Here is a 144,179-nt window from a genome sequence, read left to right as displayed (position 1 = left end):
CAAAGCTTCCTGCGAATTCTCCCATAATTCCCCCTTTTTTATTTTCAATCATCCAAATGCTTTCTATAGATTTTCTATCTATCACTGCAGACACTGCAATAAGCAAGGTACAATAAGCAACAGGGTGAAAATCACATGCAGAACTACGATTGTAAAGTAGCGTGCTTACTAGAATCTACATCAGTCAACAAGCCACTAAGTGCTAGGAATGTTTCTTCGCAGCGATACTGCTTCTTACTCGCACAGCACAGTCACACAGTCACGCAAAGAGGCCTCTTGCACTTCTCATTTATACCACAAGAAAACATCACCTAAAATAATTTGTGTGCGGCTTCAGGAGGTCCTTGTCTGCTCCCGTGGTGAGTGGCTGACAGTGGAGACCCCTCCGAGGAAAAAATGCTCGGGGTGCACCTAGGGGCGTCCGTTCCACAGTCGATCCCACAGCCAAGCAGAGCGGCTCCTGGCGCAAGGAAGGATGCTATTATAATTTGTATAATGACAGCAAAGAGATGCATTGCAATAAGGAGCAAGTGTGGCGTTGACCTTTTTTTTTTTTTTTTTTTTTTTTTGAGCAATTAAACCTTACACATGCTATTACTGTTTCACATCCCAGGATATCTAATTCCTGTGGCTCTAGGGGTGCTTGCGGCAAGTAGACAGTCCAGTCTTTGTTATCCGCCGTGTTCCCCAGCAGGCATGTCGTAGATGGGTCGTTTCATTGGCTCCACCAGATCCAGGAACCTCCTCCCATCTAACCTTTAGTGCACTGCTGTATTAATCAGCTCCAGATTATCACCGAATGGGTCACCCACAGTCTGGGCTGGACTGAGACCCAGGAGGCGCCGAAGCTGCAGAGGTGGACGAGGATGATGGTCCCAACCATGGTCGCACGCCACGAGCTGGCACCCATCGTGGTCCTTGCCCTGTGGAAACACAAGCGTACCCTCGCCCCCAGGTTATTAAGGGATATGGTCCTTCCCACCCCCCAGTATCCAGATTTCTCATCATAACCATCGCTTTTCCTGTTGGAATGGACGTTAGTCCTGATTCCATTGATTTAAAATGCTTAATTATAGGTGGTATTTCTTCGTATTGAAAAGGTAGTGTCAAATGATTCATGACATATACTACTTTGTTCAATCTATTCTGCAGGGTCTCCTGTGTCTCCCCCTTTTTCTGTTTAACCAATAAGTCCTTTAACGCGGTGAACACGTTCTACTATTGCTTGTCCTGGGGGTGAGTGTGGGATGCCTGTCTTGTGAGTGATGCCCCAGGAATGGAAAAAAAGTCGCGTAGAGCGGCTTGCATAAGCTGGGCTATTATCAGTTTTTATTTCTTTAGGGATTCCGAGGGCGGCGAAGGCCGCACGGAAATGCGTCTGTGCGTGACGGCTTGTTTTGCCCGTCATCGCAGAGGCCCAGAGCGTGTGCGAAAAAAAATCTATGGACACGTAAACGTATTTTAGCCTCCCAAACTTGGGAACATGAGTAACGTCGGTTTGCCAAAGCTGAAGAGAAGAGAGGCCCCCAGGATTAACTGTAGTCGGTGGGCCTGGTCGTTGTTGACAATCTGGGCAGGTCTGTACTATGAGCTTAGCATCTCCTATGGGGATGGCAAACTGTTTGGACAATGCCTTTGCAGCCTGGTGGAAGAATTGATGTGATAGACGAGCCTGGGAGAATGTATTTGGCACTGGGATTTGCAATGCAATGTTAGTCAATTGATCGGCCCGGGCATTTCCTTCTGCAAAGAATCCCGGGAGTGTCGTATGACTTCTAATGTGGATCACGCAATAAGGGTGGGTACGGTGCTCTGTAAGAAATACTAACTCTTTAAATTTTAAGAACAGTGCTTCGTTGTGGATGTGTTTGATCTGAGATCTTTCGATTCATTGTGCTATTCCTACTGCATAATGTGAATCAGAGACAATATTTAGTGGAGCCTGGTCCCATTGCTTGAACGCCATTACTACTGCATGTAATTCTACTATCTGAGGGGAGCCCTGTATTGTTTCTATGACATGTTGCCAGTGGCCTCCTTGTTCCCACGTGACTACAGCTTTTCCCGTTCTCCCTGACCCATCTGTAAATACTCTTTGTCCTTGGACTGGGTGCCATCGATATAGCGGCTTGTCCTCAACGTGTACATTATTATAAAAGGTAAGCATTTTATGAGACGGGAGATGTATATCAAGTTGACCATTGAAACCCGAAAGGGCTGATCGTAGCTCTAAGCTATTCTGGAGGCACCAATCAAGATAGTCTTTAACTATCAGAATGATAATGGATTTTGGCTCTTCTCCGGCCATTTCTATAATTCGTTCTCTACCCTTCCTAATCAAATCTGAAAACATTTAAATGCAGGTGGCAAGTGTCTTTGTTGGTTGGTGGGGTAGAAACACCCATTCTAATAGCAACAACGGGTCTGTTGCATTGGAGTCCTATTGCACAATAATAGCTAAAGGTTGTGGATTCTGGTTGCATATGTAGAGCTGAATGGGTAAATTTTCTGCTCGCCGCTGGCATTGTTGGGCAGAGATCTTCTCCTCTATGCGGTGTAGCGCCACCCTGGCTTCATTAGTCAGCCGGCGGGGCGCATTAACATTAATGTCCCCTTTTAACAACTCGAACAGGGGTGCTAGTGTATGGTTGTCAATTCCACATTGCGTCCTTATCCAATTTATATTGCCTATAAGCTTTTGGACATCATTGAGCGTGCGAATTTCCGTCGTAATGGCTACGTTTTGGGGTTGAATACTGTGCTGCAGTATCTTCCAGCCTAAATATTTCCAAGGCGGCTCGATTTGAATTTTCTCCGGTGCGATTTGTAATCCCCATGTCTGGAACTCCTGCCGTAGAACAGGCAGTACTTCTTGCGTTAAGTTTTATGTCGGACTGGAGAGCAATATGTCGTCCATATAATGATAGATGTATACGTGCGGGAATCGTTTGCGTACGGGGCGTAGCGCTTCTGCTACGTATGTTTGGCAAATTGTTGGGGAATTTTTCATCCCTTGAGGCAGCACAATCCAATGATACCTATCCATTGGTTCGGTCTTATTGATTTTTGGGACCGAGAACGCGAATCGAGGAGCATCAGCAGGGTGAAGTGGAATAGTAAAGAAGCAGTCCTTTAAATCGATAATCAAGATGTTCCAATTGCGAGGGAGCATAGCAGGAGAAGGTAATCCGGGCTGGGGAGCTCCCATGTCCTCCATTGCATTGTTTATTTGACGTAAATCGTGAAGTAAGCGCCATTTCCCGCTTTTCTTTTTAATAACAAACATGGGTGAATTCCAGGGGCTGGTTGTGGGGGTAATGTGTCCCAATTGTAACTGTTCTTGGACAAGTTCTTGGAGAGCAGCAACCTTTTCCGCAGGAAACGGTCATTGATTCACCCACACAGGATTATCAGTTCCCCAGGTGAGTCTCATGCGCGGTCGCCCGTCAATGGCCGCTATTGAAAATTTTCCGGAAAGCTCAGGGTGAACTTGCCCTGCCCCATCACATCCCTCCCCAGGAGACTGACAGGTATGAGGGCAGCATACGGCTGGACGTTATACAGCTAGCCTTCATGAGTCTTAATGGTAAGCATATACCGGCTCTGAAAAGTACCAGAGACACCACCGACTCCCACAAGGCCTTTTGTGGTGGGATCTAAAGGCCAACTTTTGGGCCAATCATGAAGAGAAATTACTGTAACATCTGCCCCGGTATCCATTAATATGGTTATTTGTGCGCTGGAGGGGTCAGCGTGCGGGTGATGAAGTGTTAGGGTCAGTGTAGGCCTCCTGATGGTAATGGCCGAGGCCCAAAACGCTGACGGGGGTCCCGTTGATCCAAACTCCGTTCGTGTCAGTCACATGTCTCTGCTTGTGGAACTATGGCTTTAAATAGTATTAACTGTGCAATTGTAGTCCCCTTGGGAATGAGCATCGGTGGGGAGGGAGTCCATGCCATTGCTTGTATTATGCCTTCATAATCAACGTCAATGACTTCAGGCAGTATAAAAAGACCCGTTAGTGTGGTGCTAGACCGCCCTGGCAAGAGGGCGCTGCATCCCTTCCCTATTGGTCCCTGTACATTTAGAGGTATTCTGCGGACTCGAGTGTCCCAAAGGGTGCAGCTCGTTACTGTGGAGACATCCAATCCGGCGCTTCCTCGGGTTCTGGCTGTGAGGGAATCCACGGTGACGTAGTCGGTGGGATCGCTGGAGCAGTGGGCGGCTGTGGTCGCAGCCCGGTAGTCGTCATCGCCCAGGGCGGTGACTTCCGCGAGGACGGCCTGCCCACGAAGGAGGGCCGGGGCACTTGTGTCATCGCGCGGCCCCGCCCCGCGCTCTGCTTCCCGTTTCCCTGCCACGGTTGTAAAGGTCGTCCCTCTGCATCATGCGTCGAATGGCACTGGCTAGCCCAGTGCCATCCCGTGCCGCACCGTGGGCAAACAGTGGGAGGGGCAGAGTTACCGCGTTCCCCCCCCCCCCCGCTCCTCGCTGTGGGCATTCGGTAGCAAAATGCCCCGTGGCTCGACAGCGAAAACACCGTTTTCACCCGGTTTTAAGTGCAGTAGCAAAAGCTCCGGCCAAAGCGGCAGTTTGATGTTCTACGGATCCGACTCGATTGCAAGCCTCTACCATTTGTACCAGTGTAGTATTAGCAGGCAGGGCTTGGAGTATTTTCTTATAGTCTGTGTTTGCATTTTCCACTGCCAGTTTTAGTATAAGGGCCTCTTTGGCCTCGCGGTTGTCAATTTGTTTGTCCAAAGCGTCTCGCAATCTATCAATGAATTGCATATAAGGCTCGGTAATTTGTTGCCTAATGCTGGTAAATGATGGCTCGGCTTTTCCAACTTCAGGCAACTTCAGCATAGCCTGGAAGGCCAGAGACGCGGACTGCCGCAGGATGGCACCGTCGAGCCTAGCCTGCAATCTCGGATCAAATAACGGCTCAGTCCCCACCAACTGTGGGATCCCGGCTCCCAAGAGGGGGTCGCCGGGCTGCCGGTCCAGGTTACGCAGGGCGGCCAATTCGCACCCTTCTTTCCATTTTTGCTCCCACAGTAATTTTTGTGTTGGCGCTAAAATCATCGCGGCTATCTGACGGCAATCGCACGGCACCAGCAAGTGACCAGTCATAACGTTTTCTAACAATGACTGAGTAAATGGTGCGTGTAATCCATATGTAGTCACAGTCTTTCTCAACTCTTTAATTAGGTCCCATTGGAAGGCATTATATTCATTTGGACCGTTGGGTCACACCTGCACCGGGAAAGCCATTCCCACCGGGTCCCCGTCTTTTAGTGCTTCTTGGCGCACCAGCTCCCATCGTTCCCGCGGGTCGAAAGCTCGGGCCCCCAAGGAGGCATTATCGGGGTAGGCAAGGGGGGAGCCAAGGGGTTCAGCGGGGAGGGGTTCTGTGGTGGCAGCGGGGAGGGGCTCTGCGGTGGCGGTCCGCGGCCCTCTTGCTTGTCATCCCCCAGGTCTATCAAATTGCACTGCTCTGGTGACCTTGCAGGCTCTGATCTCAGTTTGGCTGCTTTTATTGCCTGGGCAACGGCATTCTGTACTTCCTTTTCTGCCTGCCACGATCTTAAAGTCTCTGTCACCAGCCGCCACCTCAGCAGCATTAGTATCCCCACGGGACGCTGCTTCCCATATTTTTTCCCCCGCTTGGTCCCAAGTTTTTACATCAAATACTGTAGAAGCCATTGAGGGGAACCCTTGTTTTTGCAAAATTTTCAATAATAGCTTTATCTTAAACGAATCATATTTTACTCCCCTTTCTATTAGGAGTTGCGTTAGCAGTTTCACTATAGCCTCTTCCTCTGCCGAAAGGCTAGCTCCCACGATTAATGCCCAGCCGCTCACCTGTCCTCCAGGTGATGTCCCAGGGCTGAAGCTGCAGTCCAGCTGTGAGCTTGATCCGTTCTGCTGGGTTCCGTTCAGACTCTCGTGCAGCGCTGCTCCTTCCTGATCACGTCGGGGTCACCAACTGAAGGCACACACGACACGGACTCCTGATGGCTCTTGAACAGGAGACCTTTATTGCCATTTTTCACCACTACATATACTTTCCCCATAGCCCCACACGCTGTCCACGCGCCCGAATCCGTCTTACCATTGGTCAGAGACCCTCAGACACACACCTCGAGCCAGCCAGCAATTGGCCACTGCACAAAGCTCATCTTTAACGCTGTAGCCAATTTACTTTATCTCGACCTTGCTCAAGTTTTTGGTTCTACCGCTGTTTTCCTCATTATCTCTAACTCAGGGACGTGTGAAACAGCACGAAGCCAACTGTGAATTCCTTTCCCACAAAATAGCACAAAGCTTCCTGCGAATTCTTCTCCCACAATACTCTTCTTCGGATGTCACGGGGGATGATAGATATACAATGCCATTATTATTACAATGCCAACAAATAGTTGTTTGAGCCAATTCTATTCAGGTAACCATGAAGTTAGTTTCTCCCAAATGTTTCTAAATCCCCAGGAACTGTCATCTTGAGTTAATCTATGTAGGATCTTTTTTTTTTTTCCAAATATTTTTGAGATCAGTCAAATTCATCCCATTTGATCTACATATATATAGCAACTAGTAATAATTATAGTGCACGCTCCTCCTTATGAGCTTATTAATAAATCTAATACTATTCGATTCTAGAGTACTATTTTTGCAAACTTACCTAACTTATTTTCTAGATCTTCAATATATGTACAATATTTTTGTATTTTGAGATATTTACAATAGCTTTTTCTAATTCACTCACCCTTAACCAAGGTAAAAACCACCTTGCAAAACTGTAAAATGCTAGAGAATTTTACTAGAGGATTATCCGAAGTCTGCTTAATTCTACGTGTGGACTCAAGGGGGCTTTGGCTTTGTGGGTCTTCAATAATAGTTACATTTGGAATTATTGCCTCCAGGGTGCAAGCTCCCTTCCATCCTAGGGGCAACACCTTCCTGGCTTTATTGCCACATAGCCAGTACCACCCCTTGCCATTTGGGATAGGCCATCTGGTTACAGGAGTCTCATGTTGTATCTGGTGTGCATTATGTGTATTAGCATTCCCGTGGCTACCATATTCGGTACAGTATGGATTATTCCCTATTTCATGGATATTTCCACACCCCGGGTCAGTAATATTGCCCCCTGAGTTTCTATCAATGTTGTTTAAAAGGCACCTCTGATAACACAGTATGTTGTAGCCAGGATTATGTGTAGGGAGCTCAACTTCAAAATCTATTCCTTCCTGGGACTGAGTATGATCTGTCATTTTTAGAAATCTAGAGAATCCAGACACAGTTGCTGCTGGAAATAGCAATCAGGGGCAAGGCCTTTTCAGTCTTCCTAGGCATCTGGGTGCAAATCCAATAATTATTTTGAGATAGAACTCAGCAGATGTTCTGGATTAACTGGAAATGCTGATTTTTCCCTCCATCCTATCACTAATCCACTGAGAATAGGTATTACTAAGATAAACTTAAAATACATCATTTCTATGTATATATACACCCCCTATAATAATTAAGAAATAATAATTAAGAAAGACAATAAAAATCACAAACTAATAAGGATTCTTCTGGTGGGGATTAAATACAACCCCCTTTCTCCCACTTCCAGGGAGTGTTCCCTGGAAACACTCCAATTCTGTGTAATCCAATACCTTTTACTCATTAATTCATTAAGAATTCTTCTAAGGAGAAGTTAAAGGTTTACCAGAGATAGTTTTAACAGTTTTAATCCTTAAAAGTCTTTGTTAATGCAGTCTCTCAGGTATCAGGGTTAACTGATGCTTTTACCCAGGTATGAGTCCACCCTTTCTCAGCCGTTCTTACTGTCGTCTCAGTAGTCAGGAGCACTTGGAATAGTCCGTCCCACTCAGGTCGCAGTTTCAGTTCTCTCCATGTTCGCATCAGATCCCAATCTCCTGCTCCGAATGGATGGATCAGGGCTTCCAAGGGTGGGGTTTGAGCTATCAGTCCATGGGTCCTGAGAGATGACAAAGAGGACGATAGCCCGAGTATATAGTTCTTGAGAAAAGCATCTTTTGTCTCAAATTGAGGTAATTCATTCCCTTTGTCCATGTACAGCAATCCAAATAATATTTCATATGGTGAAACTCCCACATCTTTTCTTGGTGCAGTTTGAATTCGGAGAAGTGCCAAAGGAAAGCACTTCGTTTGGGGAAGCCGAGTTTCCAGAACTTAATCAATTGCTGCTTATTGTCTGATCCTCTCCACCATTCCAGAAGGGGAAGGATGCCAAGGAGTGTGAAATTTCCACTTGATTCCTAGAGTCCACATTAGCCCTTGCAATATTTCTGACATAAAGTGATATCCTTGATCAGAGTCAATATTTTCAACAATTCCATACCTGGGAATTATTTGTTCTAGAATTACTTTAGTGACTATGTTCGCAGTAGCAGATACTGAAGGGAAAGCTTCCACCCACCCTGACAAGTGATCGACCAAGAATAATAAGTATTTAAATCTACCTTCTCTGAGGAGTTCTGTAAAATCTACCTGTACATTTTGGAAGCGTTGAATTCCTGGTTCTCGCCCCCCCCCCTTTGGGCAGACTGCAGATAATTTTCCTATTTACCTTTTGACATACTACATAACTCCTGCATACTTGTTTAGCCAGAGTATATATATATTCCTACACATACATATTTCCATAGCACAGCATCACACGTTGCTTGAATTCCCCAATGACCCTCTTGATGTGAAACAGTTAATATTTGCCTCATTAGTACTTTATTCAGCATTTCTCTCCCCTCAGGGACTATCTGTTTTCCTTTGGACTTCGTGACTCCTAATTTCTTAAAAATCTCTCTCTCTTAAAACTTTGTACTTCTTTTTAGTTTTGGGTAGGGGTAGCTCAACAATTCCCTGAACCCTCTCTGGATTTATTCTTCGTTCCCCCTCAGACAATAGATGCCCTAAATACCTGACTTCTCTTTCTACGTATTGTAATTTATTTTCCAATACTTTCAAGCCCTGTTTTCCCAGAAAGTCGAGTAGCTTGTTAGTGGCTTCCTTCACAACTGTTTTCTCCTGTCCTGACAGTAAAAGATCATCCACATATTGTAACAGTAACATCTCCTTTGGAGGTTGGAATTACTCCAAAATTTGTTCTAGAACTTGCCCAAATAAATTGGTGGCCCTGTAAACCCCTGAGGTAAAACTGTCCATCTGTACTGCTGCTTCCACCCCATTTCAGGGTCTTTCCACTCAAAGGCAAATATATCTTTGCTCTCAGGGCCTGAGAGCACCCCATTAATAATACCGTTATTCCAGCCTAACAATTTACTATTTGAATGCCCAATTTCATTATCAAATCCCTTCCCAACAAGTTAGTCCCTGCCTCGGGTGCATACAATAATTGCCCAGTGATCATTCTATCCCTAGTCTCAGTCTGGTGTCCCCAGAAAGTGGCACTGTTATCCCAGTCCCTTCTACCCCCATCACATTTAGGGTTTCATTAGTTAATTTAAGCCTTAATACTTTACAGGCCAGCAATGACCTAGCTGCCTCAATGTATTGGGTTCACATGGCAAGGTTCTGGTAGCAGGGTGGGGCTGCAGTGGTAGTCCCTGTGAGAAGAATCCAGCAGCTGCCCCATGTTAGATAAGGGCCAGTTTCAGCCAGCTCCAAAGGGGCCCACCACTGCCCAGGGTCAAGCCATGAGCAATGGAGTTTAAATTTCTATGAGAGCACACACAAGAAAAGGAAAAAAACAAAACAAAACAAAAAAAAAACCTGCTGCACAACAGCAGCTGGGAGAGTGAGGAGTGAGAAGCCTCCCTGCAGACACCAAGGTCAGTGCAGAGGAGGGGGAGTGCAGTGCAGGGGTGCTCCAGGTGCCGGAGCCAAAGCCCCCCCGCGGCCGACAGAGAGGCCCCTGGTGGGGAAGGCAGACCCCCGCAGCCCATGGTGTACCGCAGCGGAGCAGATCTCCACGCTGCAACCCATTTAGGAACAGCCCAGAAGGTCGGCACCCCATGAGAGGTACCCCACACCAGAGCAGCTCCCAAAGAGCCTGTTTTTTGCTGCCCGTGGAGAAACCCACACAGGACCAGCCCAGGAAGGTTGGCACCCCACAACAGAGCAGGGGGGAGAGTGACCGTGAAGGAGCGGTGGAAACGAAGCACCATGGACTGACTGCGGCCCCCACTCCCACCCCCCACCCCCGTGCCACTCAGAGCAGGGAAGAGGTGGAAGAGAATGGATGGGGGAAGGTTCCCCCAGCTTATTTCTTTGTTTCTCACCGCTCCAGCCCATCAGCAATAGGTAATAAATTTTATTAATCTTCCTATGCTAAGTCTGTTTTGCCCGTAACAGTAACTGTAGAGTTATCCCCATTGAGGTACACTTGAGGAACCTTTGAGGTACACTTTTTCATTTATCAGGGACCTAGCTTTCAAAGAAGCCCCGACTCACCTATTCTGAATTTATAACAGCAATCTCGCCTCCTTCTTCCACTCCGGACACTCCTATTTGAAGTGGCCGGCCTGGCCACACTTAAAACATCTTCTCAAAACCTGTCCCTGCTAGGATTTAGGCTGCAACACAGGTAGCTTTCCTTGCCTGCCATTCCTTCGTCTCTCTTCCTCTCCTTTCCATCCTGGGCCCTCTATCTCCCCCTCTGCCTCACTACCTGGTACGCTGTGAATACCATTTGTTTCGCTCTCTACTTTTCCTTCTCATCTCCCCTCCTGGCGTACACCTTCATACTACCCGCACCGTTCACTCCATCCTCCCACCTTCTGGAGCTTTTTCTGCATATCTGGCCAGGCTTTAATCACAAAATGAACTTTCGAGAGCCCTTGGGCTACCGGATCCTCAGGATTCATCCCCGAGTACTTTCTAATTCTGACCCCAAGTCTCTCATAGGATTTCTATGTTGTGGATTGTTATTATCACTGTTAGATAAGCGGATATTTCTGCTCTGTCAGAATTACTCTTGGTCTGGGGGGGGGGTGGGGGTGTTAGTTCTTTCCCGTTCTTGCATAGCTGCCTGCCGAATCATTCCCCTCCTAAACATTCTTCTCCAGTGAATAACATACTCAGGATTGACATTTCCCCCCCCCCCCCCCCCCGAATACAAATTAATCCTTAGAAACAGATTTGACTGTTCTGCTAGGCCCTCATGTCAGACCCACTGAGCTGGAAAGGCTGGAAACAAACGGTTGTACTGGGTCTGGCTGGGATGTTAACTTTCCCTGCAGCAGCCCATACAGTGCTGTGCTCTGCACTTGTAGCTAGAACAGCAGTGGTATCACACCAGTGTTGTGTCTGCTGCTGAGCAGTGCTGGCACAGCATCAGGACTCTCTCTAACCCTCCTAGGGGGTGGGCAAAAACATCACCAGGGCAGCTGACCTAAACCAACCAAAGGGATATTCCATACCATATGATGTCACACTCAGCAATAAAAGGTAGAAAAAGGAAGAAGAGGGGAGGGGTGGGCTCTCGTTGCAAAAACGTCTGTCCTCCCGAACACCACCTATGTGCGTTGAGGCCCTGCTTCAAGGACATGGTCACGCATCGCTCATTTGTGGGAAGTAAAGAGTAATCTCTTTCCTCTGCACTTCCACACAACCTTTACTTTTTTTTTTTCCTTTCCCCCTCCCTTTTCCCCTTTCCCTTTTTTTCCCTTTAGTTAAATTGTTTAATTAATAATAATCTTTCCTTAATAATTATTTTTCCCTTTAATTAAATCATCCTTATCTCAGCCCGTGAGCTGTTCTTTCCTTTTCTTCTTCCCCTCCTCTTCTGAGGAGGGGGAGTGAGAGAGCAGTTGTGGTAGAGTTCAGCTGCTTAGCCCAGTAAAACCACCACACTCACTAATTACTGTCATGGGAAAAAAAGACTCAGCAGAGGGAGATTAAAGAAATTTATTACCTATTACTAACAAGCTAGAGAGTGAGAAACAAAGAAAAACTAAAAACACCTTCCCCTCTATCCACCCTATACCACCTCATCCCCCCGACCGGCGCAGGGGAATGGGGCAATGGGGGCTATGGTCAGTCTACAGCACTTCGTCTCCGCAGCTCATTCACAGCCACTATCTTCTCCTGCTCCAGCATGGGGTCCCTCCCACAGGATGCAGTCCTTCTAGAACTGATCCTACGTGGGATTACCACAGGCAGCAGCTCTTCAAGAACTGCTCCAGATATGGGTCCATACCATGGGGTCCATCCATCAGGAGCAAACTGCTCCAACATGGGTCCCCCACGGGCAGCAGCTCCTGTCAGATCCCCTGCTCCTGCATGAGCTCCTCTCCATGGGCTGGGGGTCTGGCCCTGAGTCTGCTCTGGAGGGGGTTCTCCTCAGGCCACACCTTTCCTTCAGGTCGGATCCACCTGCTCCACCGCGGGCTCCTCCACAGGCTGCAGCATGGAAATCTGCTCCTCTGTGGTACACCATGGGCTGCAGGGGGACAACCTGCTCTACCATGGTCTCCACAGGCCCCAGGGGAACTTCAGCTCTGGCGCCTGGAGCACCTCCTCCCCCTCCTTCTGAACTGACCTTGGTGTCTGCAGGGAGGTTTCTCACTCCTCACTCTCTCAGCTGCTGTTGTGCAGCGTTTTTTTTTTCCCCTTCTTAAGTATGTTCTCACAGAGATGCAAACAACATCGCTTATTGGATCAGCTCTGGCCGGAGGTGGGTCCCTTTGGAGCCAGCTGAAACTGGCCCTTATCTAACATGGGGCAGCTTCTGGATTCTTCTCACAGAAGCCACCCTTGCAGCCTCCCGCTACCAAAACCTTGCCACGTAAACCCACTACACATGGTTCCTTCCCAGCCAATAAATTATTTGGAATAATCTCCTGTTTTCAGCTGCTATACAGTTAATTTTCCTCCTAGTATCTGGTACGGTGCTGTGTTTTGGATTTAGGATGAGAGTAATGTTGATAACATACTGATGTTTTAGTTGTTGCTGAACAGTGCTTACACTAAGACAAGGACTTTTCAGCTTCTGAAAGCTGAACTCTCCACCCTGCCAGCGAGGAGGCTAGGGGTGCAGCAGGAGCTGGGAGGGGACAGAACCAGGACAGCTGACCCAAACTGGCCAAAGGGGTATTCCATACCATCTGACGTCATGCCAAACAGTTACTATGGGGTGGCCAGCTGGGGCGGGGGGGACACACACGACTGCTCAGGGTCTATCTGGGCATCGGTCAGTGGGTGGTGAGCAATTGCACTGTGCATCACTTGCTTTTATGTTCTTGTATTGTTATTATTATCATTATTATTTTTTCCATTCCTTTTCTGTCCTATTAAACTGTCTTTATCTCAAACCACGAACTTTTACCTTTTTTTTTCCCGATTCTCTCCCTCATCCCACCTGGAGGGATGGGGGTGAGCAAATGTCTTCGTGGTGCTTAGCTGCCTGCTGGGTTAAACAAAAAATGTCATTTTGGTATCCAATGTGGGGCCTGAAGGGTTGAGACAGCTACACATCTGACCAGACCATGAGCTAATAGGAACAACAATCTCCAGACAAAGTAGATGGTCTGATCTTACTTCTGATCTTAATGAAGGGACTTCTGATTTGCATTTCCAAGAAGTGAATAATGTATACTCTGACCAGGACTAGAAGGGCCCTGCCTCCAGCAGAAAGGAAAGAGAAAAGGGACAACTGGGTTTATTGGCCTGTGTGGATTCGATGGCCTGGCATGTCAGACCCACTGGAGTATAAGGCTCTAGTGAACAACAGTGCACAGTGTACTGTAATGCCATCAAGCTATAAAGGGGCAGAACCCATTTGTAATTCTAGAGTGACAAGGGGGTCCCAACATTTAACTGTACTGGAAGCTCAAGTGAGTCTGTATTAACTGTATCGGAAGCTGGAAATGAGTGGCAAAAGCACACATTGCGACTGGCCTGGAAGCTCCATACATCCTTGACACAGACTACCTCAGGAGAGGGTACTTCAAGGAGTAAAGAGGGTACTGGTGGGATTTTGCATAACTGCCTTGGAGATGAAGTACATTAAATGGTAGTCTATGTTGTCTGGTCTCTCAGAGGACCCTTTTGTTGGGGGCTTGCTGAGGGTCAAGGAACAACAGGTGGTGACAACTACTCCAATGGTGCATCGGCATTAATATTGCAACAACAGAGACTCCCTGATTCCCATCCATAAGGTGATCCATCAACTGGAGAGCCAAGGAGTGATCAACAAGACTCGCTCACCATTTAATAGTCCCATATGGCCAATGAAAAAGTCTAATTGATAGTGGAGACAATCACAGAGTATAGAGTGGACTATCATGGCCTGAATGAAGTCACACCACCGCTGAGTACTGCCATGCTGGACATTTTAGAACTTCAGTATGAACTGAAGTCAAAGGCAGCCAAGTAGTATGACACAACTGATATTGCTTATTTGTTTTTCACCATCCCTTTGGCAGCAGTGTGCAGGTTACAGTTTGCTTTCACTTGGAGGGATGTCCAGGACACCTGGAATCAACTGCTCCAGGGCTGGAAAAACAGCCCTACCAAATCTGTCCCCTCTAAACATCATACAACTGATGCTACGTGGAGTAAGTGGATCACACTGATTACACAACGGGCTTGAATAGGTGTGGTGGTTTTACTCAGCTGGGCAGCTGAGCTCCACCACAGTCACTCTCTCACTCCCCATCCCAAAAGGGAAAGGGCGAGAAAATACGATGTAAAGGGCTCAAGGGCTGAAACAAGGACGGGGAGATAACTCATGAAAAAAGTGAAAAGTTGACAGTGCTCTATCGCTATACTGACTCATGGATGTCGGCAAATGCCCTATGAGGGTGATTACAGCAATGGAAGCAGAGCACCTGGCAGCACAGAGGCAAACCCATCTGGGCTGCCACACTGTGGAAAGATATTGCTGCCTGGATAGAGAACCTGGTTGTAAAAGTATGCCTATTATCACTGTTAGATAAGCAGATATTTCTGCTCTGTCGGAATTACTCTCAGTCTGGGGGGGGGGGGGGGGGGGGGGGGGGGGGGGGTGTTAGTTCTTTCCCATTCTTGCATAGCTGCCTGCCGAATCATTCCCCTCCTAAACATTCTTCTCCAGTGAATTGAATAACATACTCAGGATTGACATTCCCCCCCCCCCGGAATACAAAATAGTCCTTAGAAACGGATTTGACTGTTCTGCTAGGCCCTCAATTAAAGACTTCATTTCCTTCTTAAAACTCCCAACCTCTCTGCTGGTAAGGGGGGAGTGGCACCGGCCTCGTGTTGGCCCTGCACAGCCCTGAGGTCCCACTGGGACCCCCCCTGCCTCCACTCCCGCTGCTCCGCACTCCCCGGCACGACTTCTCCAGGGACAGCGTCAACTGCAGTCCCTGTCTCCCCTCCTGGAGCACCTGCCGCTGCCTCCGGTGCAATATTAGGATTATAGGGAGCATAACTTGATTCCTCCTCCGAAAATGGAACCTTATTGTTTACATATAAATTTCAAAGCCTGAATTTTCATCAGACCCATATTTTAGCCAAAATACGGAAGTTCCTTTTATTAGCTTTTTAGGCCAGACAATTACACAATATCAAACCATTTTTAATTATATATATATTTTAGTATTTTTCCCTAGTTTTTGGGTTGTTTTTCCAAATCCTTATCATTCTCTCCAAAGGGCTATCTTTAGGTACAATCCCGGGGTCTCCACCCCCACCCTGCTGACTCTTGGAGCCCTTAATCCCCAGCTCTTCCTGACGTGCTGCTGTGGACTTTACCACCCACAGGGTACCACACGCCTTCACCTAGGATTAGGACAGAGGTGGGGTGTACTGCCGAGCACCTCACTGCACCGTGCTCGGGGTACCGTACACCTAAGGGCCCAAACCCCCGAGACTCTCTTTCGCTCGTCTCTCTTTCGCTTCGTCCCTCTCCAGCCGAGGGGACTTCGTTCATCCCCTCGCAGGACTACAGAACCTCGCGGATCGGGACTCCACACTCGCTTCGCACTATAAGTGCATCTCATTCACACTCCACGCAAGAGTCTCGCTAAACCCAACCCGAGGCAAGATACGGTAAAGTTTCCCTTACCTCGGTCCGTGCACGGCTTCCTGGTCCGGATTATCAGCAGTAATCCCCGTGCCTGTTCCCGATCTGGGCTGAACTATATGTGGGCTGTGTCTGTGTATGTCAGTGCTGGCCTCCCTTCTCCCCAGAGCTTCGCAGAGCCTGTCTTCAAATTAACAGTCTCGGTCCTTTGCCAGCCGTACCGAGACAACCCACCACCCCCGATGGGACCGCTGAAATCAACAGGGTGCACCTTCCTGTCTGTGGTGGCAAGAAATCTTTGGCAGGCGACAAGATCCCGGACGAGCCCCCAAATTGTGAGAAACATCTCAAATAATTTTCTTCAGACAGGATCTTCTGTGAAGCTATTTTATTTGGGATTGCAATGGCGGGCGTCCTGTCAATCAGGAGCGCATTATAGTAAACAAATCATAACCTTTTATTCCCTATTACCTGACGCCTGATCACCTCCCCTGTTTCCTCATTGGCTGAGTACTACAGGTTCACAAGCTACTCGACGCTCCTCTATACCATATAGGTACAGTTTTTCTTTTTTTCAACCCTTTAATTTCTCCTTTCTTATGTTTTGAGAACTTGTGATCTTTGTTTTACTGTTCTCACACTGCTCATCCTGTTTTTCTCAAGCTTCCACCTTATTTTGGAACAGCGAGGCCTTCTACTGTCCACTTATCTACTTAGCATTTCTCCTTATTATGACTACACAGCTACCTTGGAATACAGAAAAGTAATTCTCTACTGCAGAAACACAACTTTGTTTCTCACAACGCTACCCACTTACTCCACCTAGCGTCGGTTGCATGGTGTATAGTGGGGAATTTCCCTTTGAACATCCGATGTAACACAGGTAGCTGTGGGGCCAAGAGGAGCTGTGCTTCTATACCAACAATTTCTGAAGCAGCTCGAACACCCTCATATGCTGTTAATAACTCCTCTTCAGTTGGAGTGTAATTGGCTTCTGATCCTCTATAGCCCCGGCTCCAGAAACCCAGAGGTCGACCTTGAGTTTCTCCTGGGTCTTCTGCCAGAGGCTCCAGGTGAGGCCAGCATGCTCCCCGGCTACAGTGTAAAGTATGTTATGCGCAGCTGGTCTGGTAAGGACAGGCCCAAGGGCTACTGCACGAGCTATTTCTTGTTTGATTTGTTCAAAGGCCTATTGTTGCTCGGGGCCCCACTCGAAATAATTTCTCTTTTGAGTCACTCGATATATAGGGTTCACAAGCTGACTATAGCCTGGAACATGCATTCTCCAAAATCCCACAAGGCCTAGGAAAGCTTGCATTTCTTTTTTGCTAGTTGGCGGAGACATAGCCGTTATTTTGTTGATTACATCCATTGGAACGTGGCGATGTCCATCCTACCATTTTACCCCCAAGAACTGGATTTCCTGTGCGGGTCCCTTGACCTTACTCTGTTTAATGGCAAAACCAGCTTTCAGGAGAATTTGGATTATTTTCTTCCCTTTCTCAAAAACGTCTTCTGCTGTGTTACCCCACACGATGATGTCATCGATGTACTGCAGGTGTTCAGGAGCTTCCCCCTGCTCCAGTGTTGTCTGGATCAGTCCACGGAAAATGGTAGGGCTGTGTTTCTACCCCTGGGGCAGTCGATTCCAGGTGTATTGGACTCCCCTCCAAGTGAAAGCAAACTGTGGCCTGCATGCTGCTGCCAGAGGGATGGAGAAAAATGCATTAGCGATATCAATTGTGGCATACCACTTGGCTGCCTTTGATTCCAGTTCATACTGGAGTTCTAGCATGTCCGGCACTGCAGCACTCAGTGGTGGCGTGACTTCGTTCAGGCCCCGATAGTCCACTGTTAGTCTCCACTCACCATTAGACTTTCGCACTGGCCATATGGGACTATTAAAAGGTGAATGAGTCTTGCTGATCACTCCTTGACTCTCCAGCCGATGAACCTATTCATGGATGGGGTTCAGGGAGTCTCGGTTGGTGCGATATTGCTGCCGGTGCACAGTTGTAGTCGCAATTGGCACTTGCTGTTCTTCAATCCTCAGCAATCCTACAGAAGAAGCGTCCTCTGAGAGACCAGGCAGGGTAGACAGCTGCTTAAACTTCTCTGTACTCAAGGCAGCTATGCCAAAAGCCCACCGGTACCCTTTTGGGTCCTTGAAATATACTCTTGAGGTAGTCTATGCCAAGGATGCACGGAACCTCTGGGCCAGTCACAATGGGATGCTTTTGCCACTCCTTCCCAGTTAGACTCACTTCAGCCTCCAATACAGTTAATTGTTGGGATCCCCCTGTCACTCCAGAGATACAGATGAGTTCTGCCCCTTGGTGGCCTGATGGCATTAGGGTACACTGTGCGCCTGTGTCCACTAGAGCTTTATATTTCTGCGGTTCCGTTGTGCCAGGCCATTGGATCCACACAGTCCAGTAAATCTGGTTGACGAGAGAGTGGTTCGGGAGCGTCTGAGTTGGCTCAACACACACAAATCCATGGGTCCCAATGGGATGCATCCACGTGTGCTAAGGGAGTTGGCAGAGGTTATCGCCGAACCGCTCTCTATCATCTTTGAAAGGTCCTGGAGAACAGGAGAGGTGCCTGAAGATTGGAGGATAGCCAATGTCAGTCCGGTCTTCAAGAAGGGCAAGATGGATGATCCAGGAAACTACAGGCCAGTCAGTCTCACCTCTGTCCCTTGAAAGCTGTTGGAACAGCTCGTTCTGGATGTCATCTCCAAGCAATTGGAAGAGAAGAATGTTATGAGGAGTAGTCAGCATGTATTCACCAAGGGGAAGTCGTGCTCGACCAACCTCGTTGCCTTCTATGATGACATCACCAGCTGGGTAGATGGGTGGAGAGCAGTGGATGTCATCTACCTTGACTTTAGCAAGGCTTTTGATACTGTCTCCCATGACATCCTGATAGCAAAGCTGAGAAAGTGTGGGATAGAGGAGTGGACAGTTAGGTGGGTTGAGACCTGGCTGACTGGCCGAGCTCAGAGGGTGGTGATCAGTGGCGCAGAGTCTGGCTGGAGACCTGTGACTAGCGGTGTTCCCCAGGGGTCGGTGCTGGGTCCGGTCTTGTTCAACATCTTCATCAAAGACCTTGATGAGGGAATAGTGTCTGCCCTCAGCAAGTACGCCGATGACACAAAGCTGGGAGGAGTGGCCGACATGCCAGAAGGCTGTGCTGCCATTCAGCGAGACCTGGGCCGGTTAGAGAGATGGGCAGGAAGAAACCAAATGAGGTTTAACAAGAGCAAGTGTAGAGTCCTGCACCTGGGAAGGAACAACCGCATGTATCAGTACAGGCTGGGGGACGACCTGCTGGAGAGGAGCTCTGCGGAGAAGGACCTGGGGGTCCTGGTGGACGACAGGTTGACCATGAGCTAGCAGTGTGCCCTGGTGGCCAAGAGGGCCAATGGGATCCTGGCGTGCGTCCCATCTGGACGCCTACCTGGGCAGCCTGTTCTAAGGAACCTGCTTTTGGCAGGGGGATTGGGCCCGACGATCTTTCGAGGTCCCTTCCAACCCCTTCAATTCTGTGGTTCTGTGATTCTGTGAAATCTGGGGGACTGCCCAGCGGAAAATGGGGCAGCAACCTTCCTAGGGGCCCCTTTTCTTGCTGCTGTATCTTTCCGCAGTTCACGTACCCGAGCAGCTAGGGCCGAGCTTGGTTCACTGTCCCACTTCCTCATATCTTCTCCGTGGTTGCGCAAATAAATCCACAAGGTGCCTCGTGGTGTGCATCCTGTATACTCCCTTGCTTGAGCCGGAGAATGCTGGCACTTAATGGCTGAAAGATTCCTCCATCTAGGTGAGGAGGAAGTTATGTATTCTTCTAACCGTTGGGACAGTCTCTCCACGGCTGAGATGCAGGCCCGTACTGGGGCAGAGAGATTTTCTTCATATTTCTGAAGGTGGTTGGACACAGCATCCACTGTTGGCCCCATCCCCTCATCCCAGTTTATTGCTGCCAGCGTGCTGGCATGTGATAGGGGTGCAGCCAATACAAACTTCTGCCACATGGATGTTGTGTACTGGACTTCATCAGGGTCTTTAGGCGTCTGTTCATGGTTCAAATTACTATAAATCATCTCCAGCACAGCTAATTACCTCAGTTGCTGCAGACCTTTCTCCATGGTGGTCCACTTGCCTACTTGATATACAATATCTTCCTTGTGGGGATACCTTTCTTTCACAGCTGCCAGGAGTCGCCTCCAGAGGCTGAGAACCTGTGTCCCTCTCCCAATTACTTTGTCAATGATCCTTTCTCTATAGAGGGATCCCAGCTGCTTGGCTTCATTGCCTTCTAGTTGTTGGCTGTTGGCCCCAGTGTCCCAGCATCGAAGCAGCCACGTGAGGATGTGCTCACCTGGAGGACGACTGAAATCCTTTCGTATTTCTCGCAACTCACTCAGGGATAGGGATCGAGTGGTTTCTGATTCCGTTATGATTTCCATCTCTTCTCCCTGATGTCGTTGTGATGACGCTGCTTTAGAGCTGCCTGCCTTTTTCTCTTCTCCCTCCTCCTTAGGAGGAGCTTCTTCCCTTACTAAACGAGCAGACTTGCGTTTCCATTGTTATGTCTTGACTATGGGGGCGACTGATACCATGGATGGTTGGTCCTCTGGGATGGTCACGGTGTGTGTTATCTGGTCATCAAATTCAAAGACTTCCCCATCCCCTTGAGGGTGCTGGGCAGTGTTAATTACCATCTGATAGGCGTGAGCCGGACCCCAGCAGAGTGCAGCAAGCTGGTGGAGTTCTCTGGTATTGCCAGGGTCAGGGCATATGTCTTTCAGACATTCTACCAAGTTTTTTTGGATTTCACACTTGTTCAGGGATGAAGTGAAAAACCATTGGCGGAGACAACTGTGACAGGTACCTGCCCATATCCTCACACACACCTTGCCACCCACAACTACTTTGTCTCGGGGCAGGTTCTTGGATGATATTCTTAATGAATTGTTTGACCTTAGGGAGAAAAAGAAACACATTTTGCAGGACTAGTAATAGGAGGATGACAGTTGACCAAGGGTATTCAAGATACTCGAAGGCTGCTGTGATTAGCCCACAGGGAGAGAAGAAGAAGGTACCATTCCCGATATTATTCACAAATTGACTTCTAGAGGAGAAAAAGAAGGCAGTGTATATCTTAATATTTCCAAAAAGATAATCTCCAGGAGACCAGAATGGTAACAGTGCAGGGCCTGAGTACCAGACTAAACTGAAGGCCAGTGTGTTACAGCACAGTGTAATAAAGAAACCAAACACAGATTTTAGCACGTTCTCTGGTTGGATATAGAGGAGAAAAGAGAGTATAATAGAGAATAGAGAACGGATTACATATGATATAGTCACACAGAAAAATATTAACAGCAAGCCGAACATTGTGACTAGCAAGTGTGTTAGTTGTAAATATTTTAATCAATTCTACTTCTATCCCCATCCTTTTGCACTACCCACCAGGTGTACCCTGGTCCTTGGGCGAAGACAATCCCATGAGTGGGTTTGCCTTTTCCCATGGCAGGAGCAACCCACACCGCCTTCCCCATCCACTTCCCTACATGCACTACAGGGATTTAGCTTCTCCCACAGTGTGTAGGGATTTTGTTTCAGCAGGACCAGGACGGCTGTCAGAACCATTGTATGGGCTGCTTCAGGGAAAGTTAACTCCATCCCAGCCAGACCCAGCACACACCCTCAGTAAGTTTGCAGATGATGCCAAGTTGAGGGGAAGTGTCGATCTGCCGGAGGGTGGGAAAGCCCTGCAGAGGGACCTGGACATGTTGGATAGATGGGCAGAGGCCAATGGGATGAGGTTCAACATGGCTAAGTGCCGGGTCCTGCACTTTGGTCACAACAACCCCATGCAACGCTACATGCTTGGGGCAGAGTGGCTGGAAAGCTGTGCAGAGGAAAAGGATCTGGGTGTGTTGGTCAATGCTCGCCTGAACATGAGCCGGCAGTGTGCCCAGGTGGCCAAGAAGGCCAACGGCATCCTGGCTTGTATCAAGAATAGCGTAGCCAACAGGACCAGGGAGGTGATTGTCCCCCTGTATTCTGCTCTGGTGAAGCCCCACTTCGAGTACTGTGTTCACTTTTGGGCCCCTCAGTACATGAAGGACGTCGAGGCCCTGGAACGTATCCAGAGAAGGGCTATGAAGCTGGTGAAGGGTCTGGAACACAAGTCCTATGCGGAGCAGCTGAGGGAACTGGGGTTGTTTAGTCTGGAGGAGAGGAGGCTCAGGGGAGACCTTATTGCTCTCTACAACTACCTGAAAGGAAGTTGTGGGGAGCTGGATTTTGGCCTCTTCTCACAAATAACTAGCGATAAAACAAGAGGGAATTGCCTCAAGTTAAGTGTTCCTTAATATTGATCCATTACCCCTATATTCAATTAGAATCATAGAATCATTAAGGTTGGAAAAGACCTCCAAGATCATCTGGTCCAACCATCACCCTACTACCAATGTCACCCACTGAACCATGTCCCGAAGCACCAGTTCCAACCTGTCTTTAAACACCCCCAGGGACGGTGGCTCCACCACTTCCCTGGGCAACCCATTCCAATGCCTAACCACTCTTTCTGAGAAGAAATTTATCCTTATTTTCAACCTGAACCTCCCCTGGTACAACTTGGATAGGACACTGTCAAACAGATTTTGGCAGAAATTACTTTGTACAATTCAGTGATTTCTTAATGTTTTCCTTCTGATTGCACTTTGGCACAGTCCCCTTCCAAGAGTATGGCAGCTGAAAACACTTTTTTTTTTGTCTGTTAAATCATCTTTGTGGTGAGTGTTCAACAGAAGCAAAATTCCTTTGCAAAAGAACTTAATTTGATATGTTGTCTTAATGCTCTCACTGGTTTTCTGAATGTATTTTTTACAGAAAGCAAAGCCTCTGCATATTGAAAATGTCAGCAGAGTTTGAATTACTAGTCATGTGCTGTTTTGAAAACATTGAAACCTTTTTGAACTGCAGCATCTGAAGGCAAAAGGTGAAACATGCATGCTCTATAAATAGCCTCTGTAGCGAACAAGCACTCTTCTGCTTGCAACTCTTTTGTTGTCTTTAGATAATAATGAACAAACTATTTTCAAGGTGAAATACTAGAGTTCTTGGTGGTTTTTTTTTTGGTTGGTTGGTTTTTGAATGGGTAAATATTTTCAGCAAAGGTTTGTAATTTCAATTAAAAGAGGAATTTTCTTTTTGAAGGGGAATACCTATTTGGAGTGAGGGCTTACAGCCTTTAGCAGAAGAGATTTTCTGCTGCTTTGGATCCATTAATGAACTGTCAGTACCTCCCAATCCCAGCGCAGGTCCAGTCCCTTTGCCTTCATCAAGGAGCACCTAACATCTCTTGGCAGCCTGTAAATTACTGCTGACGAAAGCTTTTTAGCAAAGCACAGTGAGTCAATTTTCTACCTGCTACAAACTTTTGATACTTTGGAGATGATTAGATGGTTATGTTAAAAAAGATGAAGGGGAGGGGAATAGCCCTTCGTGTTCAATCACAACAGTCCTACCAGGGCTTCTGAGTTGAAATTTCCTGAACTGCCTTCTGTGGCATGTTGAAACCTTTTTACAGGTTATATTTACTAACAACAATTTATTTCTTTAAATACACAAACAGAAAAAGAAGAGGAAAATCATGCTTAGTAATTCCCAGGCACTGCAACACAGTTAATGCAGAGCTGCTACATTTTGGGCTGTGAGGGCAGTTGATCTTTGTTTAAATCCTTTGTAATATAAGAAGGGTAGGTTAGGCAACTTGGCTGTGTTAGTGCTGTCATTGTTTAGACCAGGATCTGTGTATATAAATGTGTTGTGGTTTAACCCGGTTGGCAGCTAAACACCACACAGCCGTTTTCTCACCCTCCCCCCCTCCCCCCTCCCTCTCTGGGATGGGGGACAGAAACGGGAAAGTGAAGCCTGTGAGTTGAGATAAAGACAGTTTATTAAGACAGGAAAATAATAATAACAATAATAATAATAGTGATAATGATAATAGTATTAATAATAATAATGTGTAAGAAACAAGTGATGCACAATGCAATTGCTCCCCACCCGCTGACCGATGCCCAGCCTATCCCCGAGCAGCCGGCCCCCCACCCCGGCCAGCCACCCCTATATATTGTTTAGCATGACGTCACATGGTATGGAATACCCCTTTGGCCATTTTGGGTCAGCTGTCCTGGGTCTGTCCCCTCCCAGCTCCTGCTGCACCCCTAGCCTGCTCGTTGGCAGGACAGAGCGAGAAGCTGAAAAGTCCTTGGCCTGGTGTAAGCACTGCTCTGCAACAATTAAAACATCAGCATGTTATCAGCGCTCTTCTCATCCTAATCCAAAACATAGCACCCTACCAGCTACTAGGATGAAAATTAACCCTATCCTAACTGAAACCAGGACAAAATGTTGCTGCTAATAACAAGAATTCTCAAAAAATCTCTTTGTAGGAAGAGCAGGGAGATGAGTTTTCATCTGAATATGAGTAGGGACTTAGAGATAGTTCTTCTGCTAACTCTGTCTGGAGGCATTCATCATTCCAGGAGGATTTTAACCTTTTCAATACTTGAATTACATGCTGAAAAATTACAAGTGATAGTATTGTTGGAGTAGCTGGTTGGGCTTTTTTTTTTTAATTGCTTTCAAAGAAAAGACCCATAGGAGAGATTTTCTGTTGGAATTAATAGTTCAGTTACTTATTAAAAGTAGGAAGAAATGGGATCAAGCCCTTTCAGTGTTGAAGTGTTAGGGTTTTCCTCAGCTCACAGATGAGAAATAGTTTTATGTATGCTTTGTAGGAAACTGATATTAAAAAGAAAAATATCCCATACAATTTCTTTGAGACCAGTAATCCAACTTTCATATGCTGGGAATTAACCTGAAATAAACAAATAAACAGAACTGGCTAAGTTTTAACTTTAACTTATTTTTTTTCCTTCCTTGAGAGGGGGCACTTATAGGAGCATGTCATGAGTACTTAAAAACAAAAGTGAAAGGCAGAGGAAGGAGCTCATGTTATGAGGGGCAACTCCACTCCCCTTCTCTGTGCAAGTGTTGAGTGGAGCCAAGAGCAACAACACCAAATGCTTGATCTTGTTCAACCTCCCTCCCCTTCCTCTTTGTGGACTTTACAGCTTACTGGCTCTTCGGTTTAAACTTTAACCGCTTTAACTGGTAAACATCTTCATGCAAAGTCTAGGTTAGTGTGTGCAGATTGACCTTCTTCAGGGTAGAGTATCAGAGTACTGCAACTGAATGTAATCCAAACAGTGATGCTCACTGCACAATCTGCTCTGAAACGTACAGCGTAAACTGATGGAAAAAATAAAGATTTTCTTTTTCGTTTCCTGTAACTTGAAGAGCTTTTTAGAAACAGTTGGAGATTTGGACTAGAGCAATGTATATATTTTTTCCACCTAATTTTCATGTAATACTGCTTCCTGCAACACACTTTCTTCTGTTTCACAATACTAAATCAGTTTTGGAGTTTAGGTGGTGTGGTTTTATATGATTTCCATTATAAATAGTTAATGTATAACACCTTGCTTGTAGTGTTTATTCCAGATTTTATATGCACTGTCTGTTCAAGTTTAATACTGATCTTGATCTGGCATATGAAATGTCATTGTTTTTCTCTGTATCTATGCCTCTGAATTAATGCTTGAGACAAGATGAATGTCATGCTTAGGTAAAATAAAAGAAAAAAAGAAAGGAAAAAAAAGAAAACCCAAATTCTGCTATTCATCGAGGAAGTATTGAAAGCAAGACCTGGGTCTTCATGTTTGGGTCTGATCTTCAGAGGACAGTGTTCAAGACCTTTGTTCAGCAGGGTTCTTTGTCGAGCAGTGGTGTCCTTGCTGAAGTGAACATTTTTCTTGTCACGTACCATACCTTCTTACATTATATGAAGACACTGCTCTTTTGCCTTGTGCTTTATCATGCTGAATGGAAAACTGACTCATAATGCAGATTTCTGAAATGGTGCTTGCACATCTCATTCAGTACTATAACTCCGACTTCCTGTGTATTGGTAACTGCAGCAGTTTCCATCTCCAAAAAGCTCTGCAACCATAGCTGTCTAACCGTATCACTTGTGTGAAAGTGAGCTTTAGCATCACCGTAGTGGTGGGAGAGGTGAAAGCAAAGAGGTTAAGTGATGTGTGTAAATGAATCAGTGTCAGAGTGGAGATTAGGACTGGGGTTCATGCCATTAGAGTGCACTACATCCCTCTTGCCTATTGACAGAGTAGTTAAATTTGCTGGTAGGTGCAATCTCCTTAGTGTAGGGTTTGGAAAACTGCTGCCAACTTGCTGAGCTACTGGGAGTTTCACATTGGTCTTAACTGGATGCAACTCTGCTTCTGCAGCTAGGAGTTACCAAATAAATGTTTTCCTTACTATCAATCTTTTATAAATGTTGTAATGGAATGGCAAAGAAGGGTTGTAAACTGGCTTTTTACCTGCCTTAGATTTTGTCGGAGATGAAAAGGGTATGTACATATGAAAGGGTTTGTCATATTTGTAATTAAAGCCAAGTTCTTCAAGATGCATCATTTCTCAGAAATGATTTTCTTTTTTCTTTTGTAACTAAAGGTAATTAATAATGAGATTATAGTATTTTTCTTAATAACATAAGCTTTCTTTCTTTTCCCGCACAGGTTTCCACTTGAGTGGCACAGTGACAGAGCCTGCAATGCAATCGGAGCCAGAAACTGCTTGCAATGTAGCTATCAGCTTTGATCGTTGCAAGATTACCTCAGTGACCTGTAGCTGTGGAAACAAGGATATATTTTATTGTGCCCACGTTGTGGCACTCTCTTTATACCGGATCCGCAAGCCAGATCAAGTCAAACTGCATCTTCCCATTTCAGAGACACTCTTTCAAATGAACAGAGACCAACTACAAAAATTTGTACAGTATTTGATCACAGTGCACCACACAGAAGTTTTGCCAACTGCTCAAAAATTAGCAGATGAAATTCTTTCTCAGAATTCAGAAATCAATCAAGTCCATGGTAAGTTTGATGCTTGTTCTTCCTTTTGCCTCATTCCCTCCTTGGTTTTGAGTTGTATTTTTTTTTGTGGCATTCAGGAGCATGACCTCCTGAGGTCCCTTCCAACCTGAGTTATTCTGTGATTCTATGATGTTTACGAAAGAGAATTCTGTTACTAAAACTTCACTTTAAGATGTTTAGAAAATAAAATTTCTTGGGAAAGAGAAGAATTCATAAGCAATGAGCTTGATGTCTCTAATGCTGTTAATACATGTCCTGATCTACTTCACACACATAGTGTATTTAATTGAAGTGACTTTTTTTTAAGTGGGAAATGGTAGAGTAGGGCTGAACAACAGAATACGGTGCTCTTTAAAAGTGAAAAGGGAACTGTTTAACATTTAATAAGATAGATTTTCTCTTTTTAAAATATAATTTTTCATACGGCCCTGCTTAAACTAGCAAAATTTAATTGAGAACCTGGCTGAAAGAGAGGAATGGAGGTAAATAGCAGGCAGTTTTCCTTTCAAGAAGGATAAATGTGAAGTGCTCCAGTGCTTAGTATTAGAATTGTTTGGTGATCTGGATTTGTGAAGGAAGTAACAACAAAGTGAGTCAAAATTAAAGAAATATCAGAAACCCAAGCAGATGTAAATAAGCAGTACAATGTAAAATGAAATGAAGCATTGATAGCAGCTAAACAACATGAAAAAATAGTTTGAAAACCATATTTTAGGAAAGGCTTTTGTACTTACATTAAACATTAAAATAGAACTTGTTATATAGAAAATAAATCATGAGTTTTTGTTTTGAAACATGGAACATAAAAATAAGGGGACACAATGAAAACACTGCGTGCAAGTCTAGACTGATAAGTTTTTATCTGCCATGTGAAAGTAGACTTTGAAACTTATTGCTATATAATGTTTGTGAGACCAGGATTTTAGCAGGAGAGGTTAGATATTGTCAGCAAATAAGTTAATGCGTTTTGCTGTGCAGATGGAAGGGAAAAAATTTTTAGAAGTTAAATTTATTTGAGAGTTTATTAACTTTCTTCACCATCTTACCATAGAATGTCCTGGTTTTACCTTTTCTGTTATTTAGCACTGGCTGTTTCACAGCAGTTGGTGTTTTTCTTTGATGCTGTATACTGTTTAACAGTTATTATATTCCACCCAAGAGTTCTGAAATTAAGGACCTGATGAAGTGATTTATGTATGAACTTTGAATCATTTGGGGAAATCAAAGACATAATAATATTTTTGAATCATTAATTTTATGATCTTTGGGTTTTATATAATTATTGTTTAGAATAGTTCTGAGTATGCTAAGCTTATAAAATCAATTACTGTTACATTGTGAATCAGTATACAGCAAGCTTGGTTTCTAGCTGGGACCATTCAATCTTTGCACAGTACTCAGTAAGATATGCTTTTTATTTGTAATTGCTTTTTTCCATATCTTCTTCTCCCTAATGCTGCCATGGAATTACATTTATTAAATTTGTACTGAAATGATCTACAGTTCATTTGTATACATCAATTCAAAAGACTTTTATAAAGTGCAGTTCAGAAAATTCAGTAAGGCTGAGTTGGTAATTTGGCATGGTTTCAGCTACAGATTAAAAAACAGCTCACGCCTTAAAGACTACATTCTGTTATTTTAATAAAATTTCACTGTTGACCTGCTCCTGAGTAGTTTACAATATTGTATATTCTTAGCCTATTTTCATCAATTTTGTGGGATAGACCAGTGGACAGTAAGGTGGGTTGAGAACTGGCTGGCTGGCTGAGCTCAGAGGGTGGTGATCGGCTGGAGACCGGTGACTAGCGGTGTTCCCCAGGGGTTGGTGCTGGGTCTGGTCTTGTTCAACATCTTCATCGACAACCTTGATGAGGGACTAGTGTCCATCCTCAGCAAGTACAACGATGATACAAAGCTGGGAGGAGTGGCCGACATGCCAGAAGGCTGTGCTGCCATTCAGCAAGACCTGGACAGGCTGGAGAGCTGGGCAGGAAGAAGCCAAATGAGGTTTAACAACAGCAAGCGTAGAGTCCTGCACCTGGGAAGGAACACCCTCATGTATCAGTACAGGCTGGGGGATGACCTGCCGGAGAGGAGCTCTGCAGAGAAGGACCTGGGGGTCCTGGTAGACGACAGGTTGACCACGAGCCAGCAGTGTGCCCTGCTGGCCAAGAAAGCCAATGGGATCCTGGCGTGCATAAAAAGGAGTGTGGCCATGTTGTGGTTTAACCCGGTTGGCAGCTAAACACCACACAGCCGTTCGTTCACCCTCCCCCCTCCCTCTCTGGGATGGGGGAGAGAAACAGGAAAGTGAAGCCCGTGAGCTGAGATAAAGACAGTTTATTAAGACAGGAAAATAATAATAATAATAATGATGATAATAGTACTACTAATAATAATGTGTACGAAACAAGTGATGCACAACGCAATTGCGCACCACCCGCTGACCGATGCCCAGCCTATCCCCGAGCAGCCGGCCCCCCCACCCCGGTCAGCCACCCCTATATATTGTTCAGCATGACGTCACATGGTATGGAATACCCCTTTGGCCATTTTGGGTCAGCTGTCCTAGGTCTGTCCCCTCCCAGCTCCTGCTGCACCCCTAGCCTGCTCGCTGGCAGGACAGAACGAGAAGCTGAAAAGTCCTTGGCTTGGTGTAAGCACTGCTCTGCAACAATTAAAACATCAGCATGTTATCAGCACTCTTCTCATCCTAATCTAAAACATAGCACCTTACCAGCTACTAGGAGGAAAATTAACTCTGTCCTAACTGAAACCAGGACAGATATCCACCCCTTATTCCATACCATTTATGTCATGCTCAAGTTACACCCTTTCCAATACATTCTAATTAATCACCATTTTCATCTATGGTATATAGCAATCATGGTAGTGATGACATACAGTATTATATAATAATTAACATACTACAATTCAACTCATGGGCTATTCTCACCCAGTATCAAATCCCCTTGAGGTACACACCGGACCTCCCCATTCTTTTGCATTACCCACCAAGTGCATCCAGGTCCCTGAGCAAAAGCAATCCCACGAATGGGTTGGCCTTTTCCTGAGGCAGGAGTAGCCCAGACTGTCTTACCCAGCATGTTTCTTACGTGCACTACAAGAACTTTATCCCCTTCTACAGTGCGTAACAGGTTTGATTGGGCAGGTCCAGCTCGGTTGGCAGATCCCCTAGTATTGGCTAACCATGTATGTTTATTCAGCACTGGGCGCCACGGGGGGGGTAGCCCCACCAAAATCGTACGCACCTGACACGGTAACTTGCCATGGTTATATGCAGCAGAGTTACATATGCATGAAGTTTCACAATACGCCTATACTTATTCATAACCTGTCCCCGCTTCGTATTAAAATTAGTTCCAAGGAGTCATTTCCATAAACTCCTTCCTTCTACGCTTGCGCAGTGTATCCTGGTGGTGGTCTTCGGGGGTCGTGGGGATGAAGATTGATGACTCTTCCTCATCACCGCTAGTTGACCTCTTGTCTCTGCGCAGACTCAGTTGCTTCTTGGATCTTGTCCATCCGCAGGACCAGTTTCTACCAGTTTCTTAAGATAGGCTCACACTGTTATTAAGAGACTGACCTTGGTAAGGGGCCCAAGGCTTCTTGCTTTAATTAATTTGCACAAGCACCATAGTTAGTAAAGACACTAAGTAGCATCCTAGTTTCATGCTGTCAGCACTCTATCTCTACTTGATAAGATTCCCCTAACTCCCTGTCTCAGTCCCCCCTTTTCGAAAAAGTTAGTAAATTCTTTTACTATTTCTAGGTTCAATATAGTGTTTCTCTAACACTCCTTCAAAATATGTTAGACTCCAGTTTCCATCTGAGTTGGTTCTTTTTCCACTTGCTGTAGGAGTTTCCTGTACTCTTAAAACACCATAAGGTACATTGGATCACTACGCAAAGCACCATGAACAAAACCACGACCACGATTATTGTGATAAACAACTGTTTCAGCCAGGTTAGGTTTGGCAACCAGGAAGTTAATTTTTCAACCAAGTCTATAAATCCCCAGGATGTATCATCCTGAGCTACTGCATGCAAAATTTTATTCTTTTCCGAAATCTTCTCCAGGTCAGTCTCAATCTGTTTTTGTTTGTTAACATATACACAGCAAGTTTGGTTTATGACTGTACACAATCCTCCCTTCTTGGCTGAAAGCATATCTAATCCCATCCTATTCTGAAGTACTACTTTGTGTAGGGAGGAAATTTCTTCCTGTAATGTCGAAAGAACATCAGCTGTGGCATTTTCAATAATTTCTAATGTGGCTGAGATATTTACGATAGCTTTTTCTGTTTCACTTATTCCCAGGGACGGAATCAACCACCTTACAAAACTAGGGAATCCCATGGGTCTCATCACGAGGGGGTTATTCGGAACAGTACGTGTTTGTCTCCATAAGGTCTGGACTATTACCGGAGTTGGTTCAGTGAATATACCCCCTCGAGGGCTAAGATAGCCCCCAATACAATGACCCTTCCAATTTAAGGGTAAGCTTTTTCTAGCACGCCCATCTCCACATAGCCAATAGAATCCTTTTTGTAGCTTGCAAATTTGTGTGAGAGAATTGAGGCCGTGAGATCCTGCATTCGTATCCTTTTTATCAGCACATATTGTGACACCTACACCATAATCTCTAATTTTAGTAAGATTAAAAATTCCTACATATTCTGCCATATTACAGTTGTCAGGTTCCTGGGCTAAATAACTAAGTGGACCTGTACCTACGCATGGGGTTTTATCGTTTAAGCATCTGGTGTATATGTTAACATTGTCGCATGGGAGTAGTTCAAATCTCTCCCCTAGATGTTCACGATCATCCTTGCCAAATGGACATGTTCCATTTCTTGGGTACGCAAAGGTCAATGTCCAATTCATACTGGGTATGCCCCATATGGGGAATTCTAGGTTTCCTCTAGGCAGCAGTGTGCACACCCAACAGTCAGAAAGGTTGAAACTATCACTCACTGCCTGGGTGAGTTTCACATAGGTATTGTGCACCCACTGTTCAGTTTCCTTGACCAATGATACCATTAAGACCATGAAAAATGTAACCTTCCAGGTTGCACCTGAGTAACCTTCCATGGGGTCTTGGGTGCCTTTTCACTCTGGTATGACAGATCCAGGCATTCTGTTCCTTGATTCTGATTGCTGTGAAAGAGGTGAGGAGTACCTGGAACGGTCCTTCCCACTGAGGTTCCAAGGTCTTCTCTGCAAGAGACTTTACATACACATAATCTCCAGGTTGTATATTGTGCACTGGTCCATCTAACCCTCTACCCCGAGTCCCACTCACATGCTTTCCAATTTCATTGAGCTGTTTACCTAAGGCCACCATATAGGAGGTCATAATTTCATCCCCAGCTTGCATGGATATCCCTCTTTGTATTCCATAGGGTCGTCCATATAAGATTTCAAAGGGGCTTAGCCCTTCCTTTGCCCTTGGTCTAGTTCGTATACGCAAAAGGGCTAAAGGAAGAGACTGAGGCCAGACCAAATTTGCTTCTTGTCCCAATTTCACAATTTGCTGTTTGATTAAGTGGTTCATTTTTTCTACTTGGCCACTCGACTGAGGGCGATATGGAGTATGAAGTTGCCAGTCTATACCCAAATGGCGACTAATTTGTTGTACCACTTTTGAGATAGTGTGGTCCTCTGTCAGAGGATATAGTTGCTGGAACTCCAAAACGCGGTATTATTTCTTGTAGTAATATCTTAGTTACCTTGGCTGTTCTGGTTGGGAATGCTTCTGGCCACCCTGAAAAGGTGTCAGTTAATACCAATAAATACCAGTACCCCCCTTTTCTTGGGAGTTCGGTGAAATCAATCTGCCATTGTTGTCCAGGCCCATTACCTTTTCCAATTTGGCCCATTTTTGGCTTGGGAGTGTTCTTGGGATTAGTCTGGAGACAAAGATCACATTGCTGAGTTACCTGTCTTACTGTGGTATATAAGTTTCTGGCCACAATTTCTCCAATTAGATGTTTATACAGGGCCTCTGTTCCCCAATGTCTCTTCCTATGTTCTTCTCTCACCAAATGCCATACCAAGCAGGAAGGAATAATTAGCTTCCCTTGTGGGGTGAGAGCCCACCCTTCTTTGTTATATGACCCTTCTAAATCTGAGAAGAGTTTCTGATCCTCTTTAGTGTATTCTGGCTTACCTTCTAAGGAAATTCGTCCATCAGGGATCAAAGCCCCTTCTGTATTTACCTTAGTTTTAGCTACTTGTTTTGCCTCTCTGTCCGCCAGCTCATTTCCTCTCTCCAATTCTGAGCTTACTCTCTGGTGTGCCTTAATGTGCATAATCACCACTTTATCAGGGAGTTGAACTGCCTCCAGCAGTTTCAGGACCTGTTCAGCATGCTTGATGTTTTTGCCCTGAGAGTTTAATAATCCTCTCTCCTTCCAGATTGCTCCGTGTGCATGTACAACCCCAAAGGCATACTTTGAGTCCGTATAAATGTTCACAGTTCTGCCTTGGGCCAGTTCCAGGGCACGAGTCAGAGCAATTATTTCTGCCTTTTGTGCAGAGGTATTCATGGGCAAAGGCTTTGACTCTATTTTTTGGCTGGTGGTGATGGCATATCCTGCATGCCTCTTACCACTTAGGACATAGCTGCTTCCATCCGTAAACCAATTTTTCCCATCTTCCATAGGGCTGTCTCTCAGGTCCGGACGGCTTGCATATGTTGCTTCAATAGTCTCCAGGCAGTCATGATGCACTGGTTCTCCCATGTTTCCACTGAGGAAAGAAGCTGGGTTGACAGTGTTAGTGACTACAATTTCCACATCATCCTGTTCTACTAGTATAGCCTGATATCTCAGGAATCTTTGTGGAGATAGCCAATGTCCACCCTTTGCTTCTAGTACTGCGGATACTGTGTGGGACACTAGGACAGTCATCTTCTGGCCCAGGGTAAATTTTTGGGCCTCTTGTATGTTCAATATTACTGCTGCGACTGCTCATAAGCATCCAGGCCAACCTTTTGCAGTTGCGTCCAATTGTTTGGAAAAATAGGCAACTGCTCATCGATACGGGCCCAGATCTTGTGCTAATATTCCCAAGGCAATCCCCTGCTTCTCATGTGAGAAAAGGAAAAATGGCTTACTCACGTCGGGAAGCCCTAAGGCTGGGGCCGACATTAAAGCTCTTTTCAGTGACTCAAAGGCTTGCGTGGTCTTCTTGTCCCATTTAAGGTATTTCTGATCAGTGGTCGTTAGTGCATATAGTGGTTTAACAAGCAGTCCATAATTATAGATCCACAGTCGACACCACCCCGTCATCCCCAAGAAAGTCCGTAACTCTTTGACCGTCTGGGGTCTCTGAGTCTGACATATTGCCTCTTTACGGGCCTGTCCCAAAGTTCTCTGTCCCGCACTAATTTCATAGCCCAAATAAATCACCTTGCGCTGTATTACCTGAGCTTTCTTCTTGGATACTCGGTACCCTTGGAGTCCCAAGAAATTTAGCAGACTCACCGTCCAGGCCATACAACCACCCTCCGTCTTGGTAGCAATCAGGATACTGTCCACATATTGTAATAGCTTCCCTTCTTCAGACTGGGCCTCCCAAGATTCCAGGTCTTTTGCGAGTTGATTACCAAAGATGGTAGGGCTATTCTTAAATCCCTGCGGCAACACCGTCCAAGTGAACTGAGTCTTACGCCCACTTTTAGGGTTTTCCCATTCAAATGCAAATATTTTCTGGCTGGCTTCATGGAGAGGGAGGCAAAAGAAGGCATCCTTTAAGTCTAAAACAGTAAACCAGGTTAGTTCAGGTGTTAATGCAGTTAACAAGGTGTACAGATTTGCTGCTACTGGGTAAAGGTCTTCAGTGACATGCAAGTCCTGGACCAGGACTTTACAGCTCGCAAGTCCTGGACCACCCAATACGACCCATCGAGTTTGCAAATGGTTAATATGGGGGTACTGAAACTGGACTCACATTCTTTCAATAACCCAAATTGTAAATATTTCTCTATTACTGGCCAAATTCCTTCCCTATCTTCCTTCTTCAGGGGGTATTGCTTAACTCTTACTGGTTGTCGACCTTCCTTGAGTTTAACTTCTACAGGTGGAGCATTCTTTGCTTTTCCAGGTACATCGGTGGCCCATACCCCAGGATATACCTGGTCTAGGATCTCTTCGCTGATTTTTCCTTCGGTGGGAAAACTGGTTAAGGATAGACTCAGAATTTGAATGTACTGCCGATCTTTTACCTTCAGGGTAATTTCCCCTTCTTCAAAGGTAATCTTTGCACCCAGTTGCCCCAACAAATCTCTCCCCAGAAGAGCCTTTGGAGAGTTAGGCATATATAGAAATTTGTGGATGCCCCATTGTTTTCCCAGTTTGTACTTTAAAGGTTCACAGAAATATGCCTTTTCACTTTGGCCAGTTGCCCCTTTTACCATAACATAGTCATTTCCCAAAGGCATCAGAGCCTGATTCAAAACTGAATATGTTGCTCCTGTGTCAACCAGAAATTCTAATTCTTGTTGTTTCTTCCCTAGCTTCATTATAACCAGGGGATCTGCTAGGGTAGATTCCCCAGGTCCCCTTCAGTCTTCCTTCATGTGGGCTACTATTTTCCCCACCTGGTGGCTTCGTCTCCTCTCTTTGTTTCTTGGGCATTCCTTTTTCCAGTGACCAAACTTCTTGCACAAAGCACATTGATCCTTGCCTAATCGGGACTGTTCTTGTCTAGGCCTTCTTTCCTCCTTTTCCCTGATTACTGTCACCAGCCTCCTTTGCCCTTGTCTGTATCTTTCCTCTCTGTTACTGAATACTCTCCATGCCTCATCCAACAACACTTCCATATTTCTACCTTCTGTAGGACGTAACTTCTGGAGCTTACGCCTAATGTCCCCTGTGGACTGACCCAAAAACAGGGAGACTAATTGTATCCCTACCTCGGACCCAGGATCCAGCAGTGTGTTACGGCACATCACATCCCTCAGTCGATCCAGGAATTCATATGGGGACTTGGAGGGACCTTGTTTAATTGTGTATAGTGCTGACCAATTTATAGTTTTAGGAATGGCCTTCTCCATTCCTTTTGAAATCCACTCTTGATATGCCTGTAACCTTTCCATCTCTGCGGATCTATTTACATTCCATTTTGGATCCTGGAGGGGAAAGTATTCCTTAACATCCCCTCCAGTAGTCTTATAATGAGCCTCAGCCAAATCTCCTGCAGTTTTTAAAATCAATTGCTTCTCTGTCTCAGTCAGGTGTTCTAACAATAACTGTATGTACTTCCAATCAGGGTTATGTTGCTTTACAATGAAATGAAAATATTTGGTGACACTTACTGGATCATTCCTGTAATCTTTCACAACCCTTTTCCATTCTCCCAGATCAGTAGTGGTAAAGGGTATTTTGATCAGCACTGCCCCGCCATCAGGCCCTACTGCCTCCCGGAGAGGTGCCTGTAAAGCTGTGGAAGCATATTTCTTTCTGGTACTGGAAGATACAGGACTGTCCGGGGGAGTGGATGCTCTGTCTGAGTCCTCACCCTGTTCCTGTGGTCGAGGGGGAGGCTTAAACAAATCTGTTAGATCCTGCTCTGGTGCTTGATAGATCTTTTCTGCTCTGGTACACCTTTGTCCAATACTGCATGCCGAGCAACACCGTGTCAATTTACCCCTAAGCTCTTTGTTATTTTCTTACTCGAGTGCCAGTACCATGGGATCCTGTGGTGGTGCCATTCCACAGTCCCTTTGCCACTCCGGGTGATTTCGGAGGGTAAAAAACATCCGCATATGAAACCTCATCCCACTTTCCTTCTCTCCTTAAGAACAACAACAACTGTAAAAGAGTATTATAATCTATTGTCCCATTGAGTGGCCACTTAGCTCCATCCTCTAATTTATACAGTGGCCACCACTGATTACAATATTTGATAAGGATTTTCTTACTTTCTGTACCTCCAGTCCCGAAGATATCCCTCCAGTAAGCTAACACACAGCCTAAGGGGCTCTTCTTCAAAATTCCTCCTTGAGTATTTCCCATTTTACAACTCCTTTCACTGAAACTTCTAAACCGTTACTTAAATAATGCTCCCGCCTTTCCCTTGTCACACGTCAGGATATTTACAGACGGGACGCACCACTGAGCCTGTATATTATCTAATCAACACTTAGATAAAACAGAACTCCCTTTTGATCTTTCATGCACTTCGTTCGTCTCTGGCCACTCCCCTCGCAGAGAATACGGAACCGCGGATTGGAACTCGGCACTCGCTTTGCAGCGATGCTGCGTCTCACTCACACAGCACAATCACACAATCACACAAAGGGCCCCTTACACTTCTTGTTCATACCACAAAAATATATAACTTAAAACAATAATCAAACTTGTTTGTATCATCTCAAACTCACACACACAAATGCCTTCAACATGAGCTATCTAGACATTTACAAATAAGACCTACAGTTATTAACATTCCAGCCAATATCCCTCCAGCAGCTGCAAACATTACCCAAGTAACCTTGTCACAATTGCGAGAGGCCCACTTACCCTTCTCCTGCTTCTTATACAGTCATTAGCAGGCCCATCCTGGCTCCCAACACTGTGATGCAGCGGTAACCTCAGGTTCGCTCGATCTACTCCCAAGGTCGCTAGCAACCACTCTATCGGTCACCAAATCCCCTTTGAACATGCAGGGTACCCTTCTCTCATATGGGGACTATGCTGCACGCCAGACGTCTTCTGTGCGATTTACCAGCTGCCCCAACCACGCGTACGACTTACAGGCCCATCCCACAACACATACCGTTTTATCCGCAGATTCAGAAGGTTTTTGTCTGCTCCCGTGGTGAGCGGCTGGCAGCGGAGACTCCTCCGAGGAAAGTGCTCGGGGGTGCCCAGGAGCGCCCGCTCCACAGTCGATCCCGCGGCCAAGCAGAGAGTCTCCTGCCTGGCTCGCAAATTGACGTGCGGAAAACAGACTCCACAGTCAGTAAGATTGTAAAGTAGGTATGTTTATTCAGCGCTGGGCGGCATGGGGGGTAGCCCCACCAAAATCGTACGCACCTGACACAGTAACTTGCCATGGTTATATGCAGCAAAGAGTTACATATGCATGAAATTTCACAATACGCCTATACATATTCATAACCTGTCCCCGCTTCGTATTAAAATTAGTTCCAAGGAGTCATTTCCATAAACTCCTTCCTTCTACGCTTGCGCAGTGTATCCTGGTGGTGGTCTTCGGGGGTCGTGGGGATGAAGATTGATGACTCTTCCTCATCACCGCTAGTTGACCTCTTGTCTCTGCGCAGACTCAGTTGCTTCTTGGATCTTGTCCATCCGCAGGACCAGTTTCTACCAGTTTCTTAAGATAGGCTCACACTGTTATTAAGAGACTGACCTTGGTAAGGGGCCCAAGGCTTCTTGCTTTAATTAATTTGCACAAGCACCATAGTTAGTAAAGACACAAAGTAGCATCCTAGTTTCATGCTGTCAGCACTCTATCTCTACTTGATAAGATTCCCCTAACTCCCTGTCTCAGTCCCCCCTTTTCGAAAAAGTTAGTAAATTCTTTTCTAAAAGGTTAGTAAATTCTGCTATTGTCTCAGTCCCCCCTTTTCTAAAACGTTAGTAAATTCTTTTCTAAAATGTTAGTAAATTTTTGTATTCTCCTAACTCCCTCTCTCAGCAGGGCCCCCTTAATCCTGGTCAGAATCTTCTTTTCTGTGTCTAAAGGACTGCCTGCTGGAAGTTGGAGCAGCAAGCTTCTCAGAGAACCCCCTTTTTACTGATTGTTTTTCCTTACAGGTCACGTACCCGTGCCTCTTCGTCTGAGGTAGATTTTTCCATGCAGTTTTCTCATGTCCTTTCCATGGTCACGTAGGTGAAACCACAGGGTGGCACGGGGTGTGTACCCACCATATCGTCTTCCTTGCATGGATGGACGCTTACCCCTGATAGCTGAGACACTGGTTTGTACAAGTGGGGAGGAAAATAATCTCTCTTTAAGTTGGTGGACCTTTTCAGAAAGTTTCTCCAAAGTATTCTCTTTTAGTTGGTGGACACTGGTTCGTTCAGGTGGGGAGGAAGATTAAATTCTCTTTAAGTTGGTGGAACTCTTCAGAAAGTTTCTCCACAGCCGAGACGGAGGCCTGTAGGGAAGAGGAGAGACTTTCTTCGTACTGCCGGAGTTGTTTAGCCTATCCATCCACTGTGGGTTCCTCATGGTCTTTTCAGGCCATTACTGCCAATGAGCTGGCATATGATGATGGTGCGCTCCGTACAAACTTCCACCACATGAGTCGTGTACACCTCACTTCATCTGGATTCGTGGATATTTGTTCGTTTTCTAGGTCTCTATAAATCACCTCCTGTACGGCTAATTCCCTCAGGTACTGGATTCCCTTCTCCATAGTGGTCCACTTGCCTGGTAGACATACAAGATCTTCCTTGAAGGGATACCTTTCCTTCGCACCTGACAGGAGATGCCTCCAGAGGGTGAAGATTTGTGCTCCTTTTCCAATTGCTTTGTCAATGCCCGCTTCTTGAGCAAGTGAACCCAGCTGCCTGGCTTCCCTGCCCTCTAATTCCACACAATTGGCTCCGGTGTCCCAGCACCGGAGCAGCCAGGTGACAAGCTGCTCACCTAAGCAGCGACCAAATTCTTTTTGCACATCTCGTAGCTCACGCTGGTATAGGTTTCGGGTAATTACTATTGATTTTTCAACATCTTCATCTTCATCCTCCTGCTCCTCTGATGGCCCAGCCTCATCTTCTCTATACCTAGACCTAGCAGAAGACTGTCTGCGTTCTAAATGACCTGAATCTCTATACCATTTTTTCACCTTGTCTAAAGGGGCAACTTGCACTGCTACAGCTCGTTTCTCTGACCCAGGCACAGGCCCTGCCACAGGGGTTGGAAAACCCTCTGCAGGGGCAACTTGCACTGCTACAGCTCGTTTCTCTGACCCAGCCACAGGGCCTGCCACAGGGGTTGGAATACATGCTGGGCCCATCAAAGGGGTTGGAGCGGCTGCAGGAGCTGGAGCGGCTGCAGAAGCTGGAACGGCTGCGGGAGCTGGAATGGCTGTGGGAGCTGGAGTAGCTGCAGGGTCCATCGTAGGGGTTGGAGTGGCCGTTGCGCCTGTCACAGGACTTGGAGTGGCCGCAGGGTCTGTCACCAGGTTGATAGTAGCATCAATTGCAGCTCGATAGGCACAAGCCAGACCCCAGCACGCTACAGTGATTTGTGTCACTTTGGAACTGCCAGAGTCATGACACCCTTTTTTCAAGCATTCTACCAGTTTTTCAGAATTTTGCAGTTGTTCAGGGGTGAATTTCCAAAGCACTGGAGGTGCCCACTGCTCTAGAAACCTGCCCATATCCTCCCACACTCCCTGCCACTCACAACTATCCCGCCCCAGGACAGATTTCTGGATGAGATTCCTAAGTAGTTGTTTAACCTTAAACAAAACCTGAAGCACATTCGGGAGACATGACAATAACACCATGCTAGTCTGAACATCCCAAGGATATTCAACATCTTGGAGAACTATCCTAACTAGCTCAGAGGATAATAGGGTGGTGAAGGAGAAAGGGAGAGTGAACAAGTAGGAAAAAATATCTTCCCCTGTCCCCTCCACAGATTGTCTCCCTGACGAAAAAAGGCAACAAGTGTAATTGCTAATAGTTTCCGAGATAGATATGGTTTCCAAAGTATAGAGTCGACGACAGTGCTGAGTACAAATACCAGGTTAGGGTCATGACCAGACATTTCATCATATCATAAGCCATTGTTACACTGCACAGTACCATAACGATCTTAAACCAGGGCCTGGAAAGGATAAACAGCGCGACAGGGAGCACATACAGTAAGTAACGTGCTATAAAACTCAATTTGGAAAACAGGCACAGCAGACTTGAGATTAAGGCAATCAACATGGTGACTAGCAACTATCAAGCAGGTCTAATACTTATACCAATTTTAGTTTAACACACTCTGGTCAGATCTGTTGATATCTCAACCCTTCGGGCCCCACGTTGGGCGCCAAAAGGACTGTTGTAGTTTAACGTGGTCGGCAGCTAAACACCACACAGCTGTTTGCTCACCCTCCCCCCTCCCTCTCTGGGATGGGGGACAGAAACGGGAAAGTGAAGCCGGTGAGTTGAGATAAAGACACTTTCTTAAGACAGGAAAATAATAATAATAATACTGACGATAATAGTACTACTACTAATAATGTGTATGAAACAAGTGATGCACAATGCAATTGCTCACCACCCGCTGACCGATGCCCAGCCTATCCCCGAGCAGCCGGCCCCCCCACCCCGGCCAGCCACCCCTATATATTGTTCAGCATGACGTCAGATGGTATGGAATACCCCTTTGGCCAGTTTGGGTCAGCTGTCCTGGGTCTGTCCCCTCCCAGCTCCTGCTGCACCCCTAGTCTGCTCGCTGGCAGGACAGAGCGAGAAGCTGAAAAGTCCTTGGCCTGGTCTAAGCACTGCTCTGCAACAATTAAAACATCAGCATGTTATCAGCGCTCTTCTCATCCTAATCCAAAACAGCACCCTACCAGCTACTAGGAGGAAAATTAACTTTGTCCTAACTGAAACCAGGACAGATTTTGAGGTTGTTTTCCATATACAACACCAGTTCTTGAATGCGGTTGCTCATTTTGAAAGCAGGTGCACTTAATATTTATACAATTCAAATCATGAGCTATTCTCACCCAACATTCAGTCCCCTTGAGGTAATCATTGGACTTCCCCATCCATCCGCATTACACACCAAGTACACCCAGGTCCTTGACCAAAAGCAATCCCACAGATGGGTTTGCTTTTTCCTGAGGCAGAAATAGCCCAGATTGTCTTCCCCAGCATGTTTTTTACGTGCAGTACAGGGACTTTGTCCCCTTCTACAATATGTAACAGATCCCCTAGTGCTGACTAACCAGGTGGCCTTTGCCAAATGTGTATCCCAATGTTTGAATGTCCCAGCACCCATTGCTTTCAGCGTAGTCTTTAACGTTCCATTGTATTGCTCCACTTTCCCGGAGGCTGGTGCATGATAGGGGATGTGATACACCCACTCAATACCATGTTCTTTGGCCCAAGTGTCTATAAGGTTGTTTCGGAAATGAGTCCCATTGTCTGACTCAATTCTCTCCGGGGTGCCATGTCGCCATAGGACTTGCTTTTCAAGGCCCAGGATAGTGTTCCGGGCGGTGGCATGGGGCACAGGATATGTTTCCAGCCATCCGGTGGTTGCTTCCACCATTGTAAGTATGTGGCGCTTGCCGTTGCGGGTTTGAGGGAGTGTGATGTAATCAATCTGCCAGGCCTCTCCATATTTATATTCCAGCTATTGTCCTCCATACCAGACAGGTTTTAACCGCTTGGCTTGCTTGATTGCAGCACATGTTTCACAATCATGAATAACCTGTGCTATAGTGTCCATGGTCAGGTCCACCCCTCGATCACGAGCCCATCTATCTGTCGCATCTTTTCCTTGATTGCCTGAGGTGTCATGGGCCCAGTGAGCTATAAATAATTCACCTTTATGTTGCTAGTCCAGGTCCACCTGAGCCACTTCAATCTTAGCAGCCTGATCCACCTGCTGGTTGTTTTGGTGTTCTTCAGTAGCCCGATTCTTGGGCACATGAGCATCTACATGGCGTACCTTTACAACCAGGTTCTCTACCCGGGCAGCAATATCTTGCCACAATGCAGCAGCACAGATGGGTTTCCCTCTGTGCTGGCAGTTGCTCTGCTTCCGTTGCTGTAACCACCCCCACGGGGCATTTGCTACCATCCATGAATCAGTATAGAGATAGAGAACTGGCCACTTTTCTCGTTCAGCAATATCTAAAGCCAGCTGGATGGCCTTCACTTCTGCAAATTGGCTTGATTCACCTTCTCCCTCAGCAGTTTCTGCAGCTCGTCGTGTAGGATTCCATACAGCAGCCTTCCACCTCCAATGCTTTCCCACAATACGACAGGACCCATCAGTGAACAGGGCATATTGCTTCTCATTTGATGGTACCTTATTAAATTGCGGGGCTTCTTTAGCACGTGTCACCTCCTCCTCTGGTGATATTCTGAAAGCTTTGCCTGCTGGCCATTCCATGATCTCTTCCAAGATTCCTGGGCAACTGGGGTTTCCTATTCCAGCCTGCTGTGTAATCAGTGAGACCCACTTCCTCCACGTAGCATCACTTGCATGACACACGTGGGGAACCCTCCCTTTGAACATCCAGCCCAGCACCAGGAGTCGGGATGCCAGGAGGAGCTGTGCTTCAGTACTAACCACTTCTGAAGCAGCTTGAACCCCTTCACATGCTGCCAATATCTCTTTTTCTGTTGGAGTGTAACGGGCCTCGGATCCCCTATATCCCTGACTCCAAAACCATGGGGGTTGACCTCGAGTTTCCCTGAGCTCTTTCTGCCAGAGACTCCAGGTGGGGCCATTCTCCCCGACTTCAGAGTTTACATCTTGTCCTGCTCAAACTGGCCCAAGGGCTACTGCATTAACCATCTCCCGTTTCCATATACAACACCAGTTCTTGAATGCGGTTGCTCATTTTGAAAGCAGGTGCACTTAATATTGATATGTAAATCATCAGTGTTTAATTTTAAAAGCTTTTGATTCTTAGAACTTGGAACTTGATTATATTTAACATGTAGCCTTTTATGGCCATAAATATAAAAGTTTGTTACCCCTGTTTTCAAATTTTATTTGCGTGTTCAATGTTACAAACAATTGCTCACGGTATTCCTGCTTTTATTGCTAAGGTTGTATGGTTGTTTTAATTTTAGTAAAAGAGCATGAGTAAATGTCTGGCTGTATCTATACACTGAGTACAAATACTCTATTTTATTTAACTGTCTTTAAATACATCATATAAAACCTATTTCAAAGACCAGTCATGGCAGAATTTTATAAAGCCAGAGGTTGGAGGAAGGGAGATTAATATGTCTAGAAACTGACACAGTTTAATTACAGGTTTTAATATTTAGTATAATTATACAGTGCTTCTCACTTTCATAGTTCAAACGTGAGCTAGTTTATCCTCGTGACACCCTTCTTAAGCACATAAGTAATATTTATCCCCAGTTTGTAAGTGAGGAAAGGGATTTACTCTTGGTACCAAATTGTGTTGCAGAGATGACATTCAGGACTGCCAGCCTCCAAGCCATCCTTCATTCAAAGCCTTGTGGTATCCATCCAGGGCCATGCTAGACCTGGAGCAAAGCCACTGTCTTTGTACCGAACCTTCAGAGCTCGACCTTTCCTGCCAGTTACTGTTAGGATTTAATTTCTCAGATCTTAAGTCAATGCCCTCCTGCAATCCTGTTGCTGTTTCTCCTCTAATAGCCTGGTCCTATCTTTTCAGAAGAAAAGTTGCAGTTTAGAAATCCTGTCCATCACTCAAGAGTGAAGAGTGTGTGAATGGGAGAAGAGAGAGGCTCAGTCAAGGAGCATTCACCTTATTGTAAATGAATGCAACAACCTGGAAAAAGTGCCTGGTTGAGAGATGTGGAGACAATGGAATGTGTGGGCCCCAAAATGAGTGATATGGGCAGTGAGAGCTGAGGCTTCCCCAGTGTCACTGGAGGGACACCCAGCTGCTGCCGGGGCTGGGACAGGATGTTGGACTTACGCCCATTCAGACTCCAAGCCTTATTATTCTGTGGCTACTGCTGAAGGCTGTCAAGGGTGTTGAGGATCAGTGAATTACAACCCTAGCTGGTGCTAAGTGTTTCAATGCTTCACAACCCTTTCAGTGAAGAAATTCTTCCTAATATCCAACCTAAACCTCCCCTGGTGCAGCTTAAAGCCATTTCCTCTTGTTTTATCACTTGGTGTTTGGGAGAAGAGACCCATCCCCACCTTGTGTGGTGGTTTTACTCGGGTGGGCGGCCGAGCTCCACCACAACCGCTCTCTCACTCCCCATCCTCAAAGAGGAACGGGGAGAAAATATGATGAAAAGGGCTCAAGGGTTGAGATAAGGACGAGGAGATCACGCAGTAATTATTGTGACGGGCAAAAGACTCAGCATAGGGAGATAGTAAGATTTATTACCTATTACTAACAAGCTAGATAAGTGAGAAACAAAGGAAAGAAACCAAAAGCACCTTCCCCCCCATCCACCCTCTTCCACCTCCTCCCCCCGAGCGGCGCAGGGGAACGTGGGTTATGGTCAGTCTGTAGCGCTTCTTCGCCGCCGCTCCTTCTCGGTCACTCTCATCCCCTGTGCTGTGGGGTCCCTCCCATGGGATGCAGTCCTTGCTGAACTGATCCGTCGTGGGCTTCCCACAGGCAGCAGCTCTTCAAGAACTGCTCCAGATACGGGTCCGTACCACGGGGTCTATCCCTCAGGAGCAAACTGCTCCAACCTGAATCCCCCACAGGCAGCAGCTCCTGCCAGGTCACCTGATCCTGCGTGGGCTCCTCTCCACAGGCTACAGGTCCGGCCCGGAATCTGCTCCGGCAGGGGTCTTCCACAGGCCTCAGCCTCCATCGGTGCAGGTCCACCTGCTCCACTGTGGTCTCCTCCACGGGCTGCAGTGTGGAACTCTTCTCCACCGTGGTACTCCATAGGCTGCAGGGGGACAGCCTGCTTCACCATGGTCCTCACCACAGGCTGCAGGGGACTTCTGCTCCGGCGCCTGGAGCACCTCTCCCCCTCCTTCTTCACTGACCTTGGCGCTTGCAAAGCTGTTCCTCACTCCTCTCCACGCTGCTGTGTGGCGTAGCATGTTTTTTTTTTTTTTTTCCCCTGTCTTAAATATGCTCTCACAGAGGCGCAAAACAACATCACTTATTGGCTCAGCTCTGGTCAGCAGTGGGGCCCTTACCAAACATGGGGCAGCTTCTAGATCCTTCTCACAGAAGCCACCCCTATGGCCCCCTGCTACCAAAACCTTGCCATGTAAACCCACTACACCTTGCCATAGCCTCCTTTAAGGTAATTATAGAGGGCAATAAGGTCTCCCCCAAGCCTCCTTTTCTCCAGGCTAAATCACCCCAGCTCCCTCAGCCACTCCTCACTTGTTCTCCAGAAGGAATGTTTTTTGTTTTTTGTTTTTGTTTTTTTTTTTTCCTAAATAGGGAAACTTAGCTGAGGAATCCTGGGCTTTTTAATACAATTTAAAAGTAGTCATACGAGCATTATTTAAAGATAAATCTCCACTGAAGTGAGGGATAACTATAAGTGTATTTTGTATATCAGTGCTTTTATATAATTCATATTTAGAGGTCTTTTCTCTGTGTTTTAGAGCAATGAAATACTTAAGCTATTTGCAAGGTGATACTACAAACCTGGGTCTGCGCAACAGCTGCACTGCTCATTCTCATGTGGCTTGATTTCCCTTTTTATCTCATTCTTTGCAACTGAAGAGTTATCAGCATGTATTCCATGTACCTGATTGAGTTGAAAGTCCCTTAAAACTAGCACAGTAAAGATGGAAGCACTCACAGAAGAGGAATTTTTCCATTCCTTGTTTTTTTGTGTTGTTTTTGGTTTGGTTTGGTTTGTTTGTGGGTTTTTTTGTGTTTTTTTTTTTTTTTTTTTGTGCTGTCTTGGACTTGATTCCTGTCTTCTGAGACACTCTTATGGTTCTTGTGGGTGCAGGAGAGTTCTTTCACATGTTCAAAGATACAATTTCTTATTAATCTAAGTATATATATGTGTAAGGACAGCAGTGCAGCATTCCCAGTTGTAGTTTCTGAAGTTGGAAAAAGCGTAGGAAGTTGCTGAGCTGGAAGATTTTTTTTGGACTCTCGCCAACTAGTAGACAAGACATCCCTCTGAACTTTTTAAAAAAAAGTCTGAAAAGTCTGAAAAAGATTGAAAATCTTCACCTACATGTCAGAGCTGCAATTGTGAAATGAAGGCTTAAATCAATAGAATCGATGTTTAATTTCTATACATCTGAAGAGCTGTAGCTGAACAAGTTCTCAGGACTTCTTTGAAAGGAAGCATTTTCAAATCTGTTCATGCAATTTTCCTTTCCTCCAGTATCCTTTTAGTATTGGCTACAGAGGTAACATAGGCTGGGATTTAAAGGTGATAAATTGTGTAATGTGATTCAATTTCTAACATCTTCTTGAAAATTAATGGAGATAATTCAGTTAATTTTGTCAGCCTTCAGAGGAGGCTACCAATAGAAAATCACTTATCTCAACTGTAAAATTTGAGTTAGAGCAACCTGTGGCTGAAGTGCTTCCTGATGTAAAAACAGTTACTTTAGTTTTCACTAGGCTAATTCAGGTAGAGTTACTCTGAATTGACTCTGTGCTGATTACATTGCCTATGTAAAAATGCTCCTTCAGAAGCACCACAGTCTTACACAGCTGTAACTCTTACTTATGATGGAAATGCCTTCAGTGCTTTAAGACTCTGGATTTGTTTGGGGATTTTTTTTTACTCTTTGTTTAGCTTTGCAGAGCCATCACAGTTCAGAGGCACTGAGGTGATGATTTCCCTCATGTTCATCAATAGCAGCAGTCACTTAAACCTGAGCAAGATTGCAGAAGGTACAGGAATTATACAGGTGTTTTGGGGAGAGTGGTTTTAACATCACAGTTGTAGAAGTACTATGCAATGTATAATTTTCATTGTAGAAGCATTCTATTATACCTGCTGAGATGGGAGGAAAAAATCATATTTATTTTAATGTTTTATTATAAAATATTTTTATTTAAATAGCATTTTGTAGGCTGTCATTTTTTCCCCACTAAGTGCTTAAGACTACTGAGGAGAAATTTAAGTCTATTTTAAAGAATGTTTAGATTAAAGCCAAGATGTGTAAAACAGGACAAAACACAAATCCATAACCCTCTGCAGTACTCCTCTCCCTTGGACCCATGAACCTTTTATCTTTATGTAGAACATAATGATTTCTTTTCTTGCTGTTTTCAGGTGCTCCTGACCCAACAGCAGGTGCTAGTATAGATGATGAAAACTGCTGGCATTTGGATGAGGAACAGGTCCAAGAACAAGTTAAACTCTTCCTCTCCCAGGGTGGATATCATGGATCAGGGAAGCAGCTCAATTTGCTTTTTGCAAAGGTGTGTTGAGTATTCTAAACCTTCCCTTTTTTGTCTCCCCTATTCCTCCAGCCAGTCTGTACTTGTTAGTGTCTTACTCCAAGTTCTGTTGTTCTAAAACAATACAAAGCCTTGTGAATGTGATGACAAGTTAATAATGAGCTATTGTACAACAGTGGTCCACAATCTGGTGCATCTTGAGATCAGTTTAAGGATATGAAGTAACATTTCAAACATCTGCAGATTTGCACACCCCAAAATGTCGGCGAAACCTGTGGAAATAATAGTCTTGCAGTAGCTTGCATAATACACCTGTGGATTACTTGTGGACGTGTGTTTGAAGAATTCCAATGTGATACTGAAATCAAAAATCATTGTTAAAATTGGGAAGGCAGACTTTTTCTACTTAAAAATTTCACTTCAGATATATTAATCATATTTCTTATTTAACAGAGAGGTTGAATGTTTATCACTGCAGCATGTTGTTTGTACTGTGGTGTGTTTTTTTTTCCAAGTTTGTATTAAAAGGCTCATTTCCTAGGTGCGAGAGATGCTAAAGATGAGAGATTCAAATGGAGCTCGCATGTTGACATTGATAACAGAACAGTTCATGGCTGACCCTCGTCTGTCACTTTGGAGACAACAAGGAACTGCAATGACTGACAAGTATAGGCAGCTCTGGGATGAACTTGGTAAATGAACAAAATCATCTAGGTCTTCATGTGTATAATGAAGAAACAATTGCATGTTTGGGGGTGGAGAGAAACTTTATCATGGTACTAGGTAAAACAGGTTAGAGTCTTCTGCAGTTTTGTTTGTTCAGTTAAGGTTGGATGAAATTGAATTTCTGATCTACTCCATGAGACAATTGCAGTCCTCTCAGAAGCATGGTGTGAAACAGGTACAATTGCAGCAGGTTGTAAGTAACCTGAGGATCTAAAAAGAATGAAACAAAAAATGGAAATGTACAAAACTGAGGGTAAGTATATAAACCACAGTGCTAAACTGGAAAGGTTAAGGTAAAAATAATTTTGCAAGTAGAGGGAAATAGAAGGCAAAAAGAGGAGATTCATTAAGAGTATGAGAAGATTTCAACAAGGGAAAGCAAAGGTCCATTACATAGGGAAGGAGATCAAATAACAGAGGGCTAAAACAATTAACACTGCTCTACAGGAAAGATCAGTTGTGACCAGTTAAATGACTTGTACAACATAGGGAGGAATGCAGGCTGAAATGGGCAAGGAATATTTAAACTGGTGAAGTCTGAGGGCACTTTCTCTAAAGTGTTCCAAAACTCAATGGCACAGTTTTGAACTGTTTTTAACTGCTTCAGAAGTTCTCGAAATGTATACGAATTTGTGATAGGAAGACAAAACAAAAATAACTTGAAGGTAAACGTCACCAACATTTTAAAGGACGGTAAGTGAATGGGACCAATTATATTAATAAAGTAACCACCAGCATTGCTTTCATAGAGTGTAAGGTACCGGAACAAACTACTAGCCAGTTAGTGTATAATCATGTAGAAGATAGTGATAAAAGACAACCTGAAATACTTAAAATACATGGTAAATCTAATTTGTTTCTCTAAAAGATAATTAACTGAGTGTGTGCATTGAAGGGATTAATGTGGCATATCTTAGCTGTAGTAAGGTTTTGGATGCTGTCTTGGAGGCTTTCTCAGAGCAAGTTGAAGACACACAGTCTAGATGAAATTGCCTTGTTGTTCATAGAACTTCTATTAGTTACCTGCGCTTTCATTCAATCTGGAAAGACACTTCAAGTCTACACTTAGAGGAGCTTGCCCTGAGATGTGTTCTGGCCAACATGTCTATTCCTGATTTATGTGGCATGGAAGATGCATGTATATATGTATTTATATATATAAAAACATTTATATATATTTATTTATTTATAATTTACATATTTATATATATAAAAACAATATATAAACATTGTGGAGAACAGAGCCAAAACTCATAATGGTCTTGATACATTTTAAAGGTGCAAAATTAAGATAAATGAAATTAAATCAACGCAAAAATAATTCCTTCCTTTAGAAAGGAAAAGTCGAAAGCAAAACTTTTGAACTTTGCACTTGTAAAGGTTAAAGATGACCATGATCGATTGTACAATGTCTAGTGGGGCTAAGACTAGATATAATGTTAGCATAAATTATGTTCACACTAAATGAAGCATTAAGCTAAAGTCTGTCTAGTTGAGATTACAGACCTCTGTTGTGGTTTTACCTGGCCGGCAGCTAATCACCACACAGCCGTTTGCTCACCCTCCCTACTCCCTCTGTGGGATGGGGGGAGAGAATTAGAAAGAAATGAAAGCCTGTGAGTAGAGATAAAGACAGTTTATTAGGACAGAAAAGAAGGGAAAATAATAATACTAATGATAATAGTACTACTAATAATAATGTGTACAAACAAGTGATGCACAGTGCAATTGCTCCCCACCCGCTGAACGATGCTCAGCCTATCCCCGAACAGCCCGTCCCCCCACCCTGGCCAATGCCCATATTAATTGTTCAGCAATTGTTCACCAAAGCACTAGACTTTCGCACTGGCCATATGGGACTATTAAAAGGTGAATGAGTCTTGCTGATCACTCCTTGGCTCTCCAGTTGACGAACCAGCTTATGGATGGGAATCAGGGAGTCTCGGTTGGTGCGATATTGCCGCCGGTGCACAGTTGGGGTAGCAATTGCCACCTGCTGTTCTTAGACCCTCAGCAACCCCACAACAGAAGGGTCCTCCGAGAGACCGGGCAAGGTAGACAGCTGCTTAATCTTCTCTGTACTCAAGGCAGCTATGCCAAAAGCCCACCGGTACCCTTTTGGGTCCTTGAAATATCCTCTTCTAAGATAGTCTATGCCAAGGATGCATGGAGCATCCGGGCCAGTCACAATATGGTGCTTTTGCCACTCCTTCCCAGTTAGACTCACTTCAGCCTCCAATGCAGTTAACTGCTGAGATCCCCCTGTCCATCCAAAAATACGGATGGGTTCTGGCCCTTTATAAGCTTGATGGTATTACAGTACACTGTGCACCTGTGTCTACTAAAGCCTTGGGTCTGACATGCCAGGCCATTGAATCCACACAGTCCAATAAACCCAACTGTCCCTTTCCTCCCCTGGCTGGAGGCAGGGCTCCTCTGATCCTGGTCATAATATTCATTACTGTGTCTGGGGGACTGCCTGCTGGAAATAGGAGCAGCAAGTTTCTCAGAGAAAGCCCTCTTTTGTGATTGCTTTTTCTTGCATCTCAAGTATCCATGCCTCTAGGGTCGAGGTAGATTTTCCATCCCATTTTCTCATGTCCTCTCCATGGTCACGTAGGTAAAACCACAGGGTGGCATGGGTAGTACCTGTGTACCCACGATATCTTCTTCCTTGAACAGAAGGATGCTTGCCCCTGATAGCTGAGACACTGGATTGTACAGGTGGGGAAGAAGATAAATTCTCTCTGAGTTGGTTGGAAACTTCAGAAAGTTTCTCCAAAGTATTTTCTTTTAGTTGGTGGAAATCTTGAGAAAGTTTCTCCACAGCCAAGACGCAGGCCTGTAGGGAAGGGGAGAGACTTTCTTGGTACCACCGGAGTTGTTTAGCCAATTCATCCACCATGGGTTCCTCATGGTCTTTCCAGATCATTACCGCCAGTGAGCTGGCATATGATGATGGTGCGCTCCGTACAAACTTCCACCACATGGGTGGTGTACACTTGACTTCATCTTGATCTGTGGATAGCTGGTCCTTGTCTAGGTCCCCATAAATCACCTCCCATACAGGTAATTCCCTCAGGTATTGGATTCCCCTCTCCATGGTGGTCCATTTGCCTAGTTGACATGCAGCATCTTGCTCGAAGGAATACCTTTCCTTCACACCTGACGGGAGATGCCTCCAGAGGGTGAAGATTTGTGCTCATTTTCCAACGGCTTTGTCAATGCTTGTGTCCCTAGCAAGGGATCCCAGCCGCCAGGCTTCCCTGCCCTCTAATTCCAGACTATTGGCTCCAGTGTCCCAGCACCAGAGCAACCAGGTGACAAGGTGCTCACCTGGACAATGACCGAAATCCTTTCGCATATCTCGTAGCTCATGCTGGGATAGGCCTCGGGTAGTTATTGATGCTTTTATGATATGTTCCTCTTCATCTTCCTGTTCGTGTGATGGCCCAGCCACTGCGGAGTAGCCTATCTCGTCGTTGTCTTCCTCCCCAGTCCGAGTAGGAGCTCCTCTGCGTTCTAAACAACCTGACTTTCTCATCCATTGTTTCATCTTGCTTACAGGGGCAACTTGCACTGCTACACTCTGTTTCCCCGACCCAGCCGCAGGGCCCCTCATAGGGCTTTGAACAGCTGCCGGGCCCATCACAGGTGCTGGAACAGCTGCAGGGCCCGTCACAGGGTTTGGAACAACCGCTGGGCCTGTCAGAAGGGTTGGTTATGAGATATGGTTTCCAAATTATGGAGTCGACGGCAGTGCTGAGTACAAATACCTGGTTAGTCTCATGACCAGCAATTTTATCATATCATAAGCCAGTGTTACACTGTACGGTAAAATAATAACCTTAAACCAGCCCCCAGAAAGGATAAACAGCGCGACAGGGAGCACATATAGTAAGTAATGTGCTATATAACTCAATTTGGAAAACAGGCACAGCAGACTTGAGATCAAAGGAATCAACATTGTGACTAGCAACTATTAAGCAGGTCTAATACTTATACCAATTTTAGTTTAACACACTCTGGTCAGATCTGTTGTTATCTCAACCCCTCGAGCCCCATGTTGGGCGCCAAAAGGGCTGTTGTGGTTTAACCCGGCCGGCAGCTAAACACCACACAGCCGTTCGCTCACCCCCCCCCCCTCCCTCTCTGGGATGGGGGAGAGAATTAGAAAGAAATGAAAGCCTGTGGGTTGAGATAGAGACAGTTTATTAAGACAGAAAAGAAAGGAAAATAATAATAATAATGATAATAGTATTAATAATAATAATGTGTATGAAACAAGTGATGCACAATGCAATTGCTCACCACCCGCTGACCGATGCCCAGCCTATCCCTGAGCAGCCAGCCCCCCACCCCGGCCAGCCACCCCTATATATTGTTTAGCATGACGTCAGATGGTATGGAATACCCCTTTGGCCAGTTTGGGTCAGCTGTCCTGGGTCTGTCCCCTCCCAGCTCCTGCTGCACCCCTAGCCTGCCCGCTGGCAGGACAGAGCGAGAAGCTGAAAAGTCCTTGGCTTAGTGTAAGCACTGCTCTGCAACAATTGAAACATGAGTGTGACCAACATTATTCTCATCCTAAATCCAAAACATAGCACCCTACCAGCTACTAGGAGGAAAATTAACTCTATCCTAGCTGAGACCAGGACAAATTGCAAGGCAATTTGGCAAGGGTACTGCAAGGACACACTGGTCTCTGATCCGTTTCTACTGAAGTAAATTGTGTTGACTTCAGTAGAAGTCAGACTGGGTTTGAGTGTTCAAAGATGCTGATTTAAAAAATAATAAAATAAATAAAAATACTTCACATCTAAGTGTAAGCCTGGCAATTTTCTAATATAAAGTCCTAATTCAGTAAGCAATTTACAGTTCAAATGGTCTCAAGTTAACTAGCTAGTTACGGCTTTTTTTTTTTTAAGTCTTTAGATCAAGATCAGGAGGAAGAATATAATAATTCTGCTCATCTGATTCCCCTATTGTATGTCAAAGAATGGGTTGAGCTAAATGTTACTTACAGAACTCTAAAGGTGCAGTATTGGAAGTATCAAGATTACAAGCTGAAGCTGTGAGCCTTGCTCATATACTTCTCATGCTAGAAGAATGTATATGTGACTTCAGTGATGCACTGGTGAACACTTCCAATTTGCCACAGTAATATGTTAATGTACTTTTCAGAGTTTAGAGGTGATCTGGAATTCTGCACGTTGTTGCTGTATAAATGATGTCTTGGTAGTTAAATTCCACATGCTGATCTTTAGGTGTTTAACTCTCAGCAACCATGGTTGAAGACTTTAGTCTACTGGAATGATTAATTATCTGAAGCCCCTTGGTTTGCCTTTTAATTAATTTGCATTGACAAAATGGAGGAATATGGAAATACACAATAAATATCTGCTGATGCCTGTTGAACTGAGATCTCTGATTTCAAGGAAAGGTCAGTTAACCTTTGTAGTTTAGAGGGAACAACATGGTCCATGCAATCTTACTACAGCAGTAATTCTTTAATATTCATACATCAAAATTAAGTAAAAGTTGCTTGTGGCCTACAAAAGTAAAAATATTTCTTTAATCAAAAGGGAAAATTTGGCTTTGTGCCCCAGCACAAGGATCATGATGAAATATATTAAAGAGGATGGGCCCCAACACCAACCCCTGGGGATCACCACTCACGACCAGTCGCCAGCTGGATTTCACTCCATTCACCACCACTCTCTTGGCTCGGCCGTCCAGCTAGTTTTTAACCCAGCAAAGAGTGTACCTGTCCAAGCCATGGGCTGCCAGCTTCTCCAGGAGAATACTGTGGGAGACCGTGTCAAAGGCCTTGCTGAAGTCCAGGTAGACTATGTCAACGGCCTTTCCCTCATCCACCAGGCGGGTTACCTGGTCATAGAAGGAGATGAGGTTGGTCAGGCAGGACTTGCCTTTCATGAACCCATGATGACTGGGCCTGATCCCCTGGTTGTCTTGCACATGCTGTGTGATTGCACTGAAGATGATTTGTTCCATCACCTTTCCTGGCACAGAGGTCAGGCTGAGAAGCCTGTAGTTCCCCAGGTCCTCCTTATGACCCTTCTGATAGTTGGGCGTCACATTATCAAGTCTCCAGTCACCCGGGACCACTTCGGATGACCATGACCACTGACAGATAATGGAAAGAGGATCGGCAATCATATCCGCCAATGCCCTCAGCACCCTCAGGTGAATCCCATCTGGCCCCATGGACTTGTGACAGTCCAGGTGGAGTAGCAGGTCTCTAACTGTTTCCACCTGAATCGTGGGGGATTTCTTCTGCTTCCTGTCCCAGACTTCCAGTTTGGGAGGCTGAGTACCCTGAGGATAAGTGGTCTGACTGTTAAAGACAGATGTAAAGAAGGCATTAAGAACCTCATGCTTTTCCTTATCCTCAGTAGTCATGTTCCCCCCTGCGTCCAGGAAAGGATGGAGATTCTCCTTGACCATCCTCTTACCGTTAATATACTTAAAAATATATTTTTGTTATCTTTAACTATAGTGGCCAGGTTGAGCTTGTGCTGGGCCTTAGCCTTCCTGATTTTTTCTCTGCCTATGCTAGCAACTTCCTTGTACTCTCCCCGAGTTGCCTGTCCCTTCTTCCACCGGACATAAACTCTCTTTTTCTCCCAGAGACTCAGCAGAAGTTCCCTGTTATAAGTATCTTTATATCTTCTTGCCTGCCTTTGCTGTGAAGAAACCTCATGTAATATGCATGTTTCAAAACAAACATTTCTAGCAGATTTCCTCCATTTTACTATTTAAGAACAGTTTAAGGGGGAGGGAAGCTGGTTTTGTTTCGTTGTTTGTTTGTTTGTTTTTGAGTCAAGGATTATCTTTTTATGGAAAAAAAATATGATGGCTGTGTCATGGGGAAGAGGGTGTATCCAGAGAGCTGTTTGTAAGGCAGGGCCATGGATAACTGGCAAATGTGTTCTGGGCTTTTGTCCTGCTGATCCTGATCTCTCTTGGTTCTTCTGTTTCACAAAACTGAGAGCTTGAAAGGCATTCTGTACATCTAGCTGGGTACTCTACACTTTAATGCATTAAAAAAAAATCTAAAAATTCTAAATGTTGAATTTAGGCAAGGAATCATTATAGATTGAGAGTATTAATTACATTTTTGCCATGAGCAAACCAATGATTAAGTTTTAAATAATGCTTCTTTGATTCAAAAACCACTGACTTTTTTTCTGATACAAGTTTATATTAATCTCTAGAAAATACCAAGTTTTATTCTTTTAACCTTAACTAAATGAAGCTGTTCTCTGTCTATATTTCTATCTCAGGCGTTCCTTCCCTTTGCAATTAGAGAGACAAACTTGTATGAATGGGACATGCCAGCTGTTCTTAACAGATTATCTCTGCTTAGTACTTAAGGGAGGGGAGAAAAGGACAGAAGCAGCTAGGGTTGTTGCCAATATGCTCCTAGAGAAATTCTTCCTGATGCCAGATTTGGTGACTACTTCAGGGCTGCCATGAAAAACAATCACTAAAGTTAAGCATTCATTACAGTTTTTGTGCTCTAACACCATTTCTCTGGAGCTGCATAGTTTGTGCAATCCCTTTTAGGATCACCTTTACAGCAGAAATATGCTCTTTTCCCCATATTTTATGCTATTTCTGAAATGGTATGGCAAAGCTGTAATTTTCAGATTTGAGTGCCAGGCACATAGCCATATTTACATGATTACTTCGTGTATCTGAAATTCTAATTGAATCATGTTCTGTCCTAATGTTGAAGAGAGTATTAATGCCCCACACCTTCAGAAAATAGTTACCTTAAAGTTTCTTAGTTTATATGAATTAATTGCACATATTACATTTTGGGCTTGAAGTGAAAGCTGTAGAATCACCCATGCTGCTCCATCATGAGCTTTCTAGGTGGAGTGATAGCTTAGATATTTCTCTCTACAACTGTATCATATTCAATAGGCTGTCCTTGCTTAATTGGTAATCCTTTTCTTACTGTTGGTTTGTTCAGTCTTAGCTGCTGTGGTGTGGTTGCCATACAGTTACAAAATGTATACCTGCAGTTCATGCACTTAAGGTTGCATCTGCTCTTTCACAGAATAAGCTGTTAATATATATCAGTGTATTTGCTACTGGAGGCACTAAATTAACAATACTTCCGAATTAGCATCGCAAGATAGTTTTGCTGCTCTAAGGCCTGAGTTATGGATGATAACTTAAAGAAATTCTGTAGAGATGAATTCTGTCCGTCTTTTCTGAGGGTGATTTCCTTCCTCCTTCATTACCAACAGTAGACTACTGGCATCTGTCGTAATGCACTTAGATGTATGCAAGTCGATGGGGCCGGATGGGATCCACCCGAGGGTACTGAGAGAACTGGCAGAGGAGCTGACCAAGCCTCTTTCCATCATTTATCACCAGTCCTGGCTATCAGGGGAGGTCCCAGTCAACTGGCGGCTAGCAAATGTGACGCCCATCTACAAGGAGGGTCGGAGGGTAGACCCGGAGAACTATAGGCCTGTTAGTTTGACGTCAGTGCCAGGGAAGCTCATGGAGCAGATTATCTTGAGTGTCATCACGCGGCACTTACAGGGCAACCAGGTGATCAGGCCCAGTCATCATGGCTTTATGAAAGGCAGGTCCTGCTTGACAAACCCGATCTCCTTCTATGACAAAGTGACACGCTTAGTGGATGAGGGAAAGGCTGTGGATGTGGTTTACCTTGATTTCAGTAAGGCTTTTGACACCGTTCCCCACAGCATTCTCCTCAAGAAACTGGCTGCTCGTGGCTTGGACTGGCGTACGCTTCGTTGGGTTAAAAACTGGCTGGGTGGCCGGGCCCAAAGAGTCGTGGTGAATGGAGTCAAATCCAGTTGGAGGCCGGTCACTAGTGGAGTCCCCCAGGGCTCAGTACTGGGGCCAGTTCTCTTTAATATCTTTATCAATGATCTGGATGAGGGGATCCAGTGCACCCTCAGTAAGTTTGCAGATGACACCAAGTTAGGTGCGTGTGTCGATCTGCTCGAGGGTAGGAAGGCTCTGCAGGAGGATCTGGATAGGCTGGACCGATGGGCTGAGGCCAACTGTATGAAGTTCAACAAGGCCAAGTGCCGGGTCCTGCACTTGGGGCGTAACAACCCCAAGCAGAGCTACAGGCTGGGAGATGAGTGGTTAGAAAGCTGCCTGGCAGAGAAGGACCTGGGAGTACTGGTTGATAGTTGGCTGAATATGAGCCAGCAGTGTGCTCAGGTGGCCAAGAAGGCCAACAGCATCCTGGCTTGTATCAGAAACAGTGTGTCCAGCAGGACTAGGGAAGTGATTGTCTCCCTGTACTCGGCTCTGGTGAGGCCGCACCTCGAGTACTGTGTTCAGTTTTGGACCCCTTGCTACAAGAAGGACATCGAGGTGCTCGAGAGAGTCCAGAGAAGGGCAACGAAACTGGTGAGGGGTCTGGAGAACAAGTCTTCTGAGGAGCGGCTGAGGGAGCTGGGGTTGTTCAGCCTGGAGAAGAGGAGGCTCAGGGGCGACCTTATCGCTCTCTATAGGTACCTTAAAGGAGGCTGTAGCGAGGTGGGGATTGGTCTATTCTCCCACGTGCCTGTTGATAGGACGAGGGGCTAAAGTTGTGCCAGGGGAGGTTTAGGTTGAATATTAGGAAGAACTTCTTTACCGAAAGGGTTGTTAGGCATTGGAATGGGCTGCCCAGGGAAGTGGTTGAGTCACCGTCCCCGGAGGTCTTTAAAAATGTTTAGATGTAGAGCTTAGTGATATGGTTTAGTGGAGGACTTGTTAGTGTTAGGTCAGAGGTTGGACTGGGTGATCTTGGAGGTCTCTTCCAACCTAGATGATTCTGTGATTCTGTAAAATATTTTTTTCTGGCTGCTCCCACTATGCAATGGAGTATTTGTATCTGCTCCACTTTTTTGAAGAGTGAGAGGTATTTCCCTCCCTTTTTTAATGAATATCTTGTTTTGTTCTTCTCAAACTTTACAATTTTACATCTTCCTTGGAAAATTAAATGTGAGAGGAATTCATTCATCAATTTAAGTAGAGGTAGGGTAGTGCATTTATAGTTAGTAGACACACCAGCTTTTGTTCTGAAAATTGTCAAAGCCTCTGTAAGTAGATTGTGACTGCTGAGAGTGAATTGCCAGTTAAAATAATTGGTAAAATAGCTAATCTCTTCTGTGGGCAAGAGTATACTTTGTGTTCACCACCTAGCTGTAAATATTGGTAACTGCTAAAAAAAATGCGAAGAAACATAAGATGTTCATAAAAGAGCGTTTTTGTACTATTTGTGCTAGTATTAGCAACGCTTTTATCTTTAATTGATTGTTTGTGAGCAAATGGATTCATTGTTTTGTAAATGTTAGGGAAATTAATCAATGAGGTTAATTTGCAGGTGCTTTTTACTTTCCCCTGCATTTGTGGACTAATAGCTCATACCTTGAATGGTGATCAGATATGGATATAGGGTACTAGAAGTGTATAGAAGGGCATTTAATGGACATGTGACAGATACTTAAGTGCTGTCTTAGGAAGACTGCAGTGTCAAGCAAATTTCTTTTTGAAACCCTTTTGTCAAATGGCAGGGTGTCTGTTATGGCAATTTGTAAAGCAAACTAAAAAAAGCATAGACCAGAAAAAAGGGCTCATGCAAAATGACAGACGTGCTTGGTTAGTTCCTATTTCCATTATGCTAGAAGTTGAAACATAGGAAGCCCAGAGCAGGAGTTTTCATTACTTGACACAGATCAGAGTATGTAGTTGATGACAACTTAAAATAAAATCTCAAAATGTAAATACCTGTTTCAGCTGAATACGTGTGACTTTAACCCTTGGAGCAGAGCTATGCAGCGAGAGAAAGGAAGACTTAAGGAACTAGATGGGTTTTTTTTGGTCCCAGTGTTACACCTATACTACTTCTGATGCACATTTGGAGTTCAGTGTGCAGAAGGGCAACGATTCCCTTTTGCCATCAGTGCTGCAGGTAATCTATTACATTAATCAGCCAGCTAGTATTGTTATAAATTAGTTTTGGTAGAAATCATTCCCGACACATCGTGGGTAAGGTAGATCGAATTTCTATTTATTTGAGCAATTCAGCAAGCAGCGATAAGTAAAACAGCGCTGGGCGGCCGGGGAGTCTCCTGCTCCGCCAATGGCGCACACCTAAGCCCGCCAGAGTCTTGATTTATAGCCTAGTAGTTCCGAGTTTAGTAGCACCTCCTGGTGTCTTCTACGACTGCGAGGCCTGTTGCTAGGGGGTCTTCATCAGTCCTCTGGTGGTCATGGGGATGAAGATCGTCGTCTTCCTCTGCGTTGGGGTCATGACTTTGCTGCGGTATCTGTGTTCCCATACAAGGAGGAATGCCATTTTGCCCTTATTTGGAGCTGGTTTCTATTGCAATTGTTAACTTAACAGGAAGTTCCCATACTTGTTTTTTTCCTTCAACAGGATATTGGGGGTATAAGCAGTCAACCGTTGAAACCCCCCTATCAGCAACATTTAATGAACAAACAAGGCTTTACCCATTACAGTATGAAATGCATGGGGAGTGATTATACTATGATACACAATACAGTCAGCATGAAGCACTTGTTGAGACCAATACATCAAAGTTTAATTCAGTAATATAATGAATTAGAACAAAATGAAACATTGTTCTCCAAGAAACACAGCACCCATAGCAAGCCCCTTTTTTTCTCTTTTTTTCTTTTTTTTTCTTTTTTTTTCTTTTTTTTCTTTTTTTTTCTGAAGGCTGTATAGAGAAACCAGAGTGCATTAAGGAATTGTTTTTATGAATACTGCTACTTGGATCCAACTGAATACTGCGAATACTTTTCCTTGGGGTTCTTATCGAGAGAGCAGTACTGAAGTGCTTTGCCTTTCTTCACTGTTCCATAAAAGCAACTATTTAATTGGAGCATTCTCCAGTGTGACTCCTGATTATGCTTTGTTCTAATCGAGAGCTCTCTGTGCCTGGAAGAGGGAGGTGGCTTTGCCAGTCATTCTGAAGGCACTTTTCCTTCTTGTTAAGATGCAATACATAATATACACTGCCTTCTTTGAGGTTTCCAAATGGCTGTCCCAGTGAAAGTGCATATGTGTTTAAAATCAGTATGTAAACCACTTTAAAATCCTTTGCTGACCCTTCTATTTTAAAGGGCTCATAGGTTCTTTCTCCTATTATTGTTTCTATTCTGTCACTCCCAGTGCTGGAAAATGATGTTTTTGTAACTGAATTGATGATGCTCAAATGGGACACAGTGGCAAGTGTGCTGCAAGTGCTGAAGCTGAGTTGTCTGTTGCACAAAGGGAATGATCTTGATTACCTGGTTCCATTTTCTTTGAAACAATAAAATACAGCTAAACTGGTAGCTCGGGGGGTTACTTTTAAAGAAACAGATATGCATTAACGGAAAGAGCAAAGAAATTTCAAAGTAGATGTGCATCTGTTCCTTTTAATTTTGCAAATGAACATATTGATCTTAAGTATATTAAATGTAAAATTCCAAGGCAAAGTCCAAGTTTCAACTACTGGTTGCATGGCACTGAAAATGAGGAAACACTGACCCAAGCTTAGTTACATAGCATCCCTGACAAGGAAACATGATATTTTTATGAAAAGCAGATTGGGAGGAATGAAATCAGCCACCCAGAATCAAGTCACTCTGGATATTCAATCATATTGTTTACACCACCCTCCTCTTACTAGGATAAGAGTAAAATACAATGGGATTTCTGAAAACTGAGCAATGCTTAATCTCTAAGGAGAGTATGTATACATTCCTCTCACTTCATTTAGCTTCATGAATACATTCATACACAGGATGTGTAATTATTACAACACCATTTATAGTGACTGGATACCTCTTAGTGTTTTTCAGTTTGCATTTTTAAAGGTCAGCGTAAAGGTATGCTGTCCCTTTGTCCCCAATGAATTCAGAAGTATGGATGTCTACTGAGAAATTCAAATGTATTGATGTACGCCTATATGTAAAGGAAGGCATGCATTGTGTAAAGCAGTAACGTAACCTGTTTTTTTTTGTTTGTTTGTTTGTTTGTTTTGGTGATATAAAGCACACTAGAGATGAATGACAACTGCACATTTCCAAAAAGAGGGCTGATTGAACCAAAGGTCTGTTTTGGCAAAGCTGTCTTTCCAAGAGGATTGTTATGGAACCAAAATAGGCAATTTCTCCCCACAATATGACAGTTCTAACAGTCCCTTGTGAAATTAATATCAAATTGCAGTCGCAGCATGACTTATCTTCCATTTATCTGCTGGGTGTATTGGGTTTATGTGGCAAGGCTTTGGTAGCAGGGGGCTGCAGGGGTGGCCTCTGTGAGAAGAGTCCACAAGCTGTCCCATGTCAGATAAGGGCCAGTTCCAGCCAGCTTGAAAAGGGACCCACTGCTGTCCAGAGCAGAGCCAATAAGCGATACTGTTTGTGCCTCTGTGAGAGCATATTTAAGAAAGGGCAATAAATGCTGCAGAACAGTAGCTGGGAGAGAAAGGAGTGAGGAGTGAGAAACCTCCCTGCAGACACCAAGGTCAGTGAAGAAGGAGGGGGAGGAGGTGCTCCAGGTGCTAGAGCAGAAGTCCCCTGCGGCCTGTGGAGAGGACCATGGTGGAGAAGGCTGTCCCCCTGCAGTCCATGGCGTACCACAGCGGAGCAGATTTCCAAGCTGCAGCCCGTGGAGGAGCCCACGGTAGAGCAGGTGTATCTGGCCTAAAGGAGGCTGCGTCCTGAGGAGAATCCCCGTAAGAGCAGACTCTGGGCCAGAGCTGTAGCCTGTGGAGAAGAGCTCATGCAGGAGCAGGGGATCTGGCAGGAGCTGCTGCCTGTGGGGGACCCATGTTGGATCAGTTTGGGAAGGACTGCATTCCATGGGAAGGACCCCACATTGGAGCAGAGGAAGAGAGTGACCATGAAGGAGTGACGGAGACGAAGCGCTATACGCTGACCGCAACCCCCGTTCCCCATTCCCCTGCACCACTTGGGGGAGGATGTAGAAGAGGGTGGATGGAGGGAAGGTGTTTTTAGTTTGCTTTTAGTTTCTCACTGATCTAGCCTGTTAGGTAATAAATTATATTAATCTCCCTCTGCTGAGTCTGTTTTGCCCGTGACAATAACTGGTGAGTGATCTCCCTGTCCTTTGTGCATATTGCAGGTAGCATTGGTTACATCTACACAAGCAGGTGTGCATTTTGAGGAGAATGGCAGTTTCCCAACATAGGAGCTATTAGGTTAAATGGGAAGAATATCCTCCAGGCTCCTTCTAGTTGGCATGTGGCAAAGTCAAAAAAATAAAAATAAAATTGGGCGGAAGTGAATGTTTTCCTCAGACTTTTTGGTGCTAGAAGCCAGTCAGGAACCACTGAATGGAAGGAGCCAGAATGGAGCTGATGTTAGGGGAGAAGGGTAGGCGCTTGGGGAGGAGGAGAAAGAAATATGAATACAGGAAAGTGCACACTCACTAGGGGGAAGAAAAAAAGAAAAAAACAACAACAAGAAAAAACAGAAACCCAAATAGGCTGAAGAGTGTGGGGTTATTGGCATTATGCTTCCTTCTCCCAGATGGTGGCCTTTGTAATGCTACAGGAGTTGAGCGCAATGCTCTTTCTGTTCCCTTCTCTTCTCAGGGGAGTAGATTTGTCTTGCGCCCCTCATCCTGCAGGCAATGGGGCAGCCCTGAAAGCTACACAAGGGCCTCAGCGAGCTCAGATGCGTGCACGGCTCCCTCCGAAGTCGCTGGAAGCAGGGTGCAGTTGGGTTCTATTGAAATGTGAAGTGGTTTGTGTGGGGTTCATAAATACACTTGTCCTTGTGCTTCATTTGCATAAAAATTGCCTAGGTTTCTGAGATGAACTGCTAACAATGTCGCTATGATTGACATAGTTTCCCTCTTTAAATGAAATAAGTTTTTAAAGGTTTTTGGTACTTTTGTCTATCTCTTCCCTTTCCTGTCCACTAGATGCACTGTACGCATAGTGGAGCTTCTGAAGAAGGCAAGTGAATTCCTTTGCCTCTAGTGGTGTTTGAAACACAGACGAATAAAAGGCTACTCGTTTTGTAGGGGCATTGTGTAATCAGTAGTGCGTGTTCTGCCTATGATTGAAATGCTTCCAAAATGTAGTTAAGGTAGTCTATTTTTTGTTTGCTTCAGTCTGAAAACACTGGGAATCTGGCTAAAAAGTAATAAATTGGCTTATTTTTTTTTTATTTTAAAGAAGCTAAGAGGTGTGATGTCTCCTCAATGCCTTCAAGTAATACTTGATTTTGAAAATAAAGAAGTAAATAAATCCAAGTTAACTGTTCTCCAAGGCTTTCCAATATCCCCCATCTTTTGTTTTGCAGATTGCAAGAAATATATTCCTTCTCTCTTGAGCAGTGCTGAATGCACTGATGCTTAATAATAAGAAACATTTGTAATTTGACTGTTTGGGGAGTGAAGCTTGTTGAAGAGGTTTTCTAATAGAAAGTCATATGATTTGATTTTAAAATGTTTTTAAAAACAGTATTGGCTTTACTCACTCCCATGACAAGTTTCAGATGCTTTAAAAAGAAAAAAAGAAAAAAAAAAAAGTCTTGCTGTACTGTAAATGTGCACCAATAATCTGCATTAGTGTAGTATCTCCCTCTGGTGTTCTGCACTGTACCGTATCTTATTTTCTTGAGGTGTTCACATTTCTTTGCTATTACTTCCCCATTTCATAGTGTTCAGAATATCTGGGGATTTGCAACCTTAAGGATCAGGATCTCTTTCCATCGGGTCCTGTGTTTTGGCATATCAACATGCCAAACTACTCTAGGAATGAATGTAATGTGATGGCCTGTACTCTGGGTATCTATTTTGCATTCTTAGTAAGCAAAAGAGTACTTGAATGTGAAAATTTTATTATCCTCGAAGAACCAGCTGTATTTTTATTCTTTTTTTCCAGCCTGTCATGAAGATTGCATAGTTTAAGCATATTCTCTAAATCTCTTGTAGTGTATATGGCATGGTCTTAATGAGCAAATGAACTGTTGCTAAATAGCACTTTCAGATGTCTTCTTGCTTCTGTCAAAGTTCATGCTGATGAAGAGACAGCTGATTTAGAGAAAAATCTTTCCATTTGAAAATTGTTGCTGGAAACCCTGATGTATTTATACCTGCCATGTTATATAGTGTCATGGAACAGGTTCTAAAGTAATGGTGTGTGTTGTGGACTCGGATGAGGGTATGTATGGTATGTATGAGGGTATGATGGTATGTATTGTGGACTCGGATGAGGGTGGAAAGGCCTTGCAGAGAGATCTGGACACATTGGAGAGCTGGGCGATCCCCAACCACATCAAGTTTAACAAAAGCAAGTGCCGGGTCCTGCACCTGGGATGGGGCAACCCTGACTATACGTACAGATTGGGCAACGAGACGCTGGAGAGCAGCCCCGCAGAGAGGGATCTGGGGGTTGTGGGTGATAACAAGCTGAACATGAGCCAGCAGTGTGCCCTGGCAGCCAGGAGGGCCAACCATATCCTGGGGTGCATCAAGCGCGGCATCGCTAGTTGGTTGAGGGAAGTGATTGTCCCGCTCTACTCTGCGCTGGTGCAGCCTCACCTCGAGCACTGTGTGCGGTTCTGGGCACCACAGTACAAAAAGGACATCGAACTATTGGAGAGTGTCCAGAGGAGGGCTACAAAGATGGTGAAGGGCCTAGAGGGGAAGACATACGAGGAGCGGCTGAGGCCACTGGGCCTGTTCAGCCTGGAGAAGAGGAGGCTGAGGGGGGAACCTCATCGCAGTCTACAACTTCCTCGCGAGGGGGAGTGGAGAGGCAGGTGACCTATTCTCCATAAACACCAGTGATAGGGCCCATGGGAATGGTGTCAAGCTGAGGTAGGGGAAGTTTAGGCTGGACATCAGGAAGAGGTTCTTCACCGAGAGGGTTGTTGCACACTGGAACAGGCTCCCCAGGGACGTAGTCACTGCACCAAGCCTGTCTGAATTTAAGAAGAGATTGGACTGTGCACTTAGTCACATGGTCTAAACTTTTGGGCAGACCTGTGCAGTGCCAGGAGTTGGGCTTGATGAACCTTATGGGTCCCTTCCAACTCGGGATATTCTATGATTCTATGATTCTATGTGTGAAATGTCAGAGCAAACTAGCTTTCTGTAAATTAGAGCTCCATAAAGAGAACACGTATAAAAAATTTTCAAGTGTAACCAAATTACTGAAGCAATTGCAGTAAAAAAACATCCCTATTAAACTGCATAAAACCAGTGTTTACTGGATCCCTGAGATCCAGATGTGTTTGTAAAAAGAATTACATGATCAGCAGTGCTTTTGCTGGGTTTTGAGTGTGGAAGTATGTGTTTACAAAATACATGTTTTACTCGTGTACTTGTTTGGTTCCTCTAATGTGAAGCTGGAAGATACATAGTTCTTGTTTGTAGAAAACATTCACTCTTGATACAAAAATTAGAAGAAAAACTTGGGTAATTTCATTCTGTAACTTTATGTGAATTCTTGTTTGGTTTTGACTGATACTCCTGTCTGATGAACCATGCTTTGTGAACTCTGGATTTTCTAGTACAAAAGACTAACTTAATGCCTTTTAATTTAGAAGGTTGGATTGGTATATTCTTTCAGCTGCTTCAGATGGGCCACATTCTGAGTTGGGAATTCAGCCTGCCTGGTGCTAGGTGCAGCTGGGAAGTAAGTGGTGTAGGGGAGAAAAAAAAAATATTACAGTATAGAAGTTTGCAATTAGTCATTGACTGCTGCTTTTTTAATAGAAAACATATTTTAGCGATTTTTTTTAAAATCAGGTGCTCTGTGGATGTGCATAGTTTTAAATCCTCACTGCAAGTTGGAGCAGAAGGCCAGTTGGCTAAAACAGCTGAAAAAATGGAACAGTGTGGATGTTTGCCCCTGGGAAGATGGAAACCATGGAAACGAGATGCCCAATTTAACCAATGCTTTGCCTCAGGGTGAAAATGCTAACCAAGGTAAGCCTAAACATATGCACTGACTGCAACATATAATATCTATCTTATATACTCTAGCCTTGCAGAATTCAGCACTCTTTCCTGGGACTGGGACAAGTAACTTTCTTATTAAGGACCGACCAGCCAAATTTATTTTCACTAATACTTCCTTGCAGGAAGGATAAGTTGTTTTTTCATGCTGGGGCTGCAATGTTTTCAAAGCAAGTATTTGTGTTTAGTTAGGTCTTCTAGCTTTTCACTTGGTCCTTCTGAATACTTGTTGCATGTAAACTGAATGTCCTTGAAGTATGTCAAAGTAAAAGCTTGTTGTTTTTTTGCTTGACTGCAATCTTGTATCCCTTCTGATGTTGGGATTTATATTTTATTTTGTTTCCAGTTACAAAGCCTTTGATACCTATTTAAAGAGAGATCAGTTGCAACTGCATTAAACTCAGTGGATGAAAAAGTAAAGCAGCCATTTGTAGGATGTGTTGTGCAGTCTGCATTGCCAGGTTGGGGGGGTGTAGAGGCAGCACTGCCTTCTTGGCGGTCTCTGTATATTCAGTATCATGCTTTCTAATAAAAAATGTGATTATTAAATTTGGCAGAAGCCTTGTCCAGTCCTCTCTAAGCAAAGATTGCTACTGGGGAAAACACAAGACATTTCCCTTGAACAAAAACCTTCATAATCCTCAAAACCCTCAGTATTTTGATACATATTTCATATAATTATGATAAAGTTAAAGTTAAATGTTGGGGAGGGAGGGGCAGATTTGAATTTAGATGGGTTTTTCATTGGTCCTTTTTCTTGTAAGATTACCTCCGAAGGAAATAGTTAGAGAGTTCCTTTATAAATCTCACAGCTAGCTGGGGCTAGAAGTTCATTCACCAAATAACTCCCTAAAGAGGTGGTTTTTGCTTTCTGGATTTCTTGATGTTCAGCCCAACCTGGACAGGCTAGTGGCAGCTTGGACATGATATCTCAAAATACATAGACAGTGCCATGTTGACAGAGTGGTTTTGCCATGGATAGATGCCCAGTAAGGGTTATGCCACTCCCATGACCTCAGTGCACCTTGTTTTATCTACAGTATTTGTAGATGTTTATGACAAAAAATTAAACAAGTGCTCAAAGTTAATATCACTTTTCAAAGAGAATGACTGAAAGTCACACAGAATCACAGAATGGCCGAGGTTGGAAGGCACCTCTGAAGATCATCTAGTCCAACCTCCCTGCCAAGTAAGATCACGTAGAGCACATTGCGCAGGATGGCATGCAGGCAGGTTTTGAATATCTCCAGATAAAGAGACTCCGCAAGCTCTCTGGGCAACCTGTTCCAGTACTCTGTCACCCTCACAGTAAAGAAGTGCCCCCTCATATTTGGAACCTCCTGTGCTTCAGTTTGTGCCCGTTGCCTCTCGTCCTGTTGCTGGGCACAACTGAAAAGAGACCAGCTCCATCCTCTTGACACCCTCCCCTCAAATATTTATATACATTAATGAGGTCTCCCTTCAGTCTTCTCTTTTCCAGGCTAAACAGGCCCAGTTCTCTCAGCCTGTCCTTGTATGACAGGAGTTCCAGTCCTCTAATCATCTTCATAGCCATCCTCTGAACTCGCTTCAGTAGTTCTATGTACCTCTTGCACTGGGGAGCCCAGAACTGGACACAGTACTCCAGGTGTGGCCTCACCAGGGCTGAGTAGAGGGGGAGGATCACCTCCCTCGACCTGCTGGCAACACTCTTCCAAATACGGCCCAGGATACCATTAGACAACTTGGCCTCAAGGGCATATTGCTGACTCATGGTTAGCCTGCTGTCCACCAGGACTCCGAGGTCCCTCTCTGCAGAGCTGCTCTCCGGCAGGTCACCCCCCAACCTGTACTGGTGCTTGGAGTTATTCCTCCCTAGGTGCAGGACCTTGCACTTGCCCTTGTTGAACTTCACAACGTTCCTCTCGGCCCAACCCTCCAGCCTGTCAAGATCCCTCTGAATGGCAGCACAGCCCTCTGGGGTATCAGCCACTTCTCCGAGCTTTGTGTCATCAGCAAACTTGCTGAAGGTGCACTCTGTTCCATCGTCCAGGTCGTTGATGAATAAGTTAAACAACACTGGACCCAATACTGACCCCTGGGGGACACCACTAGCTACAGGCCTCCAACCAGATTCTGCATCACTAAGCACAACCCTCTGAGTTCTGCCATTCAGCTAATTATCAGTCCCCCCACCGTCCACTCACCTAGCCTGCACTTCCTGAGCTTGCCCATGAGGATGTTATGGGAGACAGTGTCAAAAGCCTTGCTGAAGTCAAGGTAGACCACATCCACCGCTCTCCCCTCATCTACCCAGCTAGTCATCTCATCATAGAAGGATAGCAGATTGGTTAAGCATGATTTACCCTTGGTGAATCCATGCTGACAATTCCTGATCACCTTCTTATCCTCCACATGCTTGGAGATGACCTCCAGGATGAGCTGTTCGATCACCTTTCCAGGGTTGGAGGTGAGGCTGACTGGCCTGTAGTTGCCTGGGTGCTTCTTCTTGCCCATTTTGAAGGCTGGCATGACATTGGCTTTCTTCCAGTCCTCAGGCACCTCTCCTGTTCTCCACAACCATTCAAAGGTGATGGAGAGTGGCCTAGCAATAACATCGGCCAGCTCCCTCAGCACCTGTGGGTGCATTCCATTGGGGCCCATGGATTTGTGGATGTCAGGTGTGCTTAGATGATCTCTGACCCAATCCTCTTCGAAGAAGGGAAAGTCCTCCTTTCTCCGGACTTCCTCTCTTGTCTCCAGGGTCTGAGATTCGTGAAGGCTGGTCATAGCAGTAAAGACTGAAGCAAAAAAGGCATTCAGCAAGTCTGCCTTCTCTGTATTGTTTGTCACCAGGGCACCCGCCCCATTCAGCAGTGGGCCGACATTTTCCCCAGTCTTCCTTTTTCTATTGATGTATTTGAAGAAGCCCTTCTTGTTGTCCTTGACATCCCTTGCCAGATCTAATTCCAAATGGGCCTTGGCCTTCCTTGTCACATCCCTGCATACTCTGACAGTGTCCCTATATTCCTCCCAAGTGGCCTGCCCCCTTTTCCACATGCTGTAAACTTCCTTCTTCTGTCTAAGCTTTGCCAGGAGCTTCCTGCTCATCCATGCAGGTCTCCTGCCCCCTTTGCTTGCCTTCTTGCTCATAGGGACGCACCAATCTTGAGCTTGGAGGAAGTGATACTTGAATACTGACCATCTGTCTTGGACCCCCCCTCCTTCCATGGACCCTGACCGATGGGATTCTTCCAAGTAGATCCCTGAAGAGGCCAAAGTTTGCTCTCCTGAAGTCCAGGGTCGCAATCCTACTTTTTGCCCTGCTTCCTCCTCGCAAGATCCTGAACTATACCATATCATGGTCATTGCGGCCAAGGCTGCCCACTGACCCTCACATCTCCAACTAATCCTTCCTCATTTGTTAATACAAGGTCTAGCAACACACCTTTCCTTGTTGGCTCTTTGACCACCTGTGTCAAAAAGTTGTCATCAGTACACTGCAGGAACCTCCTGGACTGTTTGTGCCTAGCTGTGTGGTCTTCCCAGCAGATATCAGGGTGGTTGAAGTCCCCCATGAGAACCAGGGCTTGTGACTGAGAGGCTACTTGGAGCTGTCTGAAGAAGGCTTCATCTGCCTCCTCTTCCTGATCAGGTGACCTGTAGCAAACACCCACAACAGCATCAGCTGTGGTAGCCTGCCCTTTAATCCTTACCCATAAGCTCTCAACTTGCTCTTCATCCACCCCTAGGCAGAGCTCCAAACATTCCAGTTGCTCTCTCACATAAAGAGCAACTCCACCACCTCACCTTCCTGGCTGGTCTTTTCTAAAAAGCATGTAGCCTTCCATGACAGCATTCCAGTCATGTGAGCTATCCCGCCATGTCTCCATGATTGCAATGAGATCATAGCCTTGCGACCGCACGCATATCTCCAGTTCTTCCTGTTTGTTTCCCGTACTATGCGCATTAGTATACAAACATTTCAGGGAGCTGAAATGCTTATTTCTCATGCTGTGTGTGTATGAGATGTCTTTCATTCAACTCAGCCCTTCGTGGGGCAGACTGAAGGGCCTCCCCAGCATGCAGTTCCTTAAAAATTGGTGTCCAGTCCCATAGCTTATCTCTGGTGGGCCTCGTTTTGTCCCTTTCGCCCTTCGAATCTAGTTTTAAAGCCCTGTCGATCAGCCCTGCTAACTCCTGGGCAAAAATCCTTTTCTCCCTCAGAGAAAGGTGCTCCCCATCAGGAGTCAGTAGGCTCGGTGTCATGTAGACCTTCCCATGATCAAGAAACCCAAAACTGTGTTGGTGGCACAAGCCTCGGAGCCACATATTGATCAGATGGGTTCACCTGTTCCTTTCAGTATTGATCCCTGCTACTGGAAGGATGGAGGAAAACACTACCTGTGCACCTGATCCTTCAACCAGTTGCCCCAAAGCCCTAAAGTCCCTTTTGATTGCTCTTTGGCTTCTCTTTGCCATCTCATCACTGCCAACTTGAAAAAACAATAAAGGGTAATAATCAGAGGGATTATTACCAGGCGAGTGACTGTCTGAGTGACGTCTCATACCCCTGCCCCAGGGACAGCAGACTTCCCTACGGGTTGGGTCTGAACAACAAATCAGGCCCTCCATTCCCTTCAGAAGGGAGTCCCCTATGACTATAACCCTTCTTTTTTTCTTGGTGGGGGTTGTTGTGATGTGGGGCATAGGTTGACTTGCCCTGGGCAACTCCCCCAATATGGATGGACCTTTATCCACATTGTCATTTGCTTGCCCATCCAGTTCCAGAGCCTCATTCCTGTTGTGCAGGGGCACCTGGGAAGGTGAGGTAGGCAGCAGGGGGGGGGGGGGTCACCTGCTACGCCAAACAGGATCTTGCTTCCACTCCCCCCTGTCTCTTAGATCCCTTCTGTCTGCGTCGTGGCAAGGGGGTAGGGGAACTTTTGTTTCTTGAGCAGTGGCTATGGCTAGCTGAGGAGCCTGCTGCAGGGATGGCAGAGCTCTACCTCATCAGTCAATCTCCTTCTCTGACTCTCTGATGCTCCTCAGCCTGCCCACCTCCTCCCAAAGCTCTGCCACCAGGCAAAGCAGTTCTTCAACCTGGGCACACCTCCCAGAGCTATGCTCTCTACTCTCATCCTGTAGTGGCATAAGAGTAGGGCACACCCAGCAGCCTGACACCTGGGTGGCAGCATGTTCCCCCCGGAGTTCTGTCTGGGAGGCTGCATCAGCTGTGGTGGGTACATGCTGAGCTCTGTGAGGCCACTGTCTTCTGCCGGGTGGATACCATTGCTCCATAGTCAACCTGGCCAAGCTTCAGCACCTGCATGCCCTGCCTGCACGCACTGCCACACCACTCCCTGACTGCCACGACACGCCTTGTTTGCCTGCTCTGTTAGCCACACTCCTGGTCACTCGCGCTCCTTAGGGGCTGCCTTCGTATGACAGAGGAGGGACACTCCTGTCTCCACTCAAGCCTCATCAGCCACCCTAGTGAGGGCTGCTGGGTCCTGGCAGCTCCCTCATCTGCCTTGAAGGGGCCTCGATGTAGGGAAACACCTGCAGAACACGTCTGCCCCAGAGTCCTTCATGTGCTGTTCATCCATCCCTTGTCCTTGCAGCTCTGGGTCTGAGAAGTAGAGAAGCTGGGAATGTTTGAGTAGCTGTGCCATATACTTTCTAGTTTGTTCTCAGGAGAGCTGTCAGATATCCTTCATCTTTAGCTGTTCCCTTTGCAAAGCCTTGTTTAGCATTAGTCTTGCTGTTCCATAGATCTCTTTTTGAATGCAGAGTGAATGGTGCACACTTTGTCTAGCCTGTTCAGTAATAGAATGTGAAATGTCATCTGCAGCCTGCTTCTTGCCCATGGGGGATAAGACAGGCAGCCATCAGTTGGGGGTCGTGAGTAGGAAGAAGACAAGAATACTGTGAATGACTTATTCACATATGAATGAGTAAAAGCTGATGAAGCTTTCTGAACTTCTGAAAATGACAGATTCATCAAACAGGCCCCATCGGACGGTGTTCACTCGAGCCATTGAGGCATGCGATCTTCACTGGCAGGACAGCCACTTACAGCACATTATCAGCAGTAACCTATACACCAACTACTGTTACCATGACGACACTGAAAACTCGCTCTTTGACTCTCATGGGTGGCCCCTCTGGCATGGTAAGTGGCTAAACTGGAAAGAGGTTTCCGTGACTTGCCACTTTGTTTAGTTTCTATGGCATTATTTTGGGGGTCATGGCGGGGAGATGAATGAAAAGCCTGGCAAAAAGAACAGAGGGTCCCTTGAAATGCTGGTTTCAGAAGTAGTCCTTTAAGTCTCTTTTGCACAGTTTTAACCTTTGGAGTTAACCTAGCAAAACAGGCCATTGCAGACATGGAAGCGTTGCTATTCAATTATTTTCTCCATTTTAGAACATGTTCCTACAGCCTGTGCGAGGGTGGATGCATTACGATCTCATGGATATCCAAGAGAAGCACTGAGGCTGGCAATAGCTATTGTTCATACACTAAGAAGGCAGCAGCAGAAACAGCTGGAAATGTTCCAGGCTCAGAAGAAAGGTAAATGTGGGGAAGAGAGAAGGGCAAAGGACATGACAAGATGATGGTAACATTTGGAACTTTGCATGAGAAAACTGTTTTTGAAACTATAAAGTCAATGAGGTGTCTTTAACTCTCCATTGCAAATGATCATCGTGGTAATGTAACGTATAAGTGAATCAGTAAGAAATCAGTGTGAATAATCCTTTTTGTTAATATTACTTGTTTCTGCATGTCATGTATAGCACATGCTATTTGTTAGTAAGACAAAGATCTACTTGTTGTTTTTTTTTTTTATTACGTATCAGTTGATTCTTAAACAGCAACAGCATCAAAAAAAAACAGCCCTATCCTCCTGAGCAATCAGTTCAACAGTGTGGCTGTGTTTCATTTTGTAGCCCCACACATTTAGGTAAGAAGCAGGCTTTCTAGTGTTTTAAAGCTTTGCAATAATGCATGTGGTTACTAAGGAAGGTGATACCCCATGAATGAGAGTGAGCAGAGGCATCTTCAAGTTAGTGTGTAGTCGGTAGAGAAGCAGAGCATCCATAATAGCTTGTATACAATTTTTACATGATCAGCCATAATGAGACTGATCTCCCATAGTTCAGTAGCATATACGTGACTAGGAGAAAAAAGTTGGGGGTTGGAATCAAAGGAGAGCTAGTGCCATAAGACTGTTAGTAAACAATGCGATCAAGGGAATCTATAACCTTTAGCAAAGACATACTTTCTTCAATTCATTGTGCTAAAGGATTTTTTTCATGTTCCAACTGATCTATGGGTGAGGGCTACAAAGTAAAGTATCCAACAAAGTATGTTTGTTGACTGAAATTTTAGAATGCCGAAATTAATGTGATTCAATTAAAAGACAATTTTTTCTTGTATACTACATTTAATGTTTTTATTCTTTTTTTTTTTTAAGGAGTTGTCATCCTGGGTTTATTATTTCAACAAATATTTAGATGCAAAATAAGCTCATGTTTTATTTGGGATAATGGAACATATTTTAGAGTATTTTCATTTATTTCAGTGCCATCAGATTCACTTAAAACGTACAAAATGGTACTACATCTTTTGAGCCAGGAAACAGATGTGGATATATTACAAAAAAAGAAGTCAAAAAGTCTTTGCTGTCACTTTCCAGCAGATGTTTTCAGAAGATTTCCTGGTATCGAGTAAGAGATTTCAAAAAAAAAAAACAAAACACTACAGTTGAAACTGTTGACCCATAATGTGCTTTGCAAGTGTTTGAATGGTATTTTGCCTTCATTCTTTTTCTTTTTTTTCCCTCTTTTAACTAATAAAGTGGCTAACTAAAGAGTGGCTAATATGCACTCTTTCCCTCCCTCCTCCCTCCATCTTTTCTAACATAGAACTTCTCCACAAAGGAGTAACCTCAATAACGAATCTTGAAGGTTTGGTGGGACACCCTTTGGATCCGATTGGCACCCTCTTCAGTAGCCTGATGGAAGCCTGCAAAGTGGATGATGAGAGCTTCCATGGATTCTCAGACTTCACAGGTAAGGCCGTGCAAAGGAAGATATCTTTTATACGTCTTCAGTAACCAGAGGCATTTTTCTATCTTTCCATTCTAAATTAACTTCAAAGCCAGTGTTCTCATAGTATAAGAACTCACATTTGCCTTCCCTAAGAAAACATGAGGGAGAGAAAATGTTTAAAGGAAAATTTTTAAAGCACTTCCAAAATTACCAGTTATTCATTCTTGAAGAAAATTCTGTATTTTGAGCCTGAAATAAAAGCAAATAAGTCTTTATAGTAGCAACCCTCTCCACAGATATTACTCTGTCCTTTTTCTGAGACATTGCAGAAGATCACAAAAATCACAGAATTGTTGAGGTTGGAAGGAAGTTCTAAAGATCTGCTTAGAGCAGGATCAGCTGCAGCAGATTGCCCAGGACTGTGTCTACTTGGGTTTTGGATAACTCCAAGAATGAAGACTTTACAACCTCTCTTGGCAATCTCTTCCAGTGTTCTACCTTCACAGTAAAAAATTCTTTCCTTATGCTCAGATGGAAATGTGTTTCAGTTTGTGCCTATTGCCTCTTTTCCTGTCACAGATTATCACTGAGAAGAGTCTGGCTCAGCCTTCTTTACACTCTCCTATCATATATTTATACGTACTGGTAAGATACTCTTGAGCCTTCTCTTTTCCAGGCGAAACAGTCCCAGCTGTCTCAATCTCTGATCATATAGAGATGCTCCAGTCCCTTACTCATCTTTGTGACCCCTCACTGGATTTGCTCCAGTATGTCCATGTACTGGGGAGCCCAGAACTGAACACAGCACTCCATATGTGTCTCACCAGTGCTGAACAGAGGGGAAGGATCAACTCCCTCGACCTGCTGGCAACACTCCTCCTAATGCATCCCAGGATGTTCATAGAATCATAGAAGCATAGAATGATGTGGGTTGGAAGGGACCTCAAGGATCATCTAGTTCCAACCCCCCTACCATAGGCAGGGATGCCACCCACTAGATCAGGTTCCTAAGGGTCTCATCTAACCTAGTCTTGAACAACGCCAGGGATGGGGCATCCACAACCTGTCTGGGCAAACTGTTCCAGTGCCTCACCACTCTCTGAGTGAAAAATTTCCTTCCAAGCTCTAATGTAAACCTTCCCTCTTTTAGTTTAAAACCATCCCCCCCTTGTCCTGTCGTTATCTACCTGAGTAAAGAGTCCTTCTGCATCCCTTTTATAAGACCCCTTTAATTACTGAAAGGCTGTGATGAGGTCATCCTGGAGCCTTCTCTTCTGTAGGCTGAAATGCACCAGCTCTCTCAGCCTTTCTTCATAGGAGAGGTGTTCCAGCCCCTTGATCATCTTTGTGGCCCTCCTCTGGACCTGCTCTAACACATCTACATCTTTCTTGTACTGGGGGCTCCAGACCTGGATGCAGTACTCCAAGTGAGGCCTCACAAGGGCAGAGCAGAGGGGGACAATCACCTCCCTTGACTTGCTGGCCACTCCTCTGTTGATGCAGCCCAGGATGCAGTTGGCCTTCTGGGTTGCAAACATGCACTCATGTCGAGCTTTTCATCCATCAGAACCCTCAAGTCATTCTCCACAGGACTGCTCTCAATGAGTTCTTCTCCCAGTCTGTACTCATGTCCGGGATTGCCCCAACCCAGGTGCATCACCCTGAATTTAGACTTGTTGAACCTCATTAGGTTCATGTGGGCCCACTTCTCAAGCCTGTCCAGGTCCCCTCGGGCGGTATCCCTTCCTTCTGTCATATCAACCCCACCACTCAGCTTGGTGTCATCTTCAAATTTGTTGAGGGTGCACTCGATCCCACTGTCTATGTCATTGATAATGATATTAAACAGTACCAGTCCCAGGACAGACCCCTGCAGTACACCACTTGTCACCGGCCTCCACTTGGACATAGATCCATTGACCACTACTCTCTGGGTGTGACCTTCAAGCCAATTCCTTATCCACTGAATAGTCAGACAGAGCAAAATACACCTAGACTTCTCTGGGGAGATGGATTTTCTCTGATTTCCATACTTAAGCGCCAGGCTCCTGGAAAAGGAGAGACAGAACTTACATTTCTAATCTCTCTTGCAATAATTTCAGGTCTTACCAGTTGCAACAGCAGTTTGAAAGTGCCACACAGAATTTGAGTTGCTGGTGCCTCTGTCAGTTTTCCATAGTTGCAGCTTCAGCTATTGTTGCTGTACGGGCACTTCAGTGCATAGCTCCACTACTCTTAGAGCATCTTTTGCTGTGCAGTATTGTCCTCCTATTTAACATTTTTTGTTCATTGGACACCACAGGTGAAGGCAAAGAATGGCAAATCATGCAATCATAGAATGGTTTGGGTTGGAAGGGACCTTAAAGATCATCCAGTTCCAGCCCAAACCAACCGGTCCTAAGACAGACCTCTGAAGGACACTACTCGTTACCAGCCTCCACCTGGACATAGAGCCATTGACTACAACTCTTGAAGGGTGCGGCCTTCAAGCCAACTCCTTATCCACTGAATGGTCCACCCATCAAGTCCATCTCTCTCCATTTTGGAGTTCAGGATGTCATGTGGGAGTGTGTCAAAGGCCTTGCAGAAGTCCAGGTAGATGACATTGGTCAGTCTTCCCTTGCCAATTGATGCAGTCACTCCACCGTAGAAAGCCACCAGATTGGTCAGGCACGATTTGCTCTTGGCGAAGCCATGCTGGCTGTCTCAGATCACCTCCTTGTCTTGCATGTACCTCGACACTGCTTCCAGGAGGCCCTTTTCCATAATCTTGCCAGGCACAGAAGTGAGGCTCACCGGTCTGTAGTTCCCCAGGTTCTCCTTTCTACCCTTTTTAAAAATGGGAGTGATGTTTCCCTTTTTCCTGTCAACAGGGACTTCGCCTGACTGCCAGGACTTTTCAAATATGATTGAGAGAGGTTTGGCAACTACATCAGCCAATTCTTTCAGGACCCTGGGTGTTATTGTACATCTTAGCTGCACATGCACATAATACTTCAAATAGAGGATAAAACACAAGATAACATACATGGCCTACAGAGAATATGAATTGGAAAACAGTGTTTCAGAATTGATGCATGATTTAGGTCAGGATGTTTATGCTCATTTTAATTTCAGTATTTGCTTTCCAGGAGCTTAAGTGATTCATTCCTTATTCTTAGTCTGTTTCCACCTCTGCAGTAGTTTCTCATCGCTTTCTGTGTGGACAAAAAATGGAGTCATCCCTCTACCTACTGGTCTTTTATATGCACATCCCCAATCTTCTTGGGGCTTTGCCTCAAAGCTCATTTTATTCAATTAGATTTTCTTCAGTAAACTTTTTATCCACCTATTCTGGAAGAACTTTTAATTAAAAGAAATCAGAAATCAGATTCTTTGCAATTAGTAAAAAAGAAAAAAAAAGTTTGTGTTCAAAAGTAAATTCCCACTACATACGCATATGCAATCTACCAAATACATTCAGCCTTCTCATTTGCCGCAGATGCCCACCTCCTTACATCTGTCCATTGTAACTTGTTGTTCCCCAATTAGACTTTTCCCTGCTAGAGGCTGGAATAGTATTTTGTCATATGGTGTATCTGTGAAGTGCCAAATGAATCAGTGGTACTCTTTAAAGCAGTTTATGGCTTGGTCTGTATGGAGTTTACAAGTAATCTTTACTGGAAGTAAGAAGTCTTGTTTCAGTAAAATTCAGAGGCATTATACTTGTTTATCATAAATGCAACTGTAACAATTAAATAAAAAATCTTGAAAAGAGCCCTAGCAAACAGAGGATGCTTAAATGTTGTGGAGTTATCAGGCCTACTGTACTTGCACAATCTTAATAACTTCATCTGAAATCTATGCAGAGGTATAAACACCTTCCCTTTCCACTTATACAACATCAAGGCTTTAAGGAGATACAGAAATGGTTGGGAAAAGAAACACACAAAAATTGAAATGAATCTTCCAATTTTTGCCTTATTAACATAAAACTGGAGAAAAACCGCCTTTCTCTAAATCATAGTTTAAAGATGAAAACTTTTATTTTTACTTGAGTGTATTTTTATTTTTATTTTTATTTTTATTTTTATTTTTATTTTTATTTGTATTTGTATTTGTATTTTTATTTTTATTTTTATTTTTATTTTTATTTTATTTTTATTTTATGTTTATGTTTATTATTTTATTTTATTTTTATTTTTATTTTATTTTATTTTTGTAATTGCTTTGTGTATTTCTCCCTTGTGGAGTTGGATAGTTTACAGTGGATCTTTGGATTTTGAAACTGAGCTAGTAACCTCCTTGTCTTGCATGTGCCTTGACATTGCTTCCAGGCAAAGGTGAGGTTCACTGGTCTGTAGTAGCCTGCGTCCCCCTTTCTACCCTTTTTAAAAATGGGAGTGATGTTTCCTTCTTCCTGTCACCAGGGGCTTTGCCTGACTGCCAGGACTTTTCAAATATGATGGAGAGTTGCTTGGCAACTACATCAGCCAGTTCCCTCAGGAGCCTGGGATGCACATCATGGGGCCCCATAGCCTTATACCAGTTCAGTTTCATCAGATGGTCTCGAACCTGCTCTTCACTTAGAGTGGGAGGGACTTTGCTCCCCCAGCCCTCATCTACAGGTTCAGGGAAACAAGAGATGTGGTAAGCCTGACTATCAGTGAAGACTGAAGCAAACAACTTTTTGAGTACCTCAGCCTTCTCCGTGTCTGCTGTTACAAGCTCTCCCTTCTCGTTTATCAGAAGGGGTACATTCTCCTTGGCCTTTTCTTTTTTGGCCAATGTACCCATGGAATCTCTTCCCGTTATTTTTTGTGTCCCTTGCCAAGCTCATTTCCATCTGTGCCTTGGCTTTCCTGATCCCATCCCTGCACATCCAGACAGCATCCCTCTACTCTTGCCAGGCCTCATGTCCCTGCTTCCACTGCCTGGGCATTTCCTTCTTGCACCTCAGTTTGACCAGCAGGTCCTTGTTCAGCCATGCTGAAACTGTATTTTTATTTTTTTTTAATTTTTATTTTTTTTAATTTTTAATTTTTTATTTTTATTTTATTTTTATAATTGCTTTGTGTATTTCTCCCTTGTGGAATTGGATAGTTTACATTGGATCTTTGGATTTTGAAATTGAGCTAGTAATTTAAATAATTTTAAAGAAATGAATACTGGCAGAGATAGCATTTGTAAATATGGCGTTATAAGCAGATTATGGATTAGAATGACTTGCTGATGTGTTGTTCTTTGTGTCACCCTTTACAGAGAACATGGGGCAATGCAAATCTCTGGAGTACCATCACCTGCCTGCACACAAATTCTTAGAAGAAGGGGAATCTTATTTAACTCTGGCTGTGGAAGTAGCATTGATAGGGCTGGGACAACAACGAATAATGCCAGATGGCTTGTACGCACAAGAGAAGGTTTGTCAAAATGAGGAGCAGCTGATTTCTAAGCTACAGGAAATTGAATTGGATGATATTCTGGTGAAGATTTTTCGAAAACAAGCAGTCTTCTTATTAGAAGGTAGCTCGCTATAGATGCTAACTGCTTCTTTAAACTGCCTTCACTTATAGAAGCCCACAGAACCAGTATTCTTTTGGAAGCTGACTTTATGTACTTGATGTTTTTTTGATGTAGAATTCACAGAATCACAGAATGTTAGGGATTAGAAGAGACCTTGAAAGATCATCTAGTCCAATCCCCCTGCCGGAGCAGGAATTCCAGCAAAATTTTGTTTGCAATTTCTTATGAAAATCAAACATACACTGAATAAATACCATGACTGTAGAAATAAGGCATCCGCTGATTTACAAGCCTTTAATTTTTATTGCATTTTGTTCTTTAAATTTTTTGTTTGATATAATCTCAGTATCCTAATTGTACAGCCCAGGCTCACAATTAAATATTATAGACATCAGTTATCAGCAGTTCTCAAGTAGCAGAATTCTAAATGTCACTTGTATCCTGAAAAAGGACTGGCAGCTTTGTAAATGTATGAATATTTTTACCTCTTTTCCCAATTAAAGAGCTCAGAAAATTCACTTAGAATTACTGGGACAGAACTACAACATTTTATTTGTAGCAATTAGGAAAATGACTTGCCTCTGAAGTTTGAATCATACATGACAATTGAAATACATGGTCAAATATTGAGGCTTAAGGCCTGATCTTATGACTAAATTGTGACTAAGTTATGTGTTTGGGAGTCACTGTGGTGGGTTGCAATAAAATCTGTGGGAAAAAAAAGTGCATGCCTTTGCCTTAGCTTTCAAAAAGGCTTGACATGTAACACTTAAGCCTCATGTTCAGAAAGTAGCCTCATGGGATCTGAGGTTGTCTTTCTAGCTTTTGGGTGTTTTGTTTTTTTATTTTTAATGGAAGAAAAAACTTTAAAGGAACTAATTCGCCAAAGGCATGGTTTTGTTTTGAGTGCCTACTCAAGGGATGGTGTGGAGTACAGTAGGCTCTAGGTGAGTTGTGAAGACTTACAGAGCAGTCATGTTTTGTTTTCTTTCTGTAAGACATTTGTCTTTTAAAACTTCTTTAATGGAAGAGATGCAGTATGTTGTTTAGGGTTCTCAGCTGTGAGTCACCGTTGTTGCCCAGATCCTTAAAGACTCTGGCACCTACTGATGGTGCCATTTGAAACCGCAGAGAAGCTGCACCATAGGGAGAGTTTCCATTATGGTATGGCTATACTGCTGCTTTACGGCCTTTGGACAAGAACACCAGCTAACTGGATCCAGCTATTAACCACCACCGGACAGGGATCCTATGGATTATAATTTGCTGCATTTCTTTACTGAGGAAAAGGCAGGATTTCTCTCAAGTGTTCGCTGATACTTATAGTTTACTATAAGGTAATCTTAGCAGGAAATCTGCTAAAATAACTACCTATGAAATTACCATAGTGAGCAGTGTGCAGTGTCTTGCATTACTGTTTGCTGAGAAATCTAGCTTTCCTGCAATAGCTTCAGTTTATGCCAGGTTAGGCAGAAATTGCCAGCTCACATGGAAGAAAAACTGCAGTGACTGAAGATCCTAATCATATCAATTGTGTTTTTATAGTTATAGTCCTGTAGGTATACATATAAAAAAAAAAAACTTAACCAATATTAAGCTGATTTCTATGCTGTTAATGCAGATTAATGCATGTTGTATGTAGCTACCACTTGACTGAGTGGGAAAGCAGAATGTTAAGACTGTTGCAAGAACTGTTTTAATTTTTTGCTTGACTGCTAAGTTAATGTCAGAATATGTTTTTATATAAATGCTTTGTCCTGTACTCCTCATGTCCTAACTGAGTTTCTGACTGAATCACCAACTGGCAAACATACATGAAATGGCTTCTTTCATTGAAACAATGCTAGATAGTTTTCAATGGCTTTCAAATTCATTTCAAATGATTAGAGACATTGTGTCACCTACTAAATCTTCATTGACATTTCCTTTGTAATCAGTCTTCAGAAATGCCCACCTATGGAACTCAGTTTTTTTTTCATGCACTGTGATTTTTATCTTTTCATTTTGTGCTAAGGCACCCTTCGGAAAAACATTGCTGAAACAACTGTGCTGGTCTAAGTTGTTCAAGTTGTTACCATCTACATCTCATGTAGTTCCTGAGGAGGGGCAGTGGAGAGGGAAGTGTGAGTCTTTTCTTCCTGGCAACAGATGACAGGATGAGTGGGAACAGCACATAGCTGTGCAAGGGGAGGTTCAGACTGGACACCAGGAAAAATTTCTTTACTGTGAGGGTGGTCAAACACTGGAACAGGCTTCCTAGAGAGGTGGTTGATGCACCCCATGCCTGTCAGTGTTCAGTAGGCATTTGGACAATGCCCTCAATAATATGCGTTAACCTTTGATTAGCCCTGAAGTGGTCAGGCAGTTGGACTAGATGGTCTTTGAAGGTCCCTTCTAACTGAACTATTCTGTTCTGTTCTGTTCTGTTCTGTTCTGTTCTATTCTATTCTATTCTATTCTTTGTAGCAGAAGTGGCTACATAAATTGTGCAAGTACTCCTCATCCATTCCAGTGTAGGATCAGACACAGTTTGAACTGCTGCTTCTGGAAACTGTTTAAATGATATGTGTGATTCTGCAGTGAAGAAGTGTGCTCACACAGTAATTTGTCCATACAAGCATGGTGGGTTGAAATCTCTAGTAGAGGAGAAATCAAAATTCTCTTCTCCTGTAGTAACTTCTGGGAGTGCTGGCTGCTATATGTGCAGTAATTTTCCAATAATACTTAATGTACAAGTCTTATTCTGTCTTGCAACATTTTATGCTTGAACTTCTGGCTGCTGAAGTCAAAAACTGCTTGACACAGTTTTCCTGTTAACAGGAATAACAGCCTCAAGGTTGCAGGAGAAATGTAAAAATGGGGTTCGTAGTTACCGAACATTCAGAACTCAGCAAGGAAATAATTGCATTTAAATTTTTTTTAAATCATCATTTCTGCTGTCAGTCCTGACACTGCAGTTCTGAAATTGAAATACTGCACTGTGTGCAAAGTTTGCTGTCCCAACAGTGGGGATAGTTTCCCTACAACAAATATCATTTTTAAGATCATGTGGCAGTAACGGACTAGCAAAACCATTTTCGATGCAAGATCTGACCTAGTCTTCTCTGGAGACAAAATCTAGACCAAAGGGTTATTTAAATGCCTAATGTCGGGTGAGATGTTAATAGCAATCAAGCGCTGCTGTAGTGATTGTTCATGTAACTTCAATTGAAGATACGCACTTTTCTGCTGTAACCACACTTTTTTTTCTGGTAGATTTGTGAGAAAGCAATCACACACCAACAGAGGGTACATAGGGATTCATATGTACAATATAACTACATGAAGGCAAAGCTGGGATTAACACCTTCTCCTTTTGCATATCATAAATTTGTTGAATGAGCCCCATGGAGCACTGAGACCATTCTGTCATTTGTATGTGCACTGGTAGTGTGCTTAGTACTATGCAATTTACGGTCTGTCTCATTGTCTCAAAGAATATATGGTATGTAATATATTTGTAATATATTGTATCTATGTGATGTGTATAGTATAATTCACAAAAATATCAATGCAATTTTACCTTTTGTACAGAAAACTCTGTCTCTGAATACCAATTCTAACTCAAGATATAGTGAGTGTTTTTTAAAGGTGCAGAAGTTAGGTTTTAGCAGTCTGTAAAGATTGACATTCTCTTTCTTTTTCCTACAGCTGGACCATATAGTGGTTTAGGTGAAGTCATCCATCGAGAGAGTGTTCCAATGCACACATTTGCCAAGTATCTCTTCACCTCTCTCCTACCTCATGATGCTGAATTAGCATACAAAACTGCACTGAGAGTCATGCGGTATGTATTCACAAGTCATCTAGAAAGAGCACAAGTAGAGATCGGGAAAAGGGGGAAAAGCTTGGTAATTAAGACCTAGCCTTTTTTGTCTAAAAGAAGCATCGTTCTCTTTAAGGAAAAATTACGTTGGTTCTGTAATCTGTAAAAGTGAGTGATGTTTGTAGTAACTACAGTATAATCATTTATAAATGTAAAATTAATGTTTACCTACAACTGTAAAACAGTGTTCTCTGTTATAATCTTTCCTTCTAGAATCCCCCTCTTGGGGAATGTGGCTTTGTGTTCAATGATGACAGCTTTAACATGTGTGTTTGTGTATATGTGATGGTAGTGGTGAAGAAATGAGGAAAGAGGCATCTTACCAGCAGTCTCAGTATCATTTGTTGCTTAGTCTGTTCTGTAGGACTATTTGTTCCACCAGTCTTCTTTATAAATTATCTCTCGATGGTAGGTTTGAAACCATATGGTGTGGTCTGACACAATACTTTTTTCTTGTGCTTCATAACTAAGCAGTCTTATACACTTTTGAATATCAGGATTTAAATGGAATACATCATATGACAACAAAATGTGTGACTTGGATACCATTTGTCTTCAGTAATCGGGAGAAAGGTGTTTCTCAGGGAGTGCTCAGTATGCGTTGGCTTTATCTCAGGGCAGGCCAGACTGTTAATGGCAGCTAAGAAGAGCCTTCTGAAATAAGTTTTAAGGGCCTAAATCATCAACAATAAATCTATGTTGTCCTCCTACAGTGCACGGAAGAAACTGATCTTATCTGAATTTTGTGGTTGCTGTCAAGAACTTGTAGTAAATGATGGTTGACAAAGAATAGCCACAACTGACTGCTAGGAGCAATCAAGTCCCATATTAAAAACATGAGTGTTGGGTTTTCCTGGTCATTATTATCAAGAATGATTGCACAGTGATTGAAGGACATGCTATCCACATAAGTAGTAGTTAGCTTCATCAGACAAGATGTATCCTAGTGGTTTGGAGTTGTATATTTTTTCTGGAGTTTCTCCAGAATGATAAACAGGGAGAAAACAATTATGTGTTCAAAGGACTAAATGGGAAGGCATGCATAAAAACAAAGCATATCTACTCTCAGGTCAGGCCAAAGGTCTGTTTAGCCTGGTTGTTTTGTATTTTTGTTGTTGTCTCCAAACATGTCTAGTAGTGGATGTTAGGGGAGGAGTTTCAGAAATATGAAGAGTGACCTTGCATCCTTGCTGCTTGTGATTAGAAATTTAGGAACTAAACTGAGAAGACAAAAATGCATTATTGATGAACTGTTGAGAACATTCAAATGTTATGATCAGAAAGCTGTCTGGGTCAGCTAGGTTCACCCCTTTTCTTTCAAGGCAAGTTAAGTGTATCAATAACCTCGGTCATATCAGATCAGCAAGATAGTACAAAATTTGTATTAAAAAGAAAAAAAGTAGGTCATTTTTTGTAAAATAGACTTGTGTCCTTATATTTATTTCTAGAAGAGGGAAAATTGAGCATCTTTTCCTCCATGGCAGGGAGGAAATGGCAATGGCATGGACAAAAATATCAGCTGGAAATTAGTAAATGTGTGTGGTGGTTTTACTCAGGTGGGCAGCTGAGCTCCACCACAACCGCTCTCTCACTCCCCCTCCTCAAAGAGGAAGGGGGAGAAAATACAACACAAAGAGCTCAAGGTTTGAGATAAGGATGATGTAATTAAAGGGAAAAGGGAGAGGAAAAAAAAAAAAAGGCCATGCGGAAACACAGAGAGAGAGGAAAAAAAAGTTACTCTCTACTTCCCATCAACGAGTGATGTTCGGCCACATCCTGAGAAGCAGGGCCTCAAAACACGTAACAGTTGTTCGGGAGGACAGGCCCTTCCACCACGAGAGCCCCCCTTTTTATTGCTGAGTGTGACAGCATATGGTATGGAATGTCCCTTTGCTTGGTTTAGGTTAGCTGCCCTGGTGATGTCTCCTCCCCATCACTTGCCCACCCCCAGCCTGCTGGCTCTTGGGGGCTTGGAGGGAGTCCTGATGCGGTGCCAGTATTATGCAGCAATAGACACAACACTGGAGTGATACCAGTACTGTTCTAGCTACGAGTGCAGAGCACAGCACTATGTGGGCTGCTGCAGGGAAAGTTAACTCCATCCCAGACAGACCCAGCACAACCTCCACCCCTTATTCCATAACCTTTGTGTCACACTCGGGTCCCCCATACTTTAGTATATAGATATTCTCATTACCACTGTTCCCTGTCCATTAAAATATTTATAGGTCTGTACTTCTTTTCATTCCATAGGCCTCTCCCCAAAATGTTCATAAGAACTGTTGATGGTTTCAGCTTCATCTGTCAAAGTGGTCACTCAGGGCAGGCGGAGTTGGTTTTCTTGACGCCAGCACCAGCTTAAGTCACTGCTGCACTTGCCTGGTTCCTTGCAAAGTTGACCTGTCATTGGTTCTGCAGTGTCCTTCTGGAGAGAAAAATACGATGAAAAAGGCTCAAGGGTTGAGATAAGGGCAGGGAGATCACTCACCAATTACTGTCATGGGCAAAACAGACTCAGCAGAGGGAGATTAAAGAAATTTATTGACTATCACTAACAAGCTAGAGAAGTGAGAAACAAAGAAAACAAACTAAAAACAACTTCCCCTCATTCACCTTCTTCCACCTCCTCCCCCCAGGCGGCACAAGGGAACGGGGGAATGGGGGTTACAGTCAGTCTATAGCGTTTCTCCACCGCCTCTCCTTCACAGTCGCTCTCTTCCCCTGCTCCAGTGTGGGGTCCCTCCCATGGGATACAGTCCGTCCCAAACTGATTCTGTGTGGGCTTCCCAGAGAGTGCAGTTCCTCAAGAACTGCTCCAAATATGGGTCCGTACCACAGGGTCCATCCATCAGGAGCAAACTGCTCCAACGTGGGTCCCCCACAACTCCAGCCAGATCACCTGCGCCTGCGTGGGCTCCTCTCCACAGGCTACATGTCCAGCCCAGAGTCTGCTCCTGCGGGTGATCTGCATAGATCGCAGCCTCCTTCAGGTCAGATCCACCTGCTCCATCATGGTCTCCTCCACGGGCTGTAGCGTGGAAATCTGCTCCGCCGTGGTACAGCATGGGCTGCAGGGAGACAGCCTTCTCCACCATGATCCTCTCCACAGGCCGCTAGGGAACTTCAGCTCTGGCACCTCCTCCCCCTCCTTCACTGTCCTTGGTGTCTGCAAGTTTGTTTCTCACTCTTCACTCTCCCAGCTACTGTAGTGTGGCAGGTTTTTTCCCCCGTTCTTAAATATGCTCTCACAGAGGCGCAAACAACATCGCTTATTGGCTTTGCTTTGGCCAGCAGCGGGTCCCTTTGGAGCCAGCTGAAACTGGCCCTTATCTAACATGGGGCAGCTTCTGGATTCTTCTCACAGAAGGCACCCCTACAACCCCCTGCTACCAAAACCTTGCCACATAAACCCTCTACAATACACTGCATAGAAATTTCTACAGTTGTTCATTCTTTTAGAAGCAGAGCACATTTCTTTCTTTGCTTCAACATTTTTCAAAGAAGTTAACTTCCCAAGACCATAGCTAATTGCTTTCCACACATAAAAGCATATATTGTCTGTGTACACTCCTGTCTACATGGATCGTTGACCCATGATGGAGTATGGAGTATTTTGCCTCTCTGTATTCAAAATCATCTGTTTGTGTTTCAGTTTTTGAATCCTCTTTTAGTGTGTGGAACACACGGTATGAAATTAGTGGAAGCATGAAATGCACCTCAGGTCTGCAAGGACAGGGTTTGCTGTCCTTCATGGTCACTTCCGTGTCTGTCTACAGTTCTCTTCTTGCAGCACCAAAACACATACAGTGGAGCCTAGGAGAATGTAGATCTGCAGTTGACTGCTCACTTGTAATCTGAACTTTTTGTTGCTCCCTTGTTTAGCCTGAATTTCACCCAGGCTTTGAAAGCCAGGCTTTAACGGTGATGTTTAATCACAGGTTAGCTTTGCTAAGACCTAACTAAATAATTGATGTTGGGAAGGAAAAAAAAAAAAGTGAAGAATGCTAAATCTGTTGTAGCTTGTGCTTGTTCTGCTGTCCCCTAACCTTGCCAAAATTGCATGAAAGTCATACATTCACAGCAGCATTTCCTTTTCACAGCAAAGGAACGTAGAGACTGGCAATGAAATTCAAACTGACAAAAGATTTCCCCCAAACAGCCTCTTCCTTTCATGCTCTTTTTCTATTTACTGTTACTCATAACCTAATAATCCCCTTTGCATTTTGTAGTTGGGATTTTTCCTGTTTAATGAAACCATTTAATAATGCATCTTTTTCCCCCCTCCTTCTGTGCTTGGAAAAATCAGCTAAAAAATTTATACATATTTTATTTTTACATATATAAAGCTATGTAAAAAGGTTTTTCAATGGGACTAAGAAAGACATTTGACTCTTGATACAAATCAAAGGGGCAGTTGGTTAATCTGTATTTTTTCATATTATCATGTGCATGTGTCTGAAAATATTAGTAATAACGTGCTGATGGTTATTTACCTGGTGTGTTGTAATTGTATGTGCTTGCTAAATACCCTAACATATATTCAAAATGACCTTTCTCAGAGAATTCTTAAAGATACTCTCATATGCCTTAAGAACCTACATAAAACTGATTGAACTGTTACAGGTACCTTAAAACTGTTTTACGGTCTCCATTCTTACTGTGAAAAAAAAGTCATACGCTCCAGTTATGTAAAGAACTTAGGTATTTATTTAAGTGCAAAAAATGGTAAAGTTTATTCCATAAGAAATATCACAGGATTTTTAATATTATTCAGTATTTGAAATATTATTGACAAAAGAGATCCAATTTCCTCTGTCCTCCCAGATGACTTCCTGCTAGAATATCACTTGCATATGAAAGCTAGTAGAAACAGAAACATGGATTAGTGGCACATGGCAATAGGATTTTAGAACTGTCGGACACTCATATGGAACTCATGTGGACACAGCCAGGCAAGGTCTAAATTAACTACCTCAAACACTAGTGCAAGTGAATCACAGATGTGTGTGACTTCTCAGAGAAGTTTTCTGAATGCTATTTTGACTCTCTCAGCTAGACCAACTATAACATGACCAGCAGCTTGGCTAGTTTACTTCTACAGGTACTGTAGTTTAAGTTATATCTTCAGAACACAAACATGTGAAAGCTATTCTTTTTCATCTATACATACTCTATATAATTATTTCTCAAATATAATATCTAACATTCTCTTGGTACATGTACACACCTTACTCCAAACTGACACTTGATCAAATTGTTCAGTCCCATGATTTTATGGATGTACTGGTTTAGGACTCTGTTGCGTTACGGAATGTAGCCAATTAACCGTTATGGGTCCGGTCGGGTTCAGGATACTGAACTATCACGGTCACAGATTCACCAATAATGTAGGTATGTTCTGAGATGCTACTCAAGGGCTCCTGCCTTTTCATGAGTTAATCTTAGATGGCTTGATCTTGCTTATCAATACCCAAGCTCTGCAAATGTCTCCCACTTCCTGCTGATCTATAACAATCTTTCATATAGAAGATGTTAATTGTAGTAATGTGCTTGAGCACATGATAGAATAGGCACAGGCCAAGTGAGACAATAGTTGAGTAATGCGGTGTGACTTCCTTCCCCTGCAAGGTAGAGGGGTGCATAACCTTATGGGAAATATCACAGATTTCCCCTTCTCCCCTACATGTTGTGTCTAGGTTTGAGGTTGCAGCAGAGAAAAGACTTGTGGTTATGGGCTGTTGCATTGTGTTACAACTTTGCTTGCTCTGAAAAGCCAGGTTTGGGTTGCAGGTGAGATAGTTATCTGGTCAGCTGTGGGGAAGAGGAAACAGAAAACCGGTGAATGAAATACTAAGAATGCCTCCCACCATGTAGGAGGCAAGATCTCGTAGAGAGGTTCTTATCTTTTTTTAAGCCCCTAGATAAATCCAAGCTTAGAGTGTAATACAGCTTTGTTATGTGCCTATGACATTATGCAGGACTCTCTGTGCTGAAAAGCAAACCAAACAGTAATATACCACACAAGGTAATTATTTAACCACACATGGTAAAAAACAAACAAGCAAACAAACAAAAAAGAAACACAAAGAACAAAGATGGAAGCAGAACCACCCTCATATTTAGAGGACAGCAGTGGGAGAATAATGCACTCATCAGGACATTCTGTTCATTTCTCTGCTTTGCCATAGATTTCCTGTGTGTCTTGATGAGGCATTCCTTAGCTTCTGTATTCCAGTTTACCATCTGCAAGTTGAGGATACAGAATCTAAAAGTGAAGATGAGGGCATTAAAAGCTGTGTGGCTATAAAAAAGTAATAATAAAAATCAGTACCTGTGATAGTGGGGACAATATAAATATTATGATAAGGGAGCAGTTTTAATTGTCACTGGAGGTATTTCTGGAAAGCATGCTTCCCTACTGTATTTACTCCTTTTTCATACATTTGAGTCGGATTGTGTCTCATAGATGCTTCCTGAGTTTCAGAACTTCATAAGATTACCGCTGCTTATTCTATGGATTAGTTTCTTTGCTTTATGCTTAACTGGCAAATTAATGTTGTCAGTAGCTTGGGAAAATACAACTTGCCTTTGTATGCCCTCAGCCAGAGAACAATTTGTGTCTGCAAATTTTCATGCAATGCTTTTGTTTTATTGCTATTATATCTTTGCTAAGATAATTATTACTGAGAATATCTTACAGATATTAGTGCCTGGGTATTATTTTGTGCAGTTGCATATTGGCAAATAAAATGCTGTTTTTAATACTGCTTTAAACTAGTTTAACATATTCTAATAGAAGTATCTCATAAAGAACCTATAATGTCATGCAAAGTACTTTTGAGACTTAATCAAGCTGGTAAAGCAGGGAATCTGTTTATTTAAATGAAGCTCTGGTGTTCTCTGGCTATGCTGAATTTTTGCATGAGTGAAGGGATGTGCAGGAAGCATCAGAGTCCTACAGAGAAAATTAGGACCTCTGGGTGTGGTTTAGGTGGGCTCACAGATGTGTGTTAACTGACTCTAGCAATACTAAGGCACTCTAGTTGGCTATAAGGTTAAATTTATGGAACCTATCAGTCACTGTTTCCCCCTTCCTCTCCCCACCAAACACAAACACACACACACACACCAGGAATAAAGTGATACTAAGGAAAATATTTATTTCAGATAATAGACAGTAGTGTATATTGCTCAGAGTATTTCCTTACTAAGGAGCTTGATGTTCAGGTGCATATGAATTTGATAAAAGATGTATCTGAAAACCGTAGGGGAGGGGGTAGGTAGGATTTATTTTTTTTAAGGCATGCTTAGTATTAAATGCCATGATGTTCTATTAAGTGAGCTATTTAGCATACTTTCATGTTCTTTTGTGCATGCGCTGTTCCTTGAGATGCTGTTGCGTTAAGGGGTGTAGCCAATTAACCGTTATGGGTCCGGTCGGACTCAGGGTATTGAACTATCACGGTCACAGATTCACCAATAACGTAGCACGCCCTCACTCTAGTCGCGTTCAATGAGAACTATCACGGCTAGGAACAATGCAATTAAGTGCAATTTATTACAGCAACAGGTACGCAGGTTCTTTGGATTGCTGGCAATAAATTCACTGTCTGCAAAAGCAAGCAAGCATGCATGAAACACACAGGTACACACCTGGTATAACCAAGCGTTCAAAACTTACCCCACGGCGTCCCAATGGGGGGGGGGGGGGGGGGGAAGAGAAGCTCAGCCCATCGACTGACCCTAGAAGTCAGAAGGTATCCTTCGTGATGGTATCTTCCCTAACATCCCCTCTCTCTTAAGCCAATTAATATTATTTTCCATCTTGAGCTTGAGTGACTCTAGTCATGCATATCTTGGTTATAATTGGTAAAAAGTTTTCTCGCTTTTGTTTAAAGGTATAGGCTCTGAGAAATTCACAGCGCGTGCTCAGTGAGGGCTGGTCGCACCTTGGAGGCGGGTAGCTTTTGGGATGGAGGTGTGTTTTGGTATTATAATGATATTATAATGAGCAAAAGTTCACTAGAGTAGAGCATTTTGTCAAAAACATGACAGGTCGTTGGCTCAGGGTAGCAAATGTGCAGCTTATCGCTCTCGGTGTGCACAAGAACAATCGAGTCCCCACCTGGTCACAGAGCCTAGCCGTGATGTCTCCACTCTGCTCTACACTCCGTACTGTTCCTTAGAGTCAGCACACCAGGTTCCCCTAGTGCGATAGCATCTAAGGTTGGAGGCCTAGGGAACGCTTAGGTAATGCAGCTACACTCCACCCTGAAAGCTTCTTCAATGCTGTACGTTTTCTTTAAAATGTGAATATTAGTTTAATTTGCCTAGTCACTTTAGGCAATCACACTGCATAATCCACCCTGTGACTATAGTCACTCAAGCTTCATGACATTTGGAATGTGTCAGGTATATCACATACATTCTCAGGATGAGGATTATCGAGTGTACGTACATCATGTAGGGATACTAAACGTTTCATCATAGTCCAGAGTTTAACATACAAACTAATTGTTAGTATAAAGCATAATACAGTGAGTAGTAACAAAACAACAACAGGGTGAAGCATCTTGTTGAAGATTCCTGTGGCAGTTGACAACCATCCAAACAATGTGTCCCACCAACAGTTTTTCATCTTTCTTTATTCTTTCCATCACTTGATGTGTTTCTTCTATATCATGATGGACAGTAATCAAAGTCTTTCATCCATTTTCTTGAACTTGTTTCATTAACTGCTTCAAATCTTCATGTAACAGTAATTTCTTCACCAGGGTAAGGTTCATTCCAATAGGCATAGGCAGCAGATCATGGAGTATAATTTCAGTGGGTAAAGTTCCTCCTTTTCCCTCTCTAATAATAGCTGCTGCTACAGACTATATCCATAACTCTGCTTGGATGCAGCTCAAGGAAGGGAAGTATCACCTTGAGTTTTTCCAAGGGTATTTACAATTAATTGATTATATGATTTTATTGGTCATTCCAATTTCCTTAGGTCATCTGTAGTAGCAGTTATTCTACTCATTAGAACCTCGGCATCAATGCTCTTTAATATACCTAATCCTGTTCCCAATAACCCAGTTGCATCTTGTGGCATGTGCCAAGATTGTTTCAGAGAACATCCATGTAAGCACACTAACCAGCCGGTGTAGGCAGTCCTCAAAAAGGTGGTCTACCCTTTTTAGAGACCAGCTAGGGTTAAAGAGAACTTGTTGTCCCACATTTTTAATTAGGTAAGGACCTGTGTTGAAGACGGAAGGAGTTAGACTAATGGGAGGCCGAGTTGGTACATTTTCAAATATCTGCGGGAGCAGAGGCTTCTTGTTCTTTACAATCGACGTGGATGTCGCTGTACCAATTGTAAATTCGAATAGCAATTCAGTGCCTCTGTAACCCCAAAGACAGTACGCAGTTATAGGTTTGGTGAAAGTAAAATTGTGCCAGCAATTAGAATTTGGTTCAGTTATTTTGCTAAAACTGGTACTATAATTTTGTGGTCTGGAAGAATCAGCATAAATTGTCTTAATTTCAGTCGGCCTATTGTAAGTAGACCCATTAGTTATTTGGCAACTGATTTGTATTGTCTGGCCTGAAGTGGCTTGAAGTTCAGTCATTCAAAGTGAATCATTCCAACTCCATTCATCTTTTGAAAATATCTTTTTTTTTCCATGAAAAACTAAAGTAGAGAGATTTAGGTCATTTATGTTTTGCAGTGTTCCAACACTTGCACTATACTGTGACAATGCATGGTTTCAAGGGTCATTATGAGATGTCACAGTGAAACACCTCAGCTTCATGCACAACCACAGTAGCTAAGTTTAAGTTTTCCCTGATGGCATGTGCTCCCATAATCCAGTGTATTTAACATGGGCTTGGGACCATGGCCATTTTGGGTCTTTTTGGCTATGAACCAAAGGGGATTGCATTAAGGTCAGGGTAAAGCACAGCATTATCAATCCAAACTGCTGATTTGTGATTCTCCAGCTGTCCGCACGCAGTTCACTCAGGATTCCTGTGAACACAAAAGCAAAGAAAATATGCTCGGTTGTATTCAACCATCAGGGTTAGAAAGAGGGTGAGAGAAAAATCTTTGACTTCCCAAGTGTAGGGATTTTTGGGGTTAGTTAATACCACTGTGACTGTTCCAATCTGAGGCATTTTCACCAGCACAGGTTGTCCAGTATAAAATCCTGTAGGATGTTTTTCTAGTTTATAATAAACCTTTGGGGTGATTGTATTGGTTGATGCACAGAAGGCTTTCACTATCTCTACCATGTTTGGAACTGCAGCAGTCAAAGGTGCAGTGTTAGCATTTAACTGCCTGTAATCCACAGTAAAATGCCATTGCCTGGTTGGTTTCTTTACCGTCCACACCGGCGAATTGTAAGGTGAATGAGTCCTTTTAATAATGCCTCTTCCTTCCAGTTCTGTTACCACCCCGTCAATCCCCATAAGTGCTGCTGCTGGCAACAGATGTTGCCAAACATCAGTGATTTTAGTGGGGGGTAAGGGTATGGATGTTAGTAACAGACTCAATTTCACTGTGCCTGAATCCCTTTGATGTGTCGCAAAACTCCACACAGTTCCATGTGGGATTTTCCACATTTGCCCATACAATATGTCAAATCCTAAAATATTAGTATATGCAGCAACAACTAATACTTCTGCTCTGGTTAATTTCTGTTCATTTGGCAGCCAGAGTGAAATTTTTGCGGTGGGGCATTCTTTTTCCACACCATCGATTCCTGTGAATTTAACCCTGTGTCGACCAGGCGTTATGCCCAGGGTTTGTGCTGTCTCATGTAATTAACAACATTTGGGCCCTGGTGTCAATGAGAAAGTTTACCAATATTTTTTGGGGTCCAACGGGAATGGCAATGATAGGGTCAGAGTGTTCATTAGAGAGCCATTGAATTGCTAATGCCCGCCGAGCAGGGTGGCTCACTGCCTTCCCTGGGGATAGTTTTTTTGTTGAGCTTCCTCCTCGTCAATTAGGCTGGGTGCAGAAGGTGCACTTTCCTTATGGGTTGGGGATTTTCCAGTTAGGCAATTCTTCCCAGCTGGAATATTTTTCTTACCCAGAGATCAGACTAATGTACAGAGGTCCTCCATAGAGGCACCACACAAGAATGGTCGGGGTGCACCCAAAGCTAGGGCCTTACTCCACAACTCACCCTGTTCCTTATTAAGTTTCAATCTCTCTTTGAGTTTGGGTATCTGGGGTTTTGAGTATGGATTTGGCAAACTCACCGGGAGTGATCTGGGGGCTTAGTACTGAATGAACTAATATCTATATCTTGTAGGGCACAGATAAGAGGGGTTAATCGAGCTGGGTTGATAGGAGTTAACAGCGGGGGTTTCCTGAATTCATATCTTTCATATATCGCCTGAATGCAGGCTTCTTTCTGTACTGCTACAGCCAGGTCAGAATAGTTTGTGGCTCTAATTTCCAGGAGTTCCCCTCTCTCCTGGGGATCTCTACCCCCTGCCCAGTATACAGCTCATTCAGTTATAGAGCAATTATGGTCTCCTGGTGTGGTAGTTAAAAATACTCCTGGTCCCCAAAAGCCTCTTGCTTCTTCCTCATTCAACATAATTTGGTCTCCTCCTTCAAGAGAAACTCGCCACACATACTCGACTTCCGATTCTCCTGACTGCCTTGAGAACTTCTCCTGTATTCTTATCAACTCTGCTGGTGACCATGGGATTGTTCGCACAGTAGTGAGGATTTCATCATCAGCAGTGGTCTCAGTTTTAACTAAAGGTCTCAAAGAAATCAATTGAGGTTCAGAATAATCAGTCTTACTGGTATAACCAAGTGTTCAAATCTTACCCAGAAGTGTCCCAGTGGGGGAGGAAGATACCATCGTGACTTCTGGTTATACCAAGTACCTCCCCAGTAAACTTAGAAATCTCTGGAGTCTCTGTGCCTTTTTAATGCGTTAATAGCCAGGCTGTGTACCTGTGCATTTTATGCATGGTAGCTTGCTTTTGCAGACGGTGACTTTATTGCCAGCAATCCAAAGAACCTGTGTACCTGTTGGTGTAATAGATTGCACTTAATTGCATTGTTCCTAGCCGTGATAGTTCTCATCAAATGCAACTAGAGTGAGAGTGTGCTACGTTATTGGTGAATCTGTGACTGTGATAGTTCAGTATCCTGAACCCGACTGGACCCATAACGGTTAATTGGCTACATTCCGTAACGCAACAGAGTCCTAAACCAGTACATCCATAAAATCATGGGACTGAACAATTTGATCAAGTGTCAGTTTGGAGTAAGGTGTGTACATGTACCAAGAGAATGTTAGATATTATATTTGAGAAATAATTATATAGAGTATGTATAGATGAAAAAGAATAGCTTTCACATGTATGTGTTCTGAAGATATAACTTAAACTACAGTACCTGTAGAAGTAAACTAGCCAAGCTGCTGGTCATGTTATAGTTGGTCTAGCTGAGAGAGTCAAAATAGCATTCAGAAAACTTCTCTGAGAAGTCACACACATCTGTGATTCACTTGCACTAGTGTTTGAGGTAGTTAATTTAGACCTTGCCTGGCTGTGTCCATATGAACTGTTATATATCCTTAAGTAGGATCTCTTAACTGTTGCTCTTCTGCATCTTACTCCATAAGGGAATTTTCTTTTTGTCTCTAAAATACTTCACAATAGAGATGGGTGTTCCAGAATGGAGGTATCTGCTAGTCATTATAAAGTAGTTCAGAATTTCAATAAATTGTCTGTGGATGACACTTTACTGAGGTTCAAATCATGTGCAAGCACACATAAACACGTTCATGGTTTCTTTATTGGATATCAAGAAAGAGGACACAGACAAGGGGCAGTTAGCATGTTACAGGAGTGAATCATTAGGAAGCCTTCAATATAGGAGCATACAAACAGATAAGTCTTCACTTTTTTGAACTGTAACTTGCTATAGGGTTGTGAGTGCCTATTTTTGTTCAGCCACTCCTACTTTTCCTGTTGGCATTTATCTTGTATCTATTGTATTGGTTTTGGGTAGAAGAAGGTCCATCAGTTGAGTCTCTGTTACTGGCCATCGTTTCTATTCTTAGTAGTCACCAACAAACACAATAATTTGGGTTTTCTAAGTGTGAATACTCCTTGGTGGATAAGACTGTTGTAGATTGACACATACTCAAATTCTTGCTTCAGGATTAGAAAATGGAGTCTGAAAAGTAACTTTTAAGGCAACTTCCTCTGTCACTGCTGTTTGGGACACTAACATCAAATTAAGGTACATTATACAATGTTGGTAGGCTAGAGTTTAAGGACTTTAAAAAGTAGTTCATGGATGAACAGTAAAATGCCCTTTTCGGTATGTATGAATTTATTGTAAGATCAAAATCCAAATGACTTCTTGAATATACATCTCCCTTACTTTGCTAATAATTTTCAAGTGAAGGAAGTTGAAGTTGAGCATGCAGTAATATGGGGAAATATTTACATGGTCTCAATATGATGGAGAACTACTCCATTTTCCTTCCTGAGCTCTGTGGTTCAAAGAATGAAAAAAGGCAGGGAAAAAAGCTTCAGCTCGATGGATGATGCAGAAAGTCTCAGCTGCCTTGGATAACGGATGGCTTAATTGTCCTGTGAATTCCTGCAAATGCCTGCTGATTTAAGCAAGTTTGGCAACTAGTCTTTTCAGATTCCCCAAGAAAAGAAGTGATTTTCTAATATCTTTCTATATTCAAAAAGGCACATTTCATAAACAAGGTCAAGTGATCTTGCGGCTTCGGTTTTGCTCATGAGTAACCTAATGTAATAATGATTTAATGAAAAAGGATTTCCTCCTTATTTCAGGTTGCTAGTAATGGAATCTATGGCTCCTTCAGGAGACATGTCCCGCCCGCATCACATTGCATCAGTTGTTCCAAACCGGTATCCCCGCTGGTTCACCCTAAGTCACATCGAATCCCAGCAGTGTGAGCTGGCATCAACCATGCTAACAGCAGCCAAAGGTACAGTGCTGTCAGTTTCGTATTCAGATAAATTTATGCTTTTAATATTACATGGAGTAGACAGATTTTAAAACTTGTGTTTAGGAATCCAAATTATAATCTGACAGGAGCTTGAAATGGGAACACACTGAACTGACAAACCTGTCACTTAATCTTCCATCAAAGTAGTTAAGCTACCTAGATGGTAGCCAGATAGGCTTGATTTGAGTCTGATGAAACAACTTTTTGTTCTGACACACGATGTAGACTGCAAGACTCAGGAGTGGACAAATCACTTCTAAAATTCACAAATCAAGATGACTTTTTGGCATGTACTGCACTAACACCATCAGACACTAGAGGAGTTTGTGCTGCCTTATATCTTTTGTTTATGTGATTTAATTACGGAAAGTTTATAAAAACAAAATGTGTACAACTGAAACATCATATTATGGCTGCAGCAATGGCCTGCTCAATTATAATGTCTCTCTGGATATTTTGGGAGCTTGTTCTGTTCTGTTGATTCTGTTTACATTTTGTAGGTGATGTTAGGAGGCTGGAAACAGTGTTACAATCCATCCAGAAAAATATCCACTCCTCATCACACATCTTCAAACTTGCCCAGGATGCATTTAAAATAGCAACACTCATGGAAAGCTTGCCAGACATCACTCTTCTGAAAGTTTCTCTGGAGTTGGGCCTTCAGGTATTTCCCTTGTTCATTATTACTACAGCAGAAGACAGGAATTTGACCCTGTGTTGGTGGGTACAGTTTTTTAAGTCACTGAGGGACATACCATCTTGGGCTCAGTTTTCAGATTCTGTTTACTGATGTAAAGCTCAGTTGACTGGTAAACACAGAGCAAGGGTCTTCTCAGCCCTTTTGTGCTATTTGGGTGGAAAGAGATGGAAGTGGGTGGCTGCAGGGCATTCTTGTGTTCAGGAGTGACAGAAGACCAATTCAATAGCTCCAGGAGTATATGTAGGGGTGTCCAGAGAGCAAATTATCCTGCTGGCCAGAAATGCGCTAGATTTTTTGCATGGCCTTGAGGGGCTTCTTACTATTCCTCCCATCTTTCCTTTTCCTTTTTACCCAAAGGAGATTTGGTGCTTGCTGAATTACTAGAGAAACCCAAAGTCAACCATAATATACTGTTTCTAAGGCAGACTATGCTAACAGCAGCATGCACTTCATCAAATCCTGCACTCCACATGCTTTGAGATGGTCATCTGCATCAGATGGTCTGAGGTGTATAAGAGCCTCAGATCACTTTTAAGGCTCTTAGGAGAGACTTTACAAGCTAAAAGGAGACAGCTAAGTTTTAGGTATCTGAAGTAATATTGCCTTACACTGATGAATCTTAGAGTTTATTTCAACAAAAATAAACCTCTTCATCCCTTTTCAGGGAGTTCTTCAAAAAAAACCATGCAAAGATCAGGAAACCATTTATTACTAGACTTTCAGAAGCTAAATTCTTTAATCAGAAAGCTGATATCTGTATGTTTTGTTAGCCTTTCTTATCCTTAAGGTTGCTGTGGAAATCTGCTTTTTTTTTTCACATCTTGGTATGTTTCTGCCTTAAATGCTTACTTGCGAGAGAAAGAACTTTGACCTGTGAGTTACCTCAAGCATTCATCAAGTATCATTCAGTGCTAGCAGTACACTTTGGATGTCACTGTATTCATGGATACCCCTGTGTGGTTGATGATGTCATCAGAATGTCTTCAGTGAGATCTAGTGAAAGAATTATCATGAACTTGTACTTTCTCCTAAATCCAGGGTTTGGAATAAACTGGTGTAGAAATTGTCTACTCTTCTGTCTCAAGATAATACCAACATTTCACAGCTCTTTCACTGGGATTTCTATGGCAGAAAAGCATCTTATATTGTTCTAGATTTGGGAGTAATATATGGACTCCTGGGTTCTTTCTCCCTATTTCTGATGGTAGTGAATGTTCTGTGACTCAGCAGAGGGAAGGCATTTAAACTAGCTGTGGAAAGAGGTCATCAACATGGCCAAATGGGCATGGACCATCTCAGGTGTATTCTATCCTTCAGAACCTTACTGGCACAGATGCTGTAAGATCTGCAGGTGCAGGAGGGCCTTCTTATTCCTCCATTTGCCTATTATATGTTATGCCAATGCAAGTAAGTATTACTGTATGAATGCAGACAGGTACTGCTGGCAGAACTTCTGAGCAAAACAGTGCAGGTGAACACAATGCATATTTGGTGTCGTTTCCATGAAAAGCTGTAAATAGATAAATAAACCTTCTTCCAATGTGTATGACAAAGAGGTTTTGCATTGCTGTGGGAGCTAATGGTTGGCCATTTCTTGTATCTCTTATGGGTAGCGAGATCTTCTATTCTTCTAGATTAAGAAACTCTTATAAAAATCCATCAGGACAAAGTCAGGTTTATTCCCAGTGGAGAGACCTTGGCTTTCAGATAAGCGACATCATTCACAGGGGTCTCATCATTTTCAGACTTATTGACCTGTTGAGAAGCTCTCTTCAATTGATAGCACAGATCTTGGATAGGTCTTGGACAGATCTGAAACTCTTTTTAAGAAGAAGTATCTCAAAAATGTATTGAGCAGAAGTGAAATATTTCTTTGGCTACATGGGTTATGCTATAAATTAACTTCAGCTCCTCTTTGATCAAGACATGGATACATGCTTTATTTGAAATCCTTGTGGTTTTTTTTTTGTTTGTTTGTTTGGTTTTTTAATCATCAGTAAAGGGCTCCTCTCTTAGTGTTCTCAGCCTGTCAGTTTAATCAAATAGAAAGGACCAGATTCTTCAAGTCAAGAAACTTTTCCAGGTCAAGGAACTAGATATGGTATTCTGTTTTGCTCTCAAGTTAGGACTGTCTACATTAGAGTTATTGTTATGTCCACTATGCTTGCTGAAGGCTCTTGTGACTGGTCCTTTTACAGATCACCACAGAGAGGAAAGTCATCAGCGAAGATCTTCAGAGAAGTCATCATTCATACCATTTTTTTAAGCTTCCCTCCCCCATCAGTAGCAGAACTTAGACCATAAACCTATACTTTCTCTTAGATTCACTCTAGTTGGGGGAAGCTGAAAATTCATCTTGGATATTGGAAGAATGTTAGCCTTCAATTTTGTGTACATCAGTAAAGGAAGTCACCTAGACTCCTTCACTTTGATGGAGAGAACAGGATAGGTGTTTGCATTCTGAAGAATTTTGACTTGGGGGATGCCTGTTTTTCATAGAATCATAGAATGGCTGGGGTTGGAAGGGACCTCAAAGATCATCTAGTTCCAACCCCCCTGCCATAGGCAGGGACGCCACCCACTAGATCAGGTTACCCAGGGCCTCATCCAACCTGGTCTTGAACACCCCCCAGGGATGGGGCATCCCGTTTTTCTTCCAGAAAGACTTCAAGCAAAGGCTTTTCCTATGCTCTGCGCTAGCCATGTTTTCATACTTAAAAATGTGTTGAGTTGCTCCTTACAGATCAGTTTGCTTTCTTTCAAAACACTGTTCTCTGGTCTAGCACTTAAATTATTGTTTAGTCAACCTGATACCACAACATTTGAGGCCAACAAAGGCAGCAAATTACTTATCCTGTAATAGCTAGTCACTAAGCTCCCAAGGTGGGAATACTTGGAGCCCAGTGTGAAATCACTAGTGGTTATTTATAACTACACTTCTTAAAGGTTGTCTGTTTATTCATGCTCAGTAGTTTTTCCATCTTCTTAATTATCCTATATACATCTTAGAACTGAAGGAGGTGGCAGGAGTAGCTGGTATGACAGAGAGCTACATGCCACTTTGAAGTCTCCTTAGTATTGGGAAGGCATATGAGTTGAAAACCCTCTTACAAGTGCTACTGACTCCAATCTGTTTTGTGAGTGCATTTTACGACTTTAATATGTATAGTTCATCACTGAGAGCTTTATGTTTGACCTATTATGCTTTTTATTTCACTGCTACAAGTAGTAATGCCATGGTATGATCACCAGTACTGTAAAGGGAAAACTACTTGCTTTCTTTACATAGATATCTGTGGAGTCTGTCCAATTACTGAAGGAAGCTTTCCATGCAATTTCTGTGCAGTTTTTCTTTTTTTTCTGAATAAACATATTTGCCCACATTTTGATAAATGACATAGGCAATAACTGCGAGTGATATAAAATATGGGCACTAAAATCAAAGCTTTAAAAAATCCTTTTTCTGGGTTTCTGATGGTTTTATGATGGAGCTTCTTTGCAGGATCTCTGTTTAGATGGAGAAGTTATCACTATGGGCATTTAAATAATAGCTGGATATATCTGGAATTGTATATATATCACTGTAGAATAAACAGACAGTCAAATCACAGTATACTCTTAGCTCCTATCTGTATTGATGAAGTCAATGAAAAGAGATGCAGATGTACGGAAAAAATCGGATGGGTTAGTTTGCCTAACAAGAGTAGACGTTTTCACTTTAAAGGCTACCATTCACAGAGGGAGGAGGTACAATATAATTTAATTTGAATAATTAGTAATTGGTTAGGTTTTACTTTTTTTTTCTCAATAAAACAAAGTCTTTGTAAGAAGGACCTACAGCTGGAATATGATAGCTAAAGATAGCTGAGTGTGGTGGTTTTACCCTGCTAGGCAGCTGAACACCACAACCGCTCTCTCACTCCCCCTCCTTAGATGAGGAGGGGAAGAAGAAAAGGAAAGAACAACTCATGGTTTGAGATAAGGATGATTTAATTAAAGGAAAAAGAAATAATTATTAAGGAAAGTTTATTATTAATTAAACAATTTAACTAAAAAATTTAACTAAACAATTAACAATTTAACAAAAGGGAAAAAAAAAAAGAAAGGGGAAAAGGGAGGGGGAAAGGGAAAACTAAACAAAACAAGTAAAGGCTATATGGAAGTGCAGAGGAAAGAAATTACTCTCTACTTCCCACAAATGAGCGATGCTTGACCACGTCCTTGAAGAAGGGCCTCAACGCACGTAGCCGGTGTTCGGGAGGAGGACAGACGTTTTCACAACGAGAGCCCACCCCCTTCCCTCTTCCTCCTTTTTCCACCTTTTATTGCTGAGTGTGACATCATATGGTATGGAATATCCCTTTTGTTGGTTTAGGTCAGCTGCCCTGGTGATGTTTCTTTTCTCACTTTTTGCCCACCCCCTAGGAGGGTTAGAGAGTCCTGATGCTGTGCCAGCACTGCTCAGCAGCAGACACAACACTGGTGTGATACCATTGCTGTTTTAGCTACGAGTGCAGAGCACAGCACTGTATGGGCTGCTGCAGGGAAAGTTAACATCCCAGCCAGACCCAGTACACTGAGCAGTATTTTTCAAATCTTTTTACGTATCAGCTGACAAGAGGTAGCAGAGAAGGGAGAGGGCAAGAGGCTGCCATTTTGAACCCCAGTGTATCTGAGTAACTTAAATCCCTAATTCTTGGTATATTGCCTTGATTTTGCATTAGGATTAATTTGTATTTTGTTTGTGTCGTTTTAATAGGTGATGCGGATGACGCTGTCAACACTGAATTGGCGACGGCGGGAAATGGTGAGGTGGTTGGTAACATGTGCAACAGAAGTAGGTATGTTCTGAGTTGCTACTCAAGGGCTCCTGCCTTTTCATGAGTTAATCTTAGATGGCTTGATCTTGCTTATCAATACCCAAGCTCTGCAAATGTCTCCCACTTCCTGCTGATCTATAACAGTCTTTCATATAGAAGATGTTAATTGTAGTAATGTGCTTGAGCACATGATAGAATAGGCACAGGCCAAGTGAGACAATAGTTGAGTAATGCGGTGTGACTTCCTTCCCCTGCAAGGTAGAGGGGTGCATAACCTTATGGGAAATATCACAGATTTCCCCTTCTCCCCTACATGCTGTGTCTAGGTTTGAGGTTGCAGCAGAGAAAAGACTTGTGGTTATGGGCTGTTGCATTGTGTTACAACTTTGCTTGCTCTGAAAAGCCAGGTTTGGGTTGCAGGTGAGATAGCTATCTGGTCAGCTGTGGGGAAGAGGAAACAGAAAACCGGTGAATGAAATACTAAGAATGCCTCCCACCATGTAGGAGGCAAGATCTCGTAGAGAGGTTCTTATCTTTTTTTAAGCCCCTAGATAAATCCAAGCTTAGAGTGTAATACAGCTTTGTTATGTGCCTATGACATTATGCAGGACTCTCTGTGCTGAAAAGCAAACCAAATAGTAATATACCCATCATTTAACCACACAAGGTCGAAAAAAAAAAAACAAACACAAAGTGAAGAGATGAAAGACACAGACTCCTGATGGCTCTTGAACGGAAGGCCTTTATTGCCCTTTTTTTCTCCACTAGAAATACTTTCCCCATAACCCCATGCACTGTCCACAGTCACACATCACAATCCACACAGTCATGCAAAGAGGCCTCTTGCACTTCTCATTCATACCACAAGAAAATGTCACTTAAAATAATTTGTCCGCGGCTTCAGGAGGTCCTTGTCTACTCCCGCGGTGAGCGGCTGAGAGTGGAGACCCCTCCGGGGGAAAATGGTCGGGGTGCACCTAGGGGCGTCCGCTCCACAGTCGATCCCACAGCCGAGCAGAGCGGCTCCTGGCGCAAGGAAGGATGCTATTATAGTTTTGTATAATTACAGCAAAGAGATGCATTGTGATGAGGAGCGAGTGTGGCGTTGACCATTTGTTTCATGGTTTGGTTTTTGCCCATGTAATTGAACCTTACACGTGCTGTTGCTGTTACACATCCCAGAATATCTAATTACTGTGGCTCTAGGGGCGCTTGCGGCAAGTAGACAGTCCAGTCTTTGTTATCTGCTGGGTTCCCCACCAGACATGTCATAAACGGGTCGTTAGCTTTAGCCCGGGACAGGCACATCGCTTATTGTCCTGTCATGTTGGCAAGGGTGACCCAGATGTTGCAGCGTGGTTGGATGGAGACCCAGGGCTGGCAATAACCGATGACAGCGGCGATTGTGAGGAGGAGGCCAACCATGGCCTTACCCCCCTTTCTGGTACCCACCTTGGTCCGTGACCTGTGGAGACACAAGCATACCCTTGACCCCAAGTTATTAGAGGCTGGGGTCCCTCCCAAAGACCTGCATTTAAATTTTTTACCATTACTAAGGCCTGCTCTGATTGTGGCACCCGTGACAGCGCGGAATTCATATTTTTGTAATGTTTTATTATGGGCGGTACCTCTTTGTGAGGAAAGGGTAATGATAGGTGATTCGTTATGTAAAGTGCCTTTCCCAGCCTGTTCTGTGGTGTTTCCTGTGTGTCTCCCCCTTTTTGTTTATTTAGCAGTTCTTTCAGGGTGTGATGTGTGTGCTGAACAATGGCTTGACCCGTGGGGGAATGAGGAATGCCTGTGATGTGTCTGATGCCCCAAGTTCGAAAAAAGGTTTGAAGGGAGTGACTAGTATACGCGGGGCCATTGTCGGTTTTTATTTCCTTTGGGATGCCCAGTGCTGCAACACGGAAGTGAGCCTGGATATGGCGGCTAGTTTCACCTGCCGCGGCTGTCGCCCAAATAGCATGAGAGAAAGTATCTACCAATACGTGAACATATTTCGAGCGACCAAATTCTGGAATATGCGTTGCGTCGGTCTGCCATAACTGTAAGGACCATAGATATCTAGGGTTTACCGTTAAAGGCGTGGTCAAAACATGTTGTTGACAGTCAGGACATGTTTGGACAATCAATTTGGCGTCAGTGATCGATATAGCGAATTGTTTCACCAAGACTTTGGTGGATTGATGGAAGAAAGCATGGGATAACCGTGCTTGCTCCAGCACCTTAGGCACCGGGGCAGTCAGGGTCATATTAGTTAGCTGGTCAGCGCGTGCGTTACCCTCTGTAAAAATACTGGACAACATGGTGTGGCTCCGCATGTGAATAATACAATATGGGTGCACTCACTGCTCCACCAAAAATAACAGCTCCTTACATTTTAGAAACAAGTTTTCCTTTGGGATATGTCTCTAATGTGCCCTCTCGCTAATGTCCTGTAGCGACACCTACAGCATATTGTGAGTCAGATAGAATATTCAAAAGTACTGTTGGCCAGCGCTTAAAAGCCATTATAATAGCATGTAGTTCAACTATCTGTGGGGAACCTTGGATCTGCTCAATCTGATGTTGCCACTTTCCACCTTCTTCCCAAGTTACTACAGCTTTGCCTGTTTTTCCGGACCCATCTGTAAAGACCGTCCGCCCATCCACTGGTTGCCATTGGCACAATGGCTGCTCTTCAATTTTTCTATTATTATAAAAGGAGAACATTTTATGAGGTGGCTGGTGGGTATCAACCTGTCCGTCGAATCCCGTCAACGCTATTTGGAGCTCTAAACTATTCTGCAAGCACTAGGTGAAGTAGTCTTTTACTACGGGAATTATAATCAGATTGGGTTCTTCTCCCACTAATTCAACTATTCTCTCACGTTCTTTCTTTATTAGGACAGCGAACTTTTCCACTCACGTTGCAATAGTTTTTGAGGGTTGATGGGGTAAAAAGACCCATTCCAGGACCACTAAGGGGTCCTTACGGGAGGGGTCCCATTGCCCAATAATAGCCACTGGTTGTTGTTCTTGATTACAAATATATAATTGAAGGGGGAGGTTCTCACTACGGCGATGGCATTGCTGTGCCAAGATTCTTTCATTAACCATTTGCAATGCTTTATGAGCCTCCTCAGTCCATTGCTTTGGGGCATTAATATCAGTGTCTCCCTTTAATAACTCAAGAGAGGCGCCAATATTGAACTGTCTATCCCACATTGTAGTCTAATCCAGTTTATATTGCCTAGTAATTTCTGTACATCGTTCAGTGTCTTAACATCTGCATTAATGGATATCTGCTGTGGTTGAATGTTTTGCTGTAAAATATTCCACCCCAGATACTTCCAAGGTTCTTGGGTCTGCACCTTTTCAGGTGCAATGTGGAGTCCTGCTGTCTGTAACGCTTGTTTTAAGGCAGGCAGTGCCTCTTGGACTTCATCACTAGATGGTCCAGCTAGTAGGATATCATCCATGTAGTGGTATATGTAAATCTCTGGAAAGAACTGGCGTACTGGTTGGATAGCTTTGCGACATAGGTTTGGCACATGGTTGGGGAGTTTTTCATGCCTTGTGGTAGTACGGTCCAATGATATTGATCCATAAGCTCCTTCCTACTGATCTTTGGTACCGAAAAGGCAAAACAAGGAGCGTCGTCAGGATGCAAAGGAATTGTGAAAAAACAGTCTTTCAAGTCCATAACAACAATGTCCCAATTACAGGGTATCATGGTAGGTGAGGGTAATCCTGGCTGCAAGGAGCCCATGTCCTCGATCACTGCGATGATTCGTCACAAATCATGCAGTAATCTCCATTTCCCGCTCTTCTTCTTGATGACAAACACTGGTGAATTCCATGGGCTGTTTGTCGGAACAATATGTCCTTGTTGGAGTTGTTCTTGAACCAACTCCTGCAGACTACTGCTCAGTAAAACAATCAGTTGAGCAATTCTAGTTCCCTTTGGTATTGACAATGGTGGAGACGGTGTCCAAGCCATAGCTTGGATTTGTCCATTATAGTCGGCATCAATTATCCCTGGAAAAACAAGCAATCCGGTCAAAGTTGTACTTGATCGTCCTAGCAGCAAAACACTACAGTCATTCCCAATTGGTCCTTTGATGTTCAATGGAATTTTATGAACGTGAGTACCCCACAACGTGACATCTATTACTGTGGAGACATCCACTCCGGCACTCCCTCTGGTTCTTGCTGAGAGGGTGTCCACGGTGGTAACCGTGGCAGCGGGGCTGCAGCGCGGAACCCTGCTCCACTGTGGTACTCCATGGGCTGCAGGGGGACAGCCTGCTTCACCATGGTCCTCACCACAGGCTGCAGGGGACTTCTGCTCCGGTGCCTGGAGCACCTCTCCCCCTCCTTCTTCACTGACCTTGGCTCCTGCAAGGCTGTTCCTCACTCCTCTCACTCTCCCAGCTGCTGTGAAGCGCAGCATTTTTTTTTATTTTATTTTTTTTTTTTCCTGTCTTAAATATTCTCTCACAGAGGCACAAACAGCATCGCTTATTGGCTCGGCTCTGGTCAGCAGCGGGGCCCTTACCTAACATGGGGCAGCTTCTAGATTCTTCTCACAGAAGCCACCCCTATGGCCCCCTGCTACCAAAAGCTTGTCACGTAAACCCACTACATTCCACCCCTTTCATCTGTGAAAAGCATATTTAAGAATAATCACAATATACTCTTACTTTACAGTCATCACAATCTTCACAAACTTACATCAAAAAGAAAAAGAATTCCCCACACCAAAATAAACATAACATCATCACAACACTGAAAAGGTGGACAATTTACATACACACCACCCCTCATCCCTTCACCACACTAATATGAAACATATTTTTCACAATTGCTGCTTTCTTAAACTCTTCACAACTATTGCATTCATAAAAACATCCAGTCCGTGTTTTGCCCATTACTTCTCTCAACTATCATCCTTATCTCAAATTCCTTGAGCCCCATGTTGGGCGAGTAAAAAACCATAAGAAGTTATCACGGATTTGGGGTAGGAGGTTTGAAGAAACCAATCTTCCGGCAGTATCGGACAATAAATGGCACAGAAACTATAGTAATGCTGATTTGTACTGAAGCAAACAATTTGTGAATAGCATATGCCAACACAAATGTGCTTGTACCAGCAGCCCTTTTAGACTGCAGCGATGATTCACTGAAACCAAGTTTGAAGAGAACTGCAGTCATATCCACACCACTTGACACAGCCGGGTAGAAGATTCCTAGAGATACTAATGAAATTCCAACATGGAATGAGACCCCTACAGCACCACATTCTTTGAGAACTTTTTTCAGCTGCTAGGATTTATTGAGTTTCTTTTTTTCACCGCTGAGATCTGTGGCTGCCTTTTCAGGGGATCCACCCACATCCTTGGCCGAGCTGCCGGCGGCGGCCCGCAGCGCCAGCAGAGGGGCCGGCGGGCTGAGGGGAGGCCGGCCCGGGGAGGGGGGTGGCGGGGGGGCAGCAGCGGCGGCGGGCAGCGGCGAGCGGGGGCCCGCGGGGTGGTGGGCAGGGCGCAGCAGCAGGCAGCGCCCGGTGCGTGCGGGCGGGCGCTCGAACCTGAGAAGCGCAGCAGCCGGCGGCGGGGCGGGCGGCTGCCCGGAGGTGACAGCGGGGGTGCAGGTGGCGCTGGACCCTGCGTTATCATTACGTTTGGAGCCCTCCCTTGTGGGAGGTTCCTCCTTTGACCAGGAGGCGGGGGTGCTTGTGTCGTCGCGGCCCCGCCCCGCGCTCCTCTTCCCGTTTCCCCGCCACGGCGGCAAAGGCTGCCCTTCCGCGTTGTATTTAGAGCGGCATTGGTTCGCCCAGTGGCGTCCTTTCCCACATCTGGGACACAAAGTGGGCGGGACTGGGGGCGAGCCGCCCCCCCGCCCCCGCCAGGGGCATGCGGAGACTAGGTGGCTCGGGTCTCCACACCGATAGCATTTTTTCTGACCCTTGGGGTCCTGACTGATGGTTAGTGCTGCTGCAAAAGCGGACGCCAGCGATTCGGTATGATGTTCGATAGAACCCACTCAGTTACACGCCGCTATCATCTGAACTAGTGTTGCATTCACAGGCAGAGCCTGCAGCACCTTTTTACAGTCGGTATTTGCGTTTTCTACCTAGCTAGCTTTTGTAGCAAGGCGTCTTTTGCTTCCCGATTGTCAATCTGCTTATCTAGTGCATCGCACTAGACCTATAAGCCGACCTATAAACTGCATGTATGGCTCAGACACCCCTTGCTGGACCGTTGTAAAGGGCTGCGTGGGCTTCCCGGTCTCTGGAATTCTTAACATTGCCTGAAGGGCTAGGGTCGCAGTCAGCCGGAGGATGCCTGGATCTAGACGCGCCTGAAGGTGTGGATCCACTATCGGGTCTGTACCCATCAATTGAGGTATACCGGCCATGAAAAGCGGATCTCCAGGCTACCTTTCTAAATTTTGGAGCACTGCATGTTCGCACAAATCTCCATTTCTGTTCCCATAATAACTTTTGTGTCGGAGTTAATATCATCGCCGCCACTTGTCGTATGCCAAAGGGGGTTAAAAGCTGTCCCGACATGACATTCTCCAGCAGGGACTGCGTATACGGGGCCGATAACCCATAAGTGGTCACTGCCTTACGCGGTTCCTTAATAAGGTCCCACCAGAAGGGGTTCCAGTCATTTTGCCCGCTATCCCGAACTTGGACTGGAAAAACGAGCCCTGCGCCTCCCCCTCCCCCCCCCCCCCCCCCCTTTACTGCTTCTCTCTGAAGTTGTTTCCAACGATCTGGGGGGGTCAAAAGGATCCCCCGTGGGCGGCTCTGCTGGCCTTGTGGGTGGCAGCAGCGGCGACGCTGACGGCCTCTAAGACATTGTCTCCGCCTCTGTTCCCAAGTCTATCGGGTTTACTTCCTCCAGAGGTACGCAGTCACAGCTTTTTATTTCACCCGCCTGCGTAGCCTGAGCAGCCACTGTCTCTACCCTTTTTTCCACTTGCCATGATCTCAGTGTCTCAGTCACTAAGCGCCAGGTCGTTATCACCTCAGCAGCTGTTGTATTTCCCTGGGAGGCAGCATCCCATTTAGTTGTCCCCGCGTTCTCCCAAGTTTTTACATCAAACGCTGCCAAAGCTGTTGCCGGGGCCCTGTTCTTTCTTTAGAACTTTAGCAATCATTTCACTTTATGTGGGTCATATTTTACTCTTTTTACCAGGAGTTGAGTCAGTATCTTAGCTATCGCCTCCTCATTGGTCGATAGATTAGCTCCCATAGTTAATGCCCCAGCCGCTCTCCTGCTTCTTGAGGTGATGTCCCAGGATTAAAGCCGTGGTCCTGCCGTCAGCTTGAGTCGTTCGGCTGGGGTCCCTTCAGACGCTTCTCTCAGCGTTGCTCTCTTCCGATCACGTCGGGATCACCATTTGAAGGGATGAAAGACAAGGACTCCTGATGGCTCTTGAACAGAAGGCCTTTATTGTCCTTTTTTCTCCACTACATATACTTTCCCCGTAACCCCATGCGCTGTCCACATGCCCGATTCTGTCATACAATTGGTTAGAGACCCTCAGACACGCACCTCAAGCCAGCCAGCAATTGGTCACTGCCCAAAGCTCATCTTTAGCACTGCAGCCAAGTTAATTTATCTTGACCTTGCTCAAGTTTTTGTTTCTACCGCTTATTTCCTCATTATCTCTAATTCAGGGGCATATGAAACATCGCTAAGCCACCTGCGAATTCCTTTCCCACAACAACGAACAAAGATGGAAGCAGAACCACCCTCATATTTAGAGGACAGCAGTGGGAGAATAATGCACTCATCAGGACATTCTGTTCATTTCTCTGCTTTGCCATAGATTTCCTGTGTGTCTTGATGAGGCATTCCTTAGCTTCTGTATTCCAGTTTACCATCTGCAAGTTGAGGATACAGAATCTAAAAGTGAAGATGAGGGCATTAAAAGCTGTGTGGCTATAAAAAAGTAATAATAAAAATCAGTACCTGTGATAGTGGGGACAATATAAATATTATGATAAGGGAGCAGTTTTAATTGTCACTGGAGGTATTTCTGGAAAGCATGCTTCCCTACTGTATTTACTCCTTTTTCATACATTTGAGTCGGATTGTGTCTCATAGATGCTTCCTGAGTTTCAGAACTTCATAAGATTACCGCTGCTTATTCTATGGATTAGTTTCTTTGCTTTATGCTTAACTGGCAAATTAATGTTGTCAGTAGCTTGGGAAAATACAACTTGCCTTTGTATGCCCTCAGCCAGAGAACAATTTGTGTCTGCAAATTTTCATGCAATGCTTTTGTTTTATTGCTATTATATCTTTGCTAAGATAATTATTACTGAGAATATCTTACAGATATTAGTGCCTGGGTATTATTTTGTGCAGTTGCATATTGGCAAATAAAATGCTGTTTTTAATACTGCTTTAAACTAGTTTAACATATTCTAATAGAAGTATCTCATAAAGAACCTATAATGTCATGCAAAGTACTTTTGAGACTTAATCAAGCTGGTAAAGCAGGGAATCTGTTTATTTAAATGAAGCTCTGGTGTTCTCTGGCTATGCTGAATTTTTGCATGAGTGAAGGGATGTGCAGGAAGCATCAGAGTCCTACAGAGAAAATTAGGACCTCTGGGTGTGGTTTAGGTGGGCTCACAGATGTGTGTTAACTGACTCTAGCAATACTAAGGCACTCTAGTTGGCTATAAGGTTAAATTTATGGAACCTATCAGTCACTGTTTCCCCCTTCCTCTCCCCACCAAACACAAACACACACACACACACCAGGAATAAAGTGATACTAAGGAAAATATTTATTTCAGATAATAGACAGTAGTGTATATTGCTCAGAGTATTTCCTTACTAAGGAGCTTGATGTTCAGGTGCATATGAATTTGATAAAAGATGTATCTGAAAACCGTAGGGGAGGGGGTAGGTAGGATTTATTTTTTTTAAGGCATGCTTAGTATTAAATGCCATGATGTTCTATTAAGTGAGCTATTTAGCATACTTTCATGTTCTTTTGTGCATGCGCTGTTCCTTGAGATGCTGTTGCGTTAAGGGGTGTAGCCAATTAACCGTTATGGGTCCGGTCGGACTCAGGGTATTGAACTATCACGGTCACAGATTCACCAATAACGTAGCACGCCCTCACTCTAGTCGCGTTCAATGAGAACTATCACGGCTAGGAACAATGCAATTAAGTGCAATTTATTACAGCAACAGGTACGCAGGTTCTTTGGATTGCTGGCAATAAATTCACTGTCTGCAAAAGCAAGCAAGCATGCATGAAACACACAGGTACACACCTGGTATAACCAAGCGTTCAAAACTTACCCCGCGGCGTCCCAATGGGGGGGGGGGGGGGGGGGAAGAGAAGCTCAGCCCATCGACTGACCCTAGAAGTCAGAAGGTATCCTTCGTGATGGTATCTTCCCTAACATCCCCTCTCTCTTAAGCCAATTAATATTATTTTCCATCTTGAGCTTGAGTGACTCTAGTCATGCATATCTTGGTTATAATTGGTAAAAAGTTTTCTCGCTTTTGTTTAAAGGTATAGGCTCCGAGAAATTCACAGCGCGTGCTCAGTGAGGGCTGGTCGCACCTTGGAGGCGGGTAGCTTTTGGGATGGAGGTGTGTTTTGGTATTATAATGATATTATAATGAGCAAAAGTTCACTAGAGTAGAGCATTTTGTCAAAAACATGACAGGTCGTTGGCTCAGGGTAGCAAATGTGCAGCTTATCGCTCTCGGTGTGCACAAGAACAATCGAGTCCCCACCTGGTCACAGAGCCTAGCCGTGATGTCTCCACTCTGCTCTACACTCCGTACTGTTCCTTAGAGTCAGCACACCAGGTTCCCCTAGTGCGATAGCATCTAAGGTTGGAGGCCTAGGGAACGCTTAGGTAATGCAGCTACACTCCACCCTGAAAGCTTCTTCAATGCTGTACGTTTTCTTTAAAATGTGAATATTAGTTTAATTTGCCTAGTCACTTTAGGCAATTACTCCACAGATGTACACTGAGAAAATAATTTAAAATTACCTTTTAAAAACATTCAACATGAGGGCTGCTTTTAAGTGATGTAATGAGACCAAATGAGCCAGAACTTGTTATCCAAATTGTTTTAAATAACAAGTAAAACAGCTCATTTTTTATACCAAGAGAGTGAAGCTTATCTTTTATGTTTTTTTGTTGTTCTCTGCATTTCAGTGATTGTTACAGAGTTTGCACAGTAGCCTTTGTTTTAATGTCCATTTCCAGCCTGTTATTTGGGTTGGCCTTTCTTGCTGAGGCACATCCCCTTGTATGTGCTGGTAACTTCGTAGACTTTGCTAAAAACGTTATCTCTTGCTGAACATCTGTATCTGTTAGGCTTTATCAGTTATCACTAATCCTTTTTTTCTTTCCAAGGTGTTTATGCACTGGATAGCATCATGCAAAGCTGGTTTACACTTTTCACTCCAACAGAAGCCACTAGTATTGTTGCTACAACAGTGATGTCCAACAGTACCATTGTCCGTCTGCATCTGGACTGCAATCAGCAGGAGAAGCTGGCTGGCAGTGCTAGGACGCTTGCTCTACAGTGTGCCATGAAGGATCCTCAAAACTGTGCCCTCTCTGCACTGACGTTATGTGAAAAGGATCACATAGCTTTTGAGACTGCTTACCAAATCATTCTAGATGCTGCTACAACTGGCATGAGCTACTCACAACTTTTTACTATAGCACGATACATGGAACACCATGGTTACCCCATGCGGGCCTACAAGCTGGCCACTTTGGCCATGACGCATCTCAACCTGAGTTACAATCAGGATACACACCCTGCTATTAATGATGTTCTGTGGGCATGTGCGCTCAGCCACTCCCTTGGGAAAAATGAGCTAGCAGCTATAATACCTCTGGTGGTCAAAAGTGTCAAATGTGCAACAGTACTGTCAGACATTTTGCGTAGGTGTACTTTGACCACTCCTGGCATAGTGGGACTTCACGGAAGGAGGAACTCTGGTAAGCTCATGTCACTGGACAAAGCCCCTTTAAGGCAACTCTTGGATGCCACGATCGGAGCCTACATTAATACGACTCATTCACGTCTCACTCACATCAGCCCTCGACACTATAGTGAGTTTATAGAGTTCCTTAGCAAGGCCCGAGAGACCTTCTTAATGGCTCATGATGGGCATATCCAGTTTACACAGTTTATTGACAACCTAAAACAAATCTACAAAGGCAAAAAGAAACTGATGATGTTGGTTCGTGAACGCTTTGGTTGATGAAAATGTGTGAATGTGGGTGGGGGGTTGGGGGGAGGGAAAGGGTGGTTTGTTTCTACTTGAGCCTGCCTTTGTATCCTTTTTAACTTAAAGAAACAGAGCCACACCGGTATTATATGTGTATAGTTATATTGAGTTTGCAAACTAAACTGTCATGTTGTGAAAGTTTGTGTGTTTATTTTTTTTTCTCATTTTTTCTGTTATGTGTGAGAGAGAGAGGTTAAAAAAGGTTTGGTTTACACTGAGTATATGTTGTCAAGTGGCAAAAGCCCACATCGCTCTCCTGTTCTTTCTGTATACGTTCACAGCCTCAAAAACAAGCATATATTGCAATGGCTTTAACAAACAAACAAAACACCTCCATCCTGTGATAAGTACCTCGAATGGATCCAGCTTTACTCCTTTGTAACTCATCCTTACATTTCAGCATATTTAAACAAAGCAACAAATGAAATACTAATAGTTATAAGGCTGACCACGTGGCTTTGCAGTGCTGTTCATCCAGAAGCATGGCACACAATGCTTGTGCATGTGGAAACTTAGCAACTGTCAACATACATTCTCAGGGATTTATCAAAAAAATAATAAAAAAAGAATGAGAGCATTTATTGTACTGTATATATATTATAGTATATGTCTGAATACTGAAAAATATAACATTAATTTATATAAAAAAATCTATGTAATGCAAAATACTTGAAGCTGCAGTAGCTTGGTTTTAAAAAAGAAAACCTATGAGAAGGATTAAAGCGCACCTTGCTTCAGGGTTGGCTCAGGAGGTGAACTATATTCTGGGCGTCTATGCAGAGCCACCTTTTGGATAGCATGGTTGGACTGATACCTATTGGGGGAAGGTGTTTTTTTTATATATATATATTTATACAACTTGTGTATACATATATATATACACACATGCTTGTAACAAGCACTGTAGTAAAGAGGGACAACAAAAAATACGCAGCGAGAGCAGCAAGCCTTAGCATTAAGAATACAGTATGCCAGAATTGGGGTTTGTGCCTCCTAGCCTAGAAAGCTTAAAGAAATATCCTTTTGACACAAAACACATAATGTTTTCCAAAATGATTGACATTACATGTTATGCCTTTGCAGTGAGCTAACCTTTGTGCATAAATAACATATATATATTATATATATACCTTCTGCATAGGTATTTTGACTTTGTGCAGGACAGAAAGTTGTGTAGGTATGACTGTTCTACTTTTCAGTTTGTTTTTTAAATATATTTTATTTTCTCTAGAATTACTCAAACAAAAGCAGCCTTCTATCTTGCCTTGTCTTAATGCTTTAAAATAACCAAACTGAAGATCTAATTACCAAACTGTTCATTATATTATTAAGTACCAACTTTGGTTACAGTACAGTGTCTTTATTTTAGCTGATGGTTCTATATCCTTGTGCTTTTTAAAGCAGTTTTTATGTTTTGGTGCAAAAGTTGTCCAGTGTCTCTTGTTCCCTTCATTAGCGAACATGATAGAGGTATGTTTGGTAGGTATTTTTGTTTAGAAAAACTATTTCATGCTCTCCATTTTATTTATTATAATAGGTAAAAAGGTTGTACTTCATCATCCATGTAAACATACTCATGAAGTTGAAAGTAATTAAGATTTGATACACTGATATCAATTTATTTATGTAACTAAATCACTGTTTTATAAACTTGTTAATGATCAACAGGTTTTTTTGGTTTGATTAAAATTAGTTTTTTGAAAGTTGATTCTGCCTCCTTTATGTTGTTTGTTCCTGGAGTTGAATTGTGAATGGATGGTTCGTAGATCCTAAATGCCCAGCTTACAACTTTGGTCCATTAGAGTGGTAAGCAATATGATCACCAAGAACAGGAAAGAAATGTTTTGTTCCTCAAAAATCTGCTGATTAGTGGCAGTGCTCAGAAGTGCACCAACCTCTGTGCAAAAGATGGACGTAGACTTGGTGCATCGTAGGAGGCACAAAATGCTGCCTGCAGTTGAAAGATGTGTGGTCTATAGACTTGGCATATTGCCCTGGTGGGATGGTAGAGTGCCATGTTCACACTTCATGGATTATTTAGGTGGGCATGAGAGTTGAGATGTACTGAAAATAAAAACAAGGACAGTTCTTGCTGTTCGATTGGCTTTTCGTGTTGTGTATATGTTGTGTATTCTGAACTGCGCAGCTTGCTCCACACAGCATGGAGACTTTGCTCACAGCTGAGAGCTAATATACCTGTTTTTTGGGAGTCCTTGCTCTGTAGGATTTGTGTAAGTTTTCTAGCCCTCAGTGAATAATAGGATATGGCATGGTTGAAAATTGAAGAGGGGAGTTTTTTACTTTGCCAAGATCTTTATTATCTTAGGCATATTATATGATGTCATATTTGACTATATGATCTGAAGACTTTCATTTTCTTTTTTAGTATCTTCAGCTAAAAAGAGAATTAGCATGAAGCAAGCAATTATCAAAGATGCCAGTGTACCCATGAATTCTGACAGTGAGACTTGTGTCACCGGAAGATTAAGGAGGAAAAGGTCTGAATCTTTGTACAAAATCTCATGTAAATATGAGTCTTTACCAAGTCTTCCTAACAGCTGAGTTGTCCTGACCTGTAGTACTAGTGTTCTCTAGCTTCTGCAACTTCTATCCCTTCCAAGTACTGGATTCTCATTACGTTTTGAAGTTTCTCATGAATTTTCTGTTACAGACAATAAGAAGCAATGGGATACCCCATTCTGTAGTAGTGTCGGCATGGTTTTCTTTTGCCTCTTAAAAATAATTCAGTATTATGGATATTGTGGACTATGGAGATTGCAAAACAGAAGCCTGTTTGAAGAGAATGCTTTAGAATTAAATGCAGTCACGATGGTTGGAACCTGCTTTTGATGAGCAGAATGGCTTATTCTTCCTTCAGAATGGATGGAAGTTTATTTCATGTCCTTTCATGACTGACTGATATCTCTTGTGCATCCTTAGTGGTGCTGCACAGTACAGTTCACACTATGTTAAAAACCTTCATGGACCAACAGAGTTGGCCAATATCTCTAGTTTAGATATGTACTACTCTTGTTTTGTGGAGGTAGGGAGAGTCCAGGGAAAAGATTCCAGGAAAAAAAAATAAAATCTCAAGGCTCTTTTGGTGAAAACTGATCAAATATTTCTAATGTAATTTCTAAAATTACATATTTGAATTAATTTTGGAGTATAAGGAAACCTAATCAAAATACATCTCAAATTGCTTATCTTCTCTTCAGAGCTATATCTTTGAGGTATGCAACTGAACACCATTGTTATCATTGTTTCAAAATGCTACAATGTTTTTCAACACTCCCTTAAATGAGAACTTTTTTTTTTTTTTTTTTAATTCGGAGTCTCTGTTTAGTACTGAAGGAAACTGAACATAATTCCCCCATATCACAGACTAACATTGAATCTTCATTCTTTTGGTGAGTTGAGTGAACTCCTGAAAGATGTGATATTCATTCTGTATTATGAGATTATGTCTTGTGGCCCAAGAAACTGACTTTTGCCCCTAAGTTCATTTTCAAAATTTCCTTTGCAGTCTATTGGTTCTGCCAGAACATAATTCAGCAGAGATTTTTATTATCTAAATTACATTACTTTCATTTACCTTTTTAGTGTTTCAACACTTCATTTCCACATCATTTTCCCTTTAGAGAAAAACTGCACAGCTTTTCAGCGTGAAAGAGAAAAGGCACCTATGGGAGACTCAGACTTCAGATACTAAGGTGCAACTGAAATCCAAGACAGCTTAGCTTCCCTCTCAGTACTTCATGTCTTATTCTCAAAATCTTTTGGTTTTAATGCCATGACAGTAAAGCTAAACTTGGATTTGCATGTACATGACAAGGAGTTTATTAGATTTTTTTTAAGAGAAACTGTAGGTAATGTTCTGAAGCTAGAGCTGTGACTACAAGACAGGGTCTGTAGATCACCATGGTTGTCTAGTAGAATTGATGGAGCTCTTTAAAAATTATGAATTTGCTAATATATGCAATCAGTACTTTGGATGACCAATCAACAGTTTTTGCTGTACAGATGAAATCCTGGAGGCCTTTTTTTTTCTCTCTTTTTTTTGGAATATCAAAAAGCAAAATTGGCTTCCTAGTATTTTTAAGTATAGAAGATACTCTGAGTGCTTTGTATTAGTAAATTTCTATTCGACAAAAAAAACGTATTCCATCATTTTCTTTGTATATCCCTACTAAGTTTCACGTTGCAAGCTTTCAAAAATTTCTGTGAAAGTCACTTTTCAATAATGCTTTAGTGTTCTGCCAGTTTAGTTTGAGCTGCAATTTTCAAAGCCTTGATTTCGTGTCCCGGGAATCAAAGGCAAATCACTGTTCATAGAAGGATTCTGGAAAGTTTAAAAATGGATGGAGGTGATTAAGGACAGAGCTAAATATTCCTCTGGTGAAGTTGCTTGAATTACATAAAGGCTCATCTTGGCACACACTTCAGTGAAGCCTGTTAGTTATGAGAACAAAAGTGGTGATAGAAGTAGTGCTAAATTCTTCCCAGTCAGTGGGCAGGAAAAATAATTTGGGGTTTGTGGCCTCCAATTCCAAATGACCTGAATCTCATTAAACAGCACATTGGCTAACTGTAATGCTTTCTTTATCTCCTAGCTTTTCCTTCACACAGGAAAATATGTCAGGCAAACTGCAACTCATCTCTTAGACACGTTACCAATGGAAGAACTGAAGTTCTCTCTCTCTTCTGAAAACAAGGGGTCTGGGACAAACATCGTCCTTGCTCAGGCCAATTTGCCTATATGTTAAGGAACCTTTAGCAGCACAACCAAAGCAATTCAGGAGGATAAGGTTGCAAAAGGTAAATTGCATGAAAGGCTTTCCCAGCAAGATCCTATTTGTATACTGCTATAGAGCAGTTGTTCATGTAAATGAGTAGAAACTGGTTTCTAAGGAAAAAGTTATTTTTTTCTGCATCTAATTAACATTTTAAACATGTTTAATATATTGTCATGATAACTAAAAATATCCAAAAATAACCACCAAAGTGGAAGATGTGATTGTCCTCATTGCTGAAAGGAACAAATGTACCTAAAGAAAAATTTCTTCACAATCACCTGCCAAGGCAATTTGCCCTGGGGGCAGGTGCATTCTGCAGCATGCAGGGGGATTCCTGCATCAAGGCAACCCCAGGGAGTAGAGGGAGCTGCCAGCACCTGTCAGCCCTCACAAAAGCAGATGATGAGGCTTCAGCGGGGCGAGCAGCAGCAGCCACCCTCACATACAAAAGCTGCCCCTAGGGAGCTTGAGTGACTAGGGTGTGGTGTGGTAATTTCAGTAGGAAGCTGTGCATGGAGGGCAGAAGGTGGGTTGCTTTCTACTCTGGGAGCAATGGAGGAAGGCACTTTCTACTGAAATAGAAATGGTGTCCATGCGCCAGCTGGGCTGAGCCTGAAACCCAGACAAAGGGGCCACAACATCCCCATACAGATGACTACACCCAAACAGACCTCTGGAGGACCAAAAAAGCTGCCCAAACCCTCAGTTCCAGGGAACTCCAGAATGCGGAAGTCCCCCTATGTCCTGAAGGCAGAGGTGGGTGTCATGGATGTAGGTGTGCCCAGCTGGATGAACTTTTCAAACAGGTGGCTCTGTTATGAGAGGAGCTCACCAGGCAATGTAGCATCCAGGAATCCGAGCGGGAGACTGATAAATGGTATTATGCACTGACATGGTCCAAGCAACAGCCCTACCTTAAGTCCTGGCAAGGGGAACATAAACTAGCTTCTAGCCCTCAAGCAACAAACTTGAATGACTCACAAGATCAGGGAGACTGGACCCTCGTCTCTGCTCGGAGCAGGAGGAGGAGTCTCCCCCTTGCCCCTGAAGTGCCCCTGCACAACAGATACAATGCTCTAGGGTTGGAGAGAGGAGACTGTGAGTAATGGTGAAGATGTCGGAAAGGGCAACCACACAAAGTTGTCTCAGTCTGCCACCTGCATCAGAGCCAGTGCCACAAAAAAGGCATGAAGGGTGTTAGTCATGGGGGACTCCTCGCTGAGAGGCACTGAGGTCCCCATTTACTGTCCAGATAATCTCTCCAGAGAGGTTTGCTGCCTGCCTGGGGCCCATATTTGTGATGTTATGAAGAGGCTACCAAGCCTGGTGGGGCCAGAAGACTACTACTCCTTCCTACTCTTTCATGTATGAGGCTGCAACAAAGAGACTCAAAAATATCAAAAGGGACTTTATGTCCCTTGAAAAGATGTTAAAGGGATCAGGAGCACAAGTAGTGTTCTCCTCTGTTCTCCCAGTTGGAGACTGGGACCCAATAAAAAGGAGACTAATGGACCAAGTGAACGATAGGCTACAAGGCTGGTGCCATGCTCAAGGTTTTGGGTTCTACACTCTTGGTCGCACTTTTGAGAGACCAGGCATGCTGACACCAGATGGGGTGCATGTGACCAGGTAGGGCAGGAGTGTTCTGGGCAGTAAACTGGCTGGGCTTATCAGGAGGGCTTTAAACTGAATGCAGTGGGGGAAAGGGATGTACCTCTGAGTGATGGAAGTGAATCTGAGAACACTGTCACTTTAGGAAGCAAGAGGGAAATAGTTGTGAACTGTCCCAATGCAAACAGAAAGGGATCTGGAAATGTGATGTGACCGATTGCCCAGCTGAAATTCCTCAACACCAATGCACACAGCATGGGAAACAAGCAGCAGAAGTTGGAAACCGTGGCACAATTAGACAAATATGACTTGATTGTTATCACAGAAACGTGGTGGGACGGATTACACAACTGGAACACTGGAATAGAGGGCTACAAGCTCTTCAGAAGAGATAGGCAGGGAAGGAGGGGCGTGGGTGTTGCCCTCTGTGTTAGGAGAGGGATTGATTGCAAAGAGATGCCTCTGAGAAACAGCCACAAATGAGTTGAGAGCTTGTGGGTAACAGTTAAGGACCATACCAATAAAGGACACCTTATGTTTGGGATCTACTACAGGCCGACTGATCAAGGGGAGCCTGTTGATGAGACCTTCATGCTTCAACTACAAGAAGCATCATGCTTGCATGCTCTCATCCCGATGGGGGACTTCAGCCACCCGGATGTCTGCTGGAAAAGCTACGCAGCAAGCTGTAAGCAATCCAGGAGACACCTGGAGTGCATTGAGGATAATTCCTGGTCCAGGTATTAGACAAACCAACCAGAGGAGAAGCATTACTGGACCTGGTGCTCATCAACACAGAAGTGCTCATTAAAGAGGTCAAGATTAGAGGCAGTCTGGGCTGCAGTGGCCACGCTCTGGTTGAGTTTGTGATCTCGAGGAATATGGGCCTGAAAAGGTTCAAAGTCAGGACCCTGAACTTCCAAAGAGCAAAATTCAAGCTGTTTAAAGACCTAGTAGACAAGATCCCCTGGAACACTCTCCTTAGGAACAAAGGAGCTGAACAGAGCTGGCAGCTCTTTAAGGATGTTTTCCTTAGAGCACAAGAACTCTCCATCCTCCTGTGTAAGAAAGCAAGCAGGGAGGGCAGGAAACCCCTGACACAGGTGACACAATGTCTCTAATCATTTGAAATGAATTTGAAAGCCATTGAAAACTATCTAGCATTGTTTCAATGAAAGAAGCCATTTCATGTATGTTTGCCAGTTGGTGATTCAGTCAGAAACTCAGTTAGGACATGAGGAGTACAGGACAAAGCATTTATATAAAAACATATTCTGACATTAACTTAGCAGTCAAGCAAAAAATTAAAACAGTTCTTGCAACAGTCTTAACATTCTGCTTTCCCACTCAGTCAAGTGGTAGCTACATACAACATGCATTAATCTGCATTAACAGCATAGAAATCAGCTTAATATTGGTTAAGTTTTTTTTTTTTATATGTATACCTACAGGACTATAACTATAAAAACACAATTGATATGATTAGGATCTTCAGTCACTGCAGTTTTTCTTCCATGTGAGCTGGCAATTTCTGCCTAACCTGGCATAAACTGAAGCTATTGCAGGAAAGCTAGATTTCTCAGCAAACAGTAATGCAAGACACTGCACACTGCTCACTATGGTAATTTCATAGGTAGTTATTTTAGCAGATTTCCTGCTAAGATTACCTTATAGTAAACTATAAGTATCAGCGAACACTTGAGAGAAATCCTGCCTTTTCCTCAGTAAAGAAATGCAGCAAATTATAATCCATAGGATCCCTGTCCGGTGGTGGTTAATAGCTGGATCCAGTTAGCTGGTGTTCTTGTCCAAAGGCCGTAAAGCAGCAGTATAGCCATACCATAATGGAAACTCTCCCTATGGTGCAGCTTCTCTGCGGTTTCAAATGGCACCATCAGTAGGTGCCAGAGTCTTTAAGGATCTGGGCAACAACGGTGACTCACAGCTGAGAACCCTAAACAACATACTGCATCTCTTCCATTAAAGAAGTTTTAAAAGACAAATGTCTTACAGAAAGAAAACAAAACATGACTGCTCTGTAAGTCTTCACAACTCACCTAGAGCCTACTGTACTCCACACCATCCCTTGAGTAGGCACTCAAAACAAAACCATGCCTTTGGCGAATTAGTTCCTTTAAAGTTTTTTCTTCCATTAAAAATAAAAAAACAAAACACCCAAAAGCTAGAAAGACAACCTCAGATCCCATGAGGCTACTTTCTGAACATGAGGCTTAAGTGTTACATGTCAAGCCTTTTTGAAAGCTAAGGCAAAGGCATGCACTTTTTTTTCCCACAGATTTTATTGCAACCCACCACAGTGATTCCCAAACACATAACTTAGTCACAATTTAGTCATAAGATCAGGCCTTAAGCCTCAATATTTGACCATGTATTTCAATTGTCATGTATGATTCAAACTTCAGAGGCAAGTCATTTTCCTAATTGCTACAAATAAAATGTTGTAGTTCTGTCCCAGTAATTCTAAGTGAATTTTCTGAGCTCTTTAATTGGGAAAAGAGGTAAAAATATTCATACATTTACAAAGCTGCCAGTCCTTTTTCAGGATACAAGTGACATTTAGAATTCTGCTACTTGAGAACTGCTGATAACTGATGTCTATAATATTTAATTGTGAGCCTGGGCTGTACAATTAGGATACTGAGATTATATCAAACAAAAAATTTAAAGAACAAAATGCAATAAAAATTAAAGGCTTGTAAATCAGCGGATGCCTTATTTCTACAGTCATGGTATTTATTCAGTGTATGTTTGATTTTCATAAGAAATTGCAAACAAAATTTTGCTGGAATTCCTGCTCCGGCAGGGGGATTGGACTAGATGATCTTTCAAGGTCTCTTCTAATCCCTAACATTCTGTGATTCTGTGAATTCTACATCAAAAAAACATCAAGTACATAAAGTCAGCTTCCAAAAGAATACTGGTTCTGTGGGCTTCTATAAGTGAAGGCAGTTTAAAGAAGCAGTTAGCATCTATAGCGAGCTACCTTCTAATAAGAAGACTGCTTGTTTTCGAAAAATCTTCACCAGAATATCATCCAATTCAATTTCCTGTAGCTTAGAAATCAGCTGCTCCTCATTTTGACAAACCTTCTCTTGTGCGTACAAGCCATCTGGCATTATTCGTTGTTGTCCCAGCCCTATCAATGCTACTTCCACAGCCAGAGTTAAATAAGATTCCCCTTCTTCTAAGAATTTGTGTGCAGGCAGGTGATGGTACTCCAGAGATTTGCATTGCCCCATGTTCTCTGTAAAGGGTGACACAAAGAACAACACATCAGCAAGTCATTCTAATCCATAATCTGCTTATAACGCCATATTTACAAATGCTATCTCTGCCAGTATTCATTTCTTTAAAATTATTTAAATTACTAGCTCAATTTCAAAATCCAAAGATCCAATGTAAACTATCCAATTCCACAAGGGAGAAATACACAAAGCAATTATAAAAATAAAATAAAAATAAAAAATTAAAAATTAAAAAAAATAAAAATTAAAAAAAAATAAAAATACAGTTTCAGCATGGCTGAACAAGGACCTGCTGGTCAAACTGAGGTGCAAGAAGGAAATGCCCAGGCAGTGGAAGCAGGGACATGAGGCCTGGCAAGAGTAGAGGGATGCTGTCTGGATGTGCAGGGATGGGATCAGGAAAGCCAAGGCACAGATGGAAATGAGCTTGGCAAGGGACACAAAAAATAACGGGAAGAGATTCCATGGGTACATTGGCCAAAAAAGAAAAGGCCAAGGAGAATGTACCCCTTCTGATAAACGAGAAGGGAGAGCTTGTAACAGCAGACACGGAGAAGGCTGAGGTACTCAAAAAGTTGTTTGCTTCAGTCTTCACTGATAGTCAGGCTTACCACATCTCTTGTTTCCCTGAACCTGTAGATGAGGGCTGGGGGAGCAAAGTCCCTCCCACTCTAAGTGAAGAGCAGGTTCGAGACCATCTGATGAAACTGAACTGGTATAAGGCTATGGGGCCCCATGATGTGCATCCCAGGCTCCTGAGGGAACTGGCTGATGTAGTTGCCAAGCAACTCTCCATCATATTTGAAAAGTCCTGGCAGTCAGGCAAAGCCCCTGGTGACAGGAAGAAGGAAACATCACTCCCATTTTTAAAAAGGGTAGAAAGGGGGACGCAGGCTACTACAGACCAGTGAACCTCACCTTTGCCTGGAAGCAATGTCAAGGCACATGCAAGACAAGGAGGTTACTAGCTCAGTTTCAAAATCCAAAGATCCACTGTAAACTATCCAACTCCACAAGGGAGAAATACACAAAGCAATTACAAAAATAAAATAAAATAAAAATAAAAATAAAAATAAAATAAAATAATAAACATAAACATAAAATAAAAATAAAAATAAAAATAAAAATAAAAATAAAAATAAAAATAAAAATAAAAATAAAAATAAAAATAAAAATAAAAATAAAAATAAAAATAAAAATACAAATAAAAATACAAATACAAATAAAAATAAAAATACACTCAAGTAAAAATAAAAGTTTTCATCTTTAAACTATGATTTAGAGAAAGGCGGTTTTTCTCCAGTTTTATGTTAATAAGGCAAAAATTGGAAGATTCATTTCAATTTTTGTGTGTTTCTTTTCCCAACCATTTCTGTATCTCCTTAAAGCCTTGATGTTGTATAAGTGGAAAGGGAAGGTGTTTATACCTCTGCATAGATTTCAGATGAAGTTATTAAGATTGTGCAAGTACAGTAGGCCTGATAACTCCACAACATTTAAGCATCCTCTGTTTGCTAGGGCTCTTTTCAAGATTTTTTATTTAATTGTTACAGTTGCATTTATGATAAACAAGTATAATGCCTCCGAATTTTACTGAAACAAGACTTCTTACTTCCAGTAAAGATTACTTGTAAACTCCATACAGACCAAGCCATAAACTGCTTTAAAGAGTACCACTGATTCATTTGGCACTTCACAGATACACCATATGACAAAATACTATTCCAGCCTCTAGCAGGGAAAAGTCTAATTGGGGAACAACAAGTTACAATGGACAGATGTAAGGAGGTGGGCATCTGCGGCAAATGAGAAGGCTGAATGTATTTGGTAGATTGCATATGCGTATGTAGTGGGAATTTACTTTTGAACACAAACTTTTTTTTTCTTTTTTACTAATTGCAAAGAATCTGATTTCTGATTTCTTTTAATTAAAAGTTCTTCCAGAATAGGTGGATAAAAAGTTTACTGAAGAAAATCTAATTGAATAAAATGAGCTTTGAGGCAAAGCCCCAAGAAGATTGGGGATGTGCATATAAAAGACCAGTAGGTAGAGGGATGACTCCATTTTTTGTCCACACAGAAAGCGATGAGAAACTACTGCAGAGGTGGAAACAGACTAAGAATAAGGAATGAATCACTTAAGCTCCTGGAAAGCAAATACTGAAATTAAAATGAGCATAAACATCCTGACCTAAATCATGCATCAATTCTGAAACACTGTTTTCCAATTCATATTCTCTGTAGGCCATGTATGTTATCTTGTGTTTTATCCTCTATTTGAAGTATTATGTGCATGTGCAGCTAAGATGTACAATAACACCCAGGGTCCTGAAAGAATTGGCTGATGTAGTTGCCAAACCTCTCTCAATCATATTTGAAAAGTCCTGGCAGTCAGGCGAAGTCCCTGTTGACAGGAAAAAGGGAAACATCACTCCCATTTTTAAAAAGGGTAGAAAGGAGAACCTGGGGAACTACAGACCGGTGAGCCTCACTTCTGTGCCTGGCAAGATTATGGAAAAGGGCCTCCTGGAAGCAGTGTCGAGGTACATGCAAGACAAGGAGGTGATCTGAGACAGCCAGCATGGCTTCGCCAAGAGCAAATCGTGCCTGACCAATCTGGTGGCTTTCTACGGTGGAGTGACTGCATCAATTGGCAAGGGAAGACTGACCAATGTCATCTACCTGGACTTCTGCAAGGCCTTTGACACACTCCCACATGACATCCTGAACTCCAAAATGGAGAGAGATGGACTTGATGGGTGGACCATTCAGTGGATAAGGAGTTGGCTTGAAGGCCGCACCCTTCAAGAGTTGTAGTCAATGGCTCTATGTCCAGGTGGAGGCTGGTAACGAGTAGTGTCCTTCAGAGGTCTGTCTTAGGACCGGTTGGTTTGGGCTGGAACTGGATGATCTTTAAGGTCCCTTCCAACCCAAACCATTCTATGATTGCATGATTTGCCATTCTTTGCCTTCACCTGTGGTGTCCAATGAACAAAAAATGTTAAATAGGAGGACAATACTGCACAGCAAAAGATGCTCTAAGAGTAGTGGAGCTATGCACTGAAGTGCCCGTACAGCAACAATAGCTGAAGCTGCAACTATGGAAAACTGACAGAGGCACCAGCAACTCAAATTCTGTGTGGCACTTTCAAACTGCTGTTGCAACTGGTAAGACCTGAAATTATTGCAAGAGAGATTAGAAATGTAAGTTCTGTCTCTCCTTTTCCAGGAGCCTGGCGCTTAAGTATAGAAATCAGAGAAAATCCATCTCCCCAGAGAAGTCTAGGTGTATTTTGCTCTGTCGTTTGGGGATTTATTTTTGTAGTCGTGTCTTTGCTTTGTGACAGTCCTTCTTATTGCCACTCTTTCTTACGCCATCCTTTCTTCCTGCTTCATTTTACATCCTTCGTTCTGCACTTCAGGTTTCTCTTCTCCTGTTGTCCTTCATGAGGAAGGGAAGTCTCAGGTAGGGAAAAGTGCGGTTCATTTCATTTCCTCCTCAAAGGCAAGGGAATGAGTCACCTCTTGACTATGCTGCCCTTTGGCACTGAATTCTCCCCTGTCTCTCAAGACCTTGAGGAATGAGTCAGGTTTCCTCAGTGAAATAACAAGGGTGACACTGACATCATTCAGATGCTTCAAGGGTGAACCAATATTTATACAACCCCTAAAAGTGCTATGTAATGTGAGCATAGTAATAAGTGATCCTCTTCTCCAGGGGTGTGTGGAGAATAGTCAGACTTGTTAGTGTCACTGATAAGCACCAGCATTGGGCAAAGGGGAATTGAGCAGCTTGTTCTTGCTCATAAAAACTTTGTGGATGGAGGTCCGCAAGCTTGGTATGAGAGGTTGCTCAAGGAGGGAATCCCGTGTTGGTGGGATGGCCCTGTTTTGGTGGCACAACAGAATCTTGAGGGCCACAGTGCCTGAGTGAAACCTTTTGCTTCGTTATGTGTAAAATGAATATTAAAGTTCACACCCCTGAATATGATAATGAGCTTAATGAAGTACATGCTAAACATATATGACTATAGTACTCAGCTCTTCACCCAAATCATGCTAAACGTCACCCCAGGGAGGGAACAGATAAGGCTAGGATATAAAAGAGTGCTAGGAGTTAGTGTAGAAAGAAGAAAAAAGAAGAAGTTAGTGTTAGAAAAAGAAAAAGTTAGTGAGGAAAACAGGAGAGCTGGAGGGGATAAAGAAAAAAATTGGAAACCTAGAAGAGGCAGTTGACAAGTTGTGCTCCTTTTTCCTCCACCAACATGGAGGGATGTCTTCTTGGAAAGCTCCGTGCCTTCACCCTTTGGTGAGGAATACCCAGGATAGCATTTTGCTAGCACTATTATCATATATTAGCTCTACTGCAGTAAGTGTATTTATCAATGACAACTCTGAATCTGTTATATCTGTTGCCTTGTTAAATATGTTCAACTCTGTGAAACTGTCTCAGTGAAAGCCCTTAGCAGGGCTCTGAAACACGCAAGTGTTTGATTCTGATAAGTCCCCCTTTAATGCAACAGGGTGCCAATGAGCACCAGTCCAGGTGAGTGCCCCAGCAAAACCAGGGAGTGAAGGGCAAAAGATGCATCCTCAAATGCTCATCATCCTGCATGAGGGCAAGGGGAAGAAACCTCTTCTGCAGGAGCTGTGAACAATAGGATGGTTACAGCTTCTGCTAGGGAAACTACAGTGACCTGACAATGCACTTCAAGCTCTTTTAATTTGAGAATACCCAGCCCAGGTCTCCTTTCAGCTGGAGGAATCCCATCCAGCCACCTCCTAGACTCCTGAGATGTTCAAAGGCGTTAGCTTGAGTGCATTTGTCCTGCTTTGCTGGCAGCAAAACATCTTGTGCCTCAGCATGTAGATGTGAGCACACATCAAGGCAATTAGATGGCCTAGACACTCTTGTGCTCATTAGGAGACATCAGTGCCAAGGAGATGCTTGAGCAGCACAGTTTCCTGCCACGTTTCACATCACTTAGGAAAGGCCTTGAACACAGCACATGTAAAAAGAGGTGCAGATGTTTTTAAATTACCACCTCCGCTTGGTGGCACACCACAACTGCACACTAAAGCTCTCAAGTTCGGGCCCCTCAAGGTTTGCATTTGAAGACAGCTCCTCGTACGTACCTATTTTCCATCTGCAGCACAAAAAAACACTAGCTGTTGAGAAGCACAGCCAACAGCAACGTACATTGAAATTAATAAAACTTGGAAAGTAAAACAGCAGGCACCAGCCTAATAACTGAAGGTGATGTGCTGTCAAATTGGAGGCTTGGTTCAGATAAGCTTCTTTGGGTCATTTGCTCCAAGAATTAGCATGTCTGGGAGCATTACTGGGGCAATGATCTTTGTCTCCAGGGAAGAGCGCAGCACTCACAGCTTCCCCATGGAGGAAACAGGTTATGGTGGTGCGCCTTATAGATAGTGGTGTGAAAAGGCACTTTGGTGCTCTGGGAGGGCGGTTGCGGGATGGGGTTAGGAAGTGGAAAAAACAGAAAAGAGAATGGGGAAGTCTGAAGAAACACAGGAAGTGTAAGAGGCACCAGCAATGAAAATACTGAGATTTTCCAGTAACCATGAAGTTACAGGTGGTTGCTTCCACCGCTGTAAGTACATTCCGCTTGCCGTAGCGCATCTGTGAGAGTGCGATATAATCAATCTGCCAGGCCTCCATCTATTGATATTTCAGCCATCATCCTCCATACCAGACAGGCTTTAACCGCTTGGCTTCCTTGACTGCAGCGTATGCTTCACATTCATGGATAACCTGTGCTACAGTGTCCATGGTCAGGTCCACCCCTCAATCACGAGCCCATCCATCTGCCGCATCTCTTCCTTGATGGCCTGAGGTGTCATGGGCCCAGTGAGCTATAAATAATTCACCCTTATGTTGCCAGTCCAGGTCCACCTGAGCCACTTCAATCTTAGCAGCCTGATCCACCTGCTGGTTGTTTTGATGTTCTTCAGTGGCCTGATTCTTGGGCACATGAGCATCTACATGGCGTACCTTTACAACCAGGTTCTCTACCCGGGCAGCAATATCTTGCCACAATGCAGCAGCACAGATGGGTTTGCCCCTGCACTCCCAGTTGTTCTGCTTCCACTGCTGTAACCTCCCCCACAGGGCATTTGCTACCATCCATGAATCAGTATAGAGATAGAGAACTGGCCACTTTTATCGTTCAGCAATATCTAAAGCCAGCTGGATGGCCTTCACTTCTGCAAACTGACTCGATTCACCTTCTCCCTCAGCAGCTTCTGCAACTTGTTGTGTAGGACTCCATACAGCAGCCTTCCATATCCAATGCTTTCCCACAGAACCCATCAGTGAACAGGGCATATTGCTCTCATTTTCTGGTAACTTATACAGTGGAGCCTCTTCAGCACGTCACCTCCCCTGGTGATATTCAGAAATCTTTGCCTTCTGGCCAGTCCATGATCGCTTCCAAGATTCCTGAGCAAGTGGGGTTTCCTATTCGAGCCCGCTGTAACCCACTTACTCCATGTAGCATCAGTTGCATGATGTGCACAGGGGATCCTCCCTTTGAACATCCAGCCTAGTACCGGCAGTCAGGGTGCCAGGAGGAGCTGCGCTTCAGTACCGACCACTTCCGAAGCACATCGAACTCCTTCATATGCTGCCAATATCTCCTTTTTGGTTGGAGTGTAGCAGGCCTTGGATCCTCTGTATCCCTGACACCAAAACCCAAGGGGTCGACCTCGAGTCTCCCCAGGCTCTTTCTGCCAGAGGCTCCAGGTAGAGCCATTCTCCCCAGCTGAAGTGTAGAGCACATTCTTTATATCTTGTCCTGTTTGGACTGGCCCAAGGGCAACTGCATGAACTATCTCCCATTTAATTTGTTCAAAGGCTTATTGTTGCTCAGGGCCCCACGAAACTCTTCTTCTTATGAGTGACTTGTTAGAGAGGGCTTACAATCAAACTGCAGTTTGGAATGTGCATTCTCCAAAAACCCACGATGTGTAAGAAAGTTCGTGTTTCTTTTTTGCTGGCTGGTGGTTTTGCATGTCTGGCATGGCAGCACTCAACGGTGGTGTGACTTCATTCAGGCCATGATAGTCCCCTGTTAGTCTCCATTCACCATTAGACTTTCACACTGGCCATATGGGACAATTAAAGGGTGAGCAAGTCTTGCTGATCACTCCTTGGCTCTCCAGTTGACAAATTAGCTTATGGACGGGAATCTGGGAGCCTCGGTCTGTGTGATATTGCTGCCGGTGCACTCTTGTGGTAGTGCTGTTCTTCAGCCCTCAACAACCCCACAACAGAAGGATCATGTGAGAGACCAAGCAAGGTAGACAACTGTTTCATGTCCTCTGTCTCCAAGGTAGTGATGCCAAAAGCCCTCCAGTACCCTTTTGGTTCCTTGAAGTGCTTTCTCCTGTGAGGTAGTCTATGCCAAAGATGCATGGAGCCTCTAGGCCAGTCAACAATACGGTCCTTTTGCCACTCCTTCCCAGTTAGTTAGGCTTAGTTCAGCCTCCAATGCAGTCAGCAGAAGTGTCCACTGCAGTGCCGGACATGCTAGAACTCCAGTATGAACTGGAATCAAAGGCAGCCAAGTGGTATGCCACAATTGATATCGCTAATGCATTTTTCTCCATCCCTCTAGCAACACAGTGCAGGCCACAGTTTGCTTTCACTTGGAGGGGAGTCCAATATACTTGGAATCGGCTGCCCCAGGGGTGGAAACACAGCCCTACCATTTGCCATGGACTGATCCAGTCTGCGCTGGAGCAGGGGGAAGCTCCTGAACACCTGCAGTACATCGATGACATCATTGTGTGGGGTGACACTGCAGAAGAAGTTTTCGAGAAAGGGAAGAAAATAGTCCAAATCCTTCTGAAGGCCGGTTTTGCCATAAAACAGAATAAAGTTAAAGGACCTGCACGAGAGATCCAGTTTTTAGGAATTAAATGGCAAGATGGACGTCGTCAAATCCCAATGGATGTGATCAACAAAATAACAGCTATGTCTCCACCAACTAGCAAAAAAGAAACACAAACTTTCCTAGGTGTCGTGGGGTTTTGGAGAATGCATATTCCAAATTACAGTCTGATTGTAAACCCGCTCTACCAAGTAACCCGTAAGAAGAATGCTTTTGAATGGGGCCCTGAGCAACGACAAGCCTTTGAACAAATTAAGCAGGAAATAGTTCATGCAGTAGCCCTCGGGCCAGTCCGAAAAGGACCAGATGTAAAGAATGTGCTCTACACCGCAGCCGGAGAGAATGGTCCCACCTGGAGCCTCTGGCAGAAAGAACCTGGGGAAACTCGAGGTCGACCCCTGGGGTTCTGGAGTCGGGGATACAGAGGATCTGAGGCCCGCTATACTCCAACTGAAAAGGAGATATTGGCAGCATATGAAGGAGTTCGATCTGCTTCGGAAGTGGTCGGTACTGAAGCGCAGCTCCTCCTGGCACCCCGACTGCCGGTACTAGGCTGGATGTTCAAAGGAAGGGTCCCCTCTACACATCATGCAACTGATGCTACATGGAGCAAGTGGGTTGCACTGATTACTCAGCGGGCTCGAATAGGAAACCCCAGTCGCCCAGGAATCTTGGAGGTGATTATGGACTGGCCAGAAGGCAAATACTTTGGGATATCATCAGAGGAGGAGGTGGTTCGTGCTGAAGAAGCCCCACTGTACAACAAGCTACCGGAAAATGAGAAGAAATATGCCTTGTTCACTGACGGGTCCTGTTGTATTGTGGGAAAGCATCGGAGATGGAAAGCTGCTGTATGGAGTCCTACACGACGAGTTGCAGAAGCTGCTGAGGGAGAAGGTGAATCGAGTCAGTTTGCAGAAGTGAAAGCCATTCAGCTGGCTTTAGATATTACTGAACGAGAAAAGTGGCCAGTTCTCTATCTCTATACTGATTCATGGATGGTAGCAAATGCCCTGTGGGGGTGGTTACAGCAATGGCAGCAGAACAACTGGCAGCGCAGGGGCAAGCCCATCTGGGCTGCGGCATTGTGGCAAGATATTGCTGCCCGGGTAGAGAACCTGGTTGTAAAGGTACGCCATGTAGATGCTCATGTGCCCAAGAATCGGGCTACTGAAGAACATCAAAACAACCAGCAGGTGGATCAGGCTGCTAAGATTGAAGTGGCTCAGGTGGACCTGGACTGGCAACATAAAGGTGAATTATTTATAGCCCGATGGGCCCATGACACCTCAGGCCATCAAGGTAGAGATGCAACCTACAGATGGGCTCGTGATCGAGGGGTGGACCTGACCATGGACACTATAGCACAGGTTATTCATGACTGTGAAACATGTGCTGCAATCAAGCAAGCCAAACGGTCAAAACCTCTTTGGTATGGAGGACGATGGTTGAAATATAAATATGGAGAGGCCTGGCAGATTGATTACATCACACTCCCTCAAACCCGCAACGGCAAGCGCCACATACTTACAATGGTGGAAGCAACCACCGGATGGCTGGAAACATATCCTGTGCCCCATGCCACCGCCCGGAACACTATCCTGGGCCTTGAAAAGCAAGTCCTATGGCGACATGGCACCCCAGAGAGAATTGAGTCAGACAACGGGACTCATTTCCGAAACAACCTTATAGACACTTGGGCCAAAGAACATGGTATTGAGTGGGTGTATCACATCCCCTATCATGCACCAGCCTCTGGAAAAGTTGAACGATACAATGGACTGTTGAAGACTACACTGAAAGCAATGGGTGCTGGGACATTCAAAAATTGGGATACACATTTGGCAAAGGCCACCTGGTTAGTCAATACCAAGGGATCTGCCAACCGAGCTGGACCTGCCCAATCAAACCTGTTACGCACTGTAGAAGGGGATAAAGTTCCTGTAGTGCACGTAAGAAACATGCTGGGTAAAACAGTCTGGGCTACTCCTGCCTCAGGAAAAGGCAAACCCATTCGTGGAATTGCTTTTGCTCAGGGACCTGCATGCACTTGGTGGGTAATGCAAAAGAATGGGGAAGTCCGGTGTGTACCTCAAGGGGATTTGATACTGGGTGAGAATAGCCCATGAGTTGAATTGTAGTATGTTAATTATTATATAATACTGTATGTCATCACTACCATAATTGCTATATATCATAGATGAAAATGGTGATTAATTAGAATGTATTGGAAAGAGTGTAACCTGAGCATGACATAAATGGTATGGAATAAGGGGTGGATATCTGTCCTGGTTCCAGTTAGGACAGAGTTAATTTTCCCTCATAGTAGCTGGTAGGGTGCTATGTTTTGGATTAGGATGAGAAGAGCGCTGATAACATGCTGATGTTTTAATTGTTGCAGAGCAGTGTTTACACCAGGCCAGGGACTTTTCGGCTTCTCGCTCTGTCCTGCCAGCGAGCAGGCTGGGGGTGCAGCAGGAGCTGGGAGGGGACAGACCCAGGACAGCTGACCCAAACTGGCCAAAGGGGTATTCCATACCATCTGACGTCATGCTAAACAATATATAGGGGTGGCTGTCCGGGGTGGGGGGCCGGCTGCTCGGGGATAGGCTGGGCATCGGTCAGCGGGTGGTGAGCAATTCCATTGTGCATCACTTGTTTTCTTACACATTATTATTATTAATACTATTATCATTATCACTATTATTATTATTATTGTTATTATTATATTCCTGTCTTAATAAACTGTCTTTATCTCAACTCACCGGCTTCACTTTCCCGTTTCTCTCCCCCATCCCAGAGAGGGAGGGGGGAGGGTGAGCGAACGGCTGTGTGGTGTTTAGCTGCCAGCTGGGTTAAACCACAACACATAGGTAAAACCACAGAGTGGCACGGGGTGTGTACCCACTATATCGCCTTCCTTGAACAGAGGGACGCTTACTCCTGATAGCTGAGACACTGGTTTGTACAGGTGGGGAGGAAGATAAATTCTCTTTAAGTTGGTGGAACTCTTCAGAAAGTTTCTCCACAGCTGAGACGCAGGCCTGTAGAGAAGAGGAGAGACTTTCTTCATACTGCCAGAGTTGTTTAGCCAGTTCATCCACTGTGGGTTCCTCATGGTCTTTTCAGGTCATTTCTGCCAATGAGCATATGATGATGGTGCACTCCATATAAACTTCCGCCACATGGGTCGTGTACACTGGACTTCATCTGGATCTGTGGATATTTGTCCGTTGTCTAGGTCTTCATAAATCACCTCCCGCACGGCCAATTCCCTCAGGTACTGGATTCCCTTCTCCATAGTTGCCCACTTGCCTGGTAGACATACAAGTTCTTCCTTGAAGGGATACCTTTCCTTCACAGCTGACAGGAGATGCCTCCAGAGGGTGAAGATTTGTGCTCCTTTTCCAATTGCTTTGTCAATGCCCGCTTCCTGAGCAAGGGATCCCAGCCGCCTGGCTTCCCTTCCCTTTAATTCCACACTATTGGCCCTGTTTTCACAGCAGCAGAGCAGCCAGGTGACAATGTGCTCACCTGGACAACAGCTGAAATCTTTTTGCATAACTCATAGCTCATCCTGGAATGGGGATCGGGTGGTTACTGCTCCTTTTGTGATATCTTCCTCTTTGTCTTCCTGTTCCTCTAATGACTCAGCCACTTTGGAGTAGCCTGCCTCATCTTCTTCTTCCTCCCGAGTAGGCGTTCCTTTCCTTTCTAAACAACCTCAACTTCTCATCCATTGTTTCCTCTTGCATATAGGGGAAACTAATACTTCGTCAGGTTGGTTCTCTGGCCCAGCCTTGGGGCCTGTCACAGTGGTTGGAGTGGCTGCTGGGTCTGTCACAGGGGATGGAGTGGCATTGATTATGGCTCGGTAAGCATAGGCCAAGTCCCTGCATGTTGCATTTATTTGTGTCTCTCTGGGATTGTCAGAGTGATGACACACCTTGTTCAAGCATTCTGACAGTGTTTTAGGATTCTATACTTTTTCAGGGGTGAAGTTCCAAAGCACTGGAGGTGCCCGGTGTTCTAGGTGTCAGCCCATATCCTCCCACATTTCCTGCCACTCATAACTATTCTGCCTCAGGACAGATCTCTGGATGGCATTCTTAAGTAGTTGTTTTGCCATAAACAAAGCCCAAAATACATTCAAGAGACATAACAATTGGAGCATGCTGGTTTGAATATTCCAAGGATATTCTCAAGGGTTATTGTAACTAGCCTGGAGGAGAATGGGAAGGTGAAGGAGAAAGGCAAAGTGAAGAAGCACAGGAAAGTATCCCCCCTTGTATCCCCCATAGATCCACTCCCTAAGAAGAAAAGGAAAAGACTGTAATTATTAATAGTCTCCAAAAGATGATTCCTGAAGTACGAAGATGACAGCAATGCTGAGTGCAAATATGAGATTAGTCTCACAACCAGTAATTTTATCATATCTTTATGCTGTACAGTTATATGGGGTGGCTGGTCAGGGTGTGGGGCAGACAACTTCTCAGGTATGAGCTGGGCATTGGTCAGTGGGTGGTGAGCAATTGCATTTTACATTTATCTTGAAATATTTGGTTCTTTGCCACCTTTATTCATCTTAGAAGGTTTTCTAACCACCTCGCTTTCCTGGTAAAGGCTTCTTCTTATTTCCATCTTACACTTATTCATGTTGATCTCACAAATTAGTTCTTGGCCCAGCATTGTCCTTTTGCCTGCAAAAGGTATGCCCAGATGGAGGACCTCCTGCAGCAGGTGGCCGAGCTGCAGAAGGCAGTGAGAAGGCTGCATAGCATCAGAGAGGCTGAGACAGTTGGATTCTAGGACAGTCTGCAGGGGACACACAGCCCACAGCCAAACAGCCCAAAACTCCCTCACTGACACTCACAGAAGGGAGGGGGGGCAATAACACTGGAGGATGGAAGCTGGCAACAACAAGGACCAGCAGGCAGAAGAGTCTCCCCCCAAAGCTTGAGGTGCCCTTACAGAACCACTTCACCCCTCCGCTGGCTGAAAAGGAAAGACCTGTTGCAGGGTGGAGCTGAGTAAGACAGCCTGGTCTGCTCCCCATGTAACAACTAGTCCAACTAAGAAAAGGCAACAGGTGATAGTAGTAGGAGACTCTCTTCTGAGAGGTACAGAGGCACCCACCTGCTGACTCGATCCGCTCTTGAGGGAAGTCTGCTGCTTACCAGGGGCTCACAGGACTGGTGCCACAGACAGGGGATCAGCTACTTAGACCATGGGACTCACTTTTGAGAAACCTGGTCTGCTGGGGGCTGATGGGGTCCATCTGTCAGAGAAGGGGAAAAGCATCTTCAGTCACAGGCTTGCCAAGCTGGTGGAGAAGGCTTTAAACTAGAGTTTCCAGGGGAGGGGAACGTCAGTCCATCCCGTGCCTCCCAGTTTGATGCCAGTGTCAGAGATAGCTGTCCAGAACCTGGAGAATGGGCATGGGTCAGCAGGAGAGCACCTGAAGAGCAGCACAAAGGAATTCCAGCCATTCCAGACAGTGTCAGCTTCATCAGGGGCCCAACTTAAATGTCTCTAGGCTAACACAGGTAGTATGGGGAATAAACAAGAGGAGTTAGAGATGTACACATGCCTGCAGGGCTATGACCTCATTGGTATTATGGAGACTTGGTGGGATGGCTCCCATGACTGAAGTATTAGGATGGAAGGATACAGGCTCTTTAAGGACAGGCAGGGGACACAAGGAGGGGGGCATCATCCTCTATGTCAGTGAGCAGCTGCAATTCATGGAGCTCTGCCTGGGGATGGATGTGGAGCTGACAGAGACCTTATGGGTCAGGAGGGCAGGGACAGGGGACGTTATAGAGGGAGTATGCTACAGGCCGTCTAATCAGGAAGACCAAGCAGATGAGGCCCTCTATAGACAGATAGAAGCAGCGTCACATTCACAAGCCCTGGTCCTCATGGGGGACTTCAACCACCCCAATATCTGTTGGAGGGACAGCGCAGCAGGGCATAGGCAATCCAGGAGGTTCCTGGAATGCATTGATGACAACTTCCTTCTCCAAGTGATAGAGCAGCCAAGGAGGAGAGGTGCTATGCTGGACCTCATTCTCACTAACAAGGAGGGGCTGGTGAAGAATGTGAAACTCAAGGGCAGCCTTGGTTGCAGTAACCATGAAATGGTGCGGTTTTGCATTCAGAGGGCAGTGAGGAGGGAGCACAGCAAGCTCACTATCCTGGACTTTGGGATAGCAGACTTTGGCCTCTTCAGGGATTGGCTTGATAGAGTATCATGGGACAAAGCCCTGGAGGGAAGAGGGGACAAAGAAAGCTGGTTAATATTCAAGGATCTCCTCCTCCAAACTCAGGAGTGATGCATCCCAACAAAGAGGAAGTCAGGCAAAAACACCAGGAGGCCTTCATGGATGAACAAAGAGCTCCTGACCAAGCTTAAAAAGAAAAAGGAGGCCTACAGAGAGTGGATGCAAGGACAGACAGCCTGGGAGGGATATAGAGACACTGAGAAACCAGGCACTGGGTTAGAAAAGCCAAAGCCCATTTAGAATTAAATTTGGCCAGGGACATCCAGGGCAATAAGAAAGGGTTCTATAGGCACATCGGTGATAAAAGGAAAACTAGGGAGATTGTGGGCCCTCTCTGTAAGGAAAAGGAAGACCTGGTCACCTGGAATATGGAGAAGGCTGAGGCACTTAATGACTATTTTGCCTCATTCTTCACCTGCAAGAGCTGCAGCCACATATATTGGTCTAGGACAAGTTTCAGATTTAATACTTTGATATAAGTTAAAGTTACTTTGATATAAAACAGTTTTATTACACAAGCTGCTCAGTTGTTTCTCAATGACCCCATCCAACAGTTCAGACAAAGTCAGTCCTTTCACAGGTGATAATGCCTCTCACCAATGTTCACACCCTTATTTGTGTATTTCCATATCACAGAATCACAGAATCACAGAATTGTAGGGGTTGGAAGAGACCTCGAAAGATCATCGGGTCCAACCCCCCTGCCAAAGCAGGTTCCTTAGAGCAGGATGCCCAGGTAGGCGTCCAGACGGGCCTTGAATATCTCCAGAGAAGGAGACTCCACAACCTCCCTGGGCAGCCTATTCCAGTGCTCCATCACCCTCACGGTGAAGAAGTTCTTTCGCATATTGGTGCAGAACTTCCTGTGCTCCATCTTGTGGCCATTGCCCCTTGTCCTGTCCCCACAAACCACTGAAAACAGGTTGGCCAAATCCCTCTGTATCCCACACCTCAGGTATTTATACACATTGATGAGATCCCCCCCCAGTCTTCTTTTCTCCAGGCTGAACAGACCCAGGTCTCTCAGCCTTTCCTCATAGGGAAGATGCTCCAGGCCCCGTATCATCTTTGTGGTCCACCGCTGGACTCTTTCCAGGAGATCCCTGACTTTTTTGTAGCGGGGAGCCCAGAACCGGACACAGTACTCCAGGTGAGGCCTGACCAGGGCAGAGTACAGGGAGAGGATCACCTCCCTTGACCTGCTGGCCACGCTCCTTTCAATGCACGCCAGGATCCCATTGGCCCTCTTGGCCACCAGGGCACACTGATGGCTCATGGTCAACCTGTTGTCCACCAGGACCCCCAGGTCCTTCGCCTCAGAGCTCCTCTCCAGCAGGTCGTCCCCCAGCCTGTACTGATACATGCGGTTGTTCCTTCCCAGGTGCAGGACTCTACACTTGCTCTTGTTAAACCTCATTTGGTTTCTTCCTGCCCATCTCTCCAGCCTGTCCAGGTCTCGCTGAATGGCAGCACAGCCTTCTGGCATGTCGGCCACTCCTCCCAGCTTTGTGTCATCGGCGTACTTGCTGAGGGTGGACACTATTCCCTCATCAAGGTCGTCGATGAAGATGTTGAACAAGACCGGACCCAGCACCGACCCCTGGGGAACACCGCTAGTCATAGGTCTCCAGCCGGACTCTGCATCGCCAATCGCCACCCTCTGAGCTCGGCCAGTCAGCCAGTTCTCAACCCACCTAACTGTCCACTCCTCTATCCCACACTTTCTCAGCTTTGCTATCAGGATGTCATGGGAGACAGTATCAAAAGCCTTGCTAAAGTCAAGGTAGATGACATCCACTGCTCTCCACCCATCTACCCAGCTGGTGATGTCATCATAGAAGGCAACGAGGTTGGTCGAGCACGACCCTTTGTGAATCCATGCTGACTACTCCTCATAACTTTCTTCTCTTCCAATTGCTTGGAGATGGCATCCAGAATAAGCTGTTCCAACACATTTCCAGGGCCAACTCTCTTAGCACACGTGGATGCATCCCATCGGGGCCCATGGATTTGTGTGCATTGAGCCCACTCAGACGCTCCCAAACCACTTTCTCGTCAACCAGGAGGGAGCCTACCATTTCCCAGACCCTTTCTTCTCCCTCCAGGGTCGAGGAGTCCCGGGGGGGGGAGTCCTTGAAGCAAAGACTAAAGCAAAGAAAGCATTCAGTATCTCCGCCTTCTCGGCAGACTAGACCAAGTTGCTCAAAGCCCCTTCCAACCTGGCCTTGAACACTTCCAGAGATGGAGTATCAATAACCTCTCTCGGCAGCCTGTTCCAGTGCCTCACCACCCTCATAGTAACGATTTTCCTCCTTATATCTAATCTGAATATACCCTCTTTTACTTTAAAGCCATTACTCCTTGTCCTATCACTACAGTTCCTGACAGGGTCCCTCCCCAGCTTTCATATAGGCTCCCCTTAGGTCCTGGAAGGCTGCTATAAGGTCTCCCTGGAGCCTTCTCTTCTCCAGGTTGAACAACCCCAACTCTCTCAGCCTGTCTTCATAGGAGAGATGCTTCAGCCCTCTGATCATTCTGCCTTAAAATACTTGGAATGGACTAAACCAAATATTTCAAGACGGAGCTATTATACATAAAGATCAACCACGCTACAATTTAGAAAAATTGCACAACATTGCCAACTACTATTCAAGGAAGATCTGACAGTGGTATAATCAAAGTATTGTACATCAGGAAAGAAAACAAAGATTGGAGAGTAAAAAAATAATGCTGTTTATTGTTCTAACCTGAGGAAGGTTATTGTCCTGGTTTTGGCTACGACAGAGTTATTTTTCTCCTAGTAGCTGGTATGGTGCTGTGTTTTGAATTTAGGATGAGAATAATGCTGATAACATGCTGTTTTTTTAATTGTTGCAGAACAGTGTTTACACTAAGCCAAGAACTTGGTGTAAGCAAGCTTCTCAGACTGTCCTGCCAGCAGGCAGGCTGGGGGTGCAGCAGGAGCTGGGAGGAGACAGACCGAGGACAGCTGAACCAAACTGTCCAAAGGGGTATTCCATACCATATGATGTCATTCTGAATAATTAATATGGGGTGGCTGGCCTGACTTGGGGGGGGGGACACTGCTTCTCAGGGCGGGGCATCGGTCAGCGGGTGGTGAGCAATTGCTTTGTGCATCACTTGTTTTGTACACATTATTATTATTACTATCGAAAGCTCTTTCTAGAAAGTCTGTGGCCACCCAGACTGACTGCCTGCTCAAAAATGCGACAGTTCAGGTCTCTGGATGCACGGAGTGCCTGAGCCTGTTGCTGCCATCTGAGGGCAGCAGAGACATCATGTGTGTGAGGTGCAAACAGGTGGATGACCTGGTCAGCCTGGTGGCAGAGCTCAAGGAGGAGGTAGAGAGGTTGAGGCCCATCAGGGAGTGTGAGCAGCAGTTAGTCTGGTGGAGCAACTCCATGCCAGGCCTGAAAGAAAGGAACTAGGGTGAGACACCCCAAACAGCGGTGGACCCCCTGCCCTGTCGCTGTCGGGCAGAGGGAGGGGACCTAGGAGATAAGGAGGAATGGAAGCAGGTCCCTGCTTGGCATCACAGGCAACCCCCCTCCCTACCGGCCCCGCCTTCCCAGGTGCCCTTACACAACAAGTTTAAGGCCTTGGAGCTTGAGAGACTGGTGGGCGAGGATACGGTCGAAACTCCACCCAGGAGGTTGCCTAGGGCGAGGAAGTCGACTCCGCGCCTCAAGACTGCCTCCACTAAGAAAGAAAGAAGGGTGATCGTTGTAGGCGACTCCCTTCTCAGGGGAACAGAAGGCCCTATATGTCGGCCTGACCCCACCTGTAGGGAAGTCTGCTGCCTCCCTGGGGCCAGGGTCAGGGACATTGCCAGAAAGCTTCCTACCCTGGTTCACCCATCTGATTACTATCCTCTTTTGATAGTCCAGGCTGGCAGTGATGATACTGAAGAGAGAAGCTATCAAACGGGACTTTAGGGGACTGGGACGATTAGTAGATGGAGCGGGAGTACAGGTCGTGTTTTCCTCCATCCCTATAGTGGCAGGGAGGGGTACAGAGAGGACCCGGAAAGCCCACCTGATAAACACATGGCTCAGAGGCTGGTGCCAACACAGAAATTTTGGGTTCTTTGACCAAGGGGCGCTTTACTCGGCACCCGGCCTGATAACTGCAGATGGGTTCCACCTGTCTCTAAGGGGAAAACGGATCCTAGCCCAGGAGCTGGCTGGACTCATTGAGATGGCTTTAAACTAGTGTTGTGGTTTAACCCGGCTGGCAGCTAAACACCACACAGCCGTTCGCTCACCCTCCCCCCTCCCTCTCTGGGATGGGGGAGAGAAACGGGAAAGTGAAGCCTGTGAGTTGAGATAAAGACAGTTTATTAAGACAGGAAAATAATAATAACAATAATAATAATAATAGTGATAATGGTAATAGTATTAACAATAATAATGTGTAAGAAAACAAGTGATGCACAATGCAATTGCTCACCACCCGCTGACCGATGCCCAGCCTATTCCCGAGCAGCCGGCCCCCCACCCCGGCCAGCCACCCCTATATATTGTTTAGCATGACGTCAGATGGTATGGAATACCCCTTTGGCCAGTTTGGGTCAGCTGTCCTGGGTCTGTCCCCTCCCAGCTCCTGCTGCACCCCCAGCCTGCTCGCTGGCAGGACAGAGCAAGAAGCCGAAAAGTCCTTGGCCTGGTGTAAACACTGCTCTGCAACAATTAAAACATCAGCATGTTATCAGCGCTCTTCTCATCCTAATCCAAAACATAGCACCCTACCAGCTACTATGAGCTACTTAACTCTGTCCTAACTGGAACCAGGACAGATATCCACCCCTTATTCCATACCATTTATGTCATGCTCAGGTTACACTCTGTCCAATACATTCTAATTAATCACCATTTTCATCTATGATATATAGCAATCATGGTAGTGATGACATACAGTATTATATAATAATTAACATACTACAATTCAACTCATGGGCTATTCTCACCCAGTATCAAATCCCCTTGAGGTACACACCGGACCTCCCCATTCTTTTGCATTACCCACCAAGTGCATCCAGGTCCCTGAGCAAAAGCAATTCCACGAATGGGTTTGCCTTTTCCTGAGGCAGGAGTAGCCCAGACTGTTTTACCCAGCATGTTTCTTACGTGCACTACAGGAACTTTATCCCCTTCTACAGTGCGTAACAGGTTTGATTGGGCAGGTCCAGCTCGGTTGGCAGATCCCCTGGTATTGACTAACCAGGTGGC

General features: G+C 44.1%; 1 protein-coding gene and 1 pseudogene across 2 annotated transcripts; one reads left to right on the top strand and one right to left on the bottom strand.

The window, feature by feature from the left end:
- The first annotated feature begins 26,536 nt into the window (after nucleotides 1-26,536).
- Nucleotides 26,537-116,765, top strand: LOC125181568 (zinc finger SWIM domain-containing protein 6-like). Of its 2 annotated transcripts, XM_066987336.1 has the most exons (14): nucleotides 26,537-27,035; nucleotides 47,969-48,117; nucleotides 48,638-48,788; nucleotides 66,632-66,811; nucleotides 72,819-72,995; nucleotides 73,248-73,394; nucleotides 74,750-74,896; nucleotides 80,117-80,377; nucleotides 84,068-84,203; nucleotides 98,073-98,230; nucleotides 98,752-98,915; nucleotides 103,711-103,792; nucleotides 113,309-113,388; nucleotides 114,168-114,372. In XM_066987336.1, exons 1-13 carry the CDS (start codon nucleotides 26,714-26,716, stop codon nucleotides 113,344-113,346), a joined length of 2,112 nt encoding a protein of 703 aa, XP_066843437.1. In that variant the 5' UTR covers nucleotides 26,537-26,713; the 3' UTR covers nucleotides 113,347-113,388; nucleotides 114,168-114,372. The 2 variants fall into 2 exon arrangements, with proteins under 2 accessions (XP_066843437.1, XP_066843436.1); XM_066987335.1 differs by lacking the exon at nucleotides 113,309-113,388 and having other exon boundaries at nucleotides 26,654-27,035; nucleotides 114,168-116,765.
- LOC136788535 (protein FAM210B, mitochondrial pseudogene) lies at nucleotides 108,696-110,152 on the bottom strand (annotated as a pseudogene).
- Nucleotides 116,766-144,179: the final 27,414 nt, after the last annotated feature.

Source organism: Anser cygnoides, chromosome W, assembly GCF_040182565.1.
Source record: "Anser cygnoides isolate HZ-2024a breed goose chromosome W, Taihu_goose_T2T_genome, whole genome shotgun sequence".
NCBI classification, from domain to species: Eukaryota; Metazoa; Chordata; class Aves; order Anseriformes; family Anatidae; genus Anser; species Anser cygnoides.
The sequence above is the reverse complement of the archived record's forward strand: the minus strand, read 5'-3'. Positions and strand labels throughout refer to the sequence as shown.

Excerpts from the sequence above, each read along its gene's own strand:
- LOC125181568 (XM_066987335.1), top strand. The coding sequence starts at position 26,714 with ATGCAATCGGAGCCAGAAACTGCTTGCAATGTAGCTATCAGCTTTGAT. Across the intron at positions 98,231-98,751 it reads CATGCTAACAGCAGCCAAAG|GTGATGTTAGGAGGCTGGAA; the intron begins GTACAGTGCTGT and ends TACATTTTGTAG. Across the intron at positions 103,793-114,167 it reads AACATGTGCAACAGAAGTAG|GTGTTTATGCACTGGATAGC; the intron begins GTATGTTCTGAG and ends TTTCTTTCCAAG.